At 43.0% G+C, this 144,179-nt stretch overlaps 3 protein-coding genes across 4 annotated transcripts; all 3 read left to right on the forward strand.

Moving 5' to 3' along the window:
* The first annotated feature begins 372 nt into the window (after nucleotides 1-372).
* LOC141106354 (glutathione S-transferase P 1-like) lies at nucleotides 373-16,843 on the forward strand. The gene is made up of 7 exons (XM_073597069.1): nucleotides 373-487; nucleotides 3,696-3,731; nucleotides 5,991-6,103; nucleotides 6,397-6,484; nucleotides 8,426-8,529; nucleotides 11,237-11,344; nucleotides 14,986-16,843. Coding segments are annotated over exons 1-7 (636 nt in total). The 5' UTR covers nucleotides 373-486; the 3' UTR covers nucleotides 15,172-16,843.
* A 15,625-nt stretch (nucleotides 16,844-32,468) lies between these two features.
* On the forward strand, nucleotides 32,469-49,568 carry LOC141106356 (glutathione S-transferase P 1-like). Its single transcript, XM_073597072.1, has 7 exons — nucleotides 32,469-32,588; nucleotides 35,718-35,753; nucleotides 39,348-39,460; nucleotides 39,759-39,846; nucleotides 41,773-41,876; nucleotides 44,621-44,728; nucleotides 48,437-49,568. Coding segments are annotated over exons 1-7 (636 nt in total). The 5' UTR covers nucleotides 32,469-32,587; the 3' UTR covers nucleotides 48,623-49,568.
* A 13,753-nt stretch (nucleotides 49,569-63,321) lies between these two features.
* LOC141106355 (glutathione S-transferase P 2-like) lies at nucleotides 63,322-83,162 on the forward strand. 2 transcript variants are annotated; one of them, XM_073597071.1, is made up of 7 exons: nucleotides 63,322-63,445; nucleotides 65,691-65,726; nucleotides 72,675-72,787; nucleotides 74,998-75,085; nucleotides 79,199-79,302; nucleotides 81,619-81,726; nucleotides 82,467-83,162. In XM_073597071.1, coding segments are annotated over exons 1-7 (636 nt in total). In that variant the 5' UTR covers nucleotides 63,322-63,444; the 3' UTR covers nucleotides 82,653-83,162. The 2 variants fall into 2 exon arrangements, with proteins under 2 accessions (XP_073453172.1, XP_073453171.1); XM_073597070.1 differs by lacking the exon at nucleotides 63,322-63,445 and adding an exon at nucleotides 63,570-63,591.
* Nucleotides 83,163-144,179: the final 61,017 nt, after the last annotated feature.

Consider the following 144,179-nt stretch of genomic DNA (forward strand, 5'->3'; position numbering starts at 1 on the left):
TATATCATTTGATTTTGTGTATTACACAAACCCAGTCTGGTTATTATATATCATATAATTTGTGTAGTGATTAATATTTCACTTCGTTTTATTCATTGTTTATGTTCACTTATTAGCGCGATTCATGTGTTTGTATGCATCCCTAATCATTTCTGTTCCTACCCTCATACCTTTTAGTTAGTAAAAATCACTATGACTCTGCAGTAGTTGCTTTCTATAAAGACTTGATGGACTTGTCTTTTTTCAACCTCACCTACTATGTAACATTTTATTTCTACTATAATACAGGAAAAACCAGCACGTTGCCTGCTTTCCGTGATCGTTGTTTCTGCTCCTCCCCTCATACCTTTTAGTTAGTAAAAATCACTATGACTCAGCAGTAGCTGCTTTCTATAAAGACCTTTGGCACTGGAGTCTAGCGCAGTCAGCAGGGAGAGATACTACGCTACTCATTTCTGACAACAGCACACCAGCTGGACAAACAATAGTAAGTAGATCTTCACTTCTTTTGCCTGTCTATGGCTGTTAGCTCTACTTTCTTTACTACAGTCAGGTAAAATGACTTGCTACCTTACCAGTACAACTGAATGCAGAATATACAGGTAACTGATATGAACTCTGAGAGAGTCTTGTACAGAATAATCCTCCAGAAAGACTATGATTTTTGAAATTTAAACACTATTTTAAAAATGTTTTTAGTTTTAATTGAATCATTTGTGAAACATTTAACATTGCAGTGCTTAAAATAAGAGGCTGTTCGTGCAAGCTGAAATTAAAAAATAAAATGGGGAAAAAAACACCAATTTTAGAAATATAGATCTTTACGTCCTTTGACATTTGTCCATGGCTGATGGCTTTCCTTGTTTGACCAAGGTCAGGCAGCATTTAAACTTGCAATCTTATCAGTTAAAGAATGCTAATACAAATCAATACAGAAAATTGATGCATCTGAAAGCGAGTTTTGCACAGAATAATCTGTCAGAAAGACTAGGGGTTGATTTACTAAAGGCAAAAAGAATGTGCTTTTTTCAGGTGCAGTTGCTCTCATTTACCCCAGTGCTTAGTGAATGTGGTGAAGCTTCACTTTGTAAAGAATACTCAATCTGGTGCAAAGAATTGGATGATGGAAATCAGCAGAGCTTCACCATATTCCCTAAGCTCTGGGTAAAATGACTGCAACTGTACTTGCAAAGTACACAGTCTATTTTCCTTCAGTAAATCAACCCCTATGATTTTTGAAATGTAACACTTTAAAAAAAAAAGTGATTTTATTTTAATGTAATCACTGCTGAATCTTTTAGAAATGTGGTCCCTTTAAATAAGAGTTTGTTACAATTTTGAAATAAGAGGCTGTTCTTGCAACCTTTAATTTTGACAACTACTGAAAAAACAAACAAAAAAAACATCCCACCGGTGGTAAAACTAAGTATTAAAAAAAAATCCCAATGATCCGAAAAGGTGTAGAACCAATGAGCCCTCCACATTAGAGATTTATAGAATATATATATATATATATATATATATATATATATATATATATATATATATATATATATATATATGCCACGATTGACTGAATCATTTTTGAATGATGCCCCTTGGCTGAACCATTTCCCTTATAGTCTTTTCATGAGCTCAAAAGATAGTCTAATAGTCTACAGTATTAAAGAACCCAGGGCAATGTTTGGGATAGATGGCGAGATAAATAAATGTTTTAGTCCACTTGCTTTGCTGCTGGTTTCAAGTAATTTCACCTTAGGACTGGTTATTTCTCTAAGATGTTTGTAGAAATAACTTGGGCACCAGTTCTGTTTATAGACATAGATTGAACATCAATTTATTTTCAGCCCAAAGTATATAGGAAAGAACAATCAGGATACCCCACATCACACCACGGGGTTGATTTAGTAAAGGTAAATAGACTGTTAGTTTTGCAAGGGAATTTGCCCTAGAGCTTAGTAAATATCGTGAAGTTTAACTTTTAAAAAGGATATCCAATCACGTGCAAGAAAAATGAAAAAATAACTAAACGCATTTTTGCTTGCACATGATTGGATGTCGGAAGCCAGCAGAGCTTTACCTCATTTATCCAGCTCTGGGGCAAATTCCCTTGCAAAATGAACAATTGCAAAATGATGTGATTTGGAGTATCCTGATTGCTCCTTCCTATATATTTTGGGCTGTAAACCCTCTGTTGGTTGAACTGGATGGGCTTGTGTATTTTTTCAACCAGATTAGGTATGTAACTATTTCATCCCCATGACTCAGGCTGGCTTCTGATCCTTTCTCTGATCCTCAAGATATTATCTGCTCTAGTGATACTATGTTGGCTTCTGTGTGCCCTGTGCTCACCAACTTACGCCACTAGGACAAACTCTTGTGTGATTGGCTGGCTTGATAAATATTCATAAATCAGAAGTTAACCCCGTAACAGGAGCTTAGGCATACTCAGAAGTAAAGAAATACCTAGGCAGGCTGCAGCCTTAAACTGGCCATACATGCATATATTTCTCTATCCATGTTAAACAGCATAGAAGGATGAATCTCCCCTGCCAGCTATTATATTTGGACAGCTGGCAGAGGCACCACTATATCCCTCATTACACTGGCATCAGTTATGGGTAGGCAGTGGATTTGCGCTATATACACACCTGGTTCAAGGTTTAAGTTTTCACCATTGACGTAGAATTTTGATCAAACTCTGTTCCCATCCCCCTCCCAACACCTATTCTAACTAACCAGTGCAAGGGTGGATTGTCACTACCTACAGCGTAAAACTTTCTATTTTTTCCTCTGCAGGTTTTGACCACAGATGGGGGACGTTGCTTTGCGTTTTTACAATGCAGGCACTTTTTTCCCCTTTCTTTCCTGAACTTTAATGGAATGTCAAAAAGTGACATTCCATTAATTTTTATGAATGGCTGCTCATCAGCCATGCATAGCGACACAGGGTCAGATGGCTGCGTAAAAATGCAGACAGGTTGCATTTTTCAACACTGCTCTGCCAATTAATGTAGAAATGTGAACAGGACACATAGAAAATCATTGTTTTCTGTGTGCCCTTACAGAGATCAGCAAGTCTTTTCTACAGAACAGTGCAGCTCTCTGCACTACTGTGAACTTAAGAAAATGTTGTAGACATACCTATTTGCAGGCTGCTCTGGTCATGTGATCTCCTCTGTGGCAGCCAATGCCAGCTGCAGGGGAGAGAAGGTGAGTTTTGACAATAGATGGAAATGCGTGGGAATATGATGTCACCGATAGACTTTAATGGCCCATCTGTTGCCTGCACTCCCTTCTGTCATCAGCAGCTGTACTGGCTGACACAGGGGAGTCAGATCACAAGACCAGACTTGATAGGTCAGTATAAACCTCTATCTTACACAGGTTAGGTAGCATAGGTGTTAGGAGGGGGGAGGGGACAGTTTCAGGGATAGTTAGGTTTTGCCTGCAATTCCACTTTAATCTTTTCAGCTACTGGCCAAAGTGAAAGATGCCGGCAACCCCTTCGTAAAAGATATTAGTTTTCTTTGCAAATGAAAATTTCTTTGCCGTGTCGGGCACCAAAATATAATATGCGGATCAGAGAAGTACTGAACACACTGCATATAACAAGGTCCCCAAATTTACATATCCATGTAATTTTTAATGTTATGTTTAATAATTGAGTTTCTTTATTTTTTCTTGTTTTGCAGTGTCTGGATTTGTTTTAACTTATTTCCCACTGAGAGGTAAGTAAATCATTTCTTACTAGTGTATTTTATTATATTCCTTGTACAGGCTGCCATATCCAAATCTCCATGCGCTGCCCCCTAATCTCCATTCGGGGGTCCAGACACATAGATTTCTACGAGTTTTTGAAGCACATGCCTGAGGCTCTAATTGGCTTCAAAAAGGTTGGGCTCGAGGTGCAGAGCACTGCTCCCGGTGCCCACCCATTTGTGACATTAGCGAGTCAACATTAGCTATTGTCTTCTGGCTTCTCCTATCGGCCAATCAGGACAGGAAGTGGGTCTTAGGACCAGATTGGCCGGGAGGAGAAGCTGGGGAAGCCGCGACCTAGATGGGGTAAATGCAGACCTGGCGGGGGGAAGGTTTGTTTGCCGCCCCCCCCCCAAAAATGGGGCACCAGCCACCACTGTCCAAACCATTAGCATCTAATAAAACTACAATGCATGTTGACAGGGCTTAGCACCCATCTGCATTGCCCTGCAATACACACAGTATATCACAAAAGTGAGTAAACCCCTCACATTTTTGTAAATATTTTATTATATCTTTTCATGTGACAACACTGAAGAAATTACACTTTGTTACAATGTAAAGTAGTGAGTGTACAGCTTGTATAACAGTATAAATTTGCTGTCCCCTCAATATAACTCAACACACAGCCATTATTGTCTAAACCGCGAGCCAACAAAAGTGAGTACACCCTTAAGTTAAGATGTCCAAATTGGGCCCAATTAGACATTTTCCCTCCCCGGTGTCATGTAACTCGTTAGTGTTACAAGGTCTCAGGTGTAAATGGGAAGCAGGTGTGTTATATTTGGTGTTATCGCTCTCACTCTCTCATACTGGTCACTGGAAGTTCAACATGGCACCTCATGGCCAAGAACTCTCTGAGGATCTGAAAAAAAGAATTGTTGCTCTACATAAAGATGGCCTAGGCTATAAGAAAATTGCCAAGACCCTGAAACTGAGCTGCAGCACTGAGGCCAAGACCATACAGCAGTTTAACAGGACAGGTTCCACTCAGAACAGGCCTCGCCATGGTCGACCAAAGAAGTTGAGTGCATGTGCTCAGCATCATATTCAGAGGTTGTCTTTGGGAAATAGACATATGAGTGCTACCAGCATTGCTGCAGCGGTTGAAGGGGGGGGGGGTCAGCCTGTCAGTGCTTAGACCATACGCTGCACACTGCATCAAATTGGTCTGCATGGCTGTCGTCCCAGAAAGAAGCCTATTCTAAAGATGAACAAGAAAGCCCGCAAACAGTTTGCTGAAGACAAGCAGAATAAAGACACGGATTACTGGAACCATGTCCTGTGGTCTGATGAGACCAGTATAAACTTATTTGGTTCAGATGGTGTAGAGCGCATGTGGTGGCAACCAGGTGAGGAGTACAAAGACAAGTGTGTCTTGCCTACAGTCAAGCATGGTGGTGGGAGTGTCATGGTATGGGGCTCCATGAGTGCTGCCGCCACTGGGGAGCTACAGTTCATTGAGAGAACCATGAATGTCAATATGTACTGTGACATGTTGAAGCAGAACATGATCCCCTTCCTTCGGAGACTGGTCTGCAGAGTAAAATTCCAACATAACGACCCCAAACACATCTCCAAGATGACTACTGCCTTGCTAAAGAAGCTGAGGGTAAAGGTGATGGACTGGCCAAGCATGTCTCCAGACCTAAACCCTATTGAGCATCTGGTTGGCATCCTCAAACGGAAAGTGGAAGAGCGCAAGGTCTCTAACATCCACCAGCTCTGTGATGTCGTCATGGAGGAGTGGAAATGTCAACCTGTGAAGTTCTGGTGAACTCCATGTCCAAGAGGGTTAAGGCAGTGCTAGAAAATAATGGTGGCCACGCAAAATATTGACACTTTGGGCCCAATTTGGAAATGTTCACTGTGTGTTAAATTATTTTGAGGGGACAGCAAATTCACACTGTTATACAAGCTCTACACTCACTACTTTACATTGTAGCAGAGTGTCATTTCTTCAGCGTCACATGAAAAGGTACTAATATATATATATATAGACAAAATGAAAAAAAAGTTTTGCCTTTAGTTTTGCTTTGAGTACTTTAAGATTGACCACTTAATAATGTTGTTGTGTTGTTTGTTTTAATTCCCAGAACTCATTCATTACTGTGTTTCAATGTGATTACTTTTTAAGAAAGTGAAGAATCTGTTAACCATGGCAAATAAAAAAATCCAACTGTTATCATTCTAGCTCCTGTTAATTAAATCTGTATGTTTACCAATAGGAAGAGGGGAACCCATTCGTCTGATCTTAGCTGATAATGGCGCTAAGTGGACCGAGGATGTGATACAGCTTCCTGATTGGTTTGCTGGAAAATGTCCTTTGAAGAAAGAATCAGTAAGTTCAATTTTAAAACCTTTTAGGCACCTAGAGACATTAGATGATCCCCTACCTACTATTCCAGCAGAAGTGTAAGATGACTGTGATGTCTATGAAGTATCAAATATCTTAGAAGGTACCTCTGGCAAAGCTAAGAAATGGTGGTGGGAGTATTGGTTTGGGTGGAAGTTTTTCCACCAAGGTTCCACGAACATAAAAGCAGTGTTGGGAATGACTGTTTTTTTTTTTGTTTATGGGATTGTTGAGCCATGAGAGAATGTTTCCCCTAAATCTGATATGATCTTTCACAGGTGTTTGGTCAGCTGCCTCAGTTCAGTGATGGAGACTTTGTTCTGTATCAGAGCAACGCCATCCTGAGATACCTAGGACGCAAATTTGGTGAGTCTATTTATTGCATACCACTGCTATATACTTTTTTTCTTTTTTCTGAATAATGTCCCAAATGGGTCATGCTTCCGCTTTACCCAATTGCAAGAGCACAAAAACTTGGATGTATACTGTGTCCTTGGAAAATGATGGTTCACAACCCTATCTTCATTAAGTATCACAGTATCCATTTGTGATTAGCTTCAGCTAAAGTCGGATGTATAAAGGTTTTTGGGTAGGGCTGTTGCATACAGTGAAGCTGATTATTATATTTAGTTTCACCTCTCCAGAACCAGAATGCAGTGAGAACTCATTCAAGTCAGCTACTTTTTCACATTCTACATGAGCTTTTAAAACCTTCTTTAAAGAACACAATTTTACTAGATCCTGTCCTGATGTTGGGTAGAACACAGCAGTTTCTGCCTAATCCTTTCACCTTCAACCCTTCCACACTATCCCCCATGGCATGAATAAAAAGTAAAGTAATGAATTAAAGTAAAGCCAAAACTTTTTTGAATGGGTAAAATTCCTGTGTCAAGGCACAACAGGAAGTAAGAGGAAGTCACTACAAAGTATGGAAAATGTTCTCCAAACTAAAACGCTACCACTAAGAAAAATGTCCCTATTGGAAGATTTCTCCTCTATTACCGTTATGGCAACAATTCACATTTTTTAATTTAATTTTTTTCCTTTTTCAGTCCTAGTGACAATGGTCACTGGAATAGAAAATGAATCTCTTACACAGTACAGTGATAAAAACAAAAGACAAAGGTTCTAATCCTTGCTTACTTTATCCAAAGACACATTAGAGTTGCTATAACCCTTGCTTACTCTTTCCAGACACAGTACAATAGGTGCCGATAGATCTGCACTGCAACACACAACATATACTGTGTGTTGTGAAAAGAAAAAAAAAAAAGGTCCAGGTCTGGTTTTTGTTCCTTTGACATATGTTGGCAGTGCATTATAAATGAAAAAATTGAATTACCTGTAATAAAGGTTTCATTTAGCTTGGTATTTAAACTGGTAAAACTGATAAGTACAGCATCATTCTAGCCCAGGGGAGATCATAATTTATTTTAATGAAAACAAATGGGGGGCTTTGAGGTAACAAACCTCGGGACTTTAAAGGTGTTTGTATAAGTAGTAAGGGATTATCAATTCATCAACAATATTGCATAAAACAAAATTTTATTATACATTATTTTAAAAAAACAAAACACAAGACAAGACTAGATACAGAAACTCATAAAATCCAATGAGACATAATGCATGAACAATACCACTTTCTCAACATGTTTCGCTCTGTGGAGCTTCTTCAGGAGACTTTAGGTGTGGCATCATATTATACTATAAATCACAAGAAAAAAATACTCATGTTTAGGTATACATAGATCCAAACATAAGGCATACATCAATTATTTGAGCATAATGCAAAAAGCATGACATAATAAAAATTTGTTATCACAAAAGGGCAAAGGGGCCCCTTTGTGATAACAAATTTTTATTATGTCATGCTCTGTAAGAGCGGCAAGGATGAGGAATTCTCTTCCACAGGCGGTGGTTTCAGCAGGGAGCATCAGTAATTTCAAAAAACTATTAGATAAGCACCTGAACGACCAAAACATACAGGGATATACAATGTAATACTGACATAAAATCACACACATAGGTTGGACTTGATTTTCAACCTCGCCAACATGTAACAGTAACAGTAAAAGGTAAGAGTAGTCACTTACTTTTGCCTCCTAAGCCTGCCACCTCAGGTATATATCACAAGAAATAGAGATAAACCAATAAGCCTAATTTAATACGGTTTGAGAAAATCTTGCAAATTAGGCTAGTCAATAAAGTATACAATCTACAATAGAGGATGATTATCCATTTATAACAAGAGCTCCTTAATAATGATTTTATGTAGCTTTACTTATACACTTTCATCTTGTCATTCAGGTGTTGCTGGAAGCAATGATCATGAGGTCGCTGTCATTGACATGGTAAACGATGGGGTGGAAGACCTGAGACAGAAATTGGGCCGCTTTGTGTTCTTTGAATTTGTACGTATGGGCCAAAAAGCAATATTTGAATTTTTTTTTTTTACATGTGTAACAGAATAGGTAATTGTCTGAATGATAGGGCAGGGAGTAACTGTAAGTTGCAGTCTAATAAATAATTGCAAAGTTAGAAGCAACAATGCAAAGCAAATTTGAGATGAGCATGCATACACTGCAGAATATTACAAAACAGATTATGAAATCTGCACAAACATGGACTCTTCACAGCAATGTCTCTGTGGCTCAGTCAGGGTAACAAGTGGCTGCATAGCATAGTGTCTATGAGAGAAACTACAACAGAATCACTGCATCAGTAAAACAGTTCAGAACACAAACAACTACTTTTTATAAGGGTAAGTTCCCTTATAAAAAGCATCCCTCTTAGTGAAGTCCAGAGTAGCTCTGGTACTACTGGTGATCAGGTGGAGGGATCTGATGCTTGAGGACCCCACTGGAACAGGAGTGTTCTAGTAGCAATCAAGGAGGTTCTCCCCAGAGAGGCTGCATGCTACTAGGTTCTCGTGTGGCTGCCCCCACGCTGGTTCTGACAGTGGGGTGCTATCCACCTAGCTATTTTCTAGGCTAATAGGCGAGGAAGTGGTAATCAAATTGCATTGGGGGCTGGGCACTGCCCTAGGGAACATGTACTAACTCAAATTTTTAGTTTTTTTAAAATTTGTTGGGGAGCAGCAATTTTAGTAATGCTTAACCGCTTGCTGACCGCCGCATGTACATTTACCTCGGCCGAATGGCACGGCTGCGCAAATGGGCGTACCTGCACGTCCCTTTGAATTTGCCGCCGTGCCAGCACGCACGACTCAATGTCCGCCAGGTGCCCGCGGTCGCTGCAGAACGGTTAAGTGCCTATGTAAACAAGGCATTCCCTGTTCTGCCTTGTGACATGACAGAGATCACGGTTTCCTGTCATCGGGAGCAGTGATCGATGTAATGTCACTTAAAGCCCAGCCCCCCCACAGTTAAAATCATTCCCTAGGACACACTAAACCCTTCATCGCCCCCTAGTGGTTAACCCCTTCCCTGCCAGTGTCATTTACACAGTAAGCAGTGCATTTTTATAGCATTGATCGCTGTATAATTGACAATGGTCCCAAAATAGTGTCAAAAGTGTCCGCTCTGTCCGCCATAATGTCGCAGTCATGATAAAAAACGCAGATCGCCGCCATTACAAAAAAAAAAAAATGAATAATAAAAATGCCATAAAACTATCCCCTATTTTGTAGACGCTATAACTTTTGCAAAAACCAATCAATATACGCTTATTGCGATTATTTATTTTTTTTACCAAAAATATGTAGAAGAAAACATATCAGCCTAATCTGAGGAAACAAATAGTTTATTATAGATATATTTTTGGGGGATATTTATTATAGCAAAAAGTAAAAAATATTGCTTTTTTTTGAAAAAAATTTTTTTGTGTATAGCGCAAAAAATAAAAACCGCAGAGGTGATCAAATACCACCAAAAGAAAGCTCTATTTGTGGGAAAAAAAGGACGTCAATTTTGTTTGGGTACAACGTCCCGCGACCGCAAAATTGTCAGTTAAAGCGACGCAGTGCCCAATCGCAAAAAATGGCCCGGTCATTCAGCAGCCACTTCTTCCAGGGCTGAAGTGGTTAAAATGAAACTGTAAAAATGCAAAATTCCTTTAAATAACATGCCTGGGATGCCAGGTATACAACCTACTACAGCAAAACTGACACTTGCAAAGAAAAAAAAAATGTTGTTTAAATTGCCAGCAAATAACAGATTTGGCTACCCACTTCCTTTTGTAACAAAATGGCTGGGGATTTCTCTTCATATATAACAGATACTGTATATCCTAAATAAGGGTTTGGTATAGATGTTAATGGGAAACACCACACACAATAAATAAAATGCAAGTCTGACATGGATGTCAAAGGGGATCCTGTGCAAAAAATAAATAAAAAAATGGGTCCCCCAAAATCCATACCAGATCCTTATCTGAACATGCAGCCTGCCATGCCAGGAAAGGTACAGAAAGGTGAGCATGCAGCCCTCCCTTTGGTAATTGACTACTATATATGACGCTCCCACTGAAATGGCACAGAGTGCAATGTTCAGAAGAACGCACCAACCAAAGTTCAGAATGGACCTTGAGGGCATCCCTATTGCACACATGATTTTGTGCCAATAACTCCTGCAGTATAATTTTTTTTTCTCCTTTCAGTACTTCCTCTATCTGCCTGATTTGATGTATGCAGGCAATCATGGGCATTTCATAGGGCTGGTTCACACCTATACATTTTTTTTTAGTGCTTTTTGCAGAAACACACTACAGTCCATTCAACATGGTTTCCTATGGGACACGTTCACATCTGCCGCTACTTTTGGAAAGGGTCAGGGACTTTTTGAAAAGCAAGACGGTATGTTTTTGCTTCAATAGCCTTCAATGGAGAAGCTATAAAAAAGCATGTAGTGTCTTTTTGCCGCATTTATGCCACGTTTTGCATTTTTTAATCCGCCCAACAACAAATTTGTCCCAATGAAAAAAGCATAAAAATGCAAAACACATCAAAAAAAGCACTGCAGAAATAAATCACTGTGAACCAGGCCTAAAATAAAGTTAAACACAAAAATGGGATAGGAAATGGTCTTCAATATAAATAGACTGAATAAAAGTTATTACAATTACTGAGATGTTCTTATTAAAGTCACTTTTGTTTAACAGGAAACTGGGAAGGAGAAATATGAAAAGGATCTACCAAATCAGCTATCAGCATTTGAAAGGATCCTTTCTAAAAATTCGAATGGAACCAAGTTTCTGGTGGGAGACAAGGTAACTCAGCAGCTAATATCAGTAAAGTAAACTGAGTAAAAGATCTGAGGAGAGGAACTATATGGGTTTAATTGGTAGTGCTGATATTAAGTCCACATACTGTATATCAGAACACCTGATGAGCACAAGAACACCAGACCCAAACCACATAGATGATTTTTAGCAGTGTAACCAAAAATCACCCATTGCACTGGTGATGTATTGCATGAATCATTGCTAAAAAACTTCCAAGAGTGTGATCACAATTAGTAATTAGCCAAACATTCTTGTTTAGATTTTGGAGAAGGAGATGGCACTAAGCATGCTGTAGAGCAGTGGTCATCAGCCCTGTCCTCAGGGTCCACTAACAGGCCAGGTTTTATGTATTACCTTGGGGAGATGCAGACTAGAATACTGCAATCACTGAGCAACAAATGATATCACCTGTGATGTATTTCAATTATCTTGCAAACCTGGCCTGTTAGTGGGTCCTGAGGACAGGGTTGATGACCACTGAGGAAGCAATAGTGTTGATTTACTAAAACTTGGAAGTAGAAAAACGGGTGCAGCTCTGAATGTGAACCAATCAGCTTCTAACTACAGCTCATTCAATTAAGCTTTTGACAAAAAACCTGGAAGCTGATTGGTTTCTATGCAGAGCTGTGCCAACTTTTGCACTCTTCAGTTTTAGGAAAATCAAGTGCAATGTGACTGGATATTTAATCATCTATCTGACCTGTGTCCACTGAGCATTGGCCTGTCAGCAGCTGCTCCATAGAAATGAAATAACTGCTTGATCTGGCCAGATTAGGCGCCTTTATATATATATATTGTCAAGAGTATTGGGATGCCTGCCTTTACACACACACATGAACTTTAATGGCATCTCAGTCTTAGTCCGTAGGGTTCAAAATTGAGTTGACCCACCCATTGCAGTTATCAGCTTCAACTCATCTGGGAAGGCTGTCCACAAGGTTTAGGAGTGTGTCTATGGGAATGTTTGACCATTCTTTGATGTTGGACAAGAAGGCCTGGCTAGCAGTCTCCGCTCTAATTCATCCCAAAAGTTTTCTACTGTGTTGAGGTCAGGACTCGCTCATCCATGTCTTTATGGACCTTGTTGTGTGCACTGATCCAAATCATTTGGTGGAGGGGGGATTATGGTGTGGGGTTGTTTTTCAGGGGTTAGGCTTGGCCCCTTAGTTCCAGTGAAAGGAACTCTTAAGGCGTCAGCATACCAAGACATTTTGGGCAATTTCATGCTCCCAACTATGTGGGAACAGTTTGGGGATGGCCCCTTCCTGTTCCAACATGACTGCGCACCAGTGCACAAAGCAAGATTATCGAGTTTGGGGTGCAGGAACTTGACTGGCCTGCACAATTTCTTCAATATCTTTCTGTTCTAGAAGCACATGATTAGAGCCAGAGTCCTGACCTCAAACCGATAGAACACCTTTGGGATGAATTAAAGCGGAGAATGCGAGCCAGGCCTTCTCATCCAAAATCAGTGTCAGACCTCACAAATGTGCTTCTGGAAGAATGGTCAAACATTCCCATAGACACACTCCTAAACCTTGTGGACAGCCTTCCCAGAAGAGTTGAAGCTATTATAGTGTGTATGTACATGTAAAGGCAGGAATCCCAATACTTTTGACAATATAGTGTATATTAGCCAACTTCAGTCCCTTTGTCCTGGTATGGTTCAGAGGAAACAGACTGTTAAAAAAACTGATTCTTAACATTGTAAATGTTTCTCAAATATACCAAAATACTGTGGACATTTTGAATGGTCTTTGTGAGATTTAAAGGTATAGAAGAATGGGGCAATTGTGTCTCAATTGGCTGGAGTGTGTAGTACTCATTTTCAATTGTAACTATTTCAGATGTCTCCCAAATGGACCAGGGCAATTTTTACACTTCTGTTATGAGCCTGTTTTTAAAACAATAACTTTGTCATTACTAATACATCACAAATAAGGCTTTATGTTAGTGATATTGTCTTATAAAACTTATTTTTATTTTGTAAGCAATCCATAGACAAAAAGTGTAGCAAAATTAAAAATATATACACTTTTTCTACTTTGATCAGTGTTAGTAAAAAAAAAAAAAAAAAATATATATATATATATATATATATATATATATATATATATATATATATATATATATATATATATATATATATATGTGTGTATATATATATATATATATATATATATATATATATATATATATATATATATATATATATATATATATATATATATGTGTATATATATATATAACAAAATAATGCAAAGTTATTCACAAATGAAATAATTTTTTGTTGCACTAAAAGAGAAGTATGGTCAAAGGAGTGTACTTACTTGTGCTCTTGTTTGACCCAGAATCAGCTGACAAAGGACTAACGCCCCCTGCCAACTGTTGGGATCCACCCAGATGCCTGACCGGCAGCTGGCTCAGCTTCTCAGCACCCCACCCTCCGCTCCCACCCCCTCTTCAGCCTAACGCTCCAGTGAGCACTGGAGGGGCAGTGCAGAGAACGGTGGCTGACAGTGCTCAGAGCGAACCGAGATCCGAACGATAAGTGTTCATGTGATCGCTCATTTCTCAGGCTTAGAGCCATTTCTCAGGCTTAGAGTCAGACTGATGCTGCAGCATAGAGGAGAGTATTTTTTTTTTAAGAATCCCTCACTTCTCCTTTAATGTCACACTAAAAAATAATCATAATGATTGTAAAAAAGCTTAAATTTTAATTGTTACAAAATAGAAATAAACAAGAAAATCATTAGGGAAAAAAAGTGAAAAAGAAGTCAATTAGGACTGTTTAGGAAAAACAATAGGTTAATAGGGAGTTAATAGGAACAAAAACTTGTTTTTATACTTGTTAGGTTGCTTTAACTGATATCCTAAACAGATTGAATCTATCCCTTTTTGATCTGCAGATCAATAAAACAGCGTAGATACAAATGTAACAATGTTACACAGCAATTTCTGGCTACCATAGTGACAGCTGGTAATTGCCAGCAACTGCCGGTACATAAAACTAGGGCAAGAACCAACATTTACTGTGCAGAGGTGTACTGAAGTCCTACAGATAATTACAGACACTCTATCCTCAGGGCAGGTGACCTCTCTCCTGACACTACAGCTGTCACACAGACAACACAGTGGCTGATGAGTTTGGTGGCCGGCGAGGACAGAGCCTGATGGGGATTCAGAGTTCACACACTAGTACACACTAGTTCCCCATCAGGTCCGCTCCCCTTGTAATTGACAGCAGGCAATAGGGGGATTCAATAGGCAACAGACAGCCTGCTCTTGACTATTGACCCTCCCATTGCTTTCTTTCAATTACAAGGGGAGCAGATAAGATGGGGAACTAGCCCTTCATCTTCCCCTTTGGCTCCACCTACTGTCACTGCTTGCTAGGAGCCTGTCTATAAAGCCAACATCCTTGACAACCAGTAATAGATGGGGAGGGGAGGAGAGGAGTAAATGCCGCTCTGATATACAGTGTACAGAGACAGGCACTCTGTGTGCCAAGTTTGAGTAAATAGGTCATTATTTTTTTAATTTAGTGCAGCCATAGATTGCTGACAGAATATTATTATCACCGTAAAAAGTAAAGATAGGATGATCACAAATGTTTCTTTCTACAGATTTCCTATGCAGACTACAACCTCCTGGATGTCCTTCATGGTCACCTCAATATCTTCCCGGACTGTCTGTCTGCATTCCCCCTCCTCACTGCATACAAAGCCCGCATTGCATCACGAAGCAACCTCAAGGAATATCTGAACTCTGAGGACTGTAAAAACAGACCATTTATTCCAAAACGAGGCTAAATACTACTGGTTCATGTTGACTTACCATACAGAAGTCTACCTCTTATATTATTTAGAGTAAACCATGTGCTCTTTATTGCTCCCTTTCTCATGTCACATTACTCTAGCAATCCCTAGATGGCAGCTGTGAAGCTCTGTGTAAAAATGCACTTCATATTGGAACACAACAGACTACATTTGCAAAGCAATAGTCATGACAGCACAGTGGGCGTAATTATTGTGTAATAATTTGCAATGTACGTGTGGAGTGCTGCGTAGATTGATGGCACTATATGGGTACCTTAAATTAAAAAAAATAGGGATAATTGTAGACACGCACCCACACTCTCTCAGGTTGAACTGGATGGACTGGTGTCTTTATTCAACCTTACTAACTATGTAACTATGTAACATCAATGAGGAGCAAAGATAAGGACAAGTAATGTCTCTCTTGAGAAGAGGAGATTAAGGGGGGATATGATCAACGTGTACAAATATATAAGGGGTCCATATAGTGAATTTGGTGTTGAGTTATTCACTTTACAGTCAACACAGAGGACAAGGGGGCACTCTTTACGCCTAGAGGAAAAGAGATTTCATCTCCAAATATGGAAAGGTTTCTTTAAAGTAAGAGCTGTGAAAATGTGGAATAGACTCCCGCCAGAGGTGGTTCTGGCCTGCTCAGTAGATTTGAAAAATAATTAGCTGTCTAATTACAAACCGCGCTCCTGTGCAAAATAACTCTATATAAAACAACATATTATAAATAAAGAAATCGTGAGAATTGTGAAATGATATCTGCCAACTGAATAGTGAAAAATAAGCGAAAAATTGATCAAATTAATCGAATGTGCAAAATTCAAAGAAAAAGTCCACCATTATTATCCAATGTGTACGACAGTTATGTGTCAAAATAGTGTTCAGAGAATAAAAATTAAACTTTAAAAACAGAGCTTCTGGGTGGATAGAACTTCTAGACCAATCTTTCTTGGGTACAGCGAAGCATCAAGTAGCAGTCGCCATCACCAGCCACACAGCCTACTCACCAGATGGAGGTGACTCCCATGACAGGAGTGTCATAACTGTCGTACACATTGGATAATAATGGTGGACTTTTTTCTTTGAATAATTATTTTTCATATCTTTCCTGGTTTACCATTATAACGTGCTGCTCCCCAATTAATTAATTTTCCATATGCGCGAGTAGGTATTTTTACCAATCTTTCCCAGCTCAGTAGATTGCTTTAAGAAAGGCCTGGATTCTTTCCTAAATGCACACAATGTAACTGGGTACTAACATTTATAGGTAAAGCTGATCCAGGGAAAATCCGATTGCCTCTTGGGGGTCATGAAGGAATATTTTCCTCTGCTGTAGCAAATTGGATCATGCTTTGCTGGGGGTTTTCGCTTCCTCTGGATCAGCTGTGGGTATAGGATTGGGTATATGGGACTGTTTGATATTATTTTTTTATTTATTTATTTTTTTGGTTGAACTAGATGGACTTGTGTCTTTTTTCAACCTGACTAACTATGTAACTTCACTTATATCAGGGATCGCTAGAGAACTGTGACATGAGAGATAGAGAGCAATAACAAGTTTACAACAGCCTCATTGCTGGGATCTGGACCTCGTAGTAACCCTAAATAATTTGTGATATTTTTTCTTTTAAAAATAAAACATTTTTCATTTTAACCCTGGTTTGTATTTTTTCTTTACATATTGTGATATAGGCTGCTATTTTTGTTATAGATTTTAATACTTATTATTAGTAATTTGAGAAAAGCACTCCACCCTGTGACAAAAAATATTAGCTGCAGTAGTCTCCCCTCCTTGTTGACCAAGTAGAAATAAAATCTAATACTCCTTAAAATCTTAGTAAAATTGGCCATGCATTATACAGTTTTCCTTTAGATTTACCAAAACCATATAATATGAGGCCAAATCTTAAGTCAACTACGACTCCTTAAAATCTTAGTATGTCAATACAGAGGAAAAAAGGGCTCAGTCAGATGACTTTAGAGCTTAGGCATGGGAACAAATTACACAGTGTTCTCAACAGATATATCGTGTAACGACACCCCGAGTATGAAAGGGGTTAAAGTCGTTTAAGACATTCCATTTCCGAACACAAAGGCAGCTACCGAACACTTCAATCAGCTGAACAAGGAACCCATACAAATAATTCTCCCCCAAATATGAGACAAGGCTCTGTCTTGAGGTTCAAGCAGGAATGAATCTTTATTAGAACCAAAAAGTCTTTATATACAGTTAACCACTTGCCGACCGCCTCACGCCTATATATGTGAGCAGAATGGCACGGGCAGGCAAAATCATGTACCTGGTACGTGATTGCCTTCCCGCGGTCGGCGGTCGGCTTTTGTCTGGCAGCGATCAGAGATGAGGGGATCTCCGATCGTGGCCCCCCCTCGTGATCACTCCCAGCAAATGAGAAACATCCTCTGCCTCTGTGTAGTACACAGAGGCAGAGGATGTGATGTCATCTCTCCTCGGCTCGGCAGTTTCCATTCCGGCGCCGAGGAGAGAAGACATGTGAGTGCACAACACATACACACACACACACACAGTAGAACATGCCAGGCACACTTTACACCCCCGATCCCCCCCAATAACCCCTCCCCCCCCTGTCAAACTGACACCAAGCAGTGTTTTTTTTTTTTTGTTTTTTTTTTCTCTGATTACTGCATGGTGTCAGTTTGTGACAGTTAGAAGTGGTAGGACAGTTACTGTTAGCCCCCTGTAGGTCTAGGATACCCCCCTAACCCCCCCTAATAAAGTTTTAACCCCTTGATCACCCCCTGTCGCCAGTGTCACTAAGCGATCATTTGATCATTTTTCTGATCGCTGTATTAGTGTCACTGGTGACGCTAGTTAGGGACGTAAATATTTAGGTTCGCCGTCAGCGTTTTATAGCGACAGGGACCCCCATATACTATCTAATAAATGTTTTAACCCCTTGATTGCCCCCTAGTTAACCCTTTCACCACTGATCACCGTATAACCGTTACGGGTGACGCTGGTTAGTTCGCTTATTTTTTATAGTGTCAGGGCACCGCCGTTTATTACCGAATAAAGGTTTAGCCCCCTGATCGCCCGGCAGTGTTATGCGTCGCCCCAGGCAGCGTCAGATTAGCGCCAGTACCGCTAACACCCACACACGCAGCATACGCCTCCCTTAGTGGTATAGTATCTGAACGGATCAATATCTGATCCGATCAAATCTATACTAGCGTCCCCAGCAGTTTAGGGTTCCCAAAAACGCAGTGTTAGCGGGATCAGCCCAGATACCTGCTAGCACCTGCGTTTTGCCCCTCCGCCCAGCCCAGCCCAGCCCAGCCCACCCAAGTGCAGTATCAATCGATCACTGTCACTTACAAAACACTAAATGCATAACTGCAGCGTTCGCAGAGTCAGGCCTGATCCCTGCGATCGCTAACAGTTTTTTTGGTAGCGTTTTGATGAACTGGCAAGCACCAGCCCCAGGCAGCGTCAGATTAGCGCCAGTACCGCTAACACCCACGCACGCACCGTACACCTCGCTTAGTGGTATAGTATCTGAACAGATCAATATCTGATCTGATCGGATCTATACTGGCGTCCCCAGAAGTTTAGGGTTCCCAAAAACGCAGTGTTAGCGGGATCAGCCCAGATACCTGCTAGCACCTGCGTTTTGCCCCTCCGCCCGGCCCAGCCCAGCCCAGCCCACCCAAGTGCAGTATCGATCGATCACTGTCACTTACAAAACACTAAACGCATAACTGCAGCGTTCGCAGAGTCAGGCCTGATCCCTGCGATCGCTAACAGATTTTTTGGTAGCGTTTTGGTGAACTGGCAAGCATCAGCGGCCTAGTACACCCCGGTCGTAGTCAAACCAGCACTGCAGTAACACTTGGTGACGTGGCGAGTTCCATAAGTGCAGTTCAAGCTGGTGAGGTGGCAAGCACAAGTAGTGTCCCGCTGCCACCAAGAAGACAAACACAGGCCCGTCGTGCCCATAGTGCCCTTCCTGCTGCATTCGCCAATCCTAATTGGGAACCCACCACTTCTGCAGTGCCCGTAATTCCCCCATTCACATCCCCAACCAAATGCAGTCGGCTGCATGAGAGGCATTTTCTTTATGTCCTCCCGAGTACCCAGGGGCGGACTGACCATCGGGCAGTTCGGACGCTGACCGAGGGCCCGTGGCCAGTAGGGGGCCCCATGGCAGCTTTCACTTCGGGGCCCGACCTACCCGTCAGCTAGCTGTGATTGACGGGCAGATCGGGTCCCTGCTCACTGCTAAGAGACTGTAGTGTATACAGACCTCTCGTGATGCGCTCCTCCTCCCCCCCGCCGGCCCCTCCTTCCCTCCCGTCCATCCCAGGTGCTTGTATCTGTCATCACCTCGGACGGACAGAAAAGAGGAGGGGCCAGCGAGGAGGAGGAGCGCATCACGAGAGGTCTGTATACAGCCGCTTCCCGCGCTACTCTGCATCTAGGAAGGAAAGTGCAGCAGCTTGTACCACATGCTGCTATTCAAAAGTTGCTGCACAGCTTCCCACCCACAGTGTCCCCCTGTGCCCCCCACCTCCCCACAGTGTCCCCCTGTGCCCCCCACCTCCCCACAGTGTCCCCCTGTGCCCCCCACCTCCCCACAGTGTCCCCCTGAGCCCCCCACCTCCCCACAGTTTCCCCCTGAGCCCTCCACCTCCCCACAGTGTCCCCCTGTGCCCCCCACCTCCCCACAGTGTCCCCCTGTGCCCCCCCCCACCTCCCCACAGTTTCCCCCTGAGCCCTCCACCTCCCCACAGTGTCCCCCTGAGCCCCCCACCTCCCCACAGTTTCCCCCTGAGCCCTCCACCTCCCCACAGTGTCCCCCTGTGCCCCCCACCTCCCCACAGTGTCCCCCTGAGCCCTCCACCTCCCCACAGTGTCCCCCTGTGCCCCCCACCTCCCCACAGTGTCCCCCTGAGCCCCCCACCTCCCCACAGTGTCCCCCTGTGCCCCCCACCTCCCCACAGTGTCCCCCTGTGCCCCCCACCTCCCCACAGTGTCCCCCTGAGCCCTCCACCTCCCCACAGTGTCCCCCTGTGCCCCCCACCTCCCCACAGTGTCCCCCTGAGCCCTCCACCTCCCCACAGTGTCCCCCTGTGCCCCCCACCTCCCCACAGTGTCCCCCTGAGCCCTCCACCTCCCCACAGTGTCCCCCTGTGCCCCCCACCTCCCCACAGTGTCCCCCTGTGCCCCCCACCTCCCCACAGTGTCCCCCTGTGCCCCCCACCTCCCCACAGTGTCCCCCTGTGCCCCCCACCTCCCCACAGTTTCCCCCTGAGCCCTCCACCTCCCCACAGTGTCCCCCTGTGCCCCCCACCTCCCCACAGTTTCCCCCTGAGCCCCCGACCTCCCCACAGTTTCCCCCTGAGCCCTCCACCTCCCCACAGTGTCCCCCTGTGCCCCCCACCTCCCCACAGTGTCCCCCTGTGCCCCCCACCATGTCCCCCTGTGCCCCCCCACCTCCCCACAGTGTCCCCCTGAGCCCTCCACCTCCCCACAGTGTCCCCCTGAGCCCCCCACCTCCCCACAGTTTCCCCCTGAGCCCTCCACCTCCCCACAGTGTCCCCCTGTGCCCCCCACCTCCCCACAGTTTCCCCCTGAGCCCTCCACCTCCCCACAGTGTCCCCCTGTGCCCCCCACCTCCCCACAGTGTCCCCCTGAGCCCTCCACCTCCCCACAGTGTCCCCCTGTGCCCCCCACCTCCCCACAGTGTCCCCCTGAGCCCTCCACCTCCCCACAGTTTCCCCCTGTGCCCCCCACCTCCCCACAGTGTCCCCCTGTGCCCCCCCACCTCCCCACAGTGTCCCCCCTGTGCCCCCCACCTCCCCACAGTGTCCCCCTGAGCCCTCCACCTCCCCACAGTGTCCCCCTGTGCCCCCCACCTCCCCACAGTGTCCCCCTGAGCCCTCCACCTCCCCACAGTGTCCCCCTGTGCCCCCCACCTCCCCACAGTGTCCCCCTGAGCCCTCCACCTCCCCACAGTGTCCCCCTGAGCCCTCCACCTCCCCACAGTGTCCCCCTGTGCCCCCCACCTCCCCACAGTGTCCCCCTGAGCCCTCCACCTCCCCACAGTGTCCCCCTGTGCCCCCCACCTCCCCACAGTGTCCCCCTGAGCCCTCCACCTCCCCACAGTTTCCCCCTGTGCCCCCCACCTCCCCACAGTGTCCCCCTGTGCCCCCCACCTCCCCACAGTGTCCCCCTGTGCCCCCCACCTCCCCACAGTTTCCCCCTGAGCCCTCCACCTCCCCACAGTGTCCCCCTGTGCCCCCCACCTCCCCACAGTGTCCCCCTGTGCCCCCCACCGTGTCCCCCTGTGCCCCCCCCACCTCCCCACAGTGTCCCCCTGAGCCCTCCACCTCCCCACAGTGTCCCCCTGAGCCCCCCACCTCCCCACAGTTTCCCCCTGAGCCCTCCACCTCCCCACAGTGTCCCCCTGTGCCCCCCACCTCCCCACAGTGTCCCCCTGTGCCCCCCACCGTGTCCCCCTGTGCCCCCCCACCTCCCCACAGTGTCCCCCTGAGCCCTCCACCTCCCCACAGTGTCCCCCTGAGCCCCCCACCTCCCCACAGTTTCCCCCTGAGCCCTCCACCTCCCCACAGTGTCCCCCTGTGCCCCCCACCTCCCCACAGTTTCCCCCTGAGCCCTCCACCTCCCCACAGTGTCCCCCTGTGCCCCCCACCTCCCCACAGTGTCCCCCTGAGCCCTCCACCTCCCCACAGTGTCCCCCTGTGCCTCCCACCTCCCCACAGTGTCCCCCTGTGCCCCCCACCTCCCCACAGTGTCCCCCTGAGCCCTCCACCTCCCCACAGTTTCCCCCTGTGCCCCCCACCTCCCCACAGTGTCCCCCTGAGCCCTCCACCTCCCCACAGTTTCCCCCTGTGCCCCCCACCTCCCCACAGTGTCCCCCTGTGCCCCCCACCTCCCCACAGTTTCCCCCTGAGCCCTCCACCTCCCCACAGTGTCCCCCTGTGCCCCCCACCTCCCCACAGTGTCCCCCTGTGCCCCCCACCGTGTCCCCCTGTGCCCCCCCCACCTCCCCACAGTGTCCCCCTGAGCCCTCCACCTCCCCATAGTGTCCCCCTGAGCCCCCCACCTCCCCACAGTTTCACCCTGAGCCCTCCACCTCCCCACAGTGTCCCCCTGTGCCCCCCACCTCCCCACAGTTTCCCCCTGAGCCCTCCACCTCCCCACAGTGTCCCCCTGTGCCCCCCACCTCCCCACAGTGTCCCCCTGAGCCCTCCACCTCCCCACAGTGTCCCCCTGTGCCCCCCACCTCCCCACAGTGTCCCCCTGTGCCCCTCACCTCCCCACAGTGTCCCCCTGTGCCCCCCACCTCCCTACAGTGTCCCCCTGAGCCCTCCACCTCCCCACAGTTTCCCCCTGTGCCCCCCCACCTCCCCACAGTGTCCCCCTGAGCCCTCCACCTCCCCACAGTTTCCCCCTGAGCCCTCCACCCCCCCCACAGTGTCCCCCTGTGCCCCCCACCTCCCCACAGTTTCCCCCTGAGCCCCCCACCTCCCCACAGTGTCCCCCTGTGCCCCCCACCTCCCCACAGTGTCCCCCTGTGCCCCCCCTGTGCCCCCACCTCCCCACAGTTTCCCCCTGAGCCCTCCACCTCCCCACAGTGTCCCCCTGTGCCCCCCCACCTCCCCACAGTGTCCCCCTGTGCCCCCCACCTCCCCACAGTTTCCCCCTGAGCCCTCCACCTCCCCACAGTGTCCCCCTGAGCCCTCCACCTCCCCACAGTGTCCCCCTGTGCCCCCCACCTCCCCACAGTTTCCCCCTGAGCCCCCCACCGTGTCCCCCTGTGCCCCCACCTCCCCACAGTTTCCCCCTGAGCCCTCCACCTCCCCACAGTGTCCCCCTGTGCCCCCACCTCCCCACAGTGTCCCCCTGTGCCCCCCACCTCCCCACAGTTTCCCCCTGAGCCCTCCACCTCCCCACAGTGTCCCCCTGAGCCCTCCACCTCCCCACAGTGTCCCCCTGTGCCCCCCACCTCCCCACAGTTTCCCCCTGAGCCCTCCACCTCCCCACAGTGTCCCCCTGTGCCCCCCCATCTCCCCACAGTTTCCCCCTGAGCCCTCCACCTCCCCACAGTGTCCCCCTGTGCCCCCCACCTCCCCACAGTGTCCCCCACCTCCCCACAGTGTCCCCCTGTGCCCCCCACCTCCCCACAGTGTCCCCCTGTGCCCTCCACCTCCCCACAGTGTCCCCCTGTGCCCTTCACCCACCCCCCCACAGTGACCCCCTGTGCCCTTCACCCCCCACAGTGTCCCCCTGTGTCTTCTATCCCCCCCATGGTGTCCCCCTGTGCCCTCAACCCACCTACAGTGTCCCCCTGTGCCACCCACCCATCTACAGTGTCCCCCTGTGCCACCCACCCCCCCACGGTGTCTTCCTGTGTCCTCCACCCCCACTGTGTCGCCTTCGCCTCTGATGGCTACCCTGAGAGACACTGTATTAAGTCTGGAGGATCCCAGTGCTCTACTGTGTGCCCTGTGTTTTGGTTTGTGCCCTGCTATTTGCCCTACTGCGTGCCCCATGGCCTGTGATGTGCCCTGCTGTGTACCCCCTTATGTGCCCTACTCTGTGACCCTTGCCCTGTGATGTGCCTTGTGATGTGCCCTGCTGTGTACAGCCTGTTGTGCTCTACTGTGTGCCCTGTAATGTGCTCTACTGTGTGCCCCATGCCCTGGGATGTGTGCCCTGATGTGTACCGCCTGTGTCCTGTTCCCAAGGATGTGCCCTACTGTGTGCCCTGCTGTGTGCCCTACTATTTGCCACATGCCCTGTGATGTGCGGCCCGCTCCCTGCTGTGTATCTCCTGATGTGCTCTGTGATGTTCCCCGCTGTGTACCCACTGATGTGCCCTGTACCCCCTGTGATGCACCATGCTGTGCTCAATAATGTGCCCTGATGTGTACAGCATAATAAACCCTGCTGGGTGCCCCATTATGTGTCCTGTGATGTGCCCTACTGTGGGCCTCATGCCCTGTGCCCCATGATGTGCCCCGTGCTCTGCTGTGTGCCATGTGATGTGCCTTACTGTGTGCCCCATGATTTATGTAAGTGGGGCTTTGTGTAGGTGTGGCTTGCATGTGGGCGGAGACACAGGGGGCCCCATGACCTTCTACTGCCCGGGGGCCCCATGAGTTGTCAGTCCGCCCCTGCGAGTACCCCTACCCAACGAACCCCCCCAAAAAAGATGTTGTGTCTGCAGCAAGCGCGGATATAAGCGTGACACCCGCTATTTTTGTCCCTCCTGTCCTGACAATCCTGGTCTTTGCATTGGTGAATGTTTTGAACGCTACCATTCACTAGTTGAGTATTAGCGTAGGGTACAGCATTACACAGACTAGGCACACATTCACAGGGTCTCCCAAGATGCTATCACATTTTGAGAGACCCGAACCTGGAACCGGTTACAGTTATAAAAGTTAGTTACAAAACAAAGTGTAAAAAAAAAAAAAAAAACACAAACAAAAATATAAAATAAAAAAAAATAGTTGTCGTTTTATTGTTCTCTCTCTCTCTCTATTCTCTCTATTGTTCTGCTCTTTTTTACTGTATTCTATTCTGCAATGTTTTATTGTTATTATGTTTTATCATGTTTGCTTTTCAGGTATGCAATTTTTTTATACTTTACCGTTTACTGTGCTTTATTGTTAACCATTTTTTGGTCTTCAGGTACGCCATTCACGACTTTGAGTGGTTATACCAGAATGATGCCTGCAGGTTTAGGTATCATCTTGGTATCATTCTTTTCAGCCAGCGGTCGGCTTTCATGTAAAAGCAATCCTAGCTGCTAATTAGCCTCTAGACTGCTTTTACAAGCAGTGGGAGGGAATGCCCCCCCCACCGTCTTCCGTGTTTTTCTCTGGCTCTCCTGTCTCAACAGGGAACCTGAGAATGCAGCCGGTGATTCAGCCAGCTGACCATAGAGCTGATCAGAGACCAGAGTGGCTCCAAACATCTCTATGGCCTAAGAAACTGGAAGCTATGAGCATTTTATGACTTAGATTTTGCCGGATGTAAACAGCGCTATTGGGAAATTGGGAAAGCATTTTATCACATGGATCTTGGTGTGGTCAGATGCTTTGAGGGCAGAGGAGAAATCTAGGGTCTAATAGACCCCAATTTTTTCAAAAAAGAGTACCTGTCACTACCTATTGCTATCATAGGGGATATTTACATTCCCTGAGATAACAATAAAAATGATTTAAAAAAAAATGAAAGGAACAGTTTAAAAACATGATAAAAAAGCAAAAAAATAATAAAGAAAAAAAAAAAAAGCACCCCTGTCCCCCCTGCTCTCGCGCTAAGGCGAACACAAGCGTCGGTCTGGCGTCAAATGTAAACAGCAATTGCACCATGCATGTGAGGTATCACCGCGAAGGTCAGATCGAGGGCAGTAATTTTAGCAGTAGACTTCCTCTGTAAATCTAAAGTGGTAACCTGTAAAGGCTTTTAAAAAATGTATTAGTTTGTCGCTACTGCACGTTTCTGCGCAATTTTAAAGCATGTCATGTTTAGTATCCATGTACTCGGCCTAAGATCATCTTTTTTATTTCATCAAACATTTGGGCAATATAGTGTGTTTTAGTGCATTAAAATTTAAAAAAGTGTGTTTTTTCCCCAAAAAATGCGTTTGAAAAATCGCTGCGCAAATACTGTGTGAAAAAAAAAAATGAAACACCCACCATTTAAATCTGTAGGGCATTTGCTTTAAAAAAATATATAATGTTTGGGGGTTCAAAGTAATTTTCTTGCAAAAAAAATAATTTTTTCATGTAATCCAAAAGTGTCAGAAAGGGCCTTGTCTTCAAGTGGTTAGAAGAGTGGGTGATGTGTGACATAAGCTTTAAATGTTGTGTATAAAATGCCAGGACAGTTCAAAACCCCCCCAAATGACCCCATTTTGGAAAGTAGACACCCCAAGCTATTTGCTGAGAGGCATGTCGAGTCCATGGAATATTTTATATTGTGACACAAGTTGCGGGAAAGAGACAATTTTTTTTTTTTTTTGCACAAAGTTGTCACTAAATGATATATTGCTCAAACATGCCATGGGAATATGTGAAATTACACCCCAAAATACATTCTGTTGCTTCTCCTGAGTATGGGGATACCACATGTGTGGGACTTTTTGGGAGCCTAGCCGCGTACGGGACCCCAAAAACCAAGCACCGCCTTCAGGCTTTCTAAGGGCGTAAATTTTTGATTTCACTCTTCACTGCCTATCACAGTTTCGGAGGCCATGGAATGCCCAGGTGGCAAAAACCCCCCCAAATGACCCCATTTTGGAAAGTAGACACCCCAAGCTATTTGCTGAGCGGTATAGTGAGTATTTTGCAGACCTCACTTTTTGTCACAAAGTTTTGAAAATTGAAAAAAGAAAAAAAATGTTTTTCTTGTCTTTCTTCATTTTCAAAAACAAATGAGAGCTGCAAAATACTCACCATGTCTCTCAGCAAATAGCTTGGGGTGTCTACTTTCCAAAATGGGGTCATTTGGGGGGGTTTGTGCCACCTGGGCATTCCATGGCCTCCGAAACTGTGATAGGCAGTGAAGAGTGAAATCAAAAATTTACACCCTTAGAAATCCTGAAGGCGGTGATTGGTTTTTGGGGCCCCGTACGCGGCTAGGCTCCTAAAAAGTCCCACACATGTGGTATCCCTATACTCAGGAGAAGCAGCTAAATGTATTTTGGGGTGCAATTCCACATATGCCCATGGCCTGTGTGAGCAATATATCATTTAGTGACAACTTTGTGCAAAAAACAAATTGTCACTTTCCCGCAACTTGTGTCAAAGTATAAAATATTCCATGGACTCAACATGCCTCAAAGCAAATAGCTTGGGGTGTCTACTTTCCAAAATGGGGTCATTTGGGGGGGTTTTATGCCATCTGGGCATTTTATGGCCTTCAAAACTGTGATAGGTAGTGAGGAGTGAAATCAAAAATTTACGCCCTTAGAAATCCTGAAGGCAGTGATTGGTTTTCGGGGCCCCGTATGCGGCTAGGCTCCCAAAAAGTCCCACACATGTGGTATCCCCATACTCAGGAGAAGCAGCTAAATGTATTTTGGGGTGCAATTCCACATATGCCCATGGCCTGTGTGAGCAATATATCATTTAGTGACAACTTTTTGTAATTTTTGTTTTTGTCATTATTCAATCACTTGGGACAAAAAAAATGAATATTCAATGGGCTCAACATGCCCCTCAGCCATTTCCTTGGGGTGTCTACTTTCCAAAATGGGGTCACTTGTGGGGGTTTTGTACTGCCCTGCCATTTTAGCACCTCAAGAAACGACATAGGCAGTCATAAATTAAAGGCTGTGTAAATTCCAGAAAATGTACCCTAGTTTGTAGGCGCTATAACTTTTGCGCAAACCAATAAATATACACTTATTGACATTTTTTTTACCAAAGACATGTGGCCGAATACATTTTGGCCTAAATGTATGACTAAAATTGAGTTTATTGGATTTTTTTTTAGAACAAAAAGTAGAAAATATCATTTTTTTTCAAAATTTTCGGTCTTTTTCCGTGTATAGCGCAAAGAATAAAAACGGCAGAGGTGATCAAATACCATCAAAAGAAAGCTCTATTTGTGGGAAGAAAAGGACGCAAATTTCGTTTGGGTACTGCATTGCATGACCGCACAATTAGCAGTTAAAGCAACGCAGTGCCAAATTGTAAAAAGTGCTCTGGTCAGAAAAGGGGTAAATCCTTCCGGGGCTGAAGTGGTTAAAGAGGAGGTCCCCCTCCATGCTTGTATTACTCTAACAATAGACCTGTGACCAGAAACAGAATTAACATGAACTAATTAACTAACCCCTTCAAGAAGCCGATGTGGCTCCGTGCCCTCCTGGGCATTGTATGATTAAAAAGGATTTCACTACAGGTCAGACTTGTTACCGAGCCTCACACATTAGTATAAACACAGGAGCTAATTACAATTAACAATACAAACAGTGATCTCCCCCCTCCTCAGCCTAGTAGGCAACAAACTATAGTATTAGTAGACTGTTTGGCTCCTACCCAGTTCTAGAGGCCAATGTAATCAGCCCTCTCAACTAACATGTTGAGTTCAGAATCAAACAAACCGAGAATAGTCTTTACATATATCCTGGGAGATATTGTGGATAAATATTACTGTCCCGTTTTAAGTAATCCAATATATATTTTCTCAGTCACTATTTGTAATATGGCATATCCAGGGTCCCCAGACATACAGCTCACAAAGAGCACCGTTCCCCCAAATGCCAGGGCCCATAATCGGTAGGCAAGAGGCTGGCATTCAGTCCCCTCCAAAAGCCTCTGTCCCGGCTAGGTCTGTCACATTTCTCCCCTTTCGGCAGGAGACTAACACAGGAGGAGACCCCAGACGGGTTGACTCCGAAGTTAGTCAGTAGTTCCAGTCCTCTAATGCTGGTATCCACACAGTACCCCAAACAAATTGTTCCACACAGAGTATTACTCACCCAGCCAACCTCTGCCTCTCTCAGAGAACATGCCAGCTGCTGAGGAGAGGCCTGGACTGGCTCTTCTCCCTGGAGTCCTTTCAGTCGCTGGAGAGAAGACAGGGTGACTGAGCTCATTCCATCATGCTGCTGGGGATGTAGGGCCGACTGCCCAGCATCCCTGGGGTATACAGGTGGGGACTGAAGCCCCATCCACCCTTACAGGAAATGTGTCCTCTGTTAGTTGAGGGCAGGGGCCAGCAGCACTCTGCCCTGTTGCCAGCCCTTCTGCTGGAAACCCCACACCATCTGCTCCGGCTAACTGTTGGGGAGGGAGGCCGACTGCCCCAGCTCCCTGGAACTCTGTAGTTGTTGCTGGTGCTAGGCAGAGGTTGGTAGCACTCTGCCCGGTTGCCAGCACTTCAGCTGGGTTGGTGTCATCATTCTGGGGCACCGTCTGCTGTTGGAACTCTCTTTCACTGGTATTGTCTCCCAGGTGCACGAATGCTTGTTGGGGAGGAAAAATGGCTGCTTCTCCTCCCTGTATCTCTGAAATCTACTGGGAAGTGATTGCCACCTTCTCACCATGAGCCCTCCGGAACTGCCACAGGTGTGGGGCAGAGGTCTTGGACCCTTTGTCCGGTGACCAGCGCCTCAGCTGGGGAAGTTCCTTGCAACTCCACAGATACTGCTGTTGCTGCTGGACAGAGCACACTGAAGTTTGGCCCTGATACCAGCTCTTCTGCTGGAGGCTCATCCCCTGTCTCTGCAACTGGTGTCTGGGGATAGAAGTTCACAATCTCATATCCATGGAACCCAGAAGATTCTATCAGTGCTGGGCAGAGGTTAGAAGAACTCTGCCCTGTTGTCAGCACTTCAGCTTTGGGGATGGCAATCTCCAGATTTTCCACTGCCGATTCTTCAGCCAGGATTCCAGAGTTGTCAACTTGGAGGGCAGTATGAAGGGAGGGGTGGTAGTGGAGGACAGTATGATGGGGTGGAGGGCAGTATGATTGGAGGGAGGGTTGGCAGTGGAGGGAAGTATGATGGGAGGGGGGCAGTGGAGGGCATTATGATGGGAGGGGTGGCAGCGGAGGGCATTATGATGGGAGGGGTGGCAGTTGAGGGCAGTATGATGAGAGGGGTGGTAGTGGAGGGCAGTATGATGGGAGGGGGCAGTGGAGTGCAGTATGATGGGGTGGAGGGCAGTATGATGGGAGGGGTGGCTGTGCAGGGCAGTATGATGGGAGGGGTGGCATTGGAGGGCAGTATAATGGGAGGGGGGCAGTGGAGAGCAGTAGGATGGGAAGGTTGGCAGTGGATGGCAGTATGATGGGAGGGGTGGCAGTGGAGGCAGTATGATGGGAGAGGTGACAGTGGAGAGCAGTATAATGGGAGGGGAGGTAGTGGAGGGCAGTATAATGGGAGAGGTGGTAGTGGAGGGCAGTATGATGGGGTGGAGGCCAGTATAATGGGAAGGGGCAGTGGAGGGCAGTATAATGTGAGGGGGGCAGTGGAGGGCAGAATGATGAGGGGGTGGCAGTGGAGGGCAGTATGATGGGAGGGTTGGCAGTGGAGGGCTGTATGATGGGGGGTGGCAGTGGAGGGTAGTATAATGGGAGGGGAGGCAGCGGAGAGCATTATGATGGATGGAGGGCAGTATGATGGGAGGGGAGGTAGTGGAGGGCAGTATGATGGGAGGGGAGCTAGCAGAGGGCAGTATGGTGGGGTGGAGGGCAGTATGATGGGAGGGTTGGCAGTGGAGGGCAGTATGATGGGGGGGTGGTAGTGGAGGGCAGTATGATGGGGGTGTCAGTGGAGGGCAGTATGAAGGGAGGGGTGGCAGTGGAGGGTAGTATGATGGGGGGGTGGTAGTGGAGGGCATTATGATGGAGGTGTCAGTGGAGGGCAGTATGATGGGAGGGGTGGCAGTGGAGGGCAGTATGATTTCATGGAGGTCAGTATGATGGAAGGGTTGGCAGTGGAGGGCAGTATGATGGGAGGGGGGCAGTGGAGGGCATTATGATGGGAGGGGTGGCAGTTTAGGGCAGTATAATGAGAGGGGGCAGTGGAGGGCATTATGATGGGAGGGGTGGCAGTGGAGGGCAGAGTGACCATGAGCGTCCTCGGGGCAGGGTGCATTTCTCTCACCTTTCTTCCAGTGGCAGGAACAGCCGTCAGGCAAAACCTGGAGTCGGGGGCAGAGCTTAGACAGAAATCCTCCGGCCCCCTCCACTGAATGCTGGGGCTCTGCTCTCCTCCTCGTCATGACATCAATGGTTGCTAGACGCCAGGCGGGCCGCGTCTAGGAACCAGTTGTTTGGGCAGTGAGCCAGGCACCCCTGGGGGTGAAAAATAAAGCTGGTCTCGGCCAGCAGTACACAGAGCAATGAGGGACAGTGGCTATGCAGCAGCATTTTTTAGAGGGTATCAGATCGGCCATGGGGGCAATTCCGGGACATTGTATTGTCCCAGAATGAAGGTGCCTGGGACGCGGGACAGCCCTCCCAAGGCAGGACTTTCACGGGTAATCCTGGAGGGAGGTATGGTGGGATGTCATTTTTTCCCGCTCAGAAAACTGCATACACATTGCAGATTCCTGCACAGGAAAAATTCTGCACGTGAGATCAGTGTTGTGGTGTAAACAAGGCACAGAGAGGATAATGTTTTTTCTTGTGCCCTTGCAGAACGCGTGCAGAAAAACTGACACCTGTGCATCACCATGGTGTGAACGAGACCTAAATGTCTATGTGCATGAAACAGAAGCCCTTTGCATTTGGCTGCAATGAATGTTACAAAACTCAAATTAAAAGTAAATTCAGAAAACATTTTTGCTTTATTAAATTTGAATATTTTCCTTAATAACTTTAGCAGTTCACCGACACAATTTGCCTGAGGGTTCTGCATTCAATGTAGAAAACTTGGAAATGAGCATCTAACTATTCCTTTTCTAACATATCTCTCGCCTCGACTACTGCAACTCCCTCCTCATTGGCTTACCTTTAAATAGACTATCCCCCCTTCAGTCTATCATGAATGCTGCTGCCAGACTCATCCACCTTACAAACCGCTCAGTGTCTGCTACCCCTCTCTGCCAATCCCTCCATTAGCTGTCACTCGCCCAACGAATTAAATTCAAAATACTAACAATAAGTTACAAAGCCATCCACAACTCTGCCCCCAGCTATATCACTAGCCTAGTCTCAAAACACCAACCTAATCGCCATCTCTGTTCCTCCCAGGACCTCCTGCTCTCTAGCTCCCTCATCACCTCCTCCCATATCCGCCTCCAGGACTCCTCCCGAGCCTCACCCATCCTCTGGAACTACCCCAATCTGTCAGACTGTCTTCAAATTTATCCACTTTTAGGCGATCCCTGAAAACTTTCCTCTTCAGAGAAGCCTATCCTGCCTCCATCTAACAACTGCACTATTTTCTCCATTAGCTCATCCCCCACAGCTATTACCCTTTTGTATAACTCGACCCTCCCTCCTAGATTGTAAGCTCTAACGAGCAGGGCCCTCTGATTCCTCCTGTATTGAATTGTATTGTACTTGTACTGTCCTCCCTAATGTTGTAAAGCACTGCGTAAACTGTTGGCACTATATAAATCCTGTATAATAATAATAATAATAATAACATATAGGTTGGACTTGATGGACTTGTGTCTTTTTTTAACCTCACCTACTATGTAACATTTTATTTCTACTATAATACAGGAAAAATCAGCACGTTGTCTGCTTTCCGTGATCGTTCCTTCTGTTCCTCCCCTCATACCTTTTAGTTAGTAAAAATCACTATGACTCAGCAGTAGTTGCTTTCTATAAAGACCTTTGGCACTGGAGTCTAGCGCAGTCAGCAGGGAGAGATACTACGCTACTCATTTCTGACAACAGCACACCAGCTGGACAAGCAATAGTAAGTAGATCTTCACTTCTTTTGCCTGTCTATGGCTGTTAGCTCTACTTTCTTTACTACACTCAGGTAAAATGACTTGCTACCTTACCAGTACAACTGAATGCAGAATATACAGGGAATTGATATGAACTCTGAGAGAGTCTTGTACAGAATAATCCTCCAGAAAGACTATGATTTTTGAAATTTAAACACTATTTTAAAAACATTTTTGGTTTTAATTGAATCATTTGTGAAACATTTAACATTGCAGTGCTTAAAATAAGAGGCTGTTCGTGCAAGCTGAAATTAAAAAATAAAATGGGGAAAAAAACACCAATATTAAAAATATGGATCTTTACGTCCTTTGACATTTGTCCATGGCTGATGGCTTTCCTTGTTTGACCAAGGTCAGGTAGCATTTAAACATGCAATCTTATCAGTTAAAGAATGCCAATACAAATCAATACAAAAAATTGAGGCATCTAAAAGCGAGTTTTGCACAGAATAATCTGTCAGAAAGACTAGGGGTTGATTTACTAAAGGCAAAAAGAATGTGCTTTTTTCAGGTGCAGTTGCTCTCATTTACCCCAGTGCTTAGTGAATGTGGTGAAGCTTCACTTTGTAAAGAATACTCAATCTGGTGCAAAGAATTGGATGATGGAAATCAGCAGAGCTTCACCATATTCCCTAAGCTCTGGGTAAAATGACTGAAACTGTACTTGCAAAGTGCACAGTCTATTTTCCTTCAGTAAATCAACCCCTATGATTTTTGAAATGTAACACTTTAAAAAAAAATTTGATATCATTTTAATGTAATCACTGCTGAATCTTTTAGAAATGCGGTCCCTTTAAATAAGAGTTTGTTACAATTTTGAAATAAGAGGCTGTTCTTGCAACCTTTAATTTTGACAACTACTGAAAAAAAAAAAAAAAAAAAATCCCACCGGTGGTAAAACTATGTATTAAAAAAAAATCCCAATGATCCAAAAAGTGTAGAACCAATGAGCCCTCCACATTAGAGATTCATAATATATATATATATATATATATATATATATATATATATATATATATATGCCATGATTGACTGAATCATTTTTGAATGATGCCCCTTGGCTAAACCATTTCCCTTATAGTCTTTTCATGAGCTCAAAAGTCTAATAGTCTACAGTATTAAAGAACTCAGGGCAATGTTTGGGATAGATGGCGAGATAAATAAATGTTTTAGTCCACTTGCTCTGCTGCTGGTTCCAAGTAATTTCACCTCGGGACTAAGATGTTTGTAGAAATAACTTGGGCACCAGTTCTGTTTATAGACATAAATTGAATATCAATTTATTTTCAGCCCGAAGTATATAGGAAAAAACAATCAGGATACCCCACATCACACCACGGGGTTGATTTAGTAAAGGTAAATAGACTGTTCGTTTTGCAAGGGAATTTGCCCTAGAGCTTAGTAAATATCGTGAAGTTTAACTTTTAAAAAGGATATCCAATCACGTGCAAGAAAAATGAAAAAATAACTAAACGCATTTTTGCTTGCACATGATTGGATGTCGGAAGCCAGCAGAGCTTTACCTCATTTATCCAGCTCTGGGGCAAATTCCCTTGCAAAATGAACAATTGCAAAATGATGTGATTTGTGATTGCTCCTTCCTATATATTGTGGGCTGTAAACCCTCTGTTGGTTGAACTGGATGGACTTGTGTCTTTTTTTCAACCAGATTAGGCATGTAACTATTTCATCCCCATGACTCAGGCTGGCTTCTGATCCTTTCTCTGATCCCCAAGATATTCTCTGCTCTAGTGAAACTACAGTATGTTGGCTTCTGTGTGCCCTGTGTTAGCTCACCAACTCACGCCACTAGGACAAACTCTTGTGTGATTGGCTGGCTTGATAAATATTCATAAATCAGAAGTTAACCCCGTAACAGGAGCTTAGGCATACTCAGAAGTAACGAAATACCTAGGCAGGCTGCAGCCTTAAACTGGCCATACATGCATATATTTCTCTATCCATGTTAAACAGCATAGAAGGATGAATCTCCCCTGCCAGCTATTATATTTGGACAGCTGGCAGAGGCACCACTATATCCCTCATTACACTGGCATCAGTTATGGGTAGGCAGTGGATTTGCGCTATATACACTCTTGGTACAAGGTCTAAGTTCTCACCATTGACGTAGAATTTTGATCAAACTCTGTTCCCATCCCCCTCCTAACACCTATTCTAACTAACCAGCGCAAGGGTGGATTGTCACTACCTACAGCGTAAAACTTTCTGTTTTTTCCTCTGCAGGTTTTTACCACAGATGGGGGACGTTGCTTTGCGTTTTTACAATGCAGGCACTTTTTTCCCCTTTCTTTCCCGAACTTTAATGGAATGTCAAAAACATTCCATTAATTTCTATGAATGGCTGCTCATCAGCCATGCATAGAGACACAGGGTCAGATGGCTGCGTAAAAATGCAGACAGGTTGCATTTTTCCACACTGCTCTGCCAATTAATGTAGAAATGTGAAGAGGGCACATAGAAAATCATTGTTTTCTGTGTGCCCTTACAGAGATCTGCAAGTCTTTTCTACAGAACAATGCAGCTCTCTGCACCACTGTGAACTTAAGAAAACGTTGTAGACATACCTATTTGCAGGCTGCTCTGGTCATGTGATCTCCTCTGTGGCAGCCAATGCCAGCTGCAGGGGAGAGGAGGTGAGCTCTGACAATAGATGGTAATGCGTGGGAATTTGATGTCACCCATAGACTTCAATGGCCCATCTGTTGCCTGCACTCCCTTCTGTCATCAGCAGCTGTGATTGCTGACACAGGGGAGTCAGATCACAAGACCAGACTTGATAGGTCAGTATAAACCTCTATCTTACACAGGTTAGGTAGCATAGGTGTTAGGAGGGGGGAGGGGACAGTTTCAGGGATAGTTAGGTTTTGCCTGCAATTCCCCTTTAATCTTTTCAGCTACTGGCCAAAGTGAAAGACGCCGGCCACCCCTTTGTAAACCCCTTTCCAAAATATAATCTGCAGATCAGAGAAGTACTGAACACACTGCATATAACAAGGTCCCCAAATTTACATATCCATGTCATTTTTAATGTTATGTTTAATAATTGAGTTCCTTTATTTTTTCTTGTTTTGCAGTGTCTGGATTTGTTTTAACTTATTTCCCACTGAGAGGTAAGTAAATCATTTCTTAATAGTGTATTTTTTTATATTCCTTGTACAGGCTGCCATATCCAAATCTCCATGCGCCGCCCCCTAATCTCCATTCGGGGGTCCAGACACATAGATTTCTACGAGTTTTTGAAGCACATGCCTGAGGCTCTAATTGGCTTCAAAAAGGTTGGGCTCGAGGTGCAGAGCACTGCTCCCGGTGCCCACCCACTTGTGACATTAGCGAGTCAACATTAGCTATTGCCTTCTGGCTTCTCCTCCCGGCCAATCAGGACAGGAAGTGGGTCTTAGGACCAGATTGGCCGGGAGGAGAAGCTGGGAAGCCGTGACCTGGATGGGGTAAATGCAGACCTGGCGGGGGGAAGGTTTGTTTGCCGCCCCCCCCCAAAAAAATGGAGCACAAGCCACCACTGTCCAAACTATTAGCATCTAATAAAACTACAATGCATGTTGACAGGGCTTAGCACCCATCAGCATTGCCCTGCAATACACACAGTATCTCAGAAAAGTGAGTAAACCCCTCACATTTTTGTAAATATTTTATTATATCTTTTCATGTGACAGCAGTGAAGAAATGACACTTTGTTACAATGTAAAGTAGTGAGTGTACAGCTTGTATAACAGTATAAATTTGCTGTCCCCTCAATATAACTCAACACACAGCCATTAATGTCTAAACCGCTGCCAACAAAAGTGAGTACACCCTTAAGTTAACATGTCCAAATTGGGCCTAATTAGCCATTTTCCCTCCCTGGTATCATGTGACTCGTTAGTGTTACAAGGTCTCAGGTGTAAATGGGAAGCAGGTGTGTTATATTTGGTGTTATCGCTCTCACTCTCTCATACTGGTCACTGGAAGTTCAACATGGCACCTCATGGCCAAGAACTCTCTGAGGATCTGAAAAAAAGAATTGTTGCTCTACATAAAGATGGCCTAGGCTATAAGAAGATTGCCGAAATAAAAAGAAGACAAAAGTGCACCAGCCTAGTGCATTAACTTTTAAAACATTTATTTGATAAAAAATAATAAAGGAAATAACTCACAGGCGATTGGTGGAGGAGTCACAACATAAAATCGCACCGGTATACAGTCTGCGATTTGGAATGAGCAGAACCTTCCAGGGGTTGTGGAGGAACGCACAGACGCTGCAATCCGCTAACGCGTTTCGAGGGGAATGTCCCCTCTTCCTCAGAGCTATGCAGTGCAACCTCACTCAGCGAACCTCACTTATAAATGCCTGCAAGCCAATAAGACAAGGGTGGGGTGCGGGGCTCCTCCCCCTTAAGAAATCCCTCCCTCCTAATTCCTCTGTTCAGGCATGCCCTATACGCATAAGTGCATATGCAGACGCATGCACACACCATATGTACATGTGCATGCATACACACACACACATATATATATATATGTATACACACAAAAAAGCAGCCAGTAACTGACCAATTGATAAATGAAATAGGAAGTAAACAGCAATGTACTGTGCATACGGACTGAAGGGCAACAAGTGGTATCTAGACATAGCAGATATACATCACAGTATACATAACCAGTCGTACTGCCAAATAGAAATGACAGTAAACAATGCACATCGTAATGGGTGAGAGTCACACTTCAAAACATCATACTACACATCTCAGGATGTACACAGTGAATGGACGTGTGCATGTACTTACACTTAGTATTGTGGGGGTCAGTGCCTGTAAAAAGCCTCCACAGCAGCTGCACCACGGACCGGTACATGCAGCGTGTCTGCGATCAGAGAGGAACGCACACCGATGTGCTTGCGTTCCAGGAAGAGAAGGTGGAGTGTGCGTGTCACGCTGGAGGAGGGAGGCGGGGTAGATATCACCTCCTCCGCAGGAAGCACAGCACATTGGCCATGTGAGAAAGCCTAGTGACGTGCAGCTAGGGGCGGGGCCAACATGTGAAGAGCCCTCCGCCCACCAGAAACATCCTGGTGTCTAGCAAAACGACCCTGAGCCAGGCTACGTCAAGACTATAGACTGCCACATTATACAGCCAGCATGTATAAAGATAAAAAAAAAAAAAAAAAAAAATGCTGAAAAGACTGGAGATGAGAATACAAATACCACTAGAAGAAAATAGACTGTGTAGTAGGAGGAGGAATGATGATGAAATCATTAATAATAATAATAGTAAAAATAAGAGATGTGTTATCTGGTAATAAAAATAGTAGAAATAATAATAATAATAATAATAATAATAATAATGAAAAATAATATAAGAAGATTGCCAAGACCCTGAAACTGAGCTGCAGCAGGAAGGCCAAGACCATACAGCAGTTTAACAGGACAGGTTCCACTCAGAACAGGCCTCGCCATGGTCGACCAAAGAAGTTAAGTGCATGTGCTCAGCGTCATATTCAGAGGTTGTCTTTGGGAAATAGACATATGAGTGCTGCCAGCATTGCTGCAGCGGTTGAAGGGGGGGGTTTAGCCTGTCAGTGCTTAGACCATACGCTGCACACTGCATCAAATTGGTCTGCATGGCTGTCGTCCCAGAAAGAAGCCTATTCTAAAGATGATGAACAAGAAAGTCCGCAAACAGTTTGCTTAAGACAAGCAGACTAAGGATTACTGGAACCATGTCTTGTGGTCTGATGAGACCAGGATAAACTTATTTGGTTCAGATGGTGTCGAGCGTGTGTGGCGACAACCAGGTGAGGAGTGCAAAGACAAGTGTGTCTTGTCTACAGTCAAGCATGGTGGTGGGAGTGTCATGGTCTGGGGCTCCATGATTGTTGCCGGCACTGGGGAGCTACAGTTCATTGAGAGAACCATGAATGACAACATGTACTGTGACATACTGAAGCAGAGCATGATCCCCTCCCTTCGGAGACTGGGCTGCAGGGTAGAATTCCAACATAATGACCCCAAACACATCTCCAAGATGACCACTGCCTTGCTAAAGAAGCTGAGGGTAAAGGTGATGGACTGGCCAAGCATGTCTCCAGACCTAAACCCTATTGAGCATCTGGTTGGCATCCTCAAACGGAAGGTGGAAGAGAGCAAGGTCTCTAACATCCACCAGCTCCGTGATGTCATCATGGAGGAGTGGAAGAGGACTTCAGTGGCAACCTGTGAAGCTCTGGTGAACTCTATGCCCAAGAGGGTTAAGGCAGTGCTGGAAAATAATGGTGGCCACACAAAATATTGACATTTTGGGCCCAATTTGGAAATTTTCACTGTGTGTTAAGTTATTTTGAGGGGACAGCAAATTTACACTGTTATACAAGCTGTACACTCACTACTTTACATTGTAGCAAAGTGTCATTTCTTCAGTGTCACATGAAAAGGTAATATATATATATATATATATATATATATATATATATATATATATATATATATATATATATATATGTATAAACACACACACACAAAATGAAAAAAAGTTTTGCCTTTAGTTTTGCGTTGCATACTTTAAGATTGACCACTTAATAATGTTGTGTGTTTCAATGTGATTACTTTTTAAAAACGTGAAGAATCTGTTAACCATGGCAAATAAAAAAATAAAAAAAATCCAACTGTTATTATTCTAGCTCCTGTTAATTGAATTTGTATGTTTACCAATAGGAAGAGGGGAACCCATTCGTCTGATCTTGGCTGATAATGGAGCTAAGTGGACCGAGGATGTGATACAGCTTCCTGATTGGTTTGGTGGAAAATGTCCTTTGAAGAAAGAAGCAGTAAGTTCATTTTAAAAACTCTTTTTGTAAGGCACCTAGAGACGTTAGATGATCCCCTACCTACTATTCCAGCAGAAGTGTAAGATGACTGTGATGTAATATGAAGTATCAAATATCTTAGAAGGTACCTCTGGCAAAGCTAAGAAATGGTGGTGGGAGTATTGGTTTGGGTAGAAGTTTTTCCACCAAGGTTCCACGAACATAAAAGCAGTGTTGGGAATGACTGATTTTCTTTTGTTTATGGGACTGTTGAGCCATGAGAGAATGATTCCCCTAAATCTGATATGATCTTTCACAGGTGTTTGGTCAGTTGCCTCAGTTCAGTGATGGAGACTTTGTTCTGTATCAGAGCAACGCCATCCTGAGATACCTAGGACGCAAATTTGGTGAGTCTATTTATTGCATACCACTGCTATATACTTTTTTTCTTTTTTCTGAATAATGTCCCAAATGGGTCATGCTTCTGTTTTACCCAATTGCAAGAGCACAAAAGCTTGGATGTATACTGTGTCCTTGGAAAACGATGGTTCACAACCCTATCTTCATTAAGCACAGTATCCATTTGTGGTCAGCTTCAGAGAAAGTCGGATGTATAAAGGTTTTTGGGTAGGGCCGTTGCATACAGTGAAGCTGATTATTATATTTAGTTTCACCTCTCCAGAACCAGAATGCAGTGAGAACTCATTCAAGTCAGCTACTTTTTCACATTCTACATGAGCTTTTAAAACCTTCTTTAAAGAACACAATTTTACTAGATCCTGTCCTGATGTTGGGTAGAACACAGCAGTTTCTGCCTAATCCTTTCATCTTCAACCCTTCCACACTATCCCCCATGGCATGAATAAAAAGTAAAGTAATGAATTAAAGTAAAGCCAAAACTTTTTGAATGGGTAAAATTCCTGTGTCGAGGCACAACAGGAAGTAAGAGGAAGTCACTACAAAGTATGGAAAATGTTCTCCAAACTAAAACGCTAACACTGATAAAAATGTCCATATTGGAAGATTTCTCCTCTATTACCGTTATGGCAACAATTCACATTTTTTTATTTTATTTTTTTCCTTTTTCAGTCCTAGTGACAATGGTCACTGGAATAGAGTATGAATCTCTTACACAGTACAGTGATAAAAACAAAAGACAAAGGTTCTAATCCTTGCTTACTTTATCCAAAGACACATTAGAGTTGCTATAACCCATGCTTACTCTTTCCAGACACAGTACAGTAGGTGCCGATAGATCTGCACTGCAACACACAACATATACTGTGTGTTGTGAAAAGAAAAAAAAAGGTCCAGGTCTGGTTTTTGTTCCTTTGACATATTTTGGCAGTGCATTATAAATGAAAAAATTGAATTACCTGTAATAAAGGTTTCATTTATTTACTTAGCTTGGTATTTTAACTGGTAAAACTGATAAGTACAGCATCATTCTAGCCCAGGAGAGATCATAATTTTTTTTAATGAAAACAAATGGGGGGCTTTGAGGTAACAAACCTCGGGACTTTAAAGGTGTTTGTATAAGTAGTAAGGGATTATCAATTCATCAACAATATTGAATAAAACAAAATTTTATTATAAATTATTTAAAAAAAAACACAAGAAAAGACTAGATACAGAAATTCATAAAACCCAATGAGACATAATGCATGAACAATACCACTTTCTCAACATGTTTCGTTCTGTGGAGCTTCTTCAGGAGACTTTAGGTGTGGCATCATATTATACTATAAATCACAAGAAAAAAATACTCATGTTTAGGTATACATAGATCCAAAGATAAGGCATACATCAGTTATTTGAGCATAATGCAAAAAGCATGACATAATAAAAATTTGTTATCACAAAGGGGCCCCTTTGTGATAACAAATTTTTATTATGTCATGCTCTGTAAGAGTGGCAAGGATGTGGAATTCTCTTCCACAGGTGGTGGTTTCAGCGGGGAGCATCAGTAATTTCAAAAAACTATTTGATAAGCACCTGAACGACCAAAACATACAGGGATATACAATGTAATACTGACCTACACACACATAGGTTGGACTTGATTTTCAACCTCGCCAACATGTAACAGTAGCAGTAAAAGGTAAGAGTAGTCACTTACTTTTGCCTCCTAAGCCTGCCACCTCAGGTATATATCACAAGAAATAGAGATAAACCAATAAGCCTAATTTAATACGGTTTGAGAAAATCTTGCAAATTAGGCTAGTCAATAAAGTATACAATCTACAATAGAGGATGATTATCCATTTATAACAAGAGCTCCTTAATAATGATTTTATGTGGCTTTACTTATACACTTTCATCTTGTCATTCAGGTGTTGCTGGAAGCAATGATCATGAGGTCGCTGTCATTGACATGGTAAACGATGGGGTGGAAGACCTGAGACAGAAGTTCGGCCGCTTTGTGTTCTATGAATTTGTACGTATGGGCCAAAAAGCAATATTTGAAATTTTTTTTTTTTACATGTGTAACAGAATAGGTAATTGTCTGATAGGGCAGGGAGTAACTGTAATTTGCAGTCTAATAAATAAGTGCAAAGTTAGAAGCAACAATGCAAAGCAAATTTGAGATGAGCATGCATACACTGCAGAATATTACAAAACAGATTATGAAATCTGCACAAACATGGACTCTTCACAGCAATGTCTCTGTGGCTCAGTCAGGGTAACAAGTGGCTGCATAGCATAGTGTCTATGAGAGAAACTACAACAGAATCACTGCATCAGTAAAACAGTTCAGAAAACAAACAACTACTTTTTACAAGGGTAAGTACCCTTATAAAAAGCATCCCTCTTAGTGAAGTCCAGAGTAGCTCTGGTACTACTAGTGATCAGCTGGAGGGATCTGATGCTTGAGGGATGAGGACAAAGGGCCACCTACACTGGAACAGGAGTATTCTAGTAGCAATCAAGGAGGTGCTCCTCAGAGAAGCTGCATGCTACTAGGTTCTCGTGTGGCTGCCCCCACGCTGGTTCTGACAGTGGAGTGCTATCCACCTAGCTATTTTCTAGGCTACTAGGCAAGGAAGTGGTAAACAAATTGCATGGGGGGCTGGGCACTGCCCTGGGGAACATGTACCAAATCAAATTTTTATTTTTTTTTTAATTTATTGGGGAGCAGCAATTTTAGTAATGCTTAAACGCTTGCCGACCGCCGCATGTACATTTACGTCGGCAGAATGGCACGGCTGCGCAAATTGGCATACCTGCACGTCCCTTTGAATTTGCCACCGTGCCAACGTGCATGACTCGATGTCCGCCAGGTGCCCGCGATCATTTCACGGAGCCGCAGAACGGGGAAGTGCCTATGTAAACAAGGCATTCCCCATTCTTCCTTGTGACAGGACAGAGATCTACTTCTCCCTGCCATTGGAAGCAGTGATCAGTGTCGTGTCACTTGTAGCCCAGCCCCCCCACAGTTAGAATCACTTCCTAGGACACACTTAACCCCTTCATCGCCCCCTAGTGGTTAACCCCTTCCCTGCCAGTGTCATTTACACAGTAAGCAGTGCATTTTTATAGCATTGATCGCTGTATAATTGACAATGGTCCCAAAATAGTGTCAAAAGTGTCCGCTCTGTCCGCCATAATGTCGCACTCATGATAAAAACCGCAGATCACCGCCATTACAAAAAAAAAAAAAATTAATAATAAAAATGCCATAAAACTATCCCCTATTTTGTAGACGCTATAACTTTTGCGCAAACCAATCAATATACGCTTATTGCGATTATTTATTTATTTTTTTTAACAAAAATATGTAGAAGAAAACATATCTGCCTAATCTGAGGAAACAATTCGTTTCTTATATATATATTTTTGGGGGATATTTATTATAGCAAAAAGTAAAAAATATTGCTTTTTTTTTCAAAATTTTTTTTTTGTGTATAGCGCAAAAAATAAAAACTGCAGAGGTGATCAAATACCACCAAAAGAAAGCTCTATTTGTGGGGAAAAAAAAGGACGTTAATTTTGTTTGGGTACAATGTTGCGCGACCGCATAATTGTCAGTTAAAGCGACGCAGTGCCGAATCGCAAAAAATGGCCCGGTCATTTAGCAGCCAAATCTTCCAGGGCGGAAGTGGTTAACAGTGAAACTGTAAAAATGCAAAATTCCTTTAAATAACATGCCTGGGATGCCAGGTATACAACCTACTACAGCAAAACTGACACTTGCAAAGAAAAAAAAAATGTTGTTTAAATTGCCAGCAAATAACAGATTTGGCTACCCACTTCCTTTTGTAACAAAATGGCTGGGGATTTCTCTTCATATATAACAGATACTGTATATCCTAAATAAGGGTTTGGTATAGATGTTAATGGGAAACACCACACACAATAAATAAAATGCAAGTCTGACATGGATGTCAAAGGGGACCCTGTGCAAAAAAAAAAAAAAAAAAATGGGTCCCCCAAAATCCATACCAGATCCTCATCTGAACATGCAGCCTGTCATGCCAGGAAAGGTACAGAAAGGTGAGCATGCAGCCCTCCCTTTGGTAATTGACTACTATATATGACGCTCCCACTGAAATGGCACAGAGTGCAATGTTCAGAAGAACGCACCAACCAAAGTTCAGAATGGACCTTGAGGGCATCCCTATTGCACACATGATGTTGTGCCAATAACTCCTGCAGTATAATTTTTTTTCTCCTTTCAGTACTTCCTCTATCTGCCTGATTTGATGTATGCAGGCAATCATGGGCATTTCATAGGGCTGATTCACACCTATACATTTTTTTAGTGCTTTTTGCAGAAACGCACTACAGTCCATTCAACATGGTTTCCTATGGGGCAGGCTCACATCTGCCGCTACTTTTGGAAAGGGTCAGGGACTTTTTGAAAAGCAAAACGGTATGTTTTTGCTTCAATGGCCTTCAATGGAGAAGCTATAAAAAAGCATGTAGTGTGTTTTTTGCCGCATTTTTATGCCACGTTTTTCATTTTTTAATCTGCCCAACAACAAATTTGGCCAAATGAAAATAGCATAAAAACGCAAACCGCATCAAAAAAAGCACTGCAGAAATAAATCACTGTGAACCAGGCCTAAAATAAAGTTAAACACAAAAATGGGATAGGAAATGGTCTTCAATATAAATAGACTGAATAAAAGTTATTACAATTACTGAGATGTTCTTATTAAAGTCACTTTTGTTTAACAGGAAACTGGGAAAGAGAAGTATGAAAAGGATCTACCAAATCAGCTATCAGCATTTGAAAGGATCCTTTCTAAAAATTCGAATGGAACCAAGTTTCTGGTGGGAGACAAGGTAACTCAGCAGCTAATATCAGTAAAGTAAACTGAGTAAAAGATCTGAGGAGAGGAACTATATGGGTTTAATTGGTATTGCTGATGTTAAGTCCACATACTGTATATCAGAACACCTGATGAGCACAAGAACACCAGACCCAAACCACAAAGATGATTTTTAGCAGTGTAACCAAAAATCACCCATTGCACTGGTGATGTATTGCATGAATCATTGCTAAAAAACTTCCAAGAGTGTGATCACAATTAGTAATTAGCCAAACATTCTTGTTTAGATTTTGGAGAGGGAGATGGCACTAAGCATGCTGTAGAGCAGTGGTCATCAACCCTGTCCTCAGGGCCCACTAACAGGCCAGGTTTTATGTATTACCTTTGGGGAGATGCAGACTAGAATACTGCAATCACTGAGCAACAAATGATATCACCTGTGATGTATTTCAGTTATCTTGCAAACCTGGCCTGTTAGTGGGTCCTGAGGACAGGGTTGATGACCACTGCTATAGAGGAAGCAATAGTGTTGATTTACTAAAACTTGGAAGTGGAAAATCAGGTGCAGCTCTGAATGGTAGCCAATCAGCTTCTAACTACAGCTCATTCAATTAAGCCTTTGACAAAAAACCTGGAAGCTGATTGGTTTCTATGCAGAGCTGTGCCAACTTTTGCACTCTTCAGTTTTAGAAAAATCAAGTGCAATGTGACTGGATAGTTAATGATCTATCTGACCTGTGTCCACTGAGCATTGGCCTGTCAGCAGCTGCTCCATAGAGAAGAGATAACTGCTTGATCTGGCCAGATTAGGCACCTTTATACACACACTATATTGTGAAAGAGTATTGGGACGCCTGCCTTTACACACACATGAACTTTAATGGCATCCCGGTCTTAGTCCGTAGAGTTCAAAATTGAGTTGGCCCGCCCTTTGCAGCTATAACAGCTTCAACTCTTCTGGCAAGGCTGTCCACAAGATTTAGGAGTGTGTCTATGTGAATGTTTGACCATTCTTCTAGAAGCGTATTTGGGAGGTCAGGCATTGATGTTCAAAAAGAAGGCCTGACTAGCAGTCTCCGCTCTAATTTATCCAAAAAGTTTTCTACTGGGCTGAGGTCAGGACTCTGTGCAGGCTAGTCAAGTTCCTCCACCCCAAACTCGCTCATCCATGTCTTTATGGACTTTGTTTTGTGCACTGGTCTAAATCATTTGATGGAGGGGGGGATTATGGTGTGGGGTTGTTTTTCAGGGGTTGGGCTTGGCCCCTTAGTTCCACTGAAAGGAACTCTTAAGGCGTCAGCATACCAAGACATTTTGGGCAATTTCATGCTCCCAACTGTGTGGGAACAGTTTGGTGATGGCCCCTTCCTGTTCCAACATGACTGCACATCAGTGCACAAAGCAAGGCATAGACATAGATTAGCGAGTTTGGGGTGGAGGAACTTGACTGGCCTGCACAATTTCTTCAATATCTTTCTGTTCTAGAAGTACATGATTAGAGCCAGAGTCCTGATCTCAAACCGATAGAACACCTTTGGGATGAATTAAAGCGGAGAATGCGAGCCAGGCCTTCTCATCCAAAATCAGTGTCAGACCTCACAAATGTGCTTCTGGAAGAATGGTCAAACATTCCCATAGACACACTCCTAAACCTTGTGAAAAGCCTTCCCAGAAGAGTTGAAGCTGTTATAGTGTGTATGTACATGTAAAGGCAGGAATCCCAATACTTTTGACAATACAGTGTATATTAGCCAACTTCAGTCCCTTTGTCCTGGTATGGATCAGAGGAAACAGACTGTTAAAAAAAAACCTGATTCTTATCATTGTAAATGTTTCTCAAATATACCAAAATACTGTGGAATGGGGCAATTGTGACTCAAATGGCTGGAGTGTGTGGTACTCATTTTCAATTGTAACTATTTCAGATGTCTCCCAAATGGACCAGGGCAATTTTTACACTTCTGTTATGAGCCTGTTTTTAAAACAATAACTTTGTCATTACTAATACATTACAAATAAGGCTTTATGTTAGTGATATTGTCTTATAAAACTTATTTTTATTTTGTAAGCAATCCATAGACAAAAAGTGTAGCAAAATTAAAAATATATACACTTTTTCTACTTTGATCAGTGTTAGTAAAAAAAAAAAAAAATATATATATATATATATATATATATATATATATATATATATATATATATATATATATATATATATATATATATATATAAATATATATATATATATATATATATATATATATATATATATATATATATATATATATATATAAATTGTAGCATATAGCATATAATTTGTCCTGTGTCAAATGAAATTATGATTCTGGTAACAAAATAATGCAAACTTATTCACAAATGAAATAGTTTTTTTTTTAAATGTTGCACTAAAGGAGAAGTATGGTCAAAGGAGTGTACTTACTTGTGCTCTTGTTTGACCCAGAATCAGCTGACAAAGGACTAATGCCCCCTGCCAACTGTTGGGATCCACCCAGATGCCTGACCTGCAGCTGGCTCAGCTTCTCAGCACCCCACCCTCCGCTCCCACCCCCTTTTAAGCCTGACGCTTCAGTGAGCACTGGAGGGGCAGTGCAGAGAACGGTGGCTGACAGTGCTCAGAGCGAACCGAGATCCGAACGATAAGTGTTCATGTGATCGCTCATTTCTCAGGCTTAGAGTCAGACTGATGCTGCAGCATAGAGGAGAGTAGTTTTTTTTTTAAAGAATCCATCACTTCTCCTTTAATGTCACACTAAAAAATGAACATAATGATTGTAAAAAAGCTTAAATTTGAATTGTTACAAAATAGAAATAAACAAGAAAATCATTAGGGAAAAAAAAAGTGAAAAAGAAGTCAATTAGGACTGTTTAGGAAAAACAATAGGTTAATAGGGAGTTAATAGGAACAAAAACTTGTTTTTATACTTGTTAGGTTGCTTTAACTGATATCCTAAACAGACAGAATCTATCCCTTTTTGATCTGCAGATCAATAAAACAGCATAGATACAAATGTAACAATGTTACACAGCAATTTCTGGCTATCATGGTGACAGCTGGTAATTGCCAGCAACTGCTGGTACATAAAAGTAGGGCAAGAACCAACATTTACTGTGCAGAGGTGTACTGAAGTCCTACAGACAATTACATACACTCTATCCTCAGGGCAGGTGACCTCTCTCCTGACACTACAGCTGTCACACAGACAACACAGTGGCTGATGAGTTTGGTGGCCGGCGAGGACAGAGCCTGATGGGGATTCAGAGTTCACACACTAGTACACACTAGTTCCCCATCAGGTCCGCTCCCCTTGTAATTGACAGCAGGCAATAGGGGGATTCAATAGGCAACAGACAGCCTGCTATTGGCTATTAACCCTCCCATTGCTTTCTTTCAATTACAAGGGGAGCAGATAAGATGGGGAACTAGCCCTTCATCTTCCCCTTTGGCTCCACCTACTGTCACTGCTTGCTAGGAGCCTGTCTATAAAGCCAACACCCTCAACAACCAGTAATAGATGGGGAGAGGAGGAGAGGAGTAAATGCCGCTCTGATATACAGTGTACAGAGACAGGCACTCTGTATGCCAAGTTTGAGTAAATAAATCATTCTTTTTTGAATTCAGTGCAGCCATAGATTGCTGACAGAATATTATTATCACCGTAAAAAGTAAAGATAGGATGATCACAAATGTTTCTTTCTACAGATTTCCTATGCAGACTACAACCTCCTGGATGTCCTTCATGGTCACCTCAATATCTTTCCGGACTGTCTGTCTGCATTCCCCCTCCTCACTGCATACAAAGCCCGCATTGCATCACGAAGCAACCTCAAGGAATATCTGAACTCTGAGGACTGTAAAAATAGACCATTTATTCCAAAACGAGGCTAAATACTACTGGTTCACGTTGACTTACCATACAGAAGTCTACCTCTTATATTATTTAGAGTAAACCATGTAATTCCCCTTGCTTTGCCATTAAACAGTACATATGCATATGCTCTTCATTTTTCCCTTTCTCATGTCACAGTACTCTAGCAATCCCTAGATGGCAGCTGTGAAGCTCTGTGTAAAAATGCACTTCATATTGGAACACAACAGACTACATTTGCAAAGCAATGGTCATGACAGCACATCAATGAGGAGCAAAGATAAGGACAAGCAATGTCTCTCTTGAGAAGAGGAGATTAAGGGGGGATATGATCAACGTGTACAAATATATAGGGGGTCCATATAGTGAACTTGGTGTTGAGTTATTCACTTTACAGTCAACCCAGAGGACACGGGGGCACTCTTTACACCTAGAGGAAAAGAGATTTCATCTCCAAATACGGAAAGGTTTCTTCACAGAGCCCATCCTCAACCCATTCCTGCTCCCGACTAGGAGCTGTGAAAATGTGGAATAGACTCCCTCCAGAGGTGGTTCTGGCCAGCTCAGTAGACTGATTTAAGAAAGGCCTGGATTCTTTCCTAAATGGACACAATATAACTGGGTACTAACATTTATAGGTAAAGTTGATCCAGGGAAAATGCGATTGCCTCTTTGGGGTCAGGAAGGAATTTTTTCCCCTGCTGTAGCAAATTGGATCATGCTTTGCTGGGGTTTTTCACTTCCTCTGGATCAGCTGTGGGTATAGGATTGGGTATATGGGACTGTTATCAACCTGACTAACTATGTAACTTCACTTAAATCAGGGATCGCTAGAAAACTGTGACATGAGAGATAGAGAGCAATGACAAGTTTACAACAACCTCATTGCCGGGATCTGGACCTCGTAGTAACCCTAAGTAATTTGTGATATTTTTTCTTTAAAAAATAAAACATTTTTCATTTTCACCCTGGTTTGTACTTTTTTGTTTACATATTGTGATATAGGCTGCTATTTTTATTATAGATTTTAATACTTATCATTAGTAATTTGAGAAAAGCACTCCACCCTGCAACAAAAAATGTTAGCTGCAGTAGCCTCCCCTCCTTGTTGACCAAGTAGAAATAAAAGCTAATACTCCTTAAAATCTTAGTAAGATTGGCCATGCATTATACAGTTTTCCTTTAGATTTACCAAAACCATATAATATGAGGCCAAACCTAAACACTTGCAATTTTGTATGCAATCAGGCAGGCCCTTGCACTACATAGCTGAAAGTAAATCTAAAGGAAATTAAACAAGAAAATGGTATAATGTATGGCCAGCTTAAGTCAACTACGACTCCTTAAAATCTTAGTATGTCAATACAGAGGAAAAAAGGGCTCAGTCAGATGACTTTAGAGCTTAGGCATGGGAACAAAGTGCACAGTGTTCTCAACAGATATATCACCATATATTTTGCTGCATTCCAATCCATAAAAGAAGTACATTTTGTCTTCAATGGGACTCTTTTCACATTAATGTTTCTTGTTGCAGTGCATTGTGGAAGTATCCCGTGTGCTGTATTTTGGTTGTATTAACCTGTATCTCTTTTTCATACAGTGGGGCAAAAAAGTATTTAGTCAGCCACCAATTGTGCAAGTTCTCCCACTGAAAAAGATGAGAGAGGCCTGTAATTGTCATCATAGGTATGCCTCAACTATGAGAGACAAAATGTGGAAACAAATCCAGACAATCACATTTTTGAAAGAATTTATTTGCAAATTATGGTGGAAAATAAGTATTTTGTCAATATCAAAAGTTCATCTCAATACTTTGTTATATATCCTTTGTTGGCAACGACAGAGGTCAAACGTTTTCTGTAAGTCTTCACAAGGTTGTCACAAACTGTTGCTACTATGTTGGCCCATTCCTCCATGCAGATCTCCTCTAGAGCAGTGATGTTTTGGGGCTGTTGCTGGGTAACGCGGACTTTCAACTCCCTCCAAAGGTTTTCTATGGGTTTGAGATCTGGAGACTGGCTAGTCCACTCCAGGACCTTGAAATGCTTCTTACGAAGCCACTCCTTCGTTGCCCGGGTGGTGTGTTTGGGATCATTGTCATGCTGAAAGACTCAGCCACATTTCATCTTCAATGCCCTTGCTGATGGGAGGAGGTTTGCACTCAAAATCTCACGATGCATGGCCTCATTCATTCTTTCATGTACACGGATCAGTCGTCCTGTTCCCTTTGCAGAGAAACAGCCCCAAAGCATGATGTTGCCAGCCCCATGCTTCACAGTAGGTATGGTGTTCTTTGGTTGAAACTCAGCTTTCTCTCTCCTCCAAACCTGACGAGTTGTGTTTCTACCAAACAGTTCTACTTTGGTTTCATCTGACCATATGACATTCTGCCAATCCTCTTCTGGATCATCCAAATGCTCTCTAGCAAACCTCAGACGGGCCCGGACATGTACTGGCTTAAGCAGGGGGACACGTCTGGCACTGCAGGATATGAGTCCCTGGCGGCGTAGTGTGTTACTGATTGTAGCCTTTGTTACGTTGGTCCCAGCTCTCTGCAGGTCATTCACTAGGTCCCCCCGTGTGGTTCTGGAATTTTTGCTCACCGTTCTTGTGATCATTTTGACCCCACGGGGTGAGGTCTTGCGTGGAGCCCCAGATCGAGGGAGATTATCAGTGGTCTTGTATGTCTTCCATTTTCTAATTATTGTTCCCATAGTTGATTTCTTCACACCAAGCTGCTTGCCTATTGCAGATTCAGTCTTCCCAGCCTGGTGCAGGTCTACAATTTTGTTTCTGGTGTCCTTCGACAGCTCTTTGGTCTTCACCATAGTGGAGTTTGGAGTGTGACTGTTTGAGGTTGTGGACAGGTGTCTTTTATACTGATAACAAGTTCAAATGGGTGCCATTAATACAGGTAATGAGTGGAGGACAGAGGAGCCTCTTAAAGAAGAAGATACAGGTCTGTGAGAGCCAGAAATCTTGCCTGTTTGTAGGTGACCAAATACTTATTTTCCACTATAATTTGCAAATAAATTCTTTCAAAAATCAGACAATGTGATTGTCTGGATTTGTTTCCACATTTTGTCTCTCATAGTTGAGGTATACCTATGATAACAATTACAGGCCTCTTCATCTTTTTAAGTGGGAGAACTTGCACAAATGGTGGCTGACTAAATACTTTTTTGCCCCACTGTACATCATGGGACACAGAGTCAGGCTATTATCTATTACCTGCTGGGTTATACTCCATCATTAGGTGAATGGACACTGGTAGACCAAAGGTCTTCAGACAGGAAGTGATCCCCTATATAACCCCTCCCATACAGGAAGTACTTTACTTTTTTACCATGCTTAGATAAATGGTACCTGAGCCTTGCAGTGAAGACTCAAGATCCTGCGAGGTTTTGCCTGTAATGTGGCCTCTGGGCGCTGGACCCTGCGGAGTGGAAATCCTGGACACTACAGTGCTAAGGCATTTTCTGCAGAGTGCTGTACAGGTCCAAGGGTACCCAGTCCTTGAAGGTCCAAGTGACAGGAACCTGCCGTGAAGGGTGAAGATTGGGCCCTTAGCTTCTAAGTGACCCTGCACCTGGACGGGTAAGTGAAACACCTTTATTTTATTATTGTGGGGTGTCCCAGTGATTGTAACAATCAGTCAAGCTAGCTAAAGGATGGACACCTGTGTGCGGTGACCATACGGAGGAGTTCTGGGCTAGCTGTGGGTGCTTGCAAAGTGTACCTTTTTTGCTTGTGTCTGGCTGTTTTTTACCTGTATGATGGGGCACAACGGTGCGCCATTTCACCTTGGTTTGCCATGGCGCACGTGCATTCGCAAGAGCGCAGCTGGACTCAGCAGTTTGTTTGGCGGCCATGGCGCACGCAGCTTTGCCGCACATGCACCGTAGCCTTTATCTGGGCGCATGAAGATTTGGTACGCGAATACAGTCAGGCCCGCTCGCCAGGACCGCGCACATGCGCGCACACACACGCATAGAACGTTCCGGTGCACACCCAGCTTATTTAAGCTGTGCAGGCCAAGCATGTGGTGCTTCCAGAAGGCAGCTGTGGGACACAGAGCAGGCTCTGAACAGACACTTGCAGTGGTTCATTTTTCCTTACCCGGGTCACGTGAGTCACCAGGTGTTGCTTGGCAGGCTGAAGGTGCTTAGCAGCATTGTTGCAGAGGGGCTTGGTGAGCCCTATTAAAGGGTCTCCCTTCTGAAGTGTTTTAACTACACCAAAGTACTCTTTGCTTGCAGGCATTGAATGTCTTCCAAAAAGAGGAGTGGGACTAACACCATAGGGAAGGGCACACCTATGTCATCAGGAGTTCCTGATGAACAGTCGTATCCCTAGTGTTGTATCATACCCTGAAAGACCAGAGGCTCCCGGGCAAGCTCAGCCTATCTGGTATTGTGCCTACAGTCACCGCTGCTGCTTTACCCTTTATAACTAAGGATGAACTGTCCTCAGCCCTAGCCAGGTTAGAGCACAGGATTGCTGGCATGATTGCCTCCATCCAGCAGTGTGGCAGGAAGCGTGATCCCCCTTTCCGTAATCTCCTAGTCGGGAGCAGGAATGGGTTGAGGATGGGGAAGAGCCAGTTCAGCTATTCAGCCAGCTGTTGCAGCAATTGATATTTGTCAGTCCGTAAAGGATCAGGTCAAACGGCCTGATAGGCCTAACCTGGAGGATGATCTGCCTGAAAGTAAGACAGATATTCCTCAAGCGCTGTGTTTTGCTGTTGATGCTTTAAGGGATTCATTACAGCAGGTTTCTCGTCTGGCTCTCCTTGTAAAAAGTTATTGTCTGATTTCCCGTTTCATGGGGGACGTTTATTCGGTGATCACTTGGACAAATATATCCAAAAGATTTCTGGAGGGAAGAGTTCTCTACTTCCTGTGAAGAAAAGCACCAAATGTCCCTCGTTTAAAAACCCAGGGACTGCTTTCTCAAATGTGCCAGGGCGGTTCCGCCGCCAACAGAGCACTAGAGCCAGGGGCAAGTCGCAAGGCCAGGGCCAGAAAAGGCACTGGGTCCAAAATTCTTCAAGGGGACGCCCCCACCCCATCGGGTGGGGGGGAATGCTGCTGCACTTTGCAGACATTTGAAAAACAACAATTCAGGACGAGTGTGTCACCTCAATTATATCTCGCGGTTACAAGCTGGAGTTACGGGGGGTTCCCCCTCAGAGGTTTCTAAGATCCAGCGTTCCCTCGGATCCTCCAAAAAGAAACTTATTGTTTCAGGCACTACATCATCTAGTGCATCAAGGAGTGATTGTAGAGGTTCCTGTATTCCAAAGGGGCACAGGGTTTTACTCAAACCTGTTTATGGTTCAGAAACCAAACAGGGACACAAGGTCCATTTTGGACCTAATGTCCGTGAACAAGTATCTATTGATACAGTCCTTTCAGATGGAGTCTGTCTGCTCGGTAGTAAGCTCATTCCAGAGGGGAGACTTTTTAGCCTCCATCGATATAAAGGACACGTACTTACATGTACCTATCTTTCAGCCTCATCATAGGTTCCTACATTTTGTAGTAGAGGAACGTCACTTTCAGTTTGTGGCTCTACCCTTTGGGTTTGCTACAGCTCCCCGGGTGTTCACAAAGGTCCTAGCACCAGTACTAGGTCTTTTAAGGGCCCAAAGGACCCTGGTGCTCAGGTATCTGGACGACCTCCTGCTCAGAGATCACTCAGTACAGGCTCTAGAACAGAGCATAATATACACAGTGAGGTATTTGAAAAGCTTAGGCTTGATCATAAATACCGAAAAGTCAGCCTTGAGACCAGCTCAAAGTCTAAACATGGTCCAAGCAAGAGTATTCTTGCCACCCGTAAGGATATGTGCCCTGAAGAATCAGGTGCATCAGATAAGGGGCACCAGACAACCCTCCATTCGGCTCTGTATTAGTCTTCTAGGGAGGGTGGTATCCTCCTTCGAGGCAGTGCCCTATGCCCAGTTCCATTCCGGGCCTTTACAACAAGACATCTTGTCGGCTTTGAACAGAGGAAGAAAAGCCCTGGATTATCCAAAGTGCTTATCTCCTCAGGCATGCTTAAGCCTAAACTGGTGGTTGAAGGATCAGAACCTGCGAAAGGGAAGATCCTTTCTCCGGGTAACTTGGAGAGTACTGACTACAGATGCCAGTCTCTCAGGCTGGGGAGCAACCCTAGACGGGCTCACAGCTCAGGGGAAATGGTTAGGGACAGAGCAGACCCAGCCCTTCCACGTCCTAGAATTACGGGCAGTACGTCTGGCCCTGCAGTCCTGGATGGTGGAGCTTCAGGGTTCAGTCTGACAATGCCACGGCAGTGGCCTACATAAACCACCAAGGCGGTACCAGGTGTTGTTCAGCTCTGAAGGAGGTGAACTACATACTAGCCTGGGCAGAGGAACATGTGCCAATGATATCGGCAGTCCATATCCCGGGAGTAGAGAATTGGAAAGCAGATTATCTCAGCCGCCAGCAGATCTGCCGGGGGGAATGGTCCCTACACCCAGAGGTGTTCCAGGAAATTTGCCAAAGTTGTGGATGGCCAGAGGTCGACCTACTGGCATCCAGGTTCAACAACAAGCTACAGCAGTTTGTGTCTTGAATTGGAGCAGATGCTCTGATAGTTCCATGGAGCCAGTACTCCCTGGTTTATGCTTTCCCTCCGATCCCTCTCCTTCCTCATTTGTTGCGCAGGATTCAGAGAGAGGGGGTTCCAGTCATTCTGGTGGCACCAGCCTGCACAGAAGGCCTTGGTTCCCGGGAATTGTGAGACTGACGATAGACGGGCCATGGACGCTTCCACGTCGCCCCAATCTCCTGTCTTAAGGTCCTATATTCCAAATATTCCAATTTGGAAATCAAATTGGCTTTGAGTACAATCAGAGGTCAGGTTTCGGCCCTATCAGTATTCTTCCAAAGGCCTTTAGCCTCCCATTCACTGATCCGAACCTTTATGCAAGGGGCAACTCGCTTGCTTCCCCCCATTGGGTCACCTATGTGTCCTTGGGCCTTGAACTTGGTGCTGTCTGTTACAGAAACAACCATTTGAACCTATTAAGGAAATTCCATTAGACTTGCTGTCACGCAGACCACTGCATTCTTTGGACGTTGTCCGGGCAGTCAAGGTTTACAGTATCTGTCTAGATCTGCGGAGATCCAAGGATCAGACTCTTTTTTTTTTGTTTTACCAAAAGGACCCAAGAAGGGGCAGGCAGCTCCCAAAGCTTCCATTGCCAATTGGGTCCGTCAATTGGTCATTCAGGCCTACGGTCTGAAACATAAAGCTCCTCCCTTTAGGGTGAGAGCTCATTCTACCAGGAGTGTAGGAACCTCCTGGGCTTTTCGCCATCAGGTATCTGTGGCTCAGATTTTTAAGGCTGCTACCTGGCCTTCAGTGCATACATTCACAAAATTTTATCAAGTGGATGTTCGAGCAGCCGAGTATTCGGCTTTCGGCCGATGTGTACTGCGGGCTGCCGTATAAGTTCTGATGGCTATTGTTTGGCAGGGTGTCTCCCTCCCCTCAAGGCTATTGCTCTGGGACGTGCCAGCAGGTAATGAATATTAGCCAGACTCTGTGTCCCATGATGTATGAAAAAGAAAATTACGTCATACTTACCTGTAAAATCCTTTTCTTTGAGTACATCATGGGACACAGAGATCCCTCCCCTCGTTTTTGAGGATTTACTGCTTGCTACAAAACTAAAGTACTTCCTGTATGGGAGGGGTTATATAGGGGATCACTTCCTGTCTGAAGACCTTTGGTCTACCAGTGTCCATTCACCTAATGATGGAGTATAACCCAGCAGGTAATGAATATTAGTATAAATATTTTCTAGCAGACGTGTGCCAACACTGGGGACTGCACTATCACCCAGTCTATTTTCATCTAAACAATGCCAACCCACCTGGCTCTCCTATCCTGGCAGTTACCCTTGTAATATAAAAACCTGTAGGTACTGTAACTTGTGTGATCTGGGTAAAACATTTGTTGCCACAGCTACAGATGAAGAGTTTACTATACAGCAATACATCAACTGTGGCACAAACTATGTAATTTACCTGATCACCTGTATTTCATGCAGCCTCCAATATGTAGGCTGTACCACACGTCCTTTGAGAGCCCGTATAGGGGAACACTACTGTGATACAAATAATCCAAATGCTAGAAATATTTTGAATGCAAACCGTCACCGTCACTAGGGAATGTTACCAGGGTGATCTCTCCTCTTTCCGCTTTAGAGGAATAGAACGGTTGTCTCACTCGCCCAAGGGAGGTGACAGGGAGAGAAGGCTACTGGGGAGAGAAGCATGGTGGATTTTTAGACTAAAAACTAGATCGCCTCAGGAGTTAAACCTGAGGTGGGATCTGGACTTGCACTTATATTAAGCATGCCTCTCCCCAGAGCCTCCTCTCTCTTTCTCTTTTTTCCTCCTCTGGTGTCTCTTTTCACATACCTGGATTATTATTTTTATTTTTTTTGTACTTAATGTTTTTTGAATCTTTTGGTGTGTTTTAAATATGTATATGTGCATGAGTGCATGCACGAGTATGTGCACACATGTACTTATTATCACTATAAGGTGTGTGAGAAATAGTGGCATACATATGGATCACTCTATATGTAGTATAGCTGACTCCCCTTTTTTGGATAATTGCCTGCAGTTAATTAAGACAATTAATGGGTGGAGCCAGTGATCCTTAGTGCCACTAGTTATTTCAAAGTTTCATGTCTGTAATGACTAAGGCCTTTTAGGCTGAAACGCGTCAACTGTTCTCATTTGCGTTTGGTCACTGTGGCTTGTTAACCATTTCCCGCCCGGCCCATAGCAGATGACGGCCGGGCGGTGGTTCAGTTATCCTGACTGGGTGTCATATGACGTCCAGCAGGATAACATGCCACTGCGCGCCCGCGGGGGCGCGCATCGCAGCGATCGGTGGAGTGGTGTGTCAGTCTGGCTCTTTACCAGGTGATCAGCCGTGTCCAATCACAGCTGACTACGATGTCAATAGGAAGAGCCATTGATCGGCTTTTCCTCACTCGCGTCTGACAGACGCGAGTAGAGGAGAGCCAATCTGTGGCTCTCCTGACAGGGGGGGTCTGTGCTGATTGTTTATCAGTGCAGCCCCCCCCTTAGATCACCACACTGGACCTCCAGGGATCGCCACTAGGACCACCAGGGAAGGGGGCAACATGTGGATGGCCAGGTATGTACCCCATGGCCATCCACATCTGCCCAATGTGCCCAGTCAGTGCCCAATCTGTGCCAATCAGTGCCCACAAATGGGCACTGATTGGCACCATTATATAGCAGTGATGCCTAGCAATGCCACCCTTAGGGGCATTAGTTCCATCAGTGTCATCAATGTCCATCGGTGCCACCTGTCAGTGCCCATCCATGCCCACCTATTAGTGCCCATCAGTGCCCATCCGTGCCACCCATAAGTACCCATCAGTGCCACCCATAAGTACCAATTAATGCCACCTATGAATGCCCATCAGTGCCGCCTATGAGTGCCCATCGGTGCCACCTATGAGTGCCTATCAGTGCCGCATAACAGTGCCACCTATCAGTGCCCATCAGTGCCACCTATCAGTGCCCATCAGTGCCACCTATTAGTGCCCAACATCAGTACCCCTCAGTGCCACCTAATCAGTGCCACCTCATTGGTGCCACCTCATCAGTGCCCATCAGTGCAGCCATATCAGTCCCCATCATTGAAGAAGAAAACTTACTTATTTCCAAAAAATTTTAACAGAAACAAAGAAAAACTTGTTTTTTTTCAAAATTTTCGGTCTTTTTTTATTTGTTGCGCAAAAAATAAAAACTGCAGAGGTGATCAAATACCACCAAAAGAAAGCTCTATTTGTGGGAACAAAATGATAAAAATTTAGTTTGGGTACAGTGTAGCATGACCACGCAATTGTCATTCAAATTGCGACAGCGCTGAAAGCTGAAAATTGGCCTGGGCGGGAAGGTGTCTATTGAAGTGGTTAATAAATACTACACTTTTTAAGAGCAACCACCGGAATGCGGATCATCTTTTCCTCATTTCCCTACTCAGCCAGCGACTGTGGACCGAGCACCCGGGAGCTCTGCTTTCTATGTGATGTATGGGTAGTAGCACTGACTTTTTTGTTTATATAATGAATATTAGCGTGACTCTGTGTCCCATGATATACTCAAAAAAAAGGATTTTACAGGTAAGTATGACATAAAAATCCTATTTTTACCAGCCTATGCGATGAATGATTATTAAGGCATGTTAACATGTGCTAATATGTGCATCTCTGGTGTGTACCCACCATATCAGCAGGTCTGGATTTCTATGAAGCAAACAGAGGGCACCCAGAAGTGGCACACAGCCGCACACACATCATGTTGCTGACTATTAGTAAAATATCCCATGTATAATACCAAGCTGCAAACTTCTGTTCTGTCTGCCAGTGCAGTATGGCCAGCCCTTATTGTTGCTGACCCTCCACAGTTATGGTCAGTGGTGGCCCGTCGATCAGGGGCGCTGCCCCTCTAATCCATGCGCCCGGCCCCTAATCTACATGCAGGGCACCAGACACATGGATTCCAATGGGTTGTTCTTTTTCTTTTTTAGAAGCACGTGATTAGAGCCAGGGGCTCTAACTGGCTTCAAAAAAGAGTGGGCTCGGGGGGGGCAAAAAACTTTGCCCTGAGTCCACCCAGTGGAGTGACAACAGCAAATTAATATTTGCCTTTGTCTTCCTGATTCTCCTCCTGGCCAATCAGGTAGCGGGTGAGACCCGATTAGCCGAGAGGAGAAGCAATCGTATTGGCCACTGTGCCGAAAAAAGGAGGAGGGAAGCCGCCGAGGAGAAAGCCGACGTGCAGCCCGAGACGCAGAAGAGGAGGAGACGCAGGAAGGAGCCGAAGGTGCCCGCGACCTAGATGAGGTAATTCGGCAAGTGTGGGGCCAACTGACTGGCCTTGTAAGTGCGCCCCCCAAAATATACAGCACAAGCCGCCACTGGTTACAGTATTTGTTACTGGAAATGTGCACTTTAGTTTAAGGTGTACAAGTCAAAAACTGAACTGCCAGCAGAATATGATGACCATTTGTTCAACTCTTCCAGTCATTTGATCTAGGTGTTCTGAGTGACCAAATTGTCCCTTTCAGCCTCTCTGCTCCCAAAACCAGTGTGTCTTGTGTGGCTATAATAATAGTAAGACTAATAATAAAAAACGTTATTTTATATAGCGTCATTAAAAGAAGCTTCTCAAAGCACTTTACAAGGAAAACACAAGGAATACACAGAATAACATAAAGGAAAAAAGGGACAATTAAGTGAAAGTTTGTCTATAGAAAAACATTTTTAAATTTAATTTGAATGAGTTTAGAGAAAGTGAGTCTGATGTTCTTTGGAAGTGAATTCCAGAGTATCTGGACTATGACTTTTGATCTTTGTATTGTCTTATTAAAACTGGGCATAGAAGATGGCAAGTGGGCTGAATGAAAAAAAAACAAAAAAAAAAAACAAGGGATTCCTCCATCCACAGAAACGAGGTGGATTAACCACTTGCTTACAGGGCACTTAAACCCCCCTCCTATCCAGACCAATTTTCAGCTTTCAGCGCTGACGCACTTTGAATGACAATTGCGCGGTCATACAACACTGTACCCAGTGTATCATTTTTTCACCACAAATAGAGCTTTCTCTTGGTGGTATTTGATCACCTCTGCAGTTTTTACTTTTTGTTAAAAAAATGTAAAAAACTGAATTTAAAAAAAAAAAAAAAACAATTTTTTAATATTTTCTTATAAAAGATTTAAAACAGGTAATTTTTCTCCTTCATTGATGTACGCTGATGAGGCGGCAGTGATGGGCACTGATAGGCGGCAGTGATGGGCCCTGATCAGTTACACTGATAGGCAGCACTGCTAGGTGGCACTGATTGGCACTACTGGTGGGCATTGATAGCTAGCACTTGTGGGCATTGATAGGTGGCACTTGTGGGCATTGATAGGTGGCACTTGTGGGCACTGTTAGGTGTCACTGTGGGCACTGTTAGGTGGCACTGTTAGGTGGCACTGATGAGGCAGATGTGCCTCTTCCACTTTGGGACTGATGTCCCTGACATCTGAGCCGGTGATCGGCTTTTTTTTCTACTCACGCTGTCAGCGTGAGTAGAAAAAAAAAACGATTACCGATCTTTTGTTTACATCATGTGATCAGCTGTCATTGGCTGACAGCTGATCACATGGTAAGGGGCCGGGACCGGCCCCTTCCTTAGATCGGTGATCACCCGAGTCTCAGTGACTCGGTGATCACAGCGCGCTCGGCGCGTGCCCTGTTGGGCGTTCGCAGAGTGTGTGCACAGGGGAGGCCGTCATATGACGGCCTCCCGGGAATTCAGGTCCGTGCTGTGGCCGTCATTCGGCCATAGCGCGGATGCCAGGTGGTTAAAGAATCGCCCCAGCTGGGACATTATATTCTGACTCACAACGGAGGTCCATTTGCTGCTGCAGCACGTCCCTTTGACTGGACCTGATGAAATGATTGACTTCTGTCGTGCAGGGATGGTCACACAAATTTTGATCAGTGTATGGCCAGCTTAATGCCTTGTACACACGATCGGATTGTTGGCCAACAAAACCGTGGAATTTTGTCCGAGGGGAGTTGGCTCAAACTTATCTTGCATACACACGGCCACACAAATGTTGGCCAACAATTACGAACGTAGTGACGTACTACGTGTTTTTTCAGCTCTTAAGTGCCACCCTTTGGGCTCCTTCTGCTAATTTCATGTTAGTAGATGTTTGGTGAGTTTTGATTTGCGCTTTTCTTTTCGCGTTTTTCATTTAGCGCTTTTCAGTTTGCGCTTTTCATTTCGTGCTTTTCAGTTAGTTTTTAAACGGCCGTTCGTCAACCAGACATGTTGCGGAATCGGAGGAGATAATGTGTTATTTATTATTGACCTAGGAGTTAGAAGAGAATGAATAAGATTTTTAAGCATGTATCCGCATACACACATTTATGCGTCTATACCTGTGTACTGTATATGCAAGTTCTTTTTGCATTATTTTACTCAGGATCTTTCTGTTAACAAGATCCTGAGTTTAAACATCAGTAAAATGATTACACCCATGCGCAAGAGGCCCTAGAGTGAATTAGACTGCATGCTAGAGTTGTATCTGCCTGTGTGTGTCCAACCATCTAGAATTTGGGTGAGTGGTAGCTAGTGATATTGTAGGCTGTGATAACTTTAGTGTCAGTGTGTGAGTGCTGTTTTAGGTTGCTACCTATGTCCAAATTGGGGATCATTGGCTTCTCATAATAATGTAGCACCCTTGTCCTAAACAGGGCTGCTAGTAAATTTAGCTGTGCTAGGTGGTAGCTAGCTTGGCTAATTTATAGTCTATTGATCAAATGGGTTTCTCCTAAGCCTGGTGTTAACTGTGATTTCTCTCTTTTGTCAATAGGTGGCACTGTTACCTTTGACATCAGTGTAATGAATTATTGTGTATTCAGGTTATGAGTGTATATACTTCTCTTAGCCAATCAGCAGGAGTTTCTTTGGCCACCGAGGATGCTGGGAAAAGCTATTTATTCATAGAAGGTCAGGTGATTAGGGTTCTTTTCCACCCAGGCTGCGGCCTGGGTGGGTGTGTGCGGAGCAGCAGCAGAGGTGTAGGCCTGGGGCCTTGCCACGTGTGTCAGGGGCTCTGTCGGAGAGAGCCTGGTCGTTGCCGGGAGACGTGGGAGAGGAAGTTGCCAAAGGGTCAACCACTCTTGTTGCCGGAGGCATGTGTGGAGAGATGGAGTTCTGAAGGAGTACCAGAGGAGACTCTCCATCAGCTGGGGACTGTGAAGTGGCTGGGAAAGCTTGAGAAGAGAACTCATGCAAGGAATCTAGTGGGTAGCTGTGAGTTAAGCTTGAGGAATCCAGTGGGTAGCTGTAAGTTAAGCTTGAGGAATCGAGCAGGTAGCTGTGAGTTAAGCTTGAGGAATCCAGCGGGTATCTGTAAGTTAAGCTTGAGGAATCCAGCAGGTAGCTGTGAGTTAAGCTTGAGGAATCCAGCAGGTAGCTGTGAGTTAAGCTTGAGGAATCCAGCGGGTAGCTGTGAGTGGAGCTTGTTGCTATAGGAGACAGCAGTTGCAACGAAATACAGATTGCTGAATTCAGCTTAAAGGCCCTCTTTCTGTATAGCTGTCTGCCTATTCTAATTTTGTCTAAGGAGTCTGCCAAGCTATAGCATTTGCCTAAGGGTGTCCTGTGCCCTACCCCTCTCTCCCACCGTTCCTGTTAAGAGAAATAAAATCTCTTTTCTTTATTTTTAAAAGTGCCTGACGCCCATCTTTTCACCTTGCACAACACCCACCATGCCAAGGAACCTGCACCCTGGGGAGGAATGTCGGCCCTTCCGACCTCTGGGGGTCACCACTAGGCCCTTGGAGGCTGGGGAGGGCGCTACAGTAATCTGAGGCTGTGCGACAGATGGCGATACCTTGCACATTGTTTGGCATCCCTTGTACCTAAACCTTCTAAACCCTTGTCCAGGAACACTAAAGAATGGAAGTCCCCGGATTATATTAGCAGTTAACTTATTAACTGAAGCGGATCCTCTCTGGGTTGCTTGTTTTGTTCCTTGCTGTAAACAAATCAAACTAGTACCTATATCGTATGTACACATATACAGAATCTACCTTCTCCTATTTCAACCAGTGTTCTATAATTACAGTGTCCCTCCCCTCTCTACCTTTGTTAATTAAAGTCATAATGACTCAGCATACAGTTTTCAATAACAACCTGTCACAGTCAGTCAAGCTTTTAAACCAGCATACTGATCAATCAAGACTAACAACAGTAAGTAAATATGTCAAGGGGCATAATAGAATACCCACCTTTTTTTACTTTTGCTTCTGTTTTGTGAGCTAGGAGATCCTAGAACTCAATCCATTTTGCTTGTTTTTTTTTTTTTCAAGCTCTAAAGTAGGAGTTTTTGATGTTGTGTAAGCATTTTTTTTATATTTATTGAGTTTTCACAATGATAAAATAGGCACAAACATGAAGTACAGAACTGGAGAGACTTAAACACAGACTCTGTATACTCTGCAAATATATGACATAAACAAGGGACCAACAAGGGCAGGAGGAGGGGGGGGGGGTTAACAGTCGAATCGGGCTGGTAAAACATATTTGCAATGTAGCAAGTTCATATTGTGTAAGTGGATTGGGTTGTTTTATTGAGTAAAAAGTTTTAATGGTTTTACGCTAGGAGTTCCCTTTTTCCTGTATAACACCCCTTTGTTTGGAGCATGGAGTTTACTGTTGTTGGATGATCATTTGAGATGGTTTGGTGGAAATATTCTCGGTGCCCCTGAGTTTATGATCAGCCATTAAAGCCTGATTCACACCTATGCAGGTTGTAGTTTGCATATTGCAAGGACGCTTTTGATCCATTGAAGTCTATGGAACCAAAAACCAGAAAAAAGTCCCTAGCCCTTTCCATAAAATGCACAGATGTGAACTATATCCATAGGAAACCATGTTAAATGTACTGTAGTGTGATTCTGCAAAACTGAAGACGCACTAAAAAATGCATCGTTGTGAACCAGGCCTTAGTGGTGGTGAATGGTTTAGCAGATTTTGGTGGTGGGTTCTAACACTGAAAGTGGAGCATGTTATCTGCTTGCTTGGAGATGGGATTTTTAGCTTTTTTCTTCATGTTGCAGGAGGACTTTTGAAGATTTTTTGAATGCACGGAACACTTTATTTAATTGAAGATCTTATATGAACTGTTATTAGATTTTTTTTAAATTATATTTATGATATAGAAGAAGCAATGGACACTTTTTTTTTTGTTTTTTCAACCCTTTTTTTTTTAAATATATGGTCACTTTTTTTTTGTATGGTTTGTTGTCACACATTATATGTAATAGTGATATATCGCTGTCTGCATGAAAAAATTTGTACCATACCTTGTGCTAATTTAAAAACAAAATAATGAATTAAACTTAAGCCTCATGCTGCGTACACACGATCGGAATTCTCATTGGAAAAAGATATGGCGTCTTTTCCGACGGGATTCCGCTCAAGCTTGCTTTGCTTACACACGGTCACGCAAAAGTTCGCTGAAATTACGACCGTCAAGAATGCGGTGACGTACAACACTACGACGAGCCGAGAAAATGAAGTTTAATGCTTCCGAGCATGCGTCGAATTGTTTCCGAGCATGCGTAGGAAATTTGCGTGTCGGAATTGCCACAGACGATCGCATTTTCGGATAGAAACTTTACATGCTCTCAATCTTTTGCTGGCTGGAATTCAGCCAGCAAAAAACCGATGAAGCATACACACGGTCGCATTTTCCAATGAAAGACTCTCATCAGTCTTTTGCAGGCTGAAATTCCGATCGTGTGTACGCGGAATTAGGCTACTTTCACACTGAGGTGTTTTACAGGTGTTTTTGCACTAAAAATAGGGCCTAAATAGCACCTGTAAACTGCCTCTTCTGCAGTCCCAGTGTGAAAGCCTGAGTGCTTTTACACTGAAGCGGTGCACTTGCAGGACAGGAAAAAAAAAGTCGTGCAAGCAGCATCTTTGGGGCGGAACGGGAGTGGTGTATATACCACTCCTAAACCGCCCCTGCCATTGAAATAAATGGGCAGCGCTGCCAAAGCGCCTGCAAATCGCTTCGGGCAGCTGCGCTTTTCAGGCGCTTTTAACCGTTTTCTCGGGCCGCTAGGGGGGGTTACATGTTCCCCGCTAGCGGCCAGAAAGCATCACTATAACAGCGGTAAAGCGCTGCTAAAACCACCTACCGCTAACGCCCCTGTGTGAAAAAACCTAAAAGGCAGTATTCAACTGTCATTTCAGCTTGTTGCAGTTGCTATGATATAGCTACAATCACCTTACTTATCGAACAACATAGTATTTTTTTATTATTAGTAAAAAAGTAAAATAAATTTTGCGTTTTTCTAGAGTTTCTCTAATTTGCTGCAGTTTAATTTGGATAAATATCATGGTAGATATCTCAATATATTTGGCTAGCATTACTTTTAAAACCCTTTCTGTGTAAATTACATAACTATATTATTTTCTCTTGCAGTGCCTGAATTAGTTTTAACTTATTTCCCTGTAAGAGGTAAGTTGATTATTTATACAGGTTACACTCACATTCCATAACTAAATGACCATGACCAGTACTACTGTGAAAGTGAAGATTTTGCTTAATGTGGCGTCCTTTTGGAGGTGACAAGCCAAAGTATGTCTCTAGGCAAACCTTTTTTGTTTTGTTTTGGATATAGTTGGGAAAGTTTAGACCCAGAGATATTTTTTTTTTTTTTTGCTGTCTGCGTGTACGCCTACCTACCTAGTACCTAGTGTACTTAGCGTTAGTAAGGTTATAAGCTGTTGTGGGTGGAGTCCTAGCCAAAATAAGTATGGGAACACCTTACCCCTAACATACATAGTGTAAGTCTGTAGCCTGGAAAGGAAAGAGCCCTTCGGAGCTAAGCTGTCAAGAGAGTTGGGATGGGGGCCCAAAAAAAAGGAGGACTCACAGCGGAGAGGTGGAAGAGACGGCAGCATTTGCTGAGTTCAAGTTTAGTGCACTGATATATACTGTACTGCTGGTCTGAAGTATGGAGTTAAAGAAGCTACTGTATGGAGTTGTGGACTTTTTGTTTCACAGTAAAAAATGTTAAAAGGCTACTTGTGTGGACATTCCTTCATTTATGAAGATGGACCTCAGGCCAGGAGAACACAAATGCTGCCATGGAGGTGGGCCTCAGGTCAGAAGAATGTGAGTAACAATAGGATGGAGTTTCTCCCAAAACAAGTGTGTGCGTACCCTATCAGAAGAAAAAGAGGGGAGGTACCCTTGGCTGGCTTGGCAGGAGCTCGCAGTGTTTCTGGGCTGCCAACATGTGTCTTCATTGGGAAGATTTGCTCCTATATTTGTACTAATTGCCATTACATAGTTACATAGTTCGTCATGCTGAAAAAAGACACAAGTCCATCTAGTTCAACCAATAGAAGAAAAAACGTATATTGTCACGGAAATAAGTAAATGGAGGGAAATCCAAACATTTTGAGTTGTTGCCAGAGGTTTAGCAGAATTTTTTATTGGGGGTAAATGTTCTGGAGACAGAAAGTTTTGACTATACATATACTTTAAGCTTTTCACCTTGCATGCAAATCTAGAGGTTGCATTTCCAACTTGCCTATATTGCTACCTATTTATATCCCCAATTGCCTATATTGCTATCTATTTATACCCCATTATATGTTGATGGCCAAAGGGCAGCCCCTCAATAACAGCCATCTAAACAGTAGATTATGCCAAATTGGTGGCCAGTGGCAGAATGAATGTCCTTTTATAATGCTGGACTTACAGCTACCCTGTTTCTGTAAACTTGGCCAAGTATCGCAGGAAGAAATGCCGGATGCTGTTTGTTTCAGACTGGCTCATACAGTAAGTATTATTAGCTGTCACATTTTTTCTTAAAGCAAACCTATGTTTGTCCATGGAGAACAACCCTCATCCTAAGAAATACAGAGTCACCTTTCTTGGCTCTCTTGCCTCTGTTTAGCCACCAGCCTTTTTTGCCTTGTATAATCTCTAATGCCGCCTACACACGAGCGGACTTTTCGACCGGACTGGTCCGACGGACCGAGTCCGGCGGACAATTCGACCGTGTGTGGGCTTCATCGGACCTGCAGCGGACTTTTTCGGTCGAAAATCTGACGGACTTTAGATTTGGAACATGTTTCAAATCTTTACGTCGGAACCCTGCCAGACCCATTTCCTATCGAAAAGACAGTTCGTCTGTATGCTAGTCCGACGGACGAAAACCGACACTAGGGCAGCTATTGGCTACTGGCTATCAACTTCCTTATTTTAGTCCGGTCGTACGTCATCACGTACGAATCCGTTGGACTGTGGTGTGATCGTGTGTAGGCAAGTCCGTTCGTTGGGAAAGTCCGTTGGAAGTCCGCCGAAAGTCCGTCGGATAGTCTGTCGGACCAGTCCGGTCGAAAAGTCAGCTCGCGTGTACGCGGAATCAATTGCAAGCAAATAGAATTCTGGGGTGCAACACTAGTGGGATCAACAGCAGAAAGAAGGTGGAACCAATTCCACTAGTTTAGGCTTTAGTTAGACCCTATTTACAAACCTGGAGACCTTACTTACAAGAAGTGAAAAGACAAGATACAGCAGAAGATAATAATATATACAGCTTCAAGGAAAGACAGAAAGGGGGGCATGATTGAAACCTTTAAATGTGTGAACGAGGAAAGTTCAAAACTAACCTTAGAAAGTATTATTTTACCAGAATAGTGGATGCCTGAAGCAGAAAAGTAGATGTAGTAAGTTAATCAAGAGTAAGTAAATGTAACCACTTAAAGACCGCCCACCGCATATACATGTAATTTTGTGCAATAGATACTGTGCACGTGCCTATTGGACAGAGGGGGACCCGATGTCCGCTGGCCACCTGCAATCGTTCCCCAGAGAAGGAAAACGATCATCTGCCTATGTAAACAAGGCAGATCGCCGTGCTGACAGGGGAGGACACAGAGATCTTCTGTTCCTGCTAAGCAGGATTACAGGTCTGTGTGTTCACCCAGTCAGTCCATCCCCCACATCCCCCACACAGTTAGCAAGCACCTCCTAGGGACACACTTAACCCTTTAATCGCCCCTGGTGTTAACCCCTTCCTGCCACTGTCGTTAGCACAGTAACAGTGCATATTTTTAGCACTGATCACTGTAATAATGTCACTGGTTCTCAAAAAAGTGTCAAAAGTGTCAGTTAGGTGTCCCATTTGCCTGCCGCAATGTCGCAGTCCCACTAAAAATCACTGATCGCTATCATTACTAGTAAAATAAATAAATAAATAAAAATGCCATAAAAATATCCCATAGTTTCTAGACACTATAACTTTTGCGCAATACAATCAATATACGCTTATTGGGGTTTTTTTATCAAAAATATGTAGCAGAATAATTATTGGTCTAAACTGATAAAGAAATTCGATTTTTTACATTTTTAATTGCGTGCGTTTTATAGCAGAAAGTAAAAAATTTTTTTTTTTGTTCAAAATTGTCGCTATTTTTTTGTATATAGCGCAAAAAAATAAAACAGCAGAGGTGATTAAATACCACCAAAAGAAAGCTCTATTTGAGGGAAAAAAAAAGGCAATTTCATTTGGGTACAATGTCACGCGACCACGCAATTGTCCGTTAAAGTAACCCAGTGCCGTATCGCAAAAAATGACCTGGTCATTAAGGGGGTAAAACCTTCCGGGGCTGATGTGGTTAAAAAATGCTTGGAATAAACCTATATCTATACTCAGACTAAAACAGTAATCAAGACAAAAAACTATTATTGTAAAAGGAAATAAAAACATCCCACCCCAGCTAAAAATTAATAAAACAAAAGCTTACGATAGACCACTTAAGCTGGCCATAGATGTATTGATTTTTTTTATTTTTCTTTTATAAAAAAAAAGTAATGGGTTACCCCATCCACCTATTCAAAATCTATATCCAGCCTTAGGCTGGCCATACACTATACAATTTTCTTATTCCATTTTCTTTTGATTTACCTTCAACTATGTAGTGCAAGGGCCTGCCTGATTGCATACAAATTGAAAGTGTTTAGGTTTGACCTCATATTATATGGTTTTGGTAAATCAAGGAAAATCGTACAAGAAAATTGTATAATGTATGGTCAGCCTTAAGCCTCGTACACACGATCGAATTTTCCATCGGGAAATAAGTGATGACAGGCTGTTGGCAGAAAATCCGACCATGTGTATGCTCCATCGGACAATTGTTTTTGTTTCCACAAATTTTAAAGCAGGTTTTAAAATTTTCCACGGACAAATGTCTGTTGTCGGATTTTCTCGAGCGTGTGTACACAAGTCCGTCGGACAAAAGTCCAAAGTACAAACATGCATGCTCGGAAGCAAGGACGAGCCAGAAGCGGTCAGTCTTGTAAACTAGCGTTCGTAATGGAGAATTAACATTCGTGGCACGGCAAATTATGAAATCTCAAAATGCAGCGCACATTCTCTTCTTTAATGGGATAATAATGAAGCTGCTTTGCTGGTGATACTGATGAAGTTATGGCAAACGTATTTAAAAAGGCTTTTATTTTCTAGTGATATCAAGAATAATATTATTATGCTTTTTTTTTTTTTATTTGGGCAAGTTACCACAACACCATTATCCCGTAGTTTTTAAGATCAAAGATACAACTATGTTGGTGTCCCTTGTCAATTTTACATTGTATTTTTTTAAATGTAACTGCCTACTCCCAAACTGTCATTTGAAGTAAAACACATAGCCAAGTATTATTCTACACAATTATTTTTTACTGTGCATTAAAAAAAGAAAAAAAAAGAAAATTGGACATTAGAGCTGCACAATTAATCGTTAAAAAATCGTGATCTCGATTCAACCCCTCTGATGATTTGCAGAGTTTGCAGATTCTTTCATATAACAAGTGGAGAGACTTATCTGCTCACTCAGCTGTCAAAAGAAAACATCCGGGCAGTCTGCCAATTTTTGTAAACTAACTACATTGTAACTAACTCTTGCTTCTTAGATCAAAGGAAAACTTCTGTGTGTAAAGGAAAAAATCCAGGCAGTCTGCCAAGTTTTTAACCACTTGCCGCCTGCCATAGAGCAGAATGACGGTTGCAAAGTGGTTTCAATATCCTGACCGGACGTCATATGACGTCCTCAGGATATTAAGTCGCTGCACGCCTCGGGGGGCACGCATCGCGGCGATTGTTGTTGCGGTGTGTCACTCTGACACACCGCAACTCCGATCTAGGTAAAGAGTCTCTGACGGAGACTCTTTACCACATGATCAGCCGTGTCCAATCACGGCTGATCACGATGTAAATAGGAAGAGCCGGAGATCGGCTTTTCCTCACTCGCGTCTCACAGACGCGAGGAGAGCTGATCGGCTGCTCTCCTGACAGGGGGGGTCTGTGCCCCCCTCGGATCCCGCCCAGGACCACCATCATGCCGCCCAGGACCACCAGGATGGCAATCCACACTGGACCACCAGGTATGCCCCCCCTAGACCCCCAAGGAAATACTCATTTGTGCCCAGGCAGCTGCCAATCAATGCCCAGGCAGCTGCCAATCAGTGCCCACTCACAATGCCTACCACTGCCAGTGCCACCAGGGATGCCTATCAGTGCCTCATATCAGTGCTGCGTATTAGTGCCACATATCAATGCCCATCAATGCCCATCAGTGCCGCCTATCAGTGCCCATCAGTGCCCAGCAATGCCGCCTATCAGTGCCCATCAGTGCCACCTATCAGTGCCACCCATGAGAACCCACCTTTGCAGCCTTTCAGTGCCCATCAGTGTCGCCTATCAGTGCCCATCAGTGCCCACCAGTGCCACCCATGAGTGCCCATCAGTGCCGCCTATCAATGCCCATCAGTGCTGCATATCAGTGCCACCCATCAGTGCCGCCTACCAGTGCCGCATATCAGTGCCCGCTCATTGGTGCCACCTCATCGGTGCCGCCTTATCAGTGCCTGTCAGTGCCGCCTTATCAGTGCCCATCAGTGAAAGAGAAAACTTACTTATTTACAAAATTTTATAACAGAAACAAAAGCAAAACTTTTATTTTTTTCAAAATTTTCGGTCTTTTTTTATTTGTTTAGCAAAAAATAAAAACCGCAGAGGTGATCAAATACCACCAAAAGAAAGCTCTATTTGTGAGAACAAAATGATAAAAATTTAGTTTGGGTACAGTGATGTACAGTATGACCGCGCAATTGTCATTCAAACTGCGACAGCGCTGAAAGCTGAAAATTGGTCTGGGCGGGAAGGTGAACAAGTGCCCTGTATTGAAGTGGTTAACAACGTATAAATGCTGGAAATGTAACCACTTCAAATCTAAATCTTTTTCTGACACTTGTTTGTTAAGTTAAAATCAATATTTTTTGCTAGAAAATTACTTGGAACCCCCAAACATTATATATATTTTAGCAGAGACCCTAGGGAATAAAATGTCAATTGCTGTAATATTTTATGTCACACTGTATTTGCCCAGCGGTCTTTCAAACGCAATTTTTTGGGAAAAAATACACTTCAATGAATTAAAAAAAAAAACAAAACAGTAAAGTTAGCCCAATTTTTTTGTTTTAATGTGAAAGATGATGTTACGCCGCGAGAATCGTGATCTATCTTCTAAGCAAAAAAATCGTGATTCTCATTTTAGCCAGAATCGTGCAGCTCTATTAGACATGATATCTGCCAATAGAACTTAACCAAAAAGTGCATTCTATGCATCCAAAAATATAGAAAATATACCAAATCAATTCATTATTCAACCAAAAAAATAATGTCAAAGCAATAACTCCAAGGCCAATAATAAATAACACGTTATCTCCTCCGATTCCGCAACATGTCTGGTTGACGAACGGCTGTTCAGAAACGAACTGAAAAGCACGAAATGAAAAGCGCGGAATGAAAAGCGCAAAATGAAAACCGCGAATCAACACTCACCAAACTTCTACTATCACTAAATTAGCAGAAGGAGCCCAAAGGGTGGTGCTAAAGAGCTGAAAAACAACATAGTACGTCACTACGTTCGTAATTGTTGGCTGACAATTCCTTGCCGTTTGTATGCAAGACAAGTTTGGGCCAACGCCCTTTGGACAAAAGTCCACGGTTTTGTTGGCCAACAATCCGATCGTGTGTACGAGGCTTTAGTCCTTTTCTGATGTCACTCTTCTATATTTCTGTTTTCTTTTTTTGCTTTGTGTACAGTAGAAGAGATATTCTTTAATTTCCTGTCTTGGCGACAAATATTGAATAATGGAAATTCAAATGACAGGGTTTCTAACTGTCCCCTTCTCTTTCCAAAAGTTTGAAAAGAAAGTTTTTGCTAGCGATATAGCAATATTTAATAATATGCCATTTTTGAAAAGGGAATTCCTGTTTAATTCATTATTATTAATCATTATTTCTGTTTTTTATAACACATGTAAAAGCTCTTTTGGTTTCCTACCTGATATTTTTTTCTGATATGAGACATATATATATATTTACAGGGAGAGTAGAGGCCACACGGCTCCTACTTGCTGACCAGGGAATTTCCTGGACAGAGGATGAGGTGCAAAAGGAGGATTGGGTCTCAGGCAAAATAGATCTGAAGAAAAATGCGGTGAGACACAATGCTGTTCAGTTTGTTGGAAAATGATAGGGGCGATTTAAACTAAAAACTGGGTCATTTTCTAAAACTGCACTAAATATTTTACAAAAATTATGAATAAAGGGTGCATCCATGTTATTTATTACCGATGCATGTTCTGCCAGCATGCCTGTTGGCATCCTGTGTATAAAGCAGAAGACATTTGTCTCTCCAATGAGACAGGAAAAGGGTGTCAGCCTCCTTCTTCCTTGAAAGTTCATAAGATTTTGGGACTGCCATGTGCAGGGGGAAGAATGCTTGTGTATGCAAATGAGGATTTTAACTTACTCACTGAAGGCAAGGTTTCTATGGGTTTTACGAGTTTCTATAGGTGCTTAATGGTCAACCATTAATAAAGGAAATGTCTTTAATGCCAACCTAGCATGAAAATGCAAGGTTCACTTATTACTGAGCCTCCTATCCCTCAAAAAAATAAAACAAAATAAAATAGCTATAAGCTAAAACACCCAAAAAACAAATACTTACAGTACGTTGGACACTACCTTCTACATCACTGTATGCCAGAGCTGCCTTCTCCTGTACAGTCCTATAGCACAATGCTGAAGTACATTCTCAAAGAAACTTGAGTTCTTAACTTTCCCAAGAGGCAGCATTGAGGGACAGTGCCATCACCAGGTCCTATAGGAAGAAGCTGTAAGCTAGGTTCGAGGTAAGAATTTCTTCCTTTTTTCTTGCAGAAAGTTTAGAGTTTGGTGTTGACTTAGATCACTTCTTAAAGGGGTTGTAAAGGCAATTTTTTTTTTTTTTTAAATAACAAACATGTTATACTTGCCTCCACTGTGCAGCTCGTTTTGCACAGAGTGGCCCCGAACCTGGTCTTCTGGGGTCCCTCGGCGGCTGTCTCAGCTCCTCCCCTCAAGAACTAAACACCTTCATGCGAGCTCTCTCGCATGGTGTTTAGTTCTTGCAGGCGCGCTCCCGTGATACAGCCGGCGGCTATAGCCGCCGACTGTATCACTCAGCCCCGCCCCCCGGCGCGCCACGTCATTGGATGTGATTGACAGCAGCGCGAGCCAATGGCTGCGCTACTTTCAATCCATCCATTCTAGCCAATCAATGGCCAGGCTGAGTGACGAAGAGGATGTCGGGTGCGAGCGCAGGACTTTCGAGGGGTCAGGTAAGTAAAACGGGGGTGCTGGGGGGGCTGGCATTGTTGGATGTTTTTTCACCTTAATGCATAGGAGGCATTAAAGTGTTGTTCCGGCCGAAATTATACTTTTTAAATAAAAATACCCCTATAATACACAAGCTTAATGTATTCTAGTAAAGTTAGTCTGTAAACTAAGGTCTGTTTTGTTAGTTTATAGCAGGAGTTTGTTATTTTATAAACTTAGAGCAGGCCGTGGCCATCTTAAGTCTGGGCATCTGAAGCCAGACTGTATTTCTTCCTGGATCTCATCCTTGCAGATCTCGCACATGCTCAGTGTAGCACAAGCAGTGTAATAGGTTTCAGGTCAGGTTTCCATAGCAACGGCAGTGTCAGAGGAAGTTGCTGCCTCTTCCCAGGAGGCATTGCAAACAGGAAATGATGCAATGGGCCGCGGCCAGGGAGGAGGAAGTGAAAAATGAATACAGCAGATATAAAGTAGGTGCTGAGAAAAAAAAATTAAAATATCCAATTAGTTTACAGTGCACAGTTTAGTGAGGGATGCTGAAGAGTTGTAAAAGTGGGTGGAACTCCACTTTAAGGTGAAAAAGCGTGAACCTTTACAACCCCTTTAAGTCTTTATAAAAGTCTCTGATATCTAATTGCATAAAGCCCCAAATGTCATTCAATAACTTAAGCTAGCAATAAAGGGTATCACTTAAAATCTACACTTTCTGCATTAATGATGGTTAACTACAGTATATACTCACTATTGATTTTTAATTTTAATTCTTTGGTACTTTTTAACTTTTAGTTAGTGTTTTTTATTTGGGAATGGGGGAGTGGTAGATGGCTTGCATATGTGTAGGCGCAACCAGCATTAATATGCTGTATTAATGCAACAGGTTTTCCAATAAGTACCCAGTAGCAAACAGATCTGCAGGTTCTTAAAGAAGAAAGACATCTTGGAGTAAGCACACTCCAATTAACATGAACGAAATGCAGATGCCTGTTATGATTGTTAAAATTGTTGCATATGTTATGTATTAGATATTTGAACTGTAATTATTTATAGGTCTTTGGGCAACTGCCTCGTTTACAAGATGGAGGCTTTGAGCTTTATCAAAGCAACACCATTCTGCGATATTTGGGGAGAAAATATGGTAAGCCAAAATGTTAACATTGTGATTTGCCCTTTTTCTCAAAAAAAAAAAAAAAATCTTATGCTTGTAAAGAAGTTCTCTTTCAATTTTTTATTTTTGAAAATGTTGAGGTACAAAGCAACAAACAATACAATACACCCGTAAATAAATTCTATTGCAATAATTAAGTAATCTATGAGTTGATTTTTGGATTAACAATTAAAACAGATGTAAACCCTAACCTAAAGGAATGATATTTAGCTTGTTAGTTAAAGCACTGCGCATTATAAACACTGACGTTTTTTTAATTCATTCTTTGTTACATCTCAATGCTAATCATCTCTGCTGGTCTCCTGTAGCATTTTTGCAGCCATCTTAGCATTTTTGCAGGCTGTTTATATGAATGCTAGGATAATGACCAGACAAGAAACAGGAAGTGGGGTGTATAAGGTATTTACTGGCAGAAAAAAAATGTTTCACTATCCAAAGGTAAATCAACAAGGGCAGAAGATTTATTAGATGGAAAGTTGAAAAAATTAATGAAGGTCCGCTTTAAGCAATAGCAGCATGGCATTTATCAAGGCTGTTTTCCTGAAAGTGACAATGCCTTTGTAATGTGTGTTGAATCAACCACTTGTAGTCAGAGTGATGTCACCTATTACAGGAAGTGCTTGAACACAGACCCTCATGGCAGGTATTATTTTAACAAAAACTGCAGATTTAAAAATATTGATAATTACTTTTGGAAATACATTGAAGAGGTTGAGTGGGTGCCATATTGTGCAAATATGCTATGCAGCAGACTTACCTTCTTTCAGCTAAGCGAGGTTCACGCTTCCTTTTGTCCTTGCATTGTTAATACAGCCATCTTCATATATTTCATATCCAGAATTTTTTGCCTTGTGAGCCACTGACTACATAACTCTTATGTCTGGGCACAGGAGTCATTTTTTTCCACCCGGCTCCCAGCAATGGCTCACTGTACTGCTATACTAACCCTGGGGCACACCATTCACAACTTTAGACCATTCAGAGAAATAAAAAAAAATATTTATCACTAGTAGAGATGGGCCCGAACACACCCCCCCTCGTTCAGTTCGCACCATAACTCCCAAACAGAGAAAACAACAAACCCTATTAAAGTCTATGGGATCCGAACTTGAAAAATCAAAAGTCCCTATTTTGAAGGCTTAAATACAAGTAATTGGCCATAAAAAAGGTATGGGGGTCCAGGTACTGCCCTGGGGGACATGTATAAATGCAAACATTTTTTTAAAAAAGATAGTATTTACAGGAGCAGTGATTTTAATGATGCTTAAAGTGCAACAATAAAAATGAAAAAATCCTTTAAGTATATTGCCTGGGGGTCCCCTTAGTCTGCCTGTAAAGTGGCACGAATGTAGCATGTATAGAACATGCTACAGCAAAAATGACATTTACATTTCCGGCAATACAATACCACTTCCAGCAATGGAAAAATGTCTCTGCCCCCCCACCCCAAAGCACCTTGTCCCTATGTTGATGGGGACAAGAGTCTAATCCCCACAACCCTGGGCTGTGGTTGGGGGGGGCGTCTGCGGGCAGGGGGCTTATTGTCTGCGGGCAGGGGGCCCCCTGATCCCAGCCCCCCCATGTGAATGAGTATAAGGTAAAACTCTCTCTGTTTTCATTACTTTTTGACACCTTTTTGGTAAATGGGTAGTACCCCACATTCATTCACATGAGGGGGCCGGGATCTGGGGCCCCCTTGTTAATAGAGGCTTCCAGATTCCGATAAGCCCGCAGACCCCCACAGCCCAGCTCCAAAGCTCCACCCCACTGTGCACTTCAAATTCGGGTGTTCCCTGAACGGGTGAACAGGTGATGTTCAGGCCAAACTTTCGCTCTGCCCGAACCGTTTGCCCAACTCTAATCACTAGCCACTGGACCCCTTCATGTAACCAGTTTTCAACCCGTGTACATTTCATCAACTCCAACAGACCTTATTTTTACATAGTTTCATAGTTATTCAGGTTGAAAAATAGACACAAGTGCATCTAGTTCAACCAAAAAACAAAATAAAAAAAAAACAAACAAAAAACCAATCTTGGCACAGCTGTTTTCGCAATGTGGTATGCAAATATAGGGCCCCTTGGCGCCCCATATTTGCGTGCCATCGGTGCCAAGAGTTTAAAAGTTTGAAATAGCGTCTTGGCTTTAACTAAGTTAAGTTCCATAAGGACTCATGGGTATAAAGCCATCAGGACCTGGTGATTTGTTCACATGATATTCTACAGTCTCATTTGTACCTGGTTTTCAGTCATGGTGAAGCATCATTAATATTACTGGTAAGACTATTAAACCTGTCTTTTTCATTTATAAAAACCGAAGAGGAAAAATAATATATTACATTTGCCTTTTCCCAGTTAGTTGTTAGTTAATTGTCTAAATTAATTGGCTAAAGGCAGGGTGCCTCTAGCCAATCATGGCTCAGGGGGCCACACCCCACACTATATAAGACTGCTTACACGGCTGCCGTATATAGTATTTATGAATGAGAGAAGTTAGCTAAAGGCAGGTTAGTTAGTGGCGTGCAGGCAGTTTAGTATATACTGTATGTATATATATATATATATATATATATATATATATATATATATATATATATACACACACCCTGTAGTATCTCTCTCTCTCTCTCTCTCTCTCTCTCTCTATAATATATATATATATATATATATATATATATATATATATATACCAGTGGCGGCTGGTGAAGTTTTAGGATGGGAGCGCCGGATCCCGCCCTTCCTTTTTGACCCCTCCCACTTGGTGAAAATGGGCATGTTTCAGAGAAATAGTGGGCGTGGCTCTAAGGTGGAGTGGTTAGCATCTGAAATGAACGACGGATAGAGGGAGGGAGAGAGGGAGGGACAGGAGGCCCAGATCCTACACAACAATAGAGATATGTGTATTCTAGAAAAGTTTAACAATCAGCAGATAAAGATACTCCAAACATCTGATGATAGCACTTCAATCATCCTGGCACCATGGTTGTTATGATGTCCGGATGATTGAAGCACATTATTTCTATTATTACATTGTAATATAAAATGAAATCATTCAACTCACCATAATGCAGAATCAGTGGGAGCCCTGAGCGTGTCACTTGCCACGTCACCTGCCACCAGATGCCATCAGGTGTCCCCAGCGGAGTCCGTCCTTACACCAGGTGCCCCCAGCGGAGTCCCTCCTTACATCAGGTGCCCCCAGCAGAGTCCCTCCTTACATCAGGTTCCCCCAGCAGAGTCCCTCCTTACATCAGGTTCCCCCAGCAGAGTCCCTCCTTACATCAGGTACCCCCAGCAGAGTCCCTCCTTACATCAGGTGCCCCCAGCAGAGTCCCTCCTTACATCAGGTGTCCCCAACATGGTCCCTTCTTACATCAGTGTCCCCGTCAGCGGAGTCCCTCCTTACATCTGTGTCCCCGTCAGAGGAGTCCCACCTTACATCTGTGTCCCCGTCAGTGAAGTCCCTCCTTACATCTGTGTCCCCGTCAGCGGAGCCCCTCCTTACATCTGTGTCCTCGTCAGCGGAGCCCCTCCTTACATCTGTGTCCCCAGCGGAGCCCCTCCATACATCTGTGTCCCCAGCGGAGTCCCTCCTTACATCTGTGTCCCCAGCGGAGTCCCTACTTACATCTGTGTCCCCAGCAGAGTCCCTCCTTACATCTGTGTCCCCAGCGGAGCCCCTCCTTACATCTGTATCCCCAGTGGAGCCCCTCCTTACATCTGTGTCCCCAGCAGAGCCCCTCCTTACATCTGTGTCTCCAGCCGAGCCCCTCCATACATCTGTGTCCCCAGCGAAATCCCTCCTTACATCTGTGTCCCCTTCAGCGGAGTCCCTCCTTACATCTGTGTCCCCTTCAGCGGAGTCCCTCCTTACATCTGTGTCCCCTTCAGCGGAGTCCCTCCTTACATCTGTGTCCCCATCAGCGGAGTCCCTCCTTACATCTGTGTCCCCAGCGGTGTCCCTCTTTACATCTGTGTCCACAGCGAAGCCCCTCCTTACATACTTTCCCCACTAATTTGAGCTGACATGCAAAAATGAATTTTGTGTAACAAACAATTTAAATGGAGGTTTTACTTCTTGCAGGGGTCGCTGGCAGCAATGAGCAGGAGAAAACAATTGCTGAAATGGTGAATGATGGAGTGGAGGATCTCAGAATGAAATACTATAAGTTTTTGTTTTTAGAGAATGTACGTATGTCCCACTAAATGCAATGAAATGAAAAAGATGACTGAGATATGAGTTGTGTTTGTAATATCTGCTCCAGAACCAGAGGTCAGAGAATATTGCTAAATATTGTAGCAAACTCTGTTCCCTTAAGCCAAGCAGGCCAAGTAGTACTTGGTTGCCCCAGGGCTTAATACACAGTTTTATGGTCTCAAGCCAAGAGGCACAACATACTGAGGGGTACCTATGGTCCTCAGGAATTTGGCACGGACTGATGTTGCAGCAGGTGTGTAGCCAGTAGCAGTAGGCATGCAATGTGTAGCCAGTAGCAGGGCATGTGGCAGCCAGTAGCAGGGCATGTGGCAGACAGTAGCATAATTGGAGATAAACTGAGGTCAGGGTAGGCAGCAGACAATAGGGTAACCCAGGGACAAGCTACGTAGGGTTTAGAATCGAGTGTCAGAGTAACAGAGTGCAGCTTTCATTGTAGTACGTCCTATCACAAGCCCAGAGCCCGGGCTTGTGATTTTTAAATAGAGAACCTAGGGAGCAGCGGCCAATCAGAGAAGAGATGATAGGCAGAACTGACCTGCTGTCAGCAACACAGTCCAAGGTAAGTGCCATTGATGGCCAGTAATAGAGGAGGGGGCTTTGCTGTCCAGCAACCAATGTGCATGCTGGGGATGTGACAGTGGCTGGGCAATGGTCTTCCGGGAGATGGAGACAGGCAGTGATGAATCGTGCTTAAAAATTTTTCATTATAAACTCTCTACTGCATATTTTAGGTGAGCATGTTTAATGGGTAGCACTCTGTTTTATAGAATTTCTAGCAAAAATTATGTGTGCCTCAGTACAGCATGACTGACTTGCTAGCAGAAGGATCAAAGAGGCCACACATCCACATAGTTATTTTCATATAATTTAGCAGTTAGAACTAAACTCAGAAGCTGTCAGAGTACAATAAAAACATATAAGGAAAAAAAGCAGGTCCTATGACCTGTCAGTGCCATGTCTCCTCCAACCAAAAGGTTGTCTCTGCTGCTTTAAGCCAGTGGTCTACAACCTATGGCCCACAGACCACATTCAGCCAACTGCAAGATTTGATCTGGCTTGCAAATAGGGTCAGTGGCATATCCTCAATGTGCACTAACTGAGAATTAAGGTCAGAAGAGGCTGCCTATGGTCTCCACTTCCGATATAAGGAGGGGGCTCTAATGGAGACCCTGATAACAGGGGGGACGTTGATGCGGACTCAAATGTAGGGGGACTGGTGGGTATTTTTATTTTTTTTAGCCTATGAATATTTGTAAAATATATGATGTGCCCCTTGTACTGAAATGTTTGGAGAACCCTGGCTTAGGCAGTGAATAGTCAGTAGGATACTGTAGTCTGTATTCTATATTCTATGAACAGGCTATAAAATGCAGGCTGCAGTACTGAATAAACCAGCAGAGTATAACAGAGATCGAATAGCAGCATCTGTTTATTTAATAAACTGGTCCCTTTGTAAAGTACTGTAAATAAAACAGGATTTGATTATTATTTTATTTCCTAAAAAACATAGTTTTACCTTTGTACTTTGTACCTTTTTTTCTTCCTATTCTCCTCTTACATCCTGTGGACTTTTTGCATGAACTTATGAATTATGCTGTAATCATTAGAACTCGCCAATGGACATATAGAACAACTCAAAAGTGTGCAGGAAAGGGTGACAATGTTGTACCTGGATGCAGTAAGTGTCATCTGCATGCACCAGGAATTATTTAATTGAAAGCATTAGATCAGGGACCCTATTCCTAGGGGAATGTGGATGGTAATTGTAACTCAGCCATATTTTTTTCCAGTTGTGGACACATTGGAAGAAAGTTAGAACCTATGTAAGGTTTTTAATGCTGCCTGGGGTCTTGTTGAGTAGATTTCTTTTCACTTTATGTCCTGGTGACTATTACAAAAGATAGAAGACTATTACAAAAGATAGAAGATGAAGAAAAATCTACAGTGAGGACACAAACAACAACAAAAGGTTGTCAGGGTTCTTGTCTTTCACTAAGCGTTTTTATTGTTGAAGTGTTTCTATTGCAGATTTTCCCCTCACTACCTGTCATGGCAATAATATGTCACCAGAACATTAAAGGAGAGGAAGCCTCCTCAAAGTGGCTACATAAAGCAGAAACTGATTGAGCATATACCTCATTTTCTGAACTGTCTGAAAAACTGTTTGGTTGGAGATATGTTTTAAGATGCATGTAGTGCAGTTATGTGTATGAGCTCCCTATATGTGGACAAATTAATCATTATAGTTAAAAGGCCTTGGTAATCATTCTGACATCTTCTTGCAGGAGGAAAACAAGGATAAGTACCTGGAGGAATTGTCTAATCAGTTGGGTTATTTTGAAAAGATTCTGTCAAAAAATGCGAATGGCACCAAGTTTCTGGTAGGAAATGGGGTAAGTATAATTACCTGTTCTTAGACATAGTGGTGGATCTACAGATTTCTCTGGAAGTGAAGAACTATTGGCTAGCCTGGTCTGTATCTTGAACCTCCCAGACTTTATCAGAGGGTTGGGTCTATTTGACACCACAAAGCTTCCAAGGACCCAAACATCTATAAAGATTAGATATATATATTTGGACTCCTACTAAGTTCTACTGTTTGGCTGTAAGGCTGAAAGACTATCTTCTATAGCAAATAGATGTTGATTCTCAGTGGTGCCACCAACACTTAGACCCCTTTCACACTGAGGCAGTTTTTAGGTGTTTTAGTGCCTCCTATTCATTTCAGTGTGTCTTTTCACACTGGGGCGGTACGCTTGTGGGAAGTTAGGAAAAGTCCTGCAAGCAGCATCTTTGGGGCGATTTGGGAGCGCTGTATACAGCGCCATTCCCATTGAAATGAATGGGCAGCGCTTCCAATGCGCTTCGGAAGCGGCACAACATTTTTAACCCCTTCTTTGGGGTTAAAAGCGGCCCGCTAGCATCCTAAAGCGCTGCTAAAACGAGCAGTGCTTTAGTGCTAACGCGGTCGCGGCTCAGTGTGAAAGGGGTCTTAGCTGAAAACAAAATGTAAAAAGAACACCACAGTAATAAATAACAGCATTCATTTGGGCTTTAACTATAGTGTGTAAATAAATCGGTCTTCTGGGACCCTGGCCTACTTTTCATCCAAATTTCATTTTTGTTTCTACAGATTACATACGCTGACTATCACTTAGTGGATACTCTGCAGTGCAATCTAGATGTTTCTCCAACATGCCTTTCTTCTTTTCCACTACTATCAGCCTACCTGGAGCGAATTCTCAAGAGGCCAAAACTTAGCGAGTACTTGAAATCTGATGGACGCAAGAGACGCCCCATCACCCCTAAGCACAAGTGAATAGGAAGTTCACAAAACCCTTAACATGCTTTCTAGTTCTAGACCCCATTCACAGTGGAATGTTTCTCATCTTGTTTCCCTATGCCTGACTACACTCAACATGCAGAATCCTATTGTTTCTAACTATCTTTGTTAACATGTCTATACTCAGTTGCCCTATGCTAGATGTTCAGAAAAGTACAAGAGCCAGGAAATCACCAGCAATATGCTCTGCTCGGGTGTGAATGCAGGCTTAGGCCCTGCTTTTTATCTGCCTAAACTGCATCAATACCAACATACAATAATCTATACCATACTTTTGGAGAAATCACACCAACTCTTAATAAATGCTGTCCCTTCCTGAACTGAAGAATTGTGATTGTCCTGTGAAAAATTGTGAATGCGAAAATGATGGTAGGCAGCCTCTCAGTTGGTCTAAAATATTGTATTTCATTTTTAGTGGAAATATACATTGCATTTATACAATATACTGTATGTATGGTATTGAAATATTAAACAACTACATGAAATGATATTATGAGTGACAGTTATTTTCTTTTTTGTGCACAACAGCACATACTGGTAGCAGCTGTTTTTCGACAGGTGATTTTCAGGTGAATAACCGCTTGTTAAGAATATGTGATAGTTTAAATGTCAATAGCTTGGCCACTATCACAGTTAAACGATAAAAGAACTATCTCAAGAACAATGGCAAAACTGGTTCTGTACACTATTTACAGTACGAAAAATGGTCAAATTCTGTGTGAAGAATAACTGATTGTTAAGCAGTGGGTCGGGAGGCCGGCTGCCATGTCCTAACAACTGGTGAGTCATCAGCTGTCAGCTGGCTTCCCCACTGACAGCTGAAATGTAAACAAAATAATGCCGGCAATACAAAATTCAGAAAAATTCTGAAGAAAATCCAGACCAGACCCTTATCCGGGCATGCAGCCCGGCAGGTCAGAAAAGGGGAGAAGGGTGAGCGAGCACCCCCCACCTCCTGAACCATACCAGGCCACATGCCCTCAACATGGGGGGTAGATGCTTTGTCCATACCAGGCCCTTTGGGTCTGGTATAGATTTTAAGGGGAACTCCATGCCAAAAAAAAAGGTGTGTGCCCCCCCCCAAACCCCAACCCATACCAGGCCCTTTGGGTCTGGCATAGATTTTAAGGGAAACTCCACGTCAAATTTTAAAATAAAATTGGCGTGGGGTTCCCCCTAAAATCCATACCAGACCCTTATCCGAGCAAGAAATCTGGCAGGCCAGGAAGGGGGGGGGGGGGCGAGCGAGCAGACCCCACCCTTCTGAACCATACCAGGCCGCTTGCCCTCATTGTGGGAAGGGTGCTTTGGGGTCCCCCCCAAAGCACCTTGTCCCCATATGTTGATGGGGACAAGGTCCTCATCCCCAGAACCTTGGCCGGTGGTTGTGGGGGTCTGCGGACAGGCGGCTTATCGGAATCTGGAAGCCCCCTTTAACAAGGGGGCCCCAAGTTCGATCTTGGCCGGTGGTTGTGGGGGTCTGTGGACAGGCGGCTTATCGGAATCTGGAAGCCCCCTTTAACAAGGGGGCCCCAAGATCCCAGCCCCCCCATGTGAATGAGTATAATAGTATAGTAGAATAAAGACAGTAAACCAGTTTTCGACAATTCTTTTATTAAAAAATAAAAAACAATGTCCCTCCGATGTAGATCCACCTCACACCACTTGCTGCACCGCCGAATCTGGAAGAAAAAACAAAAAACCTCCGGCCTCGTCGAACGCTTCCCACAGACTTTTACACTTATTACACTATTGCCATCATTTTACGTATTACACTATTGCCATCATTTTTCATATATGTGCACTGCGGAGCCGGAGTTATGGATGGCCTAATGGATTCCCGCAGCCCTATGCCAGGAAGCCGGTTCTGTGAATAAATCAATCTGCCATATAGAGCCTGCTGTCTGGTAAGCAGGACTTTCATGCGGTTTGCTGCACCTTGGTATTCCTTTCATCTTTTCTGCTGACTAGTTATATGCTCAATTTTATAATAAATCTGGTAAGCGGCCTCAGTTCCCTTCCCCTTTTTTTCCATCTGTCATCTGGTGGTCAATCACATGCCTCTTTGGTTTCATCTCTGGTAAGCGGCTTTTTTGGATGGATTTCTGCACTAGCTCTTCACACATGAGATTTTTCACTATTTTGCATGGTTGATGTCACTCACTTCAAAAAAATTTTTTGTGCCTATGGCACTGGATATTATATGAATTATATGATTTATCACTGGTGGAGTGTCACATTTATTTTTACATAAAATCTTTTGTTTTTAAACAATACCTATTTATGTCAGTACTACGCTATGTTATCCTAAAAAAAATTTTTGGGTACAACCTTCGTGGATCCGATCCGATCTGTGAGTGAAATTTATCCAGGACGTATCCGGATAGGTTCCCCAAAGGCCCAGGTTGGGTTCATAGCCACCTGTCTTATTTGGCTTGCTATCTGGTAAGCATTCCATCTAACAGGAAGTGTGATATCTGAACTTTTACCATCAGCTATTGATCATTGAAAACAACATTTTCAGGGATTTTTCACCATTCAATTTGTGTTCACCTTATTTTTGTGTCGGACATTTAATCACAAGGACTATTTCACAATTTATTTGATTGATCATTTTTTATGCACAGCTTTTTATATATTTACTTCCCACAGACTGCCTGCTCCTCCGTCTGACATTTCTTATATAGGTAAAGGGCGGGCCCCCCCCCCCGCCCCAAAGCAACTACTCCCTCATGTTGAGGGCACGTGGCCTGGTATGGTTAAGGAGGGGGGGTGCTCTCTCGCTCACCCCCTTTCCTGACCTGCTGAGCTGCATGCTCGGATAAGGGTCTGGAGTGGATTTTGGAGGGGGACCCATGCCAGTTTTTTTTTTTTTTTTATTGGCAGCATTGTTTAGTTTACATTTCAGCTGTCAGTGGGAAGCCAGCTGACAGCTGATGACTCACTGGTTGTTAAGAAAGCGGCAGCTAGCTTCCTGGCCTGCAGCTTAACAACCAGCTATTCTTCACACAGAATTCGAATCAGTCGATCATTTTTTGACCTATCCGACTTCGAATCGTTCAAAAAATGTTGATTTTGTTGGAAAATTATTAAGCAAACGAAATGAAATTTAACGCATTCTGAAACTAAATTAGTAACATAACCAATATACGAAAATTTTCATTCTGCACTTGTATAAATAACTCTACTAAACCGGAGTAAACTTAAAAATCCATAGACCCTACATGAAAAAAACAACAACTCATAGACCCTAAAGGCATTCTAGTAGACCCTCATCGTGACCTCTCATTGTAGCTCTATATGGGAGTCTGTGGAATAGCATATAAGACATGTCTATGTTTGTAGCTTCAAATCAGAAATGGAAGCAGACAAATGTATGATCATGTGTGAGTACTGCAGTCAAGGTAAGCCTGTACAAAAATTGCTTAAACCCAATTGTGAAAAAAAAAGGAAATTGCAGGCTGTTATTTCTTAACTCCCCTGTCCTAATTCCCCGTTCTGTGGACACTAATAGCTTTAGTAATGACCTGTAACATAACAATGTGCAAATCTGAAGATCTTATTTCTTCTTTTGCATGTTCAGTCCATTCTTGTTAGAAAGCTTAAAGGGCAAGTGTATCTTTACTAAAGTTGTCCTTTAATTAATGAGAATAGGACCTGGCACAGATGTTTTTTGACAGAAAGGCTGTGTAGTGCCCGGCAGGGCCACACATGGAATATTGCAGGAATGGTGGTGGGGGAAGGTAAAGTAAGTATATAACCAAGTAAGCATCACTCAAGGGGTGGAGGGCGGCATTTATTTAAGGACAGTGGTACTAAAAGTACAAAAATAAATAAATAAATAAACAAAAGAGAAGCGCCTCCGGATCAGGATCTGTTAAAAGACTTTAATATACAAAACGAATATGTCCACTTACATAGATGAAAGGCAAGTAGAGCACAGATTTTCCTCAAGTAGTGATGTCCCAGCGTGAGTAGCCTGTAAATCAGATCTGTCCATGGGAGAGAGGAAAGACAGTCCCGTCCAGCAGGATATGTAAGCTCTGTCCCAGGGATGAAAACGAGGCTTGGCTCGGATGAGCTGTGGAACGCAGGCCTCTGGCGCGGTGACGTCACTAGCAGTGCGACGACGTTGCAGCGCATGCGCACTGTGTATTACAGGCGCGCGCCTTCCTCAAGCATAGAGGACGAAGGCTCATAGGAGCCTTATATGTGCTCACGATTGGAGCCATCTAGTGGAGGTTGTGTACAACAACACAACCTGAATAGAGGAACTCCAGCAATAGATAAATTAATAAATGTAGCAAATGCAGAGGGACTCTGGGGATAAAAAACAAATAAAAGATCTGATGAAAAAAAAAATATATATTGTCATCTGTGGGACCATTGTATGCAGATGACCGTATATACATTGTCTTTTAAAACTATAAATGGTATAACCAGATAGATATAATTATAAAAACAATGGATGAAGAACATAACAGAATAAATGAAGAAACATTTTTTTGGGTGGAGTCAGTATAAAAGAACCCCATGACTTAGTCATCAAAAGATATGCTTGGGGGATATTGTTTAAAAACTGAACAATGAACATTAAAACATTTTAATGTTCATTGTTCAGTTTTTAAACAATATCCCCCCAAGCATATCTTTTGATGACTAAGTCATGACTCCACCCAAAAAAAGTTTTTTCATTTATTCTGTTATGTTCTTCATCCATTGTTTTTATAATTATATCTATCTGATTATACCATTTATAGTTTTAAAAGACAATGTATATACGGTCATCTGCATACAATATATATATATTTTTTTTTTTTTTCATCAGATCTTTTATTTGTTTTTATCCCCAGAGTCCCTCTGCATTTGCTACATTTATTAATTTATCTATTGCTGGAGTTCCCCTATTCAGGTTGTGCTGTTGTACACAACCTCCACTAGATGGCTCCAATCGTGAGCACATATAAGGCTCCTATGAGCCTTCGTCCTCTATGCTTGAGGAAGGCACGCGCCTGTAATGCACAGTGCGCATGCGCCGAAACGTTGTTGCACTGCTAGTGACGTCACCGCGCCAGAGGCCTGCGTTCCACAGCTCATCCGAGCCAAGCCTCGTTTTCATCCCTGGGACAGAGCTTACATATCCTGTTGGACGGGACTATCTTTTCTCTCTCCCATGGACAGATCTGATTTACAGGCTACTCACGCTGGGACATCACTACTTGAGGAAAATCTGTGCTTTACTTGCCTTTCATCTATGTAAGTGGACATATTCGTTTTGTATATTAAAGTCTTTTAACTGATCCCGATCTGGAGGCGCTTCTCTTTTGTTTACTTCTTTCATGTCTGGAGCCTGCTTCACGCTTCCCCGAAAAGCTTGTCCTGGATCACAGACTGTTTTTAGTCCATACAAAAGGTTTTTTGTTCATTTTCTTTTAAATCACACTGTGTCATCGTTTACAAGTTCCTTTTTCCCAGAGGACATGTGTATTTGAACTATTCTCAAAAAGCAACAGCGCTACTTACCAATGTTTTTGTACTAAAAGTACACTCTGACCGAATGCCATTTAGCTTTCTAAAGCACCATCATGCATATCAAAAGCACATGCTCTACATGAGCAAAGTGATTGTAAATGCAAATGACACAGCAAACAACACAGCCCGACAGCCTGCATGTTTCTCTCTCTGTAACTTTCAGTTTTGCACAGTCACACAACTCACAAGCAGAAAGTACCCCATTTCTCCAATCTACACATGGCTGTGTTATCATAAACCATATTATTTGGGATTTGGGCACAGTTATATCTTTTCTCTGGTGGTAAATAGGGCTGCAAAGCACCCTCCCCATGTTGAGGGCATGTGGCCTGGTACAGTTCAGGAGGGGGGGGGAGCTCTGGTCAGGTGCATGCTTTGGCCAGCAGTGCATTATGGGGCGTTTCTGCGGCGCTCGAATTTTTCGCAAACGCCCGATAATATTCGTTGCTTGGCGAACACCCAATGTTCGAGTCGAACTTATGTTCGATACGAAGATCTAGCTCATCCCTATTAGAGATGGATTCCAACTGTATGTCAGTAAAATCCTTAAATTTATCCAAGTCCTCTATTTGTTTGAGAGGGAATTTGTTAAATGTGATCTATACCTACTGTGGATCCACCAGTATCTTAACAGCAAAGAGGAATAGTTCCAGAACACACACAGAACACCCCTAATAATTCTGGGGGGACTGTGGTACCCAAAGTACACTCTCATCAGAATAGGACAGTTGGGACATTGATTCAGAGTCAGAAATTGTCACAGCATTTTGTGTCCCCTGCCTGCACTAAGGAAGGTCAAGCATATTCCCTGCAGGAGGCAGTGTGTGCGTAGAGCCTCTGGGGTACAGTAGTTATCCACAAGAAATTCTGTGAATTGGGACACAAAATCTAGAGTAAATATAGAGGTCCCTGATGACTGGGCAGCCTCATCCAACAGAGCTAAAGGAGACCGAGTGGCTGAAATCCAGATTGTAGGTGTTTGTTCCTGTCAGTAGATGCCAAATAGATCCCACAGCAGTGTTAATTTCGCTGACAAAAACATTTGTCATAATTTTCATCACCGGTATTTTTCCAGTGTCAAAAACTAAACGAAAATGATTCCACATTTTCGTCAATCAACGAAAACCTGAGGGAGGGATGTTTACCCACGTGAAGTTCGTTTCCTCAGAGCTCCGCCTGTAAAGCCCATGAGTGTTTCCCCTCCCAGCAAGGTAGCGACCGTAGCACGTGCTTAGTGGTGTGGCGTGCTTAGCACTGTGCAGCATTACAGGTTTCCTCAGACGACTGTCCAGTGCACTGTGTGCATTACAGGCCTCCTCCTCAGACCACCGTCCAGAGCACCGTGCAGCATTACAGGCCTCCTGAGACCACCGTCCAGAGCACTGTGCAGCATTTACAGGCCTCTCAACTGTCCAGTGCACTGTGTGCATTACAGGCCTCCTCCTCAGACCACCGCCCAGAGCACTGTGCAGCATTACAGGCCTCCTCAGGCCACCTTCCAGCGCACTTATTGCAGGCCACCTCAGACCACCCTCCAGAGCACTGTGCAGCATTACAGGCCTCCTCAGGCCACCTTTCAGCGCACTCATTGCAGGCCACCTCAGACCACCCTCCAGAGCACTGTGCAGCATTACAGGCCTCCTCGGATCACCGTCCAGAGTGTCTGTGTAGTTTGTTCAAATCATAAATAATAATATATTTGATTTTTTTTTACTTCAGAGGTATATGAGTTTGGAAATTCTAGAAAAATGCTTAAGTAATGCATTACAATTTATCTAAACCCATTTGATTTTAGTCAACTAAAAAGTAGGATATTTTAGTCAACTAAAAAGTAGAATATTTTAGTCGACTAAAAAGTAGGATATTTTAGTCGACTAAAACGTAGGATATATTTTAGTGGACTAAAATGTACTGCAGATTTTAGTCAACTAAATACCACTAAAACAATTGCAAATGACTAAAGTGCGACTAAAACTAAAATGGCATTTTAGTTAAAAGACTAGGACTAAAACTAAATCGAAATTTGACGCCAAAATTACCACTGCACCCCAGAACCAGTAGAGGAATATGGGCTGAGGTCTCTATCCCTTCTCTGTTTATGCAAAGATATGTTGTCAAGATGTGTCAGCGAAGCTACTAGACTCAAGGCCCCAAGATGCAAGGCCCCAAGGTACTCACAAACCCAGGCTGGTGCTAGTGAGGGTCAAGTGGCTAGAGGTGACCAGGTAAATGTAAGTGGAGAGTAGAAACAAGCCAGAAGTCAAAGTTCCACTTGGTGCTCTTTCAAGTAGGAGCAGCAAAGGGATGGGGATTCCTCAATACTGGTGAGACAGAGAGCGCACGCGTGCCTGACACTCCAGGCAGCAGATGGTATTACTTTCAGTCCCTTACCACGGTTGAGGAAAATTTGTAAGGCACCCAGCAGTAGTGAGGTAGTTCCTGGTGCTTTATCGCAACACAACCAGACAGACTTACTGAGTGTTCAGAGACAGGGACAAATCTGGGGCTGTGCCAGGGTCCTGAACTTTGAAAATGTTCCACTCAGTTTAGAAACCATCACAAAGCAGAATCCTGTGCCCAAAAGGTCACATTCCAGGCTGTGGGCTTCAACTCTCCTGTGTCCAGGTGCTGCTAGCTGAAAAAAATCTGCTTGACAATTGTCAATGTTGCTGATATACACAGTGGACATAGCTCCAACATTATGCTGTACCCAAGACAGGATTTGCTCTACCACTGCAGCAAGACTTTTTTCCTTCCTTGCAATTTATGTATGCCATCACCGCAGTGTTGTCCAACTATATATGAACAAAATGACTTGCCAGCAGGTTGGTCCAACACTAAAAAGACAGCCAAATTGCACAAAAGTTCCAGGATATTGAAGATGAGATGACCAAACAAGTCCCCTGTGTGAGGAACACGGGTGTCAGATCCCTGCCCTCCTCACTAACTCGCAACGAAGGACCTGACAACCTCACACCACGCTGTCACTTATGTAACAATGCCACTCTCAGCTGTGCCCAGCACCAAGATTTTCCAGCTTGCGGAACCACAATCTAGGTGCCAGCCTGAGAGCGATTGTCACTGGGCTAATTACGCAATTAACCCTTTAACTGCCACCACCCCCTCTTTAAAAGACCGAGCAGGGGGAGACTCATAATTTTAGCAATACCAATTATGATTTTAGAATAAGCATCTGCAACACACACTTCCACCACAGACAGGTCTGCTCGGAGGCCATACTCTAAAATAGTAGCGCTCTTCAAGAGGCAGGTCCGTTTGTAGCTTGCATTAAGAGCTTTAGAGACAAGGTTAACACTTTTCAAAACAAGGGTTTAATATTCAAAAGGTCAAAATTGGTGCAAATAAAATATTTACAGAAAAAAGACGTTTCAAAGAGATAAAGACAATATACAGCCACAAAGAAATAAGGTGGAATTGGGGAGGAAGAATACTTGCACTTAATGTCCGAGGGTTGATCAGAGTTCAATCGATGAGCTGGATAATCAGTTCTCAAACTTGGCAGATGTTCCTGCTTGGATGGTAAAAGGAGAACTGACTATTGTCTTGGCATCTCCTCTCTTTTGTCAGATCAAAGGGGTGTTGACGGCGACCAATCGTCTGGTCATCTTGTTCAGGGGTTGTGATACATATTCATATCTCTGCATCTCTACTGTTTACAGACTGTGAATATCCATATCATTGCTCAGCGTGACATTTGCTTCAAAACAAATACACACATACCAGGTCTCCAATGTCTAGTTTACCTAGGAGGAATAAGGGGTACCAGTGGTTCCCCATATGATCTGACATAGAGCTGTCTTGAAACTAAATATGTCCATATTATGGCTGTGCTATTATTAATTTGGAAGTTATGAAACATGCTCAAATTTCAGAACTATCCCAACTGTTTAAGCTTTATGTGCATTAAGGTATTTACGACCAGTATCTGTTGATTCTCTGGATTGAGAGGGTGACAGTTTTAGGATAGGCCTGAACATCCTGCCAGGCCTACATTAGCTGTTTTTTCAGACCTAGCCTGGTTCTGCTTTCTCTATGTTGAGATAACAGCTCTTTTGAAGTATAAAGCCTATGAATTCCTGGAAATAAGGGAGGAGGGAGGGAGTTCAGATTTCTACAGCAATGTTTAACTGTTAGCCTAGACTGTCATTGCTGCCATAAGGTTTCCTGACAACATTATTATATTATTATTATTATTATACAGGATTTATATAGCGCCGACAGTTTACGCAGTTTACGTCTCTATAGTGTGCATGCCCCAGTGACATCACTAGCTGCAAAACATGTGAATATCTCCTAGGGGAGGAGACAGGACGGCACGATAGGCAGTGTGTTTGCTGAGGAGGAGGCTCATACCATCCTGATACCAGTTTGGTATATATCCGATCTCGCTTGTCATAGAGTGGTGTACTATCGAGTTTTCTTATTTACATATACTGTGGAGAGTCGTATTGAGGAGTCCAGCATCTTGGTACCATTAAAAAACCCAGAGGTGGTTCATAAGCTTGCATTGACTGAGCTTGGTTGCTAAGTCGCACTCTCTGAGGTGAGCGTTCATTACCTAAGGGGAGCACCTGAGTGATGACACCATAGCATGTTGGAACCACCTGTTGAATTGTCTTGAGATACATGGATTCTCCACACCTCAGTCATAAATGACATATTGAGATAACACTTGTTTATGCATGAGCACAGTGATTTATGAACTATTCTTTTAGTTTTGAGACCTTTGGACTTTTCTTGGCAGGATCGCCAGAGACACCATTGTTGATCACTTATGCACATGAGCACTTTTTTTCATGATTTATTCACATATTCATTTTAAGTACCTTTAATACCACTTTGCATAGGAGCACTTTTTAAAATTGTGCATTTTATAAGCATTTTTCACAATAGTCCGCATAGGAGCATTTTGGATCAAGTTGTGTTATTTATTTATACATTTTATCCATTTAACTTGGTGCACTGTTAAGACACAGTTATATAGTTTTATATTATTCATTGATCGTTTCACATAGATTTATGTAATAGTCATGCAAGCAGTTTGATCTCTATACTGATAGAGTGTGTATTATATTAATTACAGGTAGTGCAGCGTATATAATTAATCTATTTATCCTTGCACGATTTATGCGACGTGTTCAATGCTAGCAGCTTCCTTATTATTCATTTATTTATTTCAATAGCACTTGGCTATTGGTGGCTTGCAAGATCCTTTTTGATCATGTGAATATCTTCTAAATGTGAATGTTTGGGAGATATTAATTTTACCTACAGGTAAGCTTTATTATAAGCTTACTTATACATACATGTTGCAAAGCGGAGTTTACTACTGCTTTAAATCAGTGGAGTTAGAAAAAAAAAACACATAAGAGGGGTTATTCTTAGGCTGGCTTGCAGGTACTTTGTTTGCCAATATCTAATGCCGCATAAACACGGTCGGACTTTTCGTCTACAAAAGTCTGACGGACGCCGACGGACCAAATACGGCGGACAATTCGACCGTGTGTGGGCTTCATCGGACCTGCAGCGGACTTTTTCGGTCGAAAATATGACGGACTTTAGATTTGGAACATGCTTCAAATCTTTACGACGGACTCGAGTCCGGTCGAAAAATCCGCTCGTCTGTATGCTAGTCCGACGGACAAAAAACGACGCTAGGGCAGCTATTGGCTATTGGCTATCAACGTCCTTATTTTAGTCCGGTGTACGTCATCACGTACGTATCCGGACTTTTGTGTGATCGTATGTAGGCAAGTCCGTTCGTTAGAAAGTCTGCCGCAAGTCCGCCAAAAGTCAGTCGAAAGTCCGTCGAAAGTCTGTCGGACGGGCTGTCGGACTTTTGTAGCCGAAAAGTCCGACCGTGTGTACACGGCATAATAGTTAAATGGTTTGGTTTCTTTCACGCTACCTTACTTTTTTCTGTTATTCAACCTTTACCTCTTTAGGTTTATTTTCCTCTGATCTTTTATAATAGATCTTGCCAAGAGAAATATCAAATGAGACAAGTCATTTTTTAGGGGGCTTTAGGCAGCACAGATTTGATTTGTGAAGGCTCTGTAATAGTTCTGCACTCTAGCAGTCTTATGTAACCTTTCTCTAGTCCAGAATCCAGATTGTCTCCTAAAGCATGTCACCAGTCTATCACCAATTCCAGTTGCCTATTGGCTGTCCCTGCGATCTCTTGTAGCATGCCCGGAGCCTCTATCTCTCTTGCAGCATGCCCATTATCTTCATCTCCTGTTGGATGTCTGCAGTCTGACAGCTTACATTCACTGAATATTATGTGTGGTCCTTTAGTGATGTTAGCAGGTGCCCTCTATTTTGTAAGCTGACCATCACTGCTTTATGAAGGGAAAAAAAAGTTTTTGGCTCTTGTTTGCAGTGCTGTCATTTAATGAAATGGCTACATGCACACAAGTTGTGTTTTAAAAATATTCTTGTTATTGTCTCACAGAGATCCTCTTCACCAGATGGACAACTGGCTAATTTATTCCACATTTCAGCTATCAGCAGCCCACCAAGCAGACCAGCATTTTGACCACAAGTCTAAGGTTGGAGACTTCTAACAAGGAAACTTAAAGGAGTTAAAAGGGACACCCTTTACCTGAAGGTGTTGAAGATACAGGCTTCAAAAACACATTAGGTTTCTTCTTCAAGCATTATCCAGTGAAGTCATACTCTAAGGGGAAATGAGGATATTTGGTTTACTTAAAAATCCTTTTCTTGGAATACAACCCCAATTTCAAAAAAGTTGGGATGCTGTGTAAAATCAACATAAATTAGAATACAAGGATTTGCAAATCTCAAACCCATAATTTACACAATAGAAACTAGAAAACATATCAAATGTTTAAACTGAGAAAATGTACCATTCTAACCACTTGCAAAAAAGGAAGGGGGGAAATGTGGGACTTTAAATGAGGCAGAGGCAGCTATGGTCTCATGCCTCCATCCCTAATTATATGAACAAAATAAAGGGGGGCAAGGCGGGACTTTGAGTGAAGCACGTAGTCATAAATGAAGGGTCAAGACAAGGTACTTTTAATACATACCATACAAAATTCATACAATTAAATAATGTCATGATGTAATTCATTTATATATATAAAAAAGGAACATGATAATACATGACAGAGGAAAGGGATTGAGCCTACACAACCTGAGAACTTCCTATTGCATCAGAATTATTTAAAACTCATGAACATATACAATTGTACATATAAATAATATAGAGGACATGGTCGGTTAAACATTGCATATACAGAGGCTCTACGCATTTCGTGAAGTATTTATATCCACTCTTCAGGAGGAGCAATGTAAATGTACATGACCTGGTGTGGTCATATGGGGGCCGCGCCTTATGCTGCCACAGCTCCCGGAAAAGATACCCTAAGGGGAGTTTCCAGCTCCCATTGTTGCACTGTCACATGGCGGTTGTGAGTATTTTCTTGGTAAGGGTGTATTCTCTATCTACACTCTTTTTGTATTTGCTTTCTTCCTTTTTCTTTTTTCTAAGGCAGTGATCCAGAAACCTATGTTTTATTTCAGATATTTACATTCCTGCTCCTGAAGAGTGGATATAAATACTTCACGAAACGCGTAAAGCCTCTGTATATGCAATGTTTAACCGACCATGTCATCTATATTATTTATATGCAATAGGAAGTTCTCAGGTTGTGTAGGCTCAATCCCTTTCCACTGTCATGTATTATCATATTCTTTTTTGTATATAAATGAATTACATTGTGACATTAATTGTATGAATTTTTATGGTATGTAATAAAAGTACCTTGTCTTGACCCCTCACTTATGACTACGTGCTTCACTCAAAGTCCCGCCTTGCCCCCCTTTATTTTGTTCATTTTAACCACTTGCCGACTGGCTCATGCCGATATACGTCGGCAAAGTGGCACGTTCCCGCGAAGCAACGTGTTGGTACTTTGACCCCTTTAAGAGCCGCCAGAGGCACGCACACGCACCTGCTGCACAGCAGGGGACCCGATGCACGTGGCCGGCGAGCACGAGAGCCAGCATTGGGATTTGTGTGTATAAACACACAAATCCCTGTTCTGTCAGGGGAGAGGAGTAGAGATGTAAAGTTTCCGGAAATTTTGAAGCTCGGTAAAAAACCCGGTTTTTTTCCATTTTTTGGGGAAAAAAAAACGGAAATTTTCGGAAAAATTGAAAAAAATGCTACATTAGCACTTTTTTGTCTTTTTAAGATTGAAAGTCATTCTTTTACTTTAGGAACATAAAATATGACTATGGACAATTTGACTTGGCATAAAATTATCATAACTAGCATATTAAAAATATAGTGTAGCCAAACAATTATCACAAACAGAATTTACTTTTTTATAATATTTATTTGTAACAAAGGGAGCAACAATCTCCTGAACGGCTTACTAGTTTATGTGGAACAGCCAAAAAGCCTCCACAAAACAATTTTTGAAACCAAAAGTAACAATTTTTTATATTTCCTCTCCACAGTATTAAATAAAAATAAAAACCCCATTCTCATAAAAAGAATTGAAGATGGGGGAAGTGTTAAGAAGAGAGTGGGACTAAGTTTCAATGGACATTTAATCAGAATAATTTTCTGAGCTGAAATTGTCAGTATCCGTCTCTGCTTCTGCAGCTACTCTTTTTTGTCCGTCATCACAATTAGGAACTTCTATAAACTTAAGCTGAACACCCTGTCTTAAAATATTGTATTTATCATGTTAAAATAAAATATTCCACAATTTTTTTTTTCTTTTTTCAATTTTCCCAAATTTTTGGGAAAAAACAAAAATGCCTTCAGGAAAAAAAACGTTTTTTTTTTTCCCTCCGAATTTTTCCGTTTTTTTTCCGGGCTTTCACATCTTTAGAGAGGAGACATATCGTTTGTTCCTAGTAAGTAGGAACAGCGATATGTCTCCTCCTCCAGTCAGTCCTATCCCCATACAGTTAGAAACATATCTAGGGAGCACATTTAACCGCTTGATTGCCCTTTAGTGTTAACCCCTTCCCTGGCAGTGACATTTACACAGTAATCAGTGCATTTTTATAGCACTAATCACTGTATAAATGTCAATGGTCCCAAAAATGTGTCAAAAGTGTCCGATCTGTCCGTCGTAATGTCGCAGTACCGCTAAAAATCACTGATCACCGCCTTTACTAGTTAAAAAAAATGCCCTAAATCTTTCCCATAGTTTGTAGACGCTATAACTTTTGCGCAAACCAATCAATATACGCTTATTGCAATTTTTTATTTACCAAAAATATGTAGAAGAATATAAATTGGCCGATTGCAGAAGAATCACCGCTGATCTGCTGCGCACACATGGAGACATGCTCCAGGAGCTGCTCGCACATGGCCTCACAGATAGGCTCCGCTGAGTCGGCTGACTCGCGGCCACCCTGGCTGGCTGAAGTTATGGCTGCAATAGCCACCTGCCAATCCACACTCACGGTTAAGATTGAGTCCGTACAGATGGATGTTGACCTCATGTGCCAGGACATGGACAGGCTCCGTTCCAGAGTGACAGAGACCAAGCAGAGGGTCAGCCAAACGGAAGAAGATGTCATGGAGCACTCTGCAGCCCTCCGCATGCTCCAATATAAGATGAAGGCCCTGGAATACAGAGCTGAAGATGCAGAAAACAGGAACAGGAGGAATAACCTGCGCCATAGTTCTGGCTGAGGGCATTGAAGGGGTCAACCCGACGGTGTTTGTGGAAGAAATGCTGCGCTCTCTCCTTCCTGATGCCCGCTTCTTTCCCCACTATGCCGTGGAGAGGGCCCACTGAGTCCCACATAAACCGCCACCTCCAGGGTCCCTTCCATGAACCTTCATACTCCACCTGCTCAACTTTCGTGACTGGGACGAAATCCTCCGGGCCTCCAGGAGTCTTGGAGAATTGCGCTTCCAAAACAGCAAGTTGATGATATTCACTGACTATTCGGTTGAAACACAACGACTCCGGAAGTCATTTGATCAGGTGAAGGTGGCAATGAGGGCCTGAAACATCCATTACAGTGTGCTATTCCCGACGCGCCTGCGGGTCCAGGATGGAGAATCAACCATATTTTTCACAACACGAGAGAAGCATCTGTTTGGCTGTATTCCCTGCCACCTGCCCACTGACATATGGAACTGTGAGTTTTTCCTACATTATACCAACGGTTTACACTGATTAGGGGCCTTTCTTTTGTGGCGAAGGCCCTGACGTAGGGTACCGAGATCCACATACCTGCCACGTGGATTGGCCCGGGCGCTCACCTCCATTGCACCTGTTGTGTCCATTGAGGGATGCCCCGGTGCCATCAGCCACGGCCCTTACACTGCATAAGACCCCCCTTGTCCTCTCCCTTTCCCCACCACTTTCCACCTTTCATTTGCACACTGGAGCTCCGAAGTGCAGAATGGCAAGACCCCACGGGGAGGATGGTGTAAGTCGGGGGGGAGGTTTTTCCTTTTTTTTTTTTTTTTTTTTTTTTACGGTTCTACATCATCTTTCTTTAGCAACCCAAGTTTGTACCCCTGACACAGTCAGGAGATCTGAACTGCCCACTCACTCACTGCCGCCATGGGGTGCTGGGGCTCATATGCTGAACTAATATGCAACTAATATGCAATTGAACTAATTTACTCAATGTCTCAGCATTGCTCAGCCGAAGTGTCTGTAATCCGAGTCCAGTCGCTATGCCCAGAAATGCTTCAACCCCATGATCCTACTCCTTTTATTCACCACAATACTCATGTCCTCCTTTAACATTTTATCATGGAACACCAGGGGGCTGAACTCTCCTGTTAAGAGGTCACTGGTGTTCCAATTCCTTAGATTATATAACCCTCACTTGTGCGTTCTTCAGGAGACCCATTTAGTGGGTAGCCGCACTCTGGCCCTTAAAAAAACGTGGGTGGGTCACCATTACCATTCCACCTACTCTAATTTTGCATGGGGCGTTAAGCGTTTTGGTGCTCAAGACGCTCCCCTTCAGACTTCTGGATCTGGCCCTGGACCCGGATGGTAGATATGTTATCATCCATGCAAGAATTTTCACTCTAACATGGACTATTGTAGGTCTGTATTTGCCCCCCCCAGCCTCCTTGCCACTGTTAAACCAAATCACTGCCAAGATTGCGGAATTTGCTTCTGACCACACCGTAATTTTGGGTGATTTTAACCTTGTCCCCCGACTGGGGATTGGACAGGCTGACGGCTGTGGGCCCTTAGTTCTCAGGACTGGCGGCCTGGGCGGAAACATACGGGCTGACGGACGTTTGGAGATGGAGGCACCCTCAATCCCGGGCTTTCACTTGCCACTCTGCGTATTACAGATCCTTCTCCTGTATTGACCTGGTCTTCGCTGGGAGGTCTGTCCTGCCTAGAGTCATGGATGTAAAGATACTGCCTAGGGGCACATCGGACCATGCACTTATGCTGCTCAGTCTGAGTGCTTTGTTGCCCCATGCAAACACCTTATGGAGGCTCTCTAGGTTCTGGGTCTCAGACCCAGGGGTGGATGAACAGTTTGAGAGATGGTGGGATATTGGGCGGTTAACCTGGGTTCAGCAGACACACTGACAGTTTAGGACGCCTTTAAAAAAAGGTACACACGAGAGGACAATACCAGACCATTATTGCCTAAGTCTGTAAAAAAAGAGGAGGGCAGACCTGATTAAAGCTGAATTAGAAGCTAGCACTCAAGAAGCACTCTATATTAGATCACATCACGGGATCCCCAGCACTACATCAGACTGCAGTCCCTGACTAAGGAAGTACTCCGACTCTGTACCTCCCTCACTCAGAAAAAGTTGTTAGCTTAATCCCAACACATCTTTGAGCAGGGGGGGAGGTCGGGGAGACTGCTGGCTTGGCTCTCTAGAGAACAGTCTGGGGGATTAGTGTGCCACATATCCTTGGCCCTGAGGAGGACCTTCTCTATGCCCCTGAAGAAATTAACTGATGCTTTGTCTCATATTACTGATCACTTTATAGCTCCAGGGTGACTTAAGGGAAGGATAAGTTAACAACCTACATGGAAGGTATAGACGTCCCGATACTGGACTACAATGTACCGAAACAGACTAGACAGTCCTATCATGACAGAGAAAATTCTTAAGGCGCGCAAAACTCTTCAACAGGGTAAGACTCCTGGCCCCCGATGACATTCCCGTGGAGTTCTATAAACAATATACAGAGGACCTTGCCACTAGATTTCAAGCCATGTTGGGTGTGTCGTTGGAGTCGGAGACTCTCCCCCAATCTATGGGGGAAGCGATTATAGTGGTGATCCCTAAGCCGGGGAAGGACCCCTCCCTTTGCTCTCCCTATCTCCCTGCTAAATGTTGACGCAAAGCTGCTAAATGTTGGCCAAAATACTAGCTACTAGACTGAACACAGTAATAACTGCCCTAATTCACCCAGACCAGACGGATTCATGCCGGGTAGAGGTACCGATATCAACATTAGGAGACTACTTACACATATTGATAGAGCATGACTTGACACAGCGGGAGTGGTGGCCTCTCTGGACACCAAGAAGGCCTTTGATTCCATTGAATGGGGATATCTACAAAATATACTCTATAAATTTGGTTTAGGCCCTAGTGCTCATTAGAGCTGAAAGGAAAGTGCAGGGCATTATAGTAGGGCCATTTGAAGAAAAACTCTCTATACGCAGACGACGCCCTGCTGTACTTAGCCGATGCCTCAGAGTCTCTTCGAACCATACGTATCAACTGGGACAAGTCAGTGCAATTTCCGCTAAACTCTCTAGTTCCCCGACATGACACTCAAACACAGCTTAAGTGGCTAGATGAGTTCACCTATTTGGGTATCAGGGTCAGTACTGGGATAAAAGAGTATATGTGAAAAAAAACAACCCCTTATGTCACAACTCACTGTTAAATTGGTAGCTTGGCGCTCTCTCCCACTGTCACCAGTGGGCAGGGTTAACCTGCTCAAGATGGTATACCTGACCAAATTTTTGTACTTCTTTCTTAATACTCAGTCACATTTTCCCAAAAGTTTCTTTAGGAGGTTGGAAGGGCTGCTTGTCTCCTTTGTCTGGGCCGGGAGGCCTCCTAGGGTGGCAAATAGAACACTGTGCTTTCCCCTATCGGGAGGAGACTTAACACTCCCTAACTTCCAAATTTACTACTGGGTAGCAGTCCTGGTTACAGTACGCTGGTGGTTTCCCCAGCCCAGACAAAACCCAGCGATTACATTGGAGGCAGCCACCCTGGGCTCCTATGCAGCCTTGAGCAATCTGGTTGTTTTGTGGGGCTAGGGCTGGTTCCTCAGTGACAACCCACATGAAGACCACGATAAAGGCCTGGCAAGTCGCTAGAGCAGTCTATAGAAAGCCTTCCCACGTGTCCCCTCATATGCCCCTCTGGGGAAATCCGATGCTACAACATTTAAGTAATATCCCGGACCCGGCTGTGTGGGCTAACAGGGGGATCACCACCCTAAAACACAAAACAAAGGCTCATGACATTTCAGGAGTTAAGAAGTCTACATGCGATTCCACCTTCCCATGAGTTTCGCTACTGGCAGTTGAGACATGCCTTTGGGGCCCAATTCCCTAACACAACCCAGGAGTCAGACCCCTCGAGCGCCTTCTGACCTCTCGCGTAATGGAAAAATCTCTCTCCTCTCCCTGAAGGTAGCTTATGACTCTAAACCAGCATGGATTCTGGACAAATGGAGGGCAGACATGCCAACGAGGAGTGGGAGGAATGCGTCTCTACCTTTATTCCCTCTAGGATAGCTGCAAAAGACAGGTTTATTCAGCATAAGTTTCTACACAGGGCCTATTACACCCCACAGAGACTGACCCCCAGTGGGACCCATTGTGCCCAAGGTGCAGGCAGGAAGAGGGCTCATTCTGGCATATGGTCTGATCCTGCCCCATGCTTCGCCCTTATTGGGAAGCCGCAGCCACCACTCTAGGTGACATATGGGACACAAAGATTCAATTAGATTCCTTAACTCTGTTACTTAGCCACCTGAAGGAGGTAGAGGGCGACAGTTACGCTTAACTATGCATAACATTTACTTTGTTTTACGCCAGAAGGGAAATACTTTTGAAGTGGAAGTCGGTGGAGCCGCCTTCGTGCGACTCCTGTCGGCTTTTGGATTAACTCAGTATTGCTCTTATATAGACTCATATACAAAAGCAGACAATGCCCAGGGAAATTTGATAAGGTCTGGGTCGATGGACGCATGTGGTTGAAACATCTGCAGCTAACCTATTATACTTGTCTGATAAGGCTGCCCATCCTGAGTCTAAACCCAACCCCCCCCCCCCCCCTCGTTTTTGCCGCACCCCTCAATTTTTTTTTTGCTGTTCGGAAGCGAGGGAGCGGAAAAAGTGGTAGATGATGTTGGAGAACCAAACTACATGGTATTAAGTCTTGTTTTGCAATTCCTGGGATGAATGACACATGATACGGGATTAGTTCCCTTACTAGATATTGTTATTTGCTGATGACGGATATGTGATTTAATGTATGCCTTTTGACCATTGCTCTGTAACGCTGATTTGTTGTTTAAATAAACAAATTTTCTGTAAAAAAAGGTATACTCTACTAAATCTGACTGCTTTTTGGCCTTTTATTCATCAGGCAATCATTTTCAGATTCAAAATACTTTATTAATCCTTAGGGAAATTATTTAAATACAGTTGCATCTAAAGAAGACACAAAACCACAATAACGAATGGAAACAAGACACAATAACAAACAATAACATTATCATTAACAGCAAGTTAATATTAATAAAAGAAATTAAAAAATGCATACTGTAAAAAACAATACCGACATATTAAAACACTACATAGAATAAAGAACACCAATTAAAACAGAACAGAAAAACAAACTACCTAAAATGCAAAAAATTACACCCTTTTCTCTAAACATTATCCTAAATGTATTATGCATAATTAACATGATACTAACATAATATAAAAATTACATAAAAATATGAATCATTGGTTGGACTTGATGGACTTGTGTCTTTTTTCAACCTCACCTACTATGTAACTATGTAACTATGAATCCTCACATTCAGCACTCATAGGAAAGAATAATATAATTTGATGGTCACCGGCAAAAATGATTTCCTGTGTCGCTCTATGGTGCATAGTGGTTGTAATAATCTAAAAGTGCTCAGACTGACCAGCGTATTGTGGAATGGAGGTAAATTGGGTATCTGACGCTCCAGGAGGCAATGCCCTTAGTTTGTAATAATGTACATTTGATCAGTCAGTCTTTGGATTAAAAACAAAGTTGAACCACGGTAAGGGGGTGATTTAAAAAGGGGCAGCCATCCTCAGAGTGTGTCCAGCAACTCTGCAAAACATATAAAAGAAACAATGGGGGGGGGGGGGGGGGGCGCCTCTAAGTGTAGTATTAAAACAATATTATTTATTGCACAAGATTAAAAATACTTACAAGATACAAGTGGGAGTAATGATGTAGATAAGAAGGAGCTGACTACTTCCTGGTTTTCCTGAATGTACAGCTATTCAGCACAACATCACACCAGAACCTCTCCTAGCTACCCGGATCGTGCGAGGAGCCTGTGGGACGCAGTAGAACTGCCAGGACTACATACTTATGACGAGTATTACTCCCACTTACATCTTGTAAGTGTTTTTAACCTTGTGCAATAAATAATATTGTTTTAATACTACACTTAGAGGCGCCCCCCCCCCCCCCACCACCACCACCACCTTGTTTCTTTTAAGTGTATTGTGGAGTGGGTGGGAGGAGTTGTCCAAGATTGCAGGTAACTTGGACAACATCCTCCTCTCTGACACTGTTGTTAAAGACTCCAACTCCAATCCAACAAGATCACTGGCCTTGAGAATCAGTTTATTGAGTCTGTTGGTATCAGCTACCCTAAGCCTGCTTCCCAAGCATGCCACCACAGACACGTAAAACAACTTCAGCATCTTCCAGCAGATGTTAAAAGACCTCAGCCTCCTCAAAAATTAGAGGGGACTCTGGCCCTTCCTATAGAGCATGTCAGTGTTCTTATTCCAGTCCAGTTTGTTATTTATGTGCCCCTCCAGATACCTGTAATTCTCTACTACATCCACACCAACTACTCAAATGGCAACAGAAGTTACCCATGCATTTCTCCTTCTCAAATCTACAACCAGCTCCCTTATCTCAGTCACTTTTAGATAAAAATGATTATCCTTACTCCATGTGACACCATGGGGGAGAGTTGCTAAAATTGCACAGAATCTGGTGCAGCTGTGTAAAGTAACCGGCTTCCAGGTTTTATTTTCAAAGTCTAAAATTGAACAAGCTTAAATTAGTAGCGGATTGGTTACCATGCATAGCTGCACAAGATTGTGTACTCCGGTTATAGTAAATCCCCCATCCCCCCATGTGACAACCACAGTCCTATAGTCAGTCTCTTTCCTATCTCTGATATATTCCACTACCACAGTGTCACCAGTAATTGTCAGAAGATGGCAAGAATCTGGTAACTGAAACCAGTGGTATAGACAGTAAAGGGAAAGGGGGGGGGGGACTGTCCCCTGTGGAACCTCCATATTGCTGACCACCCTATCCGACACACATTCTTGGAAACGCATATACTGTGGCCTTCAAATTAGGTAGCCAAAAATCCAAAACACAAGGGGGACATCATTCTGCATCGCTGTTAGCTTCTTGCCCAGGAGAGCAGGCCTGATGGTATCAAAAGCACTGGAGGAGTAAAAAAAAACACAACATAACCCTCACAGTGTTCGCTGGCTTATTCAGGTGTGCATACATGCAATTTAGCTTAACCGCTTGCCGACCAGCCGCTGCAGTTGTACTGCAGCAACATGGCTTGGATGCGCGAATCGCGTCATGTTGCGTCGGTAACATATTCGGCCACTAGGGGGCGCGTGCAGGTATGTACTGTGAATTAAATCACTACAAAATGGGGCCTTCCTCTAGGGTAGACATATCAAATTGGTGTTTTTTGGTGTTTTTCAGCCCATGTGTGGCCATTTTAATCCTCTGTCGTCCCAAGTGTTTTTAATGACTTCAAGGCTAACTCTGGAAAATCAGAAAATTCCTCCTTGCAGTGGGTCTGTACTGTTTAGGTCTAGGGGAGAGTAAATGCTTTTCACTTACCCTGTCCTCCACTCCCTCATGGTCCAACGGCAGACTGTCCCTTGGTGCCTTCACCTCCAACGCAGCGATATATACCCTACACCTGAATAAACCAGGACCTTAGAATGGTGGAGCATGGGGGACAAGCAACTTCAGGGACTAGTCTAGCAGCACAGAGGAGTGGCGGTTAAGGTAAGCAAATCTTTTCTATGCTCCCTAGACCTAAAAGAGTAGTTAACCCTTGCAGTATGAGTACATTCCCACTGCAAGAAGTTGCACTGTGGGGCCCCAGCTGTTCAAGTTCCAGTCAATGAGGGCTATTCTTTTTTACATACTTTTGCAGCTAAATACCTATTGTTTTATAGCTTATGTGTTATTTGGTGCAATTGTTACGATAATGTGCTGCCCCTACTTTTATTCTTTTTATTATATGGGCATACTAGCATTTTTCTTTGTTGCATTGTCAACCCCTTATCTGCTTTTGGATTCCCTATCCTATCAGAACAACAGAAACGTGTTCTGCAATAAACAAAAGAACGCAGGATGTTTGTACCGGAAAATATGTTTCTTGAAGTTCATTATGGGACACAAGTCCCAACCCTTTATGTTATTACCTCGTCCTACATACTTTTCAACCAAACTGAAGCATGCTTGAAGTGGGAGGGTTTATATCTGACTGTCCAATGGCTATTTTCTTGCCAGTGTCCAAGTCCTCCCGTATGTGACCAGATTCAGAACAATCCTGTGTGCCTAATGAACCTCAACAAATTAATTTTACAATGAGTACAAAAATCCTGTTTTCTTGTTCATTGAGGGACACAGGAAGTTGTTAACCTTTGGGTTATATTGCCACTTACAAGAAGATTGACACCGGCAACCAAAAGATAATTCTAGGCTAGCCCAGGATAACCCCTCCCACTATGAGCATGCCTACATTTTTTTCCTAGTATTCCAAGAGGATGGAGATATTTTCTTCAGCCTTGCTGTATTAAAGACTAACATATTTTTGCTAGCACTTTTCAAACCCCGCTGAACTAGATGTTGCAAGGATAACAGTGACCTTTCGGAATGTGGTTTTGTGTGGGGTGCTTTCCAGACTCTGTTCTGATAAAAGTTAGCACAGCGCTTTCCAGGTCCAGAGCCTATATCATTGCCACTCTGCTTACCCTCAGTGAGTAGGCCAGTTGGGCTGGGCATCAAAAGCTACCTCATTTTCATAGGTCAGCATGTGCCTTCATTCCTCGTTCCTAAAGGTTTTTGCTGTGGAAGGGGTAAATGCTGTGGGACTGTCATCTGCTCGGTTGAGTACCATGCATGCTCCACACTCTTTCACCTTACAGTGTCAAGGAAGCATCGCCCTGCTGCTGCTGCTTCTGCTTGCAAAGAGCCATGTGGAATTCCAATCTGCCCCTCTACAGGCACTTTGTTCACCTCCAGCAATACAACCCTTACCTACTACCAGCTGTATGGCTTTTGCTTTTTTTACCTGAGGCCTCAACTCTTACCTTGGATCTACTGTATATGTTGCCTTATTTGGTTGCAGCATGTCTGACTCTAGCCAAAAAGAGAGTTCTGATGTATAAAGTGCCCCAGCACACTTACTACCAATGTTTCTGGAATTGCTTGTAGCCCGCCCGGGCTAGATTTATTGCCTACAGTCATGTTAGAGAACTGGCTACAGGGGCGGGTCAAAAGAGTGGTGATAAATAGTAAGTACTTGGAATGGTGCGGTGTGGTAAGTGGGGTCCTTCAAGGATCTGTCCTGGGACCAATTCTGTTTAATTTATTTATAAACGATATAGGAGGATGGAATAAACCGCTCAATATCAATATTTGCTGATGATACAAAGCTAAGCAGGGCAATTACTTCCTAGCAATAAAAATACAAATGCAAGTTACTCGTTAGGGGGGAGAACCTCTTGGGGAATCCAGGATGGAAAAAGATCTGGGCGTCCTAGTAGATGACAGTCTTAGCAATAGCATGCAATACCAAGTTGCTGTATGCAAAGCCAACAGAATTTTAGCATGCATCAAAAAAGGAATTTACTCCAGAGCTAAAAAAAGAATTCTGCCACTCTACAAGACTCTGGTCCGGCAACATCTTAAGTAAGCCGTCCAGTTCTGGGCACCAGTCCTCAAGGAGGATGTGCTGGGGCTGGAAAGAGTTCAGAGAAGGGCAACAAATCTAATAAGGGGACTGGAGGACATCCGTAATGGAGAAAGACTACAAGCATTAAAAGTATGCTCTCTGGAGAAGAGACGATTGAGAGGAGATATGATAAGTGATATTAAAACACCTTACTGGTGACCCTAGCATAGGGAAAAAACTTTTCAGTGGGAGGGAGCTTAAAAAGGCACACGGCCATTCATTGAAACTGGAAGAGAAGCGGTTTAACCTTGAACTGCATAGAGGTTTCTTTACTGTCAGAGCAGTAAGGATGTGGAATTCTCTTCCACAAGCAGTGGCATCAGCAGAGAGCGTTAACAGTTTAAAAAAAAAAAGATTAGTTGGGCATCTTAACGATCACAACATACAGGGGTATGCAATGTAGAATGTGGCTGGGTTCCCTGCACTTTCAGCAGAGGTCTTTATTGTGGTCATGCAAGAATGTATGGCCCAAATCATGCAGTTCTTTGCTCACATGGATCGCAGAGGCCTCAAATATACTTATGTCTTCTCCTTGAGATTCTACATTTGCAGAATCTGATTTATCCAAGGCCCTAGTGGCTTCTAAGACATTGGCCACAAAGACTGTCTATTTCTGGGTCACTACACTCCCTGGCTGATGCCCTTGAGGAGTCACATTCTATTGTTAATACTCCCAAACTGAAGGAGACTATTTTAGCTCCTATTGATACAGTGCAAAACACTCAAAAACTAGAGGATCAGTTTGCTGTTTATATCAGTGCGGTCTCCAACTTTGGGTTATTTAAACTCATAAGGCCCTTTTGATATTCCCTTTGCAGCTTCTTTTCCAGATATTTGGCTGTGGAGATTGGAAGCAGCCTTTTAAGTTTAGTCCCCCATGCACTTCTTAGCCTTGTGTCCATTTGGTTTGAGAATTTGAGAATTTTGTGCAGGAGTGGCCCATTCCCACTGTAGAGCTGGCCATGTCAATGTCTTAAAAAGCATCTTACTGTATGTCTTATAAGAACCCAATGGATAAGTTGCCAGAAGGCCTTTCTAAAACTCTGTATGCTGGGGAGTTCTGCCCTTCACCTTAACCTGGCTGTAACTACCTTGTCAAACCTTATCTCATTGGCGAAAATCCCATAGTAGAGATTTAACCATTGCTGCGGTAGATGCCTGGCTTATTAAACATGTGGAAACAGGTGGCTGTAGTATTAACATCACAGTTGTGATGGTTTGCTGGAACACAGTTGTCTCATTTCTTGCATGTGTCTCATGTTGGTACATATAGGATGTGGAGTGTAGTCTGGCTAAAGTGCTGGACTGCAGACCCCTTGTGTAAGAAGTGTTTGATGTGCATGGTCTTCGAGGGATAATGTTTCTTGGGACTGACACTTGATAAATCAAATCAAGGATGCTACTGGAGGCAAAAACACTTATCTTACTCAGTGGCAGAGACTGGCTGCAAAGCCTTCTTCCTCTCTGACTCTTTTGTTTCTCCACCCCACCCCAACTTTCACCAGTCCACCTACAATGTCTGGCACTCAAAGTCAGCCAAATTCTCAGGCAAGCCTTCCTTGGCATGAAGGTGCACCCCCACTCCCCAGAGCGGGGGGATATTTGTTAACCTTTACGGATGCTTGGACAGCTGGCATCCCAGTTGCGTGGGTGCAAACGTTTGTATCCCAGGGCTTCAAATTTAAGTTTCACTCCCTTCATCCCTCTTGGTTTCTCTCCTGCAACGTTTGTCACCGCACACATTGGCAGATCTCCATTGAGCCCTCTCAGGTCTTCTGGATGAAAGGTTTCTGCCCCAGTTTCTGCGATACAACTGTTGCAGGGGTTTTACTCCAACCTGTTTGCAAGCCCAAATGAGCAATTCAGTCCAGAAATTCTGCATGAAATTCAATTATGCAATTGCCTTCAGCAGGAATTTCTGGCTTCTGTAGACATCCAGTATGCTTAGCTCCATGTCCCTATCGTTCCAGGGTATCAGCTATCCCTATGCTTTTCTGTTTGATCCTTGCACTACCAGTTTGTAGCCTACCCTTCAGATTTTGTTTGCAGCCCTGGTTTTCATTAATGCGCAGGCTCCAGTATTAGCCGTGTTATGTTCGTGTGGCCTCACAATTGTGAGATATGTAGGAGGATTTCCTGTTGCAGAAACAGTCAGAGTGGGCTCTGTTAAGACAACAAGTTTAACTGTCCAGATAATACTTACCATCCACCTGAAGGCAAGGCTGTGTAGCCACACCAGGGACAATCTGGTCCAAAAAAAAACAGCTTAAAATCAGCAATGATGAAGGCTATGGTATTTTTGAAACAAAAGAGCGGTGGGACTTTAAATATGCCAAATAAAAACAAAGTTAAAAAAATAATCTATATAAATTTTATTACACATAAAACGTCATAAACACAATATTAAAAACCTAGATATGCATAAAGAAACTCAATACCATAAGTCATCAAAACAACAGAGGAGAGGAATGCAGGATCTACCGGCCCATAGGATATAGTCCGGACCTATAAAAGGCAGAAGTAAACAAATATCCAAGAGGGGGAAATAAATATCCAGTGTATAGCAATATACTCTGAACTATGTGAATCCCAATATCTATTTAAGACAGAGGGGATAAATCCAAAATATCAAGAAAACCAGGCATCTCTGACAATCACATATGCTGGTGTTGTGCCAAGTACATATCCACCTCTCCTCTGGCAAAGTTTGGAGAGGAGAGGTGGATAATATGTACTTACCACAATACCAGCATAAGTTTCTTTATGCACATCTATGTTTTCAATATTGTGTTTATGACACAATATATGTTTTATGTGTAATAAAATGTATATAGATTTTTATTCCGACTTTGTTCTCATTTGGCACATTTAACCACTTCCCGCCCGCCGGCCGTCATTTGACGTCCTTGACTTTGTGCGGGTATATCTGAATGATGCCTAAAGCTACAGGCATCATTCAGATATTGTCTTTTTCAGCTGGCAATTCTCTACACCATAAGAATGATCATAGCGGTTGTTCCGCCGCTTAAAAGTTCTTTTGCAAGAGGGGACGTCCCCCCTCCCGCCGCCCTCTGGTGTTTCTACTGACTCACAGCTGCCATCGGTGAGTCGAGAACGGATCCGCCGACCCCGGATGTTTACTATAGAGATTTCCGGTGGACCAGATGGTCGCCGGAGTCTCTATGAACGTTCGGAGGCCGGGCACGATATTATGACGTCACTCCCGGCCTCTGCATTCAAACAAATGGCGCTGCCTCGGCTGGGAAGCCGAGATCGTTTTTTTTTTTTTTTTTAATTTCAGGCTTCCCAGCCTTGAGGTGAGATGTAGGGTCAAAAAGGGATACTAGATGGTAACCAAAAATTTGGACTTTATAGGCATGGAAACTATGGAGAAGGTACAACAATTATTATTAAATCAAAAAACATTTATTGAAAAAAATACATACAATAATTCATAAAGAGTGTTCAAAAAAGAAGGATAAAAATATGAATCAAATGATACAATTTGTACATTGAGCCCTTATGCGTCATGCGTTTCGCCGTGAGGCTTCTATAGGACACAGACGAGGTTCAAAATTGTAACACATAAGTGACAAAAACGAATCTTACTATCTTTAAGGAAGTGAGCCTCATGTACATATTCATAGCCATCGGGAAGTTTCCAATAGTGCGAAATACTTATAACAAATGTTTCATTTGATATAGACAGCTTTAGCAGGGGCAAATCTACATCAAATATCCAAAAATAGTAACAGCCAGATACATACTGTATATTGATGTAGGGAGATCCAAGGTTCAAGAAAGGAAAGACCCTGGTAATATTTCACAATAGCACGTGTACACGTGTACAGCACCCGGCTGTCTCCCAGGGGCACATTGATTTACTGTTAAGTAAAAGTAATATTTGCCCGTTCAACCACATATCATTGCTGCTATATTGTGGAATATTACCAGGGTCTTTCCTCTCTTGAACCTTGAATCTCCCTACATCAATATATGTATCTGGCTGCTACTATTTTCGTATATTCGACGTACATTTGCCCCTGCTAAAGCTGTCTATATAAAATGAAACATTTCTTATAAGTATTTCGCACTATTGGAAACTTCCCGATGGCTATGAATATGTACATGAGGCTCACTTCCTTAAAGATAGTGAGATTTGTTTTTGTCCCTTCTATGTTACAATTTTGAACCTCGTCTGTGTCCTGAAGAACCCTCACAGCGAAACGCGTAGACGCCTAAGGGCTCAATGTACAAATTGTATCATTTGATTCATGTTTTTATCCTTCTTTTTTGAACACTCTTTATGAATTATTGTATACATTTTTTTCAATAAATATTTTTTGATTTAATAATAATTGTTGTACCTTCTCCATTGTTTCCATGCCTATAAAGTCCGAATTTTTGGTTACCATCTAGTATCCCTTTTTTTCCCATGTTTACGGATGTGGCGACCTGAGAGCTTCTCCTTTCCCTATTATTCTGAGATGTAGGGTCTTATTGACCCCATATCTCACTGGAAAGAGGACCTGTCATGCCATATTCCTATGACAAGGGATGTTTACATTCCTTGTCATAGGAATAAAAGTGATCAAAAAAATTATATATTTTTTTGAAAGTGTCAAACCAAAAAAAAAAAAAAAAATAAAATTAACAGTAAAAAAAAAAAAAAAAAAAAAAAAAAAGTAAAGCGCCCCTGTCCCCGTGTGCTAGCAGGAAAACGGTGTTCAAACCACACATGTGAGGTATCACCACGAACGTTAGAGGGAGAGCATTAATTCTAGCCCTAGACTTCTTCTGTTACTCAAAACACGTAACCAGTAAAAAAATTTATAGCGTCGCCTATGGGAATTCTTAAGTACCGGATTTTTAAGTTTTGCGCCATTCCATGAGCACGTGCAATTTTGAAGCGCAACATGTTGTTAGGCATCTATGTGCTCGGAGTAACTTCATCTTTCACATTATGCAAAAAATTGCCCTAACTTTACTGTTTTTTTTTTTTAAAGCATAAAATTGTTTATCTTTAAAAAAAAGACGCGTTCGAAAAAATGCCGTGCGAGATAAAAAGCTGCAACGACCTCCATTGTATTTTCTAGGTTCTCTGCTAAAAAAAATATATAATGTTTGGGGGTTCTATGTAATTTTCTAGCAAAAAAATGATGATATTTACATGTAGGAGAGAAATGTCAGAATTGGCCTGAGTGGCAAGCTACTTTTTTGTTTCAAAAATACCATATTCATTTATGGGATGATGCCAATGTGAACTTCAGATTGGATTTTATGACATGTCCTCTACCTTACAACTTTCTGGTGAAGGCTATGGCTGAGGTAGAAAATGGTGTGTGAACTCATTCTCTGCTATGTATATTACGCAAATAAAGAAAACTAAATTGAATAAAGTAGTTAAAAATGAAAAAAATGTGTATATGGTGTCTCTATAAATAATATTTAATCAGACTCCTGCTACCACTAATTTAGTGTACTCACACACAATACTCAGTTGTAATGTCACACAATAAATGGTGTGCTGTCACTTTAAAAAAAAAAAAAGAAGCAAACCAACATGTGCAAATATAAATAAATGCATCCAACAAATATGTATTAACATGAAGCTCCTTAAATACCGTATAAATATAACCTTACAAGGCCACTTTAAAACACAGAACCATCAAACTTCCTCAAAACGTGACATGACAATGTGATGCATGTTTAGGTTTGGCAAAAAAACTCCAGAACTGTAGTGTACATGAAACGTAAGGCTGAAACCTGACAAGGCAAGATCTGGCTATATTTTGCAGGCGTTATTCACTTCAGGGTGGTGTTGTCCACTAGGATCCCTAAAGCTTAGGGCCATCAGAAAATCCCACAATGGCAATTTGTGGGGGCTGGGCTCAGCTCTTCCTTCTCAATGCTGGCTGCTCAGCTGTCGGCTAATTGCCAGCTCCTATCTCTCCACAGTGACTCACCTGTTGATATCCTGCTCGTCAGTCCTGCCTACTTAAGCCGTCCAGTCCAGATAATCATTGCCTTCGCCTTGGTCACATCTCTAGAGATGCTCTCCTGTGTTCCTGTTAAAGACTTGCTTGGCTGACATTACTTCTGGCTCCAGATCCTGTTTGCTGTTCTACTACGCTCATCTCTGGCTCCCTGACTGTTGGCCTGTCCGACTATCCGTTCCGGTTCCTGAACTCTGGCTATGTATTGACTACGTTTACCTTTTTTTTATTATTAAACAAGTGTGATTTAACTGTACTTCTGTCTTAGTCTGATTCATGATTTCTGACAATGCCAGTAAAGAACATATCCCCAACTGAAGAGTCCAGACTCTGAAGAGTACCAGGTGATCCTGTACAACTGACGATTTAGAAAAGGGGCAGACTAGAACTGCCGATTTCACAATTAAAATCTACAATTTGTCACAATCTATATTTCTAGATACTGAACTAAAAAAGGGCTTTAACTGCTCTGCCAAGTATGCTGGATCTATTAAAATTATTTGTTGACCTTAATAGGTTTATTAGGAATTTAACTGTGAAGAGATACTTTGCTCTAAAAGGAAAATTTTTAGATCCTGGCGGACGCTGACAATGGGCCAAATATGCACCTACAACTGAGAAATGGCCTCCTTCACTTACAAAAATGGATGGCCGACAACAAGCTAGGCCTTAATGAAGCAAAGACCGAGGTGATGCTGGTGGGTCCTCAATCAACCACCAATTTTCTCTTGGCCTGGCCCACTTAATTCTGTCCCATCCCAACACCGGCAAAACAGGTCAGGAACCTAGGTATCATCTTTGATCCCTGCCTGTCATTTATACCTCATGCAAAACTCTGTATCAAAAACTCCAAAGTTCTTACCCTCCCTCCTGAGTTCAGGAAGGGTTTAAAAACCTTCCTCTTTATCTAGGCCTACGGATAATCTGATGAAGAATAGAAATCATACAAAAGCATGGAGTTTGTATGCTCATTTTTCCTCCGACATCTGGAGGGTTAGTCCCCCCCCCCCGGTTCTTCTCTGTTTTTGCTCTACCTCTTTCATATTGGGCATCCTAGGCTCCTTTTTTAACGTTCTTTTGGAAATCTCACTTGATTTTGGGGTCTCCTAACGGAGCACATTTCGGCACAATACAAATCCCATATCAAATCAAATCAAAATTCTAATAAAAACTAAAAAATTATACTAGGAACGAGTTGGAAGTACCCTTGGACGATACCGAAAGCGATGAAGTCCTTGACATCTTAGAAGAACTCTATCTAGAAGGAACAATAGAAGAGAAAGAAACAGATATAACCGAATTAACAAAAATTGTGTCCTTACATTGTAGAATGAAATAACACAAACCACTTTCAAAACTACTACCTTCTTCCCACACTGAACAAAAGGAAACTCCATCCCCACCTTTTACGTGGTTGTGTTTAATGGATTTAAAGAAATCTTTGCAAACTCAAAAGAAAAGTAAATACACTGATCCATTCAGTGAACCTACAGAGAGCCTAAAACAGAATAAACAAGTTATTTGAATAAAAAAGCCTTTGTGCTACTGTGATGTGTTCAAGGATAGTTGATAATAAATAAATAAATGTATTCAAATATAGCCACCGCAAAATTGTGGTAAAAAATCAAAGTGCAATATAACTGCAATCAAGGTGCAATAAAATCTGTCTGCAGCAAAATCTAATAGTGTTCACATCACACATAAAAAGTAAATGAAATCAATAATGATCTTGCGCAACTGTAATTAAAAGTATTCTAAAGTCCAAACAAAAGTGATAAATAAATAATCATGAAAATAAATTAAGAAAGTAATCTGAGACACTCGGAATAAAGTATAAATATATATTAATAATAATAGAGAAGTCTGCGTAGTGTTAAAAATCATCTTCTAATCAGCATCTTTCTAGTTAATGGTTTTCTTCAAAATGCTCTCATAAATATGCTAGGTTGTCCGCAAATCCTTATGGGTAAGAGATAAGTACAATCCACAAAACAAGCTCACAGAACTCTCACCTCAACTCCTTGGATCGTCAGCATGTATCTCTGTTAAAATATCTTTTCTGCTATTCCGACAGCTGCCACCAGGGGGTCCTCCGTCCCGACATATGTTGTACCTATATGGATGGTCCGTATCCATGTCTACGCATCTTCGTAATAGTATCACACTCCCAGAAGGGGGGGAGGGAAAAGACCTCCAATAGTGTAGTACGTCAGAATAATCAGCTAGTTTTATTAAAGAAGAGGATTTTTAACACTACGCTGACTTCTCTATTATTATAAATATATATTTATACTTTATTCCGAGTGTCTCAGATTACCTTCTTAATTTATTTTCATGATTATTTATCACTTTTGTTTGGACTTTAGAATACTTTTAATTACTGTTGCACAAGATCATTATTGATTTCAGAATAAACAAATTGTTATACGTAGGGCATTCTGGATAAAGAGAAAGTATGTAGAAGAGGCTATGAGCTTACTAGGAGAAACAGACATACGTTAGCCCCTGAAGAGTTGGCACTGTCCCACGAAACGCGTCGGGCTTACACACAGATGCACCATGTCCTACAGATGGTCTACCATGCTTTTAATGCAATATATTTTAGACCCATGTTATATAGTCCTATAGGGAATTCTGTCATGGAGATTATTCTTCCACACTGTTATGCTATGTGTCATGCCATTTATTTAACAATTATGTTTTATTAAAAAAATTGTAATTATGCATGTACTTACTGTCATAGACTTGGAAAATCACCATTGTAGAAGGAACAAATAAATATATGTTTAATAATTATTCATTGCCCAATACTATACCTCATTCAAAGTCCCAATCTCTTTTCCATTCCATACCACTAGGGATGGAGGCACATGTGTATGAGTGTACATATGAGTCTCATATAAAGGCCCAAACCCTTTTTCCATTTTACTATTATTAGGGATGGAGGTGCACTTATTTGCCCGTATTATAGGGTTAGTAACCACTTACCCTGTCGGTTCATGCAATGTGCATGTAAATGACCTGATCGTGGTTGGCTTATGTCCTTCAGTATATAATTAGTCCATATAAATTTTTTCATGTACCCGGCCTGGGAATTTTGGGCTGTTGTTGTGTCCACCTTGGGAGCTGCGACGCGCCTCAGGGCTCCTCCTCCTCCCCCTGATTGGCTGGAGATGGGGGATCGGGCGGATGTATCCTTCGCACGTCGGCGCCACGCCACCGCCCTGTACTCGGGGCACCTTTAAGGTGGGGCGCTGCAGATGCGAGTACATCTGGTCATCTTGGCTGACGGACGGGAGTCTCATTGAGTCTTAATAGGTGCCTTCGGCCGTTCTGGCGAGGATGCTCCTCCTCCTTTGTCACACCAGCGTGATGCAGGGTGGGGTGCGCTGATGAGGCTGAGAGCATAAAAACATTCATGAGAGGCCAGTTAGTCCTTTCAGGAGCACTCTATACACTTTCATGCACTGTGGTCTTGGACCTTTTCCTGTGCAATTTCGAGGGGATCCTTCAGTAAGTGCTTCTCTCCGATTTGCCATACACCTTTTCACATGTTCACTTATGGCCATACACTTGTCCCTGCTTTTCCTCACCTTTCTCTTTTTCTGAAATTGCATGATCCTCATGCGATTTTACACCTTTCTATTCTTTCCCTCTTTGTGGTGTGTTTTCTTCTTCTTTGAACTCACCACTCCCTTTACTTTACCAGGCAACTATGGGTGCTGGCTTCCTATTCATGATTATATGGGAGGAGCCCTGGGAGTGTTGGGTTCTACTTATACCCCCACTGGGAGTCTTGTTCACATTCTGACTTTTCTCTTCACACATGCACTTCATGTTTCATAGCGTGTCTCTGTACGATGTTACCAGGTAACTATTTCTGATTTCCTCTCTATCACACAGACTTCACATATTTTTGTTTCCTCTCACTCTTTTCCCCTTGGGTTTTTGCATCATTTTCATGCGATTTTTCCACTATTTTTCATTTCAATCATGTTTATTTTTTTGCTCCAAGTTGGTCCCTCACTAGTACAACATTCAATCTCACCACATTTGGTTATGGGTTTTTCCCGTTTTCTTTACACACATTATATTAAATTCACTCACTCATTTATATTTTCAGAAATCGAGTTCATCGATCACCCCCTGCTCACCCCCCCATAGGAGAAATTCACAAGTGTTCTTGGCTCCCTCAGCGTGCCCCATCCTCAGCTCCCACGGTGGACCCTTTTATACAGTCCTTGTCCTTTGTTTTCCATGCACAGTTGACGTGAGTATTTCCAGCGTTGTCAGTTTGGCTCCTTATACCTACTACTTTTCCCAATCTTTTGGTATACTTATTAGACTTGGCTACTTATATACATTTGTATTTTTATAGAATGATGCTGCATCAGCCCCTGAAGAGTCTGCACTGTCCCATGAAACGCGCCAGGCTTACACAGATGCACCACGTCCTACAGTCTACCATGCTTTTAATGCAATATATTTTAGACCCAACATGTTGTATAGTCCTATAGGAAATTCTGTCATGGAGATTATTCTTCCACTCCATGTTATGCTATGTGTCATGCCATTTATGTCACAATCATGTTTTATTAAAACATTTTTAATTATGCATGTACTTACTGTCATAGACTTGGAAAATCACCTTTGTAGAAGGAACAAATAAATATATGTTTAATAATTATTCATTGTCCAATAATATGCCTCATTCAAAGTCCCAATCTTTTTTCCATTCCATACAGAACTTAAATCTCTTTTAGACCAAGCTTTAAGTAAGAATGTGCTCACTTAAAACAAGTATTTCTTCCTTTTCAACAAACACCCAGTAAACGCCCCACTTCTATCACATCCCAAAGGTGCATAAAAGTGTTACTAATCCACAGGAAGACCAATCATTGCAGGTATGGATAGTCTCATCAGCAATTTGGGATGTTACATTATTATTATTTTTTTACAGGGTATAGTAGCGAACCTCCCTTCATTTGTTGAAGATTCTGGTCTTATGCCTGGAATATTATTCACTTACCAATGGCAACCAGAATATAAATGGCTATTACTTGATGTAACCTTGTTATACACATCAATAATACATGAGTATGGCTTTCGAGCAATTGAATATTACCTGGAGGAAAAAATATTCAAACCCATTCAAGCCCAATTCCTTTGTGACTGCATTGAGTGCACCCTCACCCATAATTACTTTTCCTTTATGGGTGACCACTACCAGCAAGTTAAAAGGCACAGCAATGGGGGCCAGGTTTGCTCCTATTTATTTAACCACTTCAATACCAGGCACTTATGCACCTTCCCGCCCAGACCAATTTTCAGCTTTCAGTGCTCTCACACTTTGAATGACAATTACTCAATCATACTACACTGTATCCAAACAAAATTTTGATAATTTTCTTCTCACAAATAGAGCTTTCTTTTGGTGGTATTTATTCACCACTGGGTTTTTTATTTTTTGCGATATAAGCAAAAAAAACAGCAAAAATTTTGAAAAAAAAACACACTTTTTTTTGTTTCTATTGTAAAATTTTGCAAATAAGTAATTCTTCTTCATAAATTTGTGCCAAAATTTATACTGCTACATATCTTTGGTAAAAAATAACCCAAATTAAAGGTATATTATTTGGTCTTTGTGAAAGATATAGAGTCTACAAACTATGGTGCCAATCACTGAAAATTGATCACATCTGATCACACCTGATCTACTGAAGGCCTATCTCATTTCTTGAGAAATTAACAAGCCTGGAAAGTACAAATACCCCCAAAATTACCCCTTTTTGGAAAGTAGACAGGTAGGTATTTACTAAGAGGCATGGTGAGTTTTTTGAAGTTGTAATTTTTTCCCACAATTCTTGGGAATATTAAGATTTTTTTTTTTTTTACACAAACCGGTCATATTAACAGGTTATTTCTCTCACACAGCATATGCATAATTGCAACTACACCCCAAAATACATTCTGTTACTCCTCCTGAGTATGGTGATACCACATGTGTGAGACTTTTACACAGCCTGGCCGAATACAGAGGCCCAACATTGAAGTAGCACCTTTATGCTTGTAGGCGTTCTACAAGCATAAATTTCACATCTCATTTCTCAACCACCTATTACAATTTTGAAAGCCCTGGAGCACCAGGACAATGGAATTGTCCACAAAATGACCCCATTTTGGAAAGCAAACACCCTAACGTATAATCTATGAGGCATAATTAGTCTTTTAAACAGTTCATTTTTTTTCAGAAGTTTTTGGAAAATGTGGAAAAAAAATGAAAATGCATTTTTTTTTACACAAAGTTGTTACTTTATAAGGTATTTCTAACACATAGCATGTACATAGCAAAAATGACACCCCAAAATACATTCTGCTACTCCTCCCAAGTATGGCAATACCACATGTTTGAGACTTTTACACAGCCTTGCCACATACAGAGGCCCAACATCCAAGTAGCACCTCCAGGCATTCTAGCAGCATTAATTACACATATAATTTTATGACTACCGATCACATTTTTGAAGGCCCTCCATATTTCTAACACATAGCAGGTACATACCAATAACAAAAGATTACCTGTGGTTTTAGAAGTGCAATGGTCCACAGAGGAGAGCATCGGTCTAGGCAGCAGGCAGGAATGAGGTCAGCAACAGGAAAAGCAATCATCCAGGCAGCAGGCAGGAATACTGTCCATAGTTCGTAAAGGCAGAGATACTGTCAGCACAGCCAGAGCACAGCCAAAGCACAGGTCCAGGTAGCAGGCAGAGGTGTCCCGGCAGAAATACTGTCCAAAGTCAGTAGAGGCAGCAGGCAGATATATGGTCAAGACAGCCAATGTATTGGTCCAAGCAGCAGGAAGAAACATGGTCCATAACATCATGGGTCATTACAGGCAGCAATATGGTCAGCACAGCCAAAGTATTGGTCCAGGCAGCAGGAAGGACCATCAAGCTTAGGGCCAGGGGGACAGGGGTAGAGGCTTCTCCCACCCAAATCTCTTTGAAGCCTCCGGGCAACCAGACCCTGTTCTGGGAGCACAGAAAACGAGGAACTGGTTTTCTCTACTCAGAACGATATTCTGAAGCCCCTCACATATGTGAGACCCCTGTGTACTAAAGCAGATGGCCAAAAGATCAGTCCAAGTGGCAGGCAAAAACATGGTCGATTAACAAGCCAAGGTCGGTGCACGTGGAAGTCAGAAACGTGGTTTAAAATGGCAGGCAGAGGCATCGTCGGTAAACAGGCTGAGGTTGGTACACGTGGAAGTCAGAAACGTGGTTTAAATCGGCAAGCAAAGAAATCGTTGGTAAACAGGCCAGGGTCAGTTAATTAACATGGAAGGTAGTAACATGGTAGCAGGCAAATGGCAGTCTGTTAATATTAAGGGGAACTAATATTGGATGTATGTATGATAATTTTTGAAGCAATCTCCGATGCACAGGCCAGGTTGGGAGGGACATTGGGGACAATAATAGCTGGTATCTCTTCTTACTCCTCCCTCTGCTGCATACATTGCATTTCTTTTGGCATCTTCTTCCAGATTCTGTGGGGGGAATGTTATAGGGACAGTGTTGCTCGTGAAGTTGAGCGAATGCTTCCTGGGGCGGGACCTTGTTGGTAAATGAGGGCAGTGACAATATCTTTAATATACTTGAGGTAGGTGATTTGTTAGTTTTGAGTTGCTTTTTGGTAGCAGACAAACGAATTAAAAAGGGCCATGTAAAACAGGTGAAACGCAACTTTCTTGTACCAATAACGGGACTTTCTGGTTGATAATTAGGGCAGTAGCATCTGATCGTTTAAATCCACCTCCCCATGTACATATTGTAGTCGTGGACACATTCGGGCTTTACAATGGGGCCGTGTCTTCTTTGGATCTCCTCCACGGTGTCATTGTGGATGGTAGAGAGGATGCGGACATCTTTCTTGTCCTTCCACTTCATGGCCAACACCTCCTCATTCCTCCTGAATGCCGATTCTCCATTGTGCTAATTTTTTTTTAACAGATTTTGTGGGAATCCCTTCCGTTTTTTTTTTTAAAGTACCACAGGCCGGGGTTTTTTTACTGTAAAGGTGACGAAAAAGGGGCAGGCTGGTATAATAGTTGTCGTCCTATAAATGGTATCCTTTTTCGAACAGGGGGTATGCCGGTGTCTTGCAGAGAAAGTTACCCCGGCAGATAAGGACCCCCCCAGTACTGCGCAGGCGCAGCACTTGCGCATTACGAACTACTAGGAGCCGCCGAAGATAGCCGAAGCTGAAAATCTTCAATCAGCTGTACACGGCGCCTGCGCCCTGGGTCCAGGTTCAAGCCCCACCATCCAAGTGGACCTAGAGGGAGAATAAAAAAGTGCCGTGCCCGAAGCGTGGTGAGCAAAGCGAGCCCGCGAGGGGCCCTCTTACAGGCGCTGTGTACAGCTGATTTTCAACTATTCGGCTTCGGGTAATTTCCGCCGGTGCAGTAGAGGGGGGTCCTTATCCGCCGAGGGGAAGTTTCTCGGCAGAACAATGGCTCCCAAACTATTTTCTCACTGGTTCCAATATACCGTATTTATCGGCGTATAACACACACTTTTTTCCCTTTAAAATCAGGGGGAAATTGTGGGTGCGTGTTATAGGCTGATCCCCGTCAATTTTGTTTGATCGGAGCGATCGCCGCCGACATACACAGCCGTGTGTAGATTCAAATATGGCGCCGAGACTGCAGGGACTCGGCGGAGCCGAGATACACATAGCTGAGTGTTCTCGGCTCTTCTCGGTGCCGCTCACAGTCACGCCCAGTCCCGCCCTATGATGGACATAACACAGGTCCAATGGTGGGACTGGGCGTGACTGTGAGCGGCGCCGAGAAGAGCCGAGAACACTCGGCTATGTGTATCTCAGCTCTGCCGAGTCCCTGCAGTCTCTGCGCCATATTTGAATCTACACACGGCTGTGTATGTCGGCGGCGATTGCGGCGAGTACACAAAGCTGCACTGACAAGGCTGCACTGGGGCAAAGCTGCACTGACAAGGCTGCACTGGGGCAAAGCTGCACTGACAAGGCTACACTGACAAGGCTGCAATGGACACTGGGGCAAGGCTGCACTGACACTGAAAAGGCTGCAGATAGAAACCAATAACGCTGCATTGATGGGCATTTTAATGTAAGTTTTTTTTCCTTAAACTTTACTCCTAAAAGTTTTTTACCTTAAAATTCCCTCCTAAACTTGGGGTGTGACTCGGTTGAATTGATGATAGGCAACTCCTATCCTCATATTGATTAGTGGTTCCAAATTAATAATAACTACTGCAGTAGGGAACAGACACAAAAGATACGCTCAGCATCTTTCCAAATTACTGTTCTGCTTTATTATGACGCAATTGAAGGTTTTTATGCACATGATTACGTAGGTATCACATTAATATTACAATTGTACGTTTATGGTAACAAGGGGCGTTACATAGGCAGGCTTATTCTAATCAGGACTCAAAAGAATGTAAACATTTACTGAAAACATTATTAGTGCCGTGTGCACAGTGAGGGCAGTGTGCAATACATACAAAATAGAATACAATTATATACAGAACTTACAAATTTCCATTACAGTCTCCCCTCTTTTGATCAATATTTTGATCACTAACCATACCTGCTATCACCTTTAACCTGGAACCTCCACACGCTTAGGTGGAGGTAGTCCTGGCCAAAGAGGCAAAAAACTCCATTGTGGAGAAAATAAAAGCTGAGCAACTTTTTCATTACAAAATGACTTTTCATTGTGAAGAACAAATGATTGATAAGACATATTTACAGAGTACTGGCTGTACACTCCTGTGGCCAGAATGGCCTTCTAGCTTAATTGTTGGCATGCTGACTTATCAGCATATGTAAACACAGACAATTCTACATAAAATGGAAGACGTACAAAAGACAAAATATGACTTCAACATGGCTAAACTATTTTTCAAATATATATATCCCTTACAATTAAAGTAACTGAATCAAAAAGTACCCTAGACTGTGATGACAAGAGGGAAACAAATCAAACACAGAGATTTCTTTAATTTAGTCATTTTTGCAGTGTCTGGTGTGGATCCAGGTGACTTTTCCTTCAAGTTTTGCAAAAACTGTACATGAAATAGATGCTGTATTGAGTCTCCAAACATTTCCTTATATATAAATGTCTCTTAAAAATCCACAAGTCACCTGGCTTTAGTTTTAGATCCTTCCAAACTTTTAGGATCTGGAATTGGGGAGAAAACACATAAATGAGTTTGTCAAAAACCTTAAAAGATCAGCAACATTCTCTATGAGATCCGAATGAAGGACTTCAGCTGCTGAGACAAAATATAAGCAAGTGAGTAACACACTCCCAAACCAAACCCCATAGGGAGAGAGTCCAATATCCCCCTTAGGGGCTTCATAAAATATAAGAAAACATTCAGGCAAAAGTTTTCTAGTTTCTTACTCTACTTTGTCCGCTACATTGTAGACAGTGGGGGTGTAAAAATAAAACCTCAAAACTTCTATTAAGGACTCTCCTATAAAAAATGATTTCCTCTGTTACTCTCTGTACTTTCTGGCACTCTGTACTTACAAACTACTTCTGATAACACTTTTTTACTGTGGCCTTTGCAGTAGCATTTGCCACTGGACATCCAAAAAACATGTCCATACAGACAAAATGCATATTTGTAAGATCCTGACTTGGGCATCTGGATATATCTTTTTGTAATCTCTGGGAGGGATGTTCAGCTTTTGGTAACACCTTTGGTAACAGGTAAAACAAGAAGTGGTATGTTAGTAAAACAACTGTGGAGAACCCTGGCTCTATCCCACGCTCATTTACTAAGGCAGCCATAACTGCTTGTGACTGATGACACGGTCCATGTGTCAAGTTGGAGGGAAAAGAGTGGCTGGCAGACATAAATGATCACCTTTTCCAAAGTCCTGTTTCATAAGAAGTTGCCCCCTGTGGACCACTTGTTCTTCTCGTTCTGGGGTCCTTAAAGTTGAATTATTAATCCCAGCTATACTGGGCCAGAACTAGGGTGGAATCTGTGAGTTGCACAGACCCATCAAGTGTCCGGGGCTGTAAATGCAGCATCCTTAGTCACCTGGTCTGCTTCCATGTGTGAAAGTTAATATGGCTACCTCAGCAAGAAGCTGGAAGGCTGAAAACAGCCGATCAAATTAACTTGGCATGCTTGGTTGGTTTACCTGCCGAAGTAAAAACAAACTTCTGGCCCTTTAAATGGAACCAAAAGCTCTCTATATCTCGACTATCTATATAAATATACACTCTTTTTATAGCTCACAGGCTTTGCTAAAACATGGAGCTCTGTTTCTTGAGCTGGGGAAAAAGGATCCAATGACTTTGAATACAGAGTATCCTTCTGGGTGATAAACTGCATACTCAAATCTACAAAAAATTAAATATCTGGGTCTTCAGGGAGTGTGTCCTGCACTGGGCTCACAGCAGCTGATTCCTACGTCATCAATTTAACACGTGTGTCTTCCTTTCTCTTGAATAAATGTACCCATTTTTCATTGTTAGATTTGTACATAAACAAACTCATATTTTAAACCTTTCATTAAACAAACATTTAGTTATCTGTATATTTGCTGCACAGAATGTCGGACCATTAAAAATTAAATGTTTGACCAAAACAATATCTAACTTTGTCTAATAGCACCTTTACATAAAAGCTACAGCTCTGATATATCGGGATGAACCCTTCATTACTGGGTCCAGCTTGCATAAATATATTACAATGGCTTGTTTTCTATCATGCTGTTTGTGTAAGAACTCCAGTCTCATGTTTCAAAAGACAACTTTTTCCTGGCAATATTATAATAAATGATAACAATACCCTGCGGTCATGGAGAGATGCCCATAAATCCAAAATATTCTTCTGCTTATACCACTGCACTTACAAGAAAAATGGGCACATCATTTCACAATCCACACATTCTGCTTTGGATTTCAAAAATAAAAATAAATAAAGACAAAAAGACCAACAATCTGTATGATGGACCAGAAAGCATCAAAAACTATAAAACAACTGGCTGCAGGTGGCATCTATCCTAACAGGGTGTGTGGACTTGATGTGATGGGTCTGTTATATTTAAATTTTATTTATAACAACTCTCACATCATGGACTGACATCAAGTTATTATCAAGAACCTTGAAATTTCATTTTTGTAGAAAAACTTCTTATGTATCCCATCCATCTTGGCTTTGTTAAATATTATGGCAGCTTTATTCCAAATAACAACCTCATCTTAATCTTTTTTTCTCTCAATAAGGGCTTATTGAATAAATGTAAAATTACAAAATTGTTATCTTAATCTAAACTAATCTCATTCATTACAAATTTCCCCATTAACCTGGATTTCATTTCCAACCAAAGGTTGTCTAAACCAGTTTCATTATATCTATATAATTGTTAAACTCATATTAGAAATTAATACTCATTATTACTTAATTTTACTTAATTTCCCTTTTTTAAATGCACTGTTTCCACTATCAAAGGATATTCAATTTGTGTAATACACGGTTAAATGTAACCTTCATTTTACCATGTTTGGAAAACAGATTCAAAATAATTGTGATCACATTGTTTACCATTAGATTCGTTAACCCGGCACATTTTGTTATAAATGTTTTGTCTAAAAAACTGGAATTGGCATGATGTCCTTCCAGCTTATCACTAACCTCTCATCCCAGCCACATTTCTTTCATGAGAGCACAAAGGAGGGGGTCACATCTGCGTACATGACACACACAAGCAATAGAACTAAAGGTCCCAGCATTCGCACATACACCAATATCTCTCTAAAATCGCTTACATTTTTCCCATTTGTACACAACACATGCATATCATTCTCTCACTTTCTTTTAACTCTTTAATATTTCCCTGCCTAAATTCTGCTTTCCTTATTTTGTTTAAATAACTTTTATATCTAGCTTCTATGATTCTATGATCAGATGGGGAGCCACAGTGCTCATCCCATCTTCTCTCTCTGACAACATATAAAGTATTCTGTTTTACCTCTCATTTCTCTGTTTCTGACTCTAATAGTTGTAGTGCCTGACCCCAAATTCATCCCACAACTTAACATGAAAATGTCCCTTTCTGTCTAGTGTTAATGTCACCCTTGATCCATCCTGCTCACATAGATAGCTGTTTCTCTAGCTGTTTACTCTGTGTGATTCTTAGTCCCTGTGGACTTTGGTAACCCAGTTACCCAATGTGGATCCCTGTCCACTCTAACCATTAATCTAGGGGCTCAGTATAGGCGGAACCGCACCTTTGGTTCATATATAGCGCTCCTCTTGCGCTGGGCATTTTTGAGGGTCTCTTACCCTTCATTCCCTTACTTAATTCAATGCCCATAATGACTGGCCAGTCTTCTCTCTTCTCTACTTGTGCCTATACCCTCTTGCCTCTAAACTACTTTATCTAGCAGATGTACTACATTTACCTGTGAACAGCACTATTCTTCCCTTTCTTATCTATAACACTCCGATGGACAATAGACAGGGACAACATAACATATAACCACCAATCAATACAGTTCGATTAAGGGGAGTAAAATAGGTACCCTTTGTCCCGAAAATGCCTTACCGATCAAGGAAGTCTGATAACTCAAATGTAAGCAAAAGGCTTACCTCAGCCGGCTGATTATCAGAAATTCCCAGATCGTCTCAAGCTCCTCGTTTCGGATACTCAGGGTCACCTGGAATCCCCTCCTAAGGCAAAGCTCGCCATGCTGACTCGGTTGAATTGATGATAGGCAACTCCTATCCTCATATTGATTAGTGGTTCCAAATTAATAATAACTACTGCAGTAGGGAACAGACACAAAAGATACGCTCAGCATCTTTCCAAATTACTGTTCTGCTTTATTATGACGCAATTGAAGGTTTTTATGCACATGATTACGTAGGTATCACATTAATATTACAATTGTACGTTTATGGTAACAAGGGGCGTTACATAGGCAGGCTTATTCTAATCAGGACTCAAAAGAATGTAAACATTTACTGAAAACATTATTAGTGCCGTGTGCACAGTGAGGGCAGTGTGCAATACATACAAAATAGAATACAATTATATACAGAACTTACAAATTTCCATTACAGGTGCATGTTATACGCCGGCACGTTTTATACGCCGATAAATACGGTATGTGGGGCAACCCTGGGGCTGGAGCTGGGATTCTTTGCCTTCGTAGATCCGGAATGTGAAGACATATCCAGTGGCTCGATCACATCATTTATTTAATTTCAGCCCATACCTGGCTCTCTTGCTTGGTATATACTGCTTGAAGTGCAGTCGGCCAGTGAAACGTATGGGGGACTCGTCCACACAAATTTTTTGGTCTGGGATAAAAAAGTCTCTAAATCGCAGGGAAAAGGAATTGATTAGGGGGCGTATCTTGTATAATTTGTCGTGGTTGGGATGATCTCGGGGAGGGCACTGTGAATTGTCATTGAAGTGGAGAAAACGCATAATCATGTTGTATCTTGTCCTGGACATGACAGCGGAATATATGGGCATGTGGTGGATGGGGTTGGTGGACCAATATGTTCTTTTCCAATATGGACTTTGTTCTTTTTTGTAAGCCCCATATTAAACGTAAAGCCCAAAAACAATTTAAATTCGTCCAGTGTTAGGCGTCGCCACTGGAACATGCGGGCGTAGGAAGAATTGGGGTTGGCAGCAATAATTTGGGATGCATACAGATTAGTTTGATCCACCATATTCTGCAGCAAATCTTGTGGGAAAAATAAACAAAAATAATCGAATTGAGAAAAATTCATAGTGTTGGGCTGCATACCTGGCTGTGCGGTGAAAGGGGGGATGATAGCGGATCCTGAGTTGGCAGGCAACCATAAGGGGTTTGCCAGGGCACCGGGAAGGTAGGACTGGGGCTGGGTTCTTCAGGTTGGGCGTGTGATTCCAGTACTTGTTCTGGGCTCCTCTTCCTGGGGTCTGGCGCTGCTGGTGGTGGGCAGATCTTCTGATCTTGGTCCTGATCTCATTATTTGGGGAGGGACGGTTTCCTCCGCAGACTCGGACGCTGATCCACTATCCTCCACTGGCTCGTATTCCAAACCAGAATTGGATGATGGGAGCTCCCCACTGCTCTCATCATCCGACATGGTAAGAATGGCATATGCCTCCTCAGGTGTGTAAGCCCTTTGCGACATTATGGTAGTGCTTATTGGCGGGCCTATGTAATGGTACTGCTGGTGGTACCGATGTGGTATTAGTGGCGGGCCTGTGTGGCAGTACCGATGGCGGTACAGGTGGCGGTACGGGTGGTGGTGGCAGTAACGATGGCGGTACAGGTGGTGGTGGCAGTACCAATGGTGGTGGCGGTACCGATGGCAGTACGGTGGTGGTGGCAGTACGGGTGGAGGTAAAGATGGCGGTACCAATGGGCGATACTGGTAGCGGGTCTGTGTGGTGGTATAGATGGTGGGCCTGATGGCGGTAACGATAGCAGTACTAGTGGCGGACCTGATGGCGGTACCGGTAGCCTGTGTGGCGGTACCAATGGCGGTGGGCCTATGACAGATGACTGACAGATGGGCTGATTGATTGGCTGGGCTGATAGACAAATGGACTGATTGATGGGCTGGGCTGTGTGACAGGTCCTCTTTATTGGGGGGGAGGGCCGTGTTGTGCACAGTAGTATAGTACAGACAATACATTGAACTCACTTACTGATCCCTGCTCTCTCCTCACACGATCGGTGTGTGAGGAGAGAGCAGAGATCAGATAGTAACTGCTCCTCAGTGTCTACATTTGTGACTGGCTGTGATTGGACACAGCCGGTCACGTGGTAAACAGCCAATTTCATTGGCTATTTACCCTGATTGGGGAAGTGCTGTGTCCAAGGGACACGCACCTTCCTCGATCCCTGCTCTGCGCGTCGCCAAGTCTGTTATGATATGTGATCGGCTTTAACTTTGACACAGCCGTTCATGTGGTAAACAGCCAAATTCATCGGCTGTTTACTGTGATCGGGGAAGCGCTGTGTCCGAGGGACACACGGCGCCCCCGATTGCCACGCTACGCGCCCCCCCCGGGAGTGCGCTAGGAGGGTTCTCCTGCTGGATGTCATATGATGCCCAGTCAGAATAATGCAACCACTTCCCGGCCGTCAATATGCTATAGGCCGGGCGGGAAGTAGTTAAACCTTTTCATGGGATATTGTGAAAATTCCCATGTATGAAAAAACAACCCATATGGAGCGAACCTGGTCTTCTATGCCAGATATACAGTGGATATAAAAAGTCTACACACCGTGTCCCCCGCTCCATTGGATGTCGGCAGACACGTAACCGGCATGTAAGTGTACTTAAACCTCTCTCACTACATAACATTTAGATGATGGACAGGCTGCCACTTTTGTGTATCCTCCTGCACAAGGAATTTCCCACAACTTTTTCTCTTTTTCACCATCCCATTCACATTATTCCTTTATATGGAAGACACGATCCTACGGCCCCCATTTGGGCCCACCCAGGCCAAATCCTTTCCTGTACAGCGCAATGTCTGTTTTCCTATTCCTGGTTGCATCTTTATAACAGGTAACTATTTATCAGTTGGCAGTTACACTACCTAGCTATGGACAGTCACTAACATCTCTCCTCTCTTTTTTTTTTTTTTCTTTTTGATTATATAATTTGAGTTACTATTGTTGATGGTTTCTAACTATGTTTATTCTACTTAGAGATATATCCAGCTTGGTCCCTCAACACATATCCCCTGAGGAAGCCCCAACGGGCGAAACATGTAGGGATTAAAAGTGCTGAATGACCCCTTATTTTCTATGTTGTTATATTATGCACAGCCAGCATAATTTTTTAAACCTTGTCTATGTTCAATAAAATGTCATTTATATTTTTTTTGCTGTGATGTCTGTTTAAAATTACTTACCTGGCGCCTACAAAATCCCACCAAATTTTCTCTCTGTTTGCACATGTTATTCAGGGATGATGGCGCCCTCCTTCTGACATAGTCACCTCTTCATACCAACGAGCATGCATTAAAGATGGTGCAGCCATAAGACCGTACAGTAGAAGAAAATATTACAGCGCACACATGTAAAAAAGACATTTACCTCCAGCAAGGCTAGTTTAAAACACCTAAACATTTTCAAAAAAACATTATCAAAAAATATGGGGATTTGGTCACACCATATTGCTATGTGGTGCTAAGCCCATTTACTGCGACAAAGTACCCCATGAATAGTGGGTCCTACAATATCCATAGACTGGGAGATCCTGCATCTCTGAACCATGAGAGCAATACACTCTTCTAAATGGGAGAATCTTGAGGTCTCCACCCATGACACAGGTGGACACTGAGAGGTACTTAATGAGGGAGTGGGGTGCTCCTCACTCAAAAGGATTTGGTCAGAATCCATACAATAGACAAACAAGATATTTGGGGAGCACACTAATCATGGGGTACTTTGTCGCAGTAAGTGGACTTAGCACCATATAGCAATATGGTGTGACCAAATCCCCATATTTTTTGATAATGTTTTTTTGAAAATGTTTAGGTGTTTTAAACTAGCCTTGCTGGAGGTAAATGTCTTTTTTGCATGTGTGCGCTGTAATATTTTCTTCGCTTGGGAATAGGGCGCGCAGGCATATATATATATATATATATATATATATATATACACACAGTATATTTAGAGGGGACTAGGAGAGACGAGCCAATGTCCGTTTAGGCTCTGAGGAAAAGGGTACGCCCTTGAAACGCGTCAGCCATCTTGGGATATCATCTGATCCCCTCGACATCAGGTCCTGGTTTGCCGGTGTTCAGAAATGCAGACCTATTAATTGACAAGCCTCATGTAAATGCTCATTTGTGAGTATATACTTTGCTGTTTTTTATGCTTTAATAAAGCTTTACCATTGGTAATGCACTAGGTCAGTGTGCCCTCCTTCTTTGCTTTTTTTTTTCTAGTTTATGAATACCCATTGTTCTGAGGAGGGCTGCAAGTCGGCAGGCATTAAAAAGTTGGTCGCACCACGCACTGAGAGACTAGACACCCAAGCGCAGGAGATTTTTACTGTTTTTTGTAGACTATAAAATGTCTCGTGCTTTTAGATCTAGAGCTTAGGTAGGACAAACACTGATGGAAATATATATTTAACCACTTGCCGACCGCCTAACGTATATATACGTCGGCAGAATGGCACGGGCAGGCAGAATCACGTACCTGTACGTGATCTGCCTCCCGCGGGCGGGGGGTCCGATCGGACCCCCCCCCGGTGCCATCGGCGGTCGGCATCTGACTGGGAGCGTCGGGAGGCGAGGGGGAGACCATCCGATCGTGGCCCCCCCCTCGCGATCGCTCCCAGCCAATGGGAATCCTCCTCTGCCTGTGTATAGTTTCACACAGGCAGAGGATGTGATGTCATCTCTCCTCGGTCTGGCAGTTTCCGTCCAGCGCCGAGGAGAGAAGACATGTAAGTCCACACAACACAAACACACACAGTAGAACATGCCAGGCATACTTTACACCCCCGATCCCCCCCCGATCGCCCCCCGATCCCCCCCCAATCACCCCCCCCCCGTCACAAACTGACATTAGCAGTATTTTTTTTTTTTTTTTTTTTTTTTTCTGATTACTGCATAGTGTCAGTTTGTGACAGTTACAGTGTTAGGGCAGTGAATATTACCCCCCTTTAGGTCTAGGGTACCCCCCTAACCCCCCCTAATAAAGTTTTAACCCCTTGATCACCCCCTGTCACCAGTGTCACTAAGCGATCATTTTTCTGATCGCTGTATTAGTGTCGCTGGTGACGATAGTTAGAGACGTAAATATTTAGGTTCGCCGTCAGCGTTTTATAGCGACAGGGACCCCCATATACTATCTAATAAAGGTTTTAACCCCTTGATTGCCCCCTAGTTAACCCTTTCACCACTGATCACCGTATAACTGTTACGAGTGACGCTGGTTAGTTTGTTTATTTTTTATAGTGTCAGGGCACCCGCCGTTTATTACCGAATAAAGGTTTAGCCCCCTGATCGCCCGGCGGTGATATGCGTCGCCCCAGGCAGCGTCAGATTAGCGCCAGTACCGCTAACACCCACGCACGCAGCATACGCCTCCCTTAGTGGTATAGTATCTGTACGGATCAATATCTGATCCAATCAGATCTATACTAGCGTCCCCAGCAGTTTAGGGTTCCCGAAAACGCAGTGTTAGCGGGATCAGCCCAGATACCCGCTAGCACCTGCGTTTTGCCCCTCTGCCCGGCCCACCCAAGTGCAGTATCGATCGATCACTGTCACTTACAAAACACTAAACGCATAACTGCAGCGTTCGCAGAGTCAGGCCTGATCCCTGCGATCGCTAACAGTTTTTTTGGTAGCGTTTTGGTGAACTGGCAAGCACCAGCCCCAGGCAGCGTCAGATTAGCGCCAGTACCGCTAACACCCACGCACGCACCGTACACCTCCCTTAGTGGTATAGTATCTGATCGGATCAATATCTGATCCGATCAGATCTATACTAGCGTCCCCAGCAGTTTAGGGTTCCCACAAACGCAGTGTTAGCGGGATCAGCCCAGATACCTGCTAGCACCTGCGTTTTGCCCCTCCGCCCGGCCCAGCCCAGCCCACCCAAGTGCAGTATCGATCGATCACTGTCACTTACAAAACACTAAACGCATAACTGCAGCGTTCGCAGAGTCAGGCCTGATCCTTGCGATCGCTAACAGTTTTTTTGGTAGCGTTTTGGTGAACTGGCAAGCACCAGCGGCCTAGTACACCCCGGTCGTAGTCAAACCAGCACTGCAGTAACACTTGGTGACATGGCGAGTCCCATAAGTGCAGTTCAAGCTGGTGAGGTGGCAAGCACAAGTAGTGTCCCGCTGCCACCAAGAAGACGAACACAGGCCCGTCGTGCCCATAATGCCCTTCCTGCTGCATTCGCCAATCCTAATTGGGAACCCACCGCTTCTGCGGCGCCCGTACTTCCCCCATTCACATCCCCAACCAAATGCAGTCGGCTGCATGAGAGGCATTTTCTTTATGTCCTCCCGAGTACCCCTACCCAACGAACCCCCCCAAAAAAGATGTCGTGTCTGCAGCAAGCGCGGATATAGGCGTGACACCCGCTATTATTGTCCCTCCTGTCCTGACAATCCTGGTCTTTGCATTGGTGAATGTTTTGAACGCTACCATTCACTAGTTGAGTATTAGCGTAGGGTACAGCATTGCACAGACTAGGACACACTTTCACAGGGTCTCCCAAGATGCCATCGCATTTTGAGAGACCCGAACCTGGAACCGGTTACAGTTATAAAAGTTAGTTACAAAAAAAAGTGTAAAAAAAAAAAAAAACACATACAAAAATATAAAATAAAAAAAAAATAGTTGTCGTTTTATTGTTCTTTCTCTCTCTATTCTCTCTCTCTATTGTTCTGTTCTTTTTTACTGTATTCTATTCTGCAATGTTTTATTGTTATTATGTTTTATCATGTTTGCTTTTCAGGTATGCAATTTTTTATACCTTACCGTTTACTGTGCTTTATTGTTAACCATTTTTTTGTCTTCAGGTACGCCATTCACGACTTTGAGTGGTTATACCAGAATGATGCCTGCAGGTTTAGGTATCATCTTGGTATCATTCTTTTCAGCCAGCGGTCGGCTTTCATGTAAAAGCAATCCTAGCGGCTAATTAGCCTCTAGACTGCTTTTACAAGCAGTGGGAGGGAATGCCCCTCCCCCCCCAACGTCTTCCGTGTTTTTCTCTGGCTCTCCTGTCTCAACAGGGAACCTGAAAATGCAGCCGGTGATTCAGCCAGCTGACCATAGAGCTGATCAGAGACCAGAGTGGCTCCAAACATCTCTATGGCCTAAGAAACCGGAAGCTACGAGCATTTTATGACTTAGATTTCGCCGGATGTAAACAGCGCCATTGGGAAATTGGGAAAGCATTTTATCACACCGATCTTGGTGTGGTCAGATGCTTTGAGGGCAGAGGAGAAATCTAGGGTCTAATAGACCCCAATTTTTGCAAAAAAGAGTACCTGTCACTACCTATTGCTATGATAGGGGATATTTACATTCCCTGAGATAACAATAAAAATGATTAAAAAAAAAAAAAAAAATGAAAGGAACAGTTTAAAAATAAGATAAAAAAATAATAATAATAAAGAAAAAAAAAAAAAAAAAAAAAAAAAAGCACCCCTGTCCCCCCTGCTCTCGCGCTAAGGCGAACGCAAGCGTCGGTCTGGCGTCAAATGTAAACAGCAATTGCACCATGCATGTGAGGTATCGCCGCGAAGGTCAGATCGAGGGCAGTAAGTTTAGCAGTAGACCTCCTCTGTAAATCTAAAGTGGTAACCTGTAAAGGCTTTTAAAGGCTTTTAAAAATGTATTTAGTTTGTCGCCACTGCACGTTTGTGCGCAATTTTAAAGCATGTCATGTTTGGTATCCATGTACTCGGCCTAAGATCATCTTTTTTATTTCATCAAACATTTGGGCAATATAGTGTGTTTTAGTGCATTAAAATGTAAAAAAGTGTGTTTTTTCCCCAAAAAATGCGTTTGAAAAATCGCTGCGCAAATACTGTGTGAAAAAAAAAATGAAACACCCACCATTTTAATCTGTAGGGCATTTGCTTTAAAAAAAATATATAATGTTTGGGGGTTCAAAGTAATTTTCTTGCAAAAAAAAATTATTTTTTTATGTAAACAATAAGTGTCAGAAAGGGCTTTGTCTTCAAGTGGTTAGAAGTGTGGGTGATGTGTGACATAAGCTTCTAGATGTTGTGCATAAAATGCCAGGACAGTTCAAAACCCCCCCAAATGACCCCATTTTGGAAAGTAGACACCCCAAGCTATTTGCTGAGAGTCATGTTGAGTCCATGGAATAATTTATATTGTGACACAAGTTGCGGGAAAGAGACAATTTTTTATTTTTTTTATTTTTTTTTGCGCAAAGTTGTCACTAAATGATATATTGCTCAAACATGCCATGGGAATATGTGAAATTACACCCCAAAATACATTCTGCTGCTTCTCCTGAGTACGGGGATACCACATGTGTGGGACTTTTTGGGAGCCTAGCCGCGTACGGGACCCCGAAAACCAAGCACCGCCTTCAGGCTTTCTAAGGCCGTAAATTTTTGATTTCACTCTTCACTGCCTATCACAGTTTCGGAGGCCATGGAATGCCCAGGTGGCAAAAAAACCCCCCAAATGACCCCATTTTGGAAAGTAGACACCCCAAGCTATTTGATGAGAGGTATAGTGAGTATTTTGCAGACCTCACTTTTTGTCACAAAGTTTTGAAAATTGAAAAAAGAAAAAAAAAAATTTTTTTTTCTCGTCTTTCTTTATTTTCAAAAACAAATGAGAGCTGCAAAATACTCACCATGCCTCTCAGCAAATAGCTTGGGGTGTCTACTTTCCAAAATGGGGTCATTTGGGGGGGGTTTGTGCCACCTGGGCATTCCATGGCCTCCGAAACTGTGATAGGCAGTGAGGAGTAAAATCAAAAATGTACGCCCTTAGAAATCCTGAAGGCAGTGATTGGTTTTCAGGGTCCCGTACGCGGCTAGGCTCCCAAAAAGTCCCACACATGTGGTATCCCCATACTCAGGAGAAGCAGCTAAATGTATTTTGGGGTGCAATTCCACATATGCCCATGGCCTGTGTGAGCAATATATCATTTAGTGACAACTTTGTGCAAAAAAAAAAAAAAAAAAAAAAAATTTGTCACTTTCCCGCAACTTGTGTCAAAATATAAAACATTCCATGGACTCAACATGCCTCAAAGCAAATAGCTTGGGGTGTCTACTTTCCAAAATGGGGTCATTTGGGGGGGTTTTATGTCATCTGGGCATTTTATGGCCTTCAAAACTGTGATAGGTAGTGAGGAGTAAAATCAAAAATGTACGCCCTTAGAAATCCTGAAGGCAGTGATTGGTTTTCGGGGCCCCGTACGCGGCTAGGCTCCCAAAAAGTCTCACACATGTGGTATCCCCGTACTCAGGAGAAGCAGCTAAATGTATTTTGGGGTGCAATTCCACATATGCCCATGGCCTGTGTGAGCAATATATCATTTAGTGACAACTTTTTGTAATTTTTTTTTTTTTTTTTTGTCATTGTTCAATCACTTGGGACAAAAAAAATGAATATTCAATGGGCTCAACATGCCTCTCAGCAAATTCCTTGGGGTGTCTACTTTCCAAAATGGGGTCATTTGTGGGGGTTTTGTACTGCCCTGCCATTTTAGCACCTCAAGAAACGACATAGGCAGTCATAAATTAAAGGCTGTGTAAATTCCAGAAAATGTACCCTAGTTTGTAGACGCTATAACTTTTGCGCAAACCAATAAATATACACTTATTGACATTTTTTTTACCAAAGACATGTGGCCGAATACATTTTGGCCTAAATGTATGACTAAAATTGAGTTTATTGGATTTTTTTTAGAACAAAAAGTAGAAAATATCATTTTTTTTCAAAATTTTCGGTCTTTTTCCGTGTATAGCGCAAAAAATAAAAACGGCAGAGGTGATCAAATACTATCAAAAGAAAGCTCTATTTGTGGGAAGAAAAGGACGCAAATTTCGTTTGGGTACAGCATTGCATGACCGCGCAATTAGCAGTTAAAGCGACGCAGTGCCGAATTGTAAAAAGTGCTCTGGTCAGGAAGGGGGTAAAACCTTCCGGGGCTGAAGTGGTTAAAAACGCACTTTAAACCCAGTGCAGGTAATTCACACTTGCACGCGCATAGTAACTATGACCCCAGGTGGGTTCATAATGTCCCATATGGGCAATTTTGATTCATTACACATGCAGCAAGAAAGAGGACTATGAAGCACAAAGTACTTTCCTAAAAAAGAAAATTCATTGAAAAAGGTTATTCAGAGTCAAGCATTTAGTAAATACAATGCGACTCAAGATAACCCTCTTACTGTGCAAACCAAACAGGACTAGAAAGAAACGGCTTAGATTATAGTCAAACAAAATTTACCACTAGATACACCGACAAAGCTTTCAAATTCAACATGTCATTAGAAAAAAACTGGGGTATCCTAAAACAACCCTGTAATGGGAAAACATGAGTAACAAAACGGCAAATCATCTATAGAAAGCCACAAGATCTTAAAAGTATTATTGCCCCTAGTAGAGTTAAAAAAGATAATATACATATATCTTCTAAAGTCAACAAATGGGCAATGTTATTTGACCAGAGGGGGAAAGATAAGTGCAGGGTTAAATACTGTGGCACATGTGCCTTCATGTGGCATAGAAAACAAACAGGAACGGGAACAGATGATAAAACACACATTACAAGCAGTTCATCAGCTACGGTAGTTTATGTCATCTATATATTTTGGAAGCATTTTCCGCCCCTTAAGAGTCAGAATAGGGGAATAGAAGTGTGGGATTATCAAAAATAAAGAGAAATATTCTATCCCACGCCACTTCAAAGAAACACACAAAGATCCTACAGGTTTAAAAAGTATTTGTTATAGAGGCAATTGGAGGTGACCTAGATGCAGGGAGAAGATACCAGAAACTATGCAAGTGTGAGGCATACTGGATCCTCACTCTTGGGAGTCCAGCCCCCATAGGCCTCAATGAAGAAAATATATAATACAGAAATATATAATGTGGTAAAATAATAAGTTATGTGTGTATCCCGGTATGAATCTTGTTTAGTTTCCAATTCCCAGATATAGAAACTGAGATTTTGTTTATTCAACCTAGTTTGGTTTCCCAACCAAGAAATATACATTATGGTTTCCTGATCCTCCCAATATTCCTTCAAATGAGCACTATACATATTGAGTATAGACAGATATATACAATTGTGCTCATAAGTTTACATACCCTGGCAGAAATTATGATTTCTTGGCCATTTTTAAGACTATGAATAACAAAAACATTTTTCACTTAGGGATAATGTTTGGCTAAAGCCATTATCAATAAACTGTGTTTACTCTTTTTAAAATTATAATGACAACAGAAACTAGCCAAATTACCCTGATCAAAAGTTTACATACCCCAGTTCTTAGTACCGTGTATTGCCCTTTTAATCATCAATGAGAGCAAGAGTCTTTTGTGGTATTTGTGGATGAGGCTTTTTATCTTCTCAGATGGTAAAGCTGCCAATTCCTCTTGGCAAAAAGCCTCCAGTTCCTGTAAATTCCTGGGCTGTCTTGCATGAACTACACGTTTGCAATCACCCCAGAGTGGCTCAATGATATTAAGGTCGGAAGACTGGGATGGCCACTCCAGAACCTTCAGTTTATTCTGCTGTAGCCAATGACCAGTCGACTTGGCCTTGAGTTTTGGATCATTGTAATGTTGGAATGTCCAAGTACGTCCCATGCGCAGCTTCCTGGCTGATGAATGCAAATGTTCCTCCAGTATTTTTTGATAACATATTGCATTTATCTTGCCATTAATTTTGACCAAATTTCCTGTGCCTTTGTAGCTCACACGTCCCCAAAACATCAGTGATCCACCTCTGTGTTTCACAGTAGGAATGGTGTACCTTTCATCATAGGCCTTGTTGACTCCTCTCCAAATGTAGCGTTTATCGTTGTGGCCAAAAGGCTCCATTTTGGTCTCATCACTCCAAATGACTTTGTGCCAGAAGGTTTGAGGCTTGTCTCTGTGCTGTTTGGTGTATTGTAAGCGGGATACTTTGTGGCATTTGCATAGTAATGGCTTTCTTCTGGCGACTCATGTGACACACCACAAGTTTTCAGAGAGTCCTGTATTTCACCTGAAGTTGTGGGTTTTTCTTTGCATCCTAAACAATTTTCCTGGCAGGTGTGGCTGAAATTTTAGTTGGTCTACCCGACCGTGGTTTGGTTTCAACAGAACCCCTAATTTTCCACTTCTTGATTAGCAGTCTCAATTCCTTGGATATCTTTTTATATCCCTTTCCTGTTTTATAGAGTTCAACTACCTTTACCCGCAGATCCTTTGACAATTATTTTGCTTTCCCCAGGACTCAGAATTCAGAAACGTCAGTGCAGCACTGGATGAAAGATGCAAGGGTCGGTCATGAGTCCAGAAACTCATTGACCTTTTATACACACACACACAAGCACACAGATCACAGGTAAGGATGGTTACCTTTAATAGCCATTCAAACCCCTTTGTGTGAACTTGTGTGCATGTTATCGGGCCAAAATCACCAGGGTATGTAAACTTTTGATCAGGGTCATTTGGGTAGTTTCTGTTGACATTATGATTTAAAAAGAGTAAACACAGTTGATTGATAATACATGGCTTCAGCCAAACACTAACCATGAGTGAAAAAAATGTTTTTGTGTTATTCATATTCTCAAAAAAATGGCCAAGAAATCATAAATCCTGCCAGGGTATGTAAACTTATGAGCACAAGTGTGTGCGTGTGTATATATATATATATATTTATATATATAAAAAATATCTTTAAAGATTTGTCCAGGATATGTGAAGGTATGCATGCCTCACACTACATTTCATTTTTAAGATATATCATTTTAATTACATATACACTTTTTATTTTTCCTTTTTATATGGGATATTCGTAGTGTGTAAATATATACAGCTTTTGAGCTAATATAGTAATGAAATAATATAAATCAGATTAGCCAATACCTCTTTGAGAGAAAGAGAACTGATCCCACAAAATGATTATGCAACAACCTAAAGTCTTTTCCTTTTCAAGCACAATACAATACAATTTCATTATCTTTACACTTTTTAAAAAGACGATCTCCACTACTGACCAATCAAAAATATATATAATAGTTTATAAGATCAATTAGTGTAGTATTGCTACTTTCCTTGAATATATTAATGAGATCAATGCTTTTATAAGATTGTGAATGCAATATGAAAGCCAGAAATCATCTACTTATTTTCCCCTTATGCAAGTCGACTTTGTATTTAAAATTTTTTATTATGCACATTTTATATTTATCCTTATTATTTTGATTTCTGTTTGTAGTGGCTGGCATACAACGATGGGATGCAGGCCTCTTCAGTTAGGAATTGTATCCTTACGAGACGCTTCTTTAGAAGGAAAAAAACGGTTTCTGTACCCTGTGAGCCTGTCCTCAGATATCTAGTGCTGGACCTCTCCAAAATGGCAAAGAGAGAGGAGCAGGATGTGACAGAGCCAGAAACCAAAAGTAGCGGTTTGAACACAAGCCTGGGCAACAGATCATTTGAAATGAGCTTTGGCCCAGAGAAGACACACTGGCTCTCGACTATGCCCTTTTCATACCCAATCATATTACTGACCTGTTGCCAATTAACCTAATTCATTGCAGAATGTTCTTCCATCGCTTAGTTGTTAGTATCACTGCTAGCCTTTTCTTACCCTGTCCCAACTTTGAGACATGTATCTGCCATCAATTTCAATTTTTTTTAATGTAGATTTTACACAGTCGCACCATTTTTGGAATTGGAGTCACAAGAAATAGAGGTCTTCATATTCAAGACTACTTGGGTTATGCGAACACCTTCAGGGAAATAAACACTGACAAAAAAAAAGGCAGGAATCCCCAGACATGACTCCTCCCAGCTTTAGTGTAAATCATAAAAGGTATGTAAATGACCATAAAAGGTATACCTATAGGATGAGGTCAATGCCATTAACATATGAACCAACGTTATATCTCTTTATGGTAATATTACCATCTACCAAGTTTAAATGGTGAAACTTCTCTTGCTATATACATATAGACAATATGAGGGTTATAATCTCCCCCTACATTTAAAATAAAGGCCCAGGGCTGTGTAGAGCATATGTAAATTCAAGGTTCTAATATTCTGTATTAATATGTTATAGATGTCTGTATCCCCCTGAAGATCACATACAAAAATTATGATTGAAACGCGTTGAGGTTACTCAAAAAACAGTAATATCCACAGATATACCATTTGTGAATTTTATTGTAAAACGTTATATAGACATCTAATATGTTTATTTTTGTGTACAACAGAGCTCCTGTTCCTCCTTTTCCACATGTTCCCCTTCCCTTTCCTTTTTGTTAGTGCTGCTTTTATTGATGCAATTTTACTCATTGAAAATGAAAAAAATACTTTTATAGAAAACAAGCATTTTTCATTACTTGTAAGCTGCGTATAAGCCATTGGGAGTATCTTACTTATTGTTACACACTATTGGGCTAGCAGCACATTGTTTATAATCAGGAAAGGTGGGTTCCATATTTTTTGTTTAAAATATTTGGGTGGCTAAACAATTGTATCTCCCATTCCAAAATCCCTCCTCCAATCCTGTGGTTGACAACAGGAGCTTTGGTATAGATTTATATTACATTTCAATTTTGATCAATATCTAATTTTGGAAACTGTATTGTTGTTCACAATTTTGTGTCTCCTTTGTTTGTTTTGATACAGATGTGAAGTAGACATTAGGATTAATTTTCAGGGGCAACAGTGGACTGACTTTATGTCAACATATGAAACAGATGATTTTAAACAAAATGAACAAACTGAAACGGAGATCTCCTCCCTCTTTTGTAAGCTATACAAGACTATTGAGGAAAAAAAAAAATCGACTTTGTGTTGGCATAATAAGACTTTTCATAGATAGATAAAAGAGAAAATCAATCCTTACGGATTGAGAATCCAAATTTTTCCAAATTTGGAGAATACCAATGTGGAATTTAAAAAAAAGAGTTGAAGGACAACTTACAGTTATGTTCACAAGCTATGATGACTACGTTAATCACAGAGTATGAGAAACAGATTTTCTCAGATAGATAAGAAATAGACAAAATAGAACACACCATAGTTACCCTTAAAGACCATACTTTATATCAGGATCTTGAGAATAAACTAAAGGAAGATTTGGCAAATTCCAATAAGAGTACCCTCCTGACAAAGGTGAAGAAATACTGGCGAGACAAAAAAAGCATTCTATGAAGGCAAGGCCTATAAATGGAACAGTGAAACTAAAAGAAATGTATATCCCCGAAGGAATTACCAGCCACCGGCTGAATCGCAGGGTGCATATTACCCTTCCGATTCTTCTGCACCATCAGCATGGGACAATGCATGCCCCTACCGAGGTCGCGGTAGAGTCAGAAGAACTAGAAAACATAGAAGTTCCATAGAACAGGATAATAAAGAGCACACTTTGGACACAGAAGTAGAACACACACATGATCGAATGCCACCTAGCATGAGTGGACACATACAGGGTGCCTCCAATGGCGACCAAGAATCCTCACTATCTGACACTTTCAGTAACACAAGTCAGACTTCACACTCTTTAGGCGGACCAAAAGCACAATCGCGTAAAAACTGGGCAACTTCCACTCGGGGAGTTTACCCCCCTACAGAGAGGCCGAGGGGGCAGGGGAATAAGGCCATACCTATACCAAAACTGAACACAGAATCATGTAATCACTGAGCACTTAAATGTCATTAACCTTTCCTCACACAACCTAACACAACACACACGGGAAAAAACGTCCTTAGTTTTTGTCCACAAGATACAGATATTTTTGAAGTCACAAAAGACCTACAATTATTTGCACGCAATTTGTTACTCAAATGCCTATATGCCAAACCTAATAATGATCAGGATGTAAAAGAATGGCCTAGGTACTCTATGAGAGAATTCAAAGCCCCAAGGGACCTTACAGCCCTCGGCTTTTACTCAGGGAAGACAAATTCAGGGCTGTGTTTTGGCCTAGGCCAACAAGGCCTAGGCCTAGGGCGGCACTTTGCGGGGGGCGGCAAAAAGGGCCGCCCCCCCCGCATGAGAGGAAGCCCCCCCACCCGTCTTGCCGATTCCTGGCTCCCGCTGCCGCCTCCCGCACACATGCAGCCCACGGCGGCCGCTTTCTGTAGCGGCGCCGCGGTGTATGGGCGTGCTTGGCAGACGGTGGGGGCGTGTACCTCACGCCCCCCCACTCTCTGCCAAGCACGCCCATACACCGCGACGCCGCTACAGAAAGCCGGGCGCAGTGGGCTGCATGTGTGCGGGAGGCGGCAGCCGGGAATCGGCAAGATGGGTGGGGGGGCTTCCTCTCATGCGGGGGGGCGGCGTGTGTCACTCGCGCCCCCATAAGCAGCAGGTGACAGGTGGAGTCTTAAGCTCCGCCTACCCTCCCCTGCAGTGAATCTTCTCCTCGGCCCTGGGGCGGGATCTGGCTGTGACGTCAGATGGAGGAGAGAGAGGAGCACGAGGGAAACCCCCAGGACAGCAGGTATAATGATTAAATAAATTATATCAGTGTTATGGGCACTGGCAGTGGCAGCATTTGATGGGCACAGTGTTAGCATTTGATGGGCACAGTGGCAGCATTTGATGGGGCACAGTGGCTGCATTTGATGGGCACAGTGGCTGCATTTGATGGGGCACAGTGGCTGCATTTGATGGGAACAGTGGCAGCATTTGATGGGCACAGTGGCTGCATTTGATGGGCACAGTGGCTACATTTGATGGCACAATGGCTACATTTGATGGGCACAGTGGCTGCGTTTGATGGCACAGTGGATGCGTTTGATGGGCACAGTGGATGCGTTTGATGGGCACAGTGGCTGCAATTGATGGGCACAGTGGCTGCAATTGATGGGCACAGTGGCTGCGTTTGATAGCACAGTGGCAGCATTTGATGGGTACAGTGGCTGCGTTTGAGGGCACAGTGGCTGCAATTGATGGG

Source organism: Aquarana catesbeiana, linkage group LG08, assembly GCF_042186555.1.
Source record: "Aquarana catesbeiana isolate 2022-GZ linkage group LG08, ASM4218655v1, whole genome shotgun sequence".
Lineage (NCBI taxonomy): Eukaryota > Metazoa > Chordata > Amphibia > Anura > Ranidae > Aquarana > Aquarana catesbeiana.

Coding starts and splice junctions, on each gene's coding strand:
- LOC141106354 (XM_073597069.1), top strand. Junction 3,732..5,990: donor AACTTATTTCCCACTGAGAG/GTAAGTAAATCA, acceptor GTTTACCAATAG/GAAGAGGGGAACCCATTCGT. Junction 6,485..8,425: donor ATACCTAGGACGCAAATTTG/GTGAGTCTATTT, acceptor CTTGTCATTCAG/GTGTTGCTGGAAGCAATGAT.
- LOC141106356 (XM_073597072.1), top strand. Junction 35,754..39,347: donor AACTTATTTCCCACTGAGAG/GTAAGTAAATCA, acceptor GTTTACCAATAG/GAAGAGGGGAACCCATTCGT. Junction 39,461..39,758: donor GTCCTTTGAAGAAAGAAGCA/GTAAGTTCATTT, acceptor GATCTTTCACAG/GTGTTTGGTCAGTTGCCTCA.
- LOC141106355 (XM_073597070.1), top strand. Junction 72,788..74,997: donor TAGATCTGAAGAAAAATGCG/GTGAGACACAAT, acceptor AATTATTTATAG/GTCTTTGGGCAACTGCCTCG. Junction 81,727..82,466: donor AGTTTCTGGTAGGAAATGGG/GTAAGTATAATT, acceptor TTGTTTCTACAG/ATTACATACGCTGACTATCA.